Source organism: Phoxinus phoxinus (genome assembly GCF_949152265.1).
Source record: "Phoxinus phoxinus genome assembly, chromosome: 7".
NCBI classification, from domain to species: Eukaryota; Metazoa; Chordata; class Actinopteri; order Cypriniformes; family Leuciscidae; genus Phoxinus; species Phoxinus phoxinus.
Window position 1 is genome coordinate 22,080,455 of NC_136882.1, and position 144,179 is coordinate 22,224,633.

Genomic DNA, 144,179 nt, shown 5'->3' on the forward strand with positions numbered 1-144,179 from the left:
AATTACCACTGAATCATCCAGATATAAAGAGCCGAAACCTTTGTGCGCGAGAGAGAGAGTCCACCTCCCATTCAGTCCCACATTAAAAGGTCTCTGCTCTTCTGCCCTCCCCCGGATTCTTTCATATTCCCTCATAACACGAGTACAACGTCTCCAACCATTTTCATAATGTATGGACTTTAGGTGTCGTTACAGCGCCTCAATTCATATTCTTTTATCTGAACGAATTAATAAAACATTAAGAGAGACTGGAAATTATAGCCGCTTGTATCATTTTTTAAATCTTCCCCTAATTCCTCCTCAAAAGCTCCAGTGTTCTGTGCTCCCGGTGTTAAGATATGAATATGTGAGTGAATGAGAGAGAAAGAGAGCCACAGCAGGGGGCAGATACACGGCGTCGTTTTAGCGAGGACCCATTTGGGCCCTAAGTGTTCCCTCTGCGCTGCCTCAGAAAAAGCCTCTCCATTTTTCAGCCGGAAAATAATAAGCTACAGCGGAAACCTGGGGAGTCGGTGGCTCGCTGGCAGCGATTTTCTTCCAAATGCTGCAGCCTGTGTGTTCAGAATAGCTGTAGCTCACCTGTGACATGAAGTTAGCATGAAAGAAAAGAATAAGACCATTTCCTTGGTCTGAAAAGTTTCTGATGGGTTTAAATTGTTATTAGTCTGAAGATTAACTCATTGGTGGAGAGCTTCCTGCATAAAAAGTGCAGCTGACCTTAAATAGTTGCCATGGCATTTTTCACTGAGAGTTCATATACCTAGTTTAAATCTTATCCTTTGGACGCATGCATGCATGCACGCACGCACACGCACACACACACACACACACACACACACACACACACACACACACACACACACACACACACACACACACACACACACACACACACACACACACACACACACAGGGTTTCCATGTTTTATGGGGACATTCCATAGGTGTAATAGCTTTTAAACTGTACAAACATATCTACCCCTTAACCTACCCATTACAGAAAACATTATGCTATTTTAGACTTTCAAAAAAGATTATTCTGTATGATTTATAAGCTTGTTTCCTCAATTATGGGACCAAAAAATGTCCCCGGTTATAAATAAAATGTATAATTATTACTATACATGTGGGGAACTTTGGTTCCCATAACGTATAGGGAATACCAGGACCACACACACAAACACATGCAACACTATTGGGTGAAATGGCTTAATGATTTCCCCTGTCTGCCAAAATTTAACTGACATTCTTATAGAAAGTTCCTCCATGAAGTGATGTCATTGCTCACTGTTGTTTGAAACATCCATATGAATAACATTACCTTCTACAGTGCACTTCATAGACACACTCGTTCCTTTCTCTTCCCATGCTCAATCCCTTGACCTCCTCCTATAACCTCTCAACTCTCCAATAAAAGATAAGAAACATGAGTGAACACATTTTCAATGATTGCAACTTCTACTATGGAAGCTTTTTTCCACCACTGAATAAAAAATAATTAAAAATTGCGACTTTTTCTCAGACTTGTGTGAAATCAAGTTGCAATTGGGTGCTATAAAGTGTAGAGTTTATATCTCGCATTTAAAAAAATAAGTATTTTTTCCTCAGAATTTGACTTTTTTTACTCCCAATTGCGAGTTTATATTGTATACAATTGTGTGAAAAAAATTGTGCGTTTACATCTCTATAATTATCTTGAAATATATTATATACATTTTCCCCAATACACTGACAAATATTTAATGATTTATATTGATGTTTTAAAATGAATCATTAATTAAGTCATATTAATAAATCCACTGAAAAATGTATTTTCCTAGTAGATTACATTTCTGCCATTTACTTTTCATTTGTGGCATGTCATAAATAAACAGAATAAGCACCTGCACATCAACACAACTGGAAAAAAGCTTCATTTTCTTAGAGCTTTTTTGAGAGTATAAGAGTCCATAAGCCATGAGCCTACAGAGAAATCAATGCTTGTCACTTTGCAAATGTGTGCATAAGGATTTATGTGTGCTTCCAGAGTATTCATTAAACTTATATTGTACACCTGCAGCCATTAAAAGCTTTTCCTGGTTCTTTGAGGTTTGCATGGGCTGTGTTTCAGTACACTAGCATGCTAATCCATCTTGGTTTCGGAGAGAATGATGATGGACATAAATAAAACCAGCAGCCTCCTGCTTTGCAAGCTTCTGACTAATGCACATTTCCCTGAATACGGAATCAAAGGAAACAAACCAGGAATGTGCTCGGTCGCCACGGTGACAGGCTGTCAAGACAACGGCTCCTTCTGTGACTCTGTCTCTCTCTAATGCGGCACACAGAGCTGTTCTTACAAGAACAGATGCAACCAAACGACTTTTAACTACCTATAACCTGCTTTCGGCACATTATTTCTATAATTTATACAAATAATTCTCCACTGTGGAATAAACATGAAAAAAAAAAAAAAAGTACAAGTGCATTACAATGACTTAGCCTATTTTGGACACTGTGCTATGGTAAAGTTTTGGGAACGTTACTCATGTGATGGCATAGCATCCATTACTCCAGTCTTCAGTGTCACACGATCCTTCAGAAATCATTATAATATTCTGATTTGATGCTCAAGAAACATTTCTTATTATCAATGTTGAAAACAGTTATATTTCAGCCATGAAACTAATTGCGTTCTGATTGGTTCGTTCAATTACACGTATCCATTAGCGATGTAACAGTACATCGATGTGGACCGATGCATCGATCAAACGTCTAACGATATGATGAATCGATGCCACACGTAAAATATAGTGGTGAGGGAAAAGCTCCCTGTATTGCGTGTAATCACAACAATAAAGTTTGTCAGGCTTCTATGTCAGCTTGAATAGATTAACGTTACAAATATTAACCGAGTGTTTTATTATCATAGCAATTACTTGGTTTTGTTAAACTCTGAAGCATGAAATGTGGAGTTATTTGCTTTTGCTTAAAAACAAACTTTTAATATATAAAAAACATACTTTCACTGAATTTTAATTTTGTAAGTTACCTGTATTCGTTTTTAGTTAGTATTAAAGCTGCAGTCGGCAAGTCTGGCAGATTGAGGGGACTTAGTCAAAATTTTGAATGTTTACAACTCTCATGCCCCTCCCCCCACTACCACGAGCACCCTCCCATCGAGTTCGTGCTCGTCGTGTTCGTGCCCGTCTCTTCAGCATCAATCAACACCATGGAGCACTCTTTCTTTTCCTTGGTTATTTTGGACCTAGCTCTGGTTGTTTACCGAGGAATTGGAACAAACATTAACAAACAGCAATGGAAACTTGCGTTGGCTTAACTACAGCTCTCGAGCTGTGGTTAGGTTAGAAGCATAGTTTCTTATTAAAATGACATGTGGACTTAAAAAAGACAATGTTCTTGGGCCCAATAACCAAGCTAACATTCAAGATATACTGTATATATGTATGTTGTATGAGGGAATCAAGCATCAAACAAAGCAAAACGACAGGGAACAAAAACTGTGAAGTAGTCCTCAGTTCGTTACAGCAGCATGTCAGAAAAACTATGTTGTGGAGAAAGCTGCTGAATTAAATGCATGTAAACGGGAGTAAAGTGTATGCCAAGTTAAAAACGAACAGCTTTCTGTTGTTTATGTAAATTACCTAACAATGTTAAATACAATAATTGCAATCTCGAATCTATTAGCATATATGATTACTCCACCACCTGCAAGTGAAGTCATTAATAACAGTCCTATATTGTTGAACTAACATGTTTCAAACGACAGAGGTGCGACTTGCTATTTAGTTTCCACAGTGATGCATTGTACTAAGGTGGTTAAGCAATGCGTCACGTCATTGCATGGGACACGCACCCCAGGTCTGGAACAATGAGGGTGAGTTTTGGGAACGTTACTCATAATAATTGCAAATAATTGCAAACAATTCATTTTTGTGTGAACTATCCCATTAAATCAGTTGTCAAAAAACTGGGAAAAAACATGTATAATTAATTATTTTTGAGCATGTATGTGTCATCAAACTCTGGATGTTTATGAGTCAATTGAGAGAATGTTATAACAATCCATATAACCTCAAATAAGACCCTCAAGAGCAAATGACCGGACATGAGTAGGAGTGAAAAAGGAGGCTAAATTATTAATATCCTCAGACATAATCTCCTTAAACCAAGAAACTAGTTCTTTCCAAAGAAACATTTCTCCCATGGTTTATGAGTCAGTGCGCGTATGTTCCAAACCACAGTGTGAGATGCCATAATACTGAATTGATCTATTTTTTTGTCTGTTGAACGAGTTAAACGCCACGCAGGAAAACTTTAGCGCCCAACCTCACATACTGTAACTGAAGTGTAATATCTTCTGCCCTTCTCTTACTCTCACTCTCTCACACACACGCATGCACACACACACACCTCAAATCCCATCTATAATGTCCCTGTCTTTAATCTCATGTGAAAACACACAAAGAAACACTGTTTCAATTGGTGGCGGCGCCATCTTTGAGCATTGTGGGATGGCAAAATACATGATAGGATTTGAGAGAGACCCAGTAACCTTTGGATGTGAAGGCCAGGTCAGAGATGGATTACCAGCAGAGTTTTTCTCTTCATCCACATCCTTTCCCAAACACATACAGAGAGTGCTCTAGCTGTAAAAGCACTTTTTTCTGTCTTTCCTAAATTATTTCTATTCTTTCTCAGCGCAATTTTGTCATCAAACGTGCACTACTGAGCAGTACAGCAAGAGTACAGTGCTGAAATGTGTGTGATGGTGGTACTGTGTTCTGATTGGCCGTGTCAATGACACCAACTGATGTGTGTTATTACGTCCTGTCAGTTTGAAGGCCAAACAATCACATAAGAGTCTAGGTATAAATCCGTGTGGACCCTGACTAAAGTTAGTGCATGGAAACTTTACTCAATGGAGGTTTGCTTGGAATATTCATTTTGTGCATGAACACACACATACACCCCCCACCCACACACACGATTAGGTCAGACTTGCGGCTTATCAGAGATTGGATTCTAGCAACCAACAAAAGAGGCTTAAAGCTCTCTTAACGTGAAATAGATCTAACGCCCCATAAAAGACAGCATATTCAGTTCCATTCATATAGCACTGTTTTTTTTTCAGACATCTAAATCTTCTGGCTACTTAGTTTCCTCCTTCCTTGGCAGACAACTTTACAAAAGAATGACTTTTAAATGAAGCAGAGGAAGATTTAGCTAAGTCCCACCATCATAGACTATCAAGAGAGACTGCTGACCTTTACCTTTCACTCCCTCTCTCTACTCATTACTCGCGTTAGACATGTGCACCCTTCTGTGTACCGCTCTCCTCCGATCATCCTTTCTTTCTCACACTATCATTCCGTGCCTTTGTATAAATGACAAGGGCAGATGAAAAAACAGCATGTGTTTTTTTTATTTTTTATATGACCTCAAGATTAAGCATGAAATTAAAGTTGACAGTAATACTGTTGTATGAACCACTCCAACACTTTAATAATGCTCTTTACTATTTTAGGGGGAAATTTTTTTTTAAACCGTGGAAACACCAAAGACACTTTAATATAGCCTATTATATATGGGGGGGTAGTTATTACTTACATTGTTTTATAATCACAGAAAAAAATGTCATGCTGCATAGAAATATTTCGCCCAAAAAGCGAGCCCGTGGATATCACACAGGCAATTTGCAAGCTTTGCTGAAGGTGAAGGAGTATGGGAGTCTCAAACCACAGTCAATGAACATCAATACGCAGAAAACTCACAAAAATCAGCTTATTGAAATAACTCATTGTCCTGGTTTACATACCCATAACCCGGCAATGCAAGTAGTTTTACTTTAACGGTTACATCTACAAGACTTTATTAACAAATCAGGTTATTTACGAGGTCAAAACATGGCCTAAACATTTGTGTATCTGACTCCGAGTATTCCATTTATTATGTCAGTTGTGATGTTTTAAAACCACAGAGTAATCCTGTCAGCAGGAAACTTACGGACATTCAGTATATTATCCTCTCATGCTGTTACAGACGCAACATTTTGACTGTACTTCTGCATGAGATGAGAACTCGTTTTTACAATTTATTGGGTAAAGAAAGAGTCAGAGTTTGGTGTATATTTCCTCCTTCCTAGCTACCACGAATAGCAGCTCACTCTGTCTGGATGAGTTTAAATGCACAGTAAGGACGATTTCCTGTCATTTAGCATATAATAAGTCCAAAGAACGCAGGTTAATGTGTTTACATGACGTGAGCAATTGGGGAATGAGGCAAATATCTTGCGGAGTCAAATGGTTTATGCTTAAGCAGTTTATGACTTTACTCCTATAAAGGAAGCAGGTTAACATGTTTACATGACGTGGAAGTGGAAGAAAAAAGTGAGTTTTAGGCACCTGTCGCTGCATTAACGGGGCATTTTCTCAGAAACGACGAGATGAATACCTCATCATAAGATATATTCTTGTGGACCATATATTAATGAGATGAATTAATATTTCTTGTTAAGCAAGTTGTTTTTTTAAGATGGTTTGAAGCGGCTTTTGATTTTCATGGATTACTTATTTGTGATGTGTTTGGTTCTAGAGACTTTTGGACCTAAAGAATAAGTGATATTATTATTAATAATAATTTGTAATTGTATTGTTATTAGTGTCATTAAATGTTTTATTAATGTGCTATGGACACAAAACAAAATTCTGTGACTATGCCGTTTTCACCTTGGCTTAAACAACAACTATTGTTAATTATACTATAATATGAATTAGCATTTTGCAACAGTATATATAAAAAAAAACATAATTATATATATATGTGTGATTATGTATACATGTATATGAAATTGTCTTATTTTCATGACAAGTAGTGATTTATGCTTAAAGGTGCTGTATGGAGTTTTTCTACTAAAATAAATACATTTTTTATTACCTGTGTGTGAAAGGGTTGTAATCTTACAATAAAATGATCCACTTGGCGGGTTTTTGCTATTACCTCTGAAAGCAAGTATTCCTATTTCTATGTGAAGTCTCCGGGTCGGATTTGCCGCGAAATCCAGTGACGTGACTGAGACCTGCATGCGCGCTCCCGAGCGCCTCGCCTCTCGCCTCGTCTACTGACTTTGCACTCAACAGCGACGACACTGCAACTTTATGACATGGAGTCTGCTAATACTCGGAAACGACCAGCACAACACAGACTCCAACACAAACTCCACATAATAATAAAAAACTAAAGAAAGCACGCGCACGAGCACTCGCTTGTAAACGTTTCAGTTGCAATCTGAAACATCACCGCTAGATGCCGCTGAAAACTCCATACAGCACCTTTAAGTTTTATTATGTTTTTTAAATATCATAAATAATTTATATCATAAATTAAGTCAAATGAAAAATTAACAGTTTGAGAATGCAATGTCCAAAGCGTATCATGACATTCATAGCGTCACAGTTCATAGTTTTATTTCCTTTCTTCTTATCAACATATTCCAGTCTTTTGCACTCTTGCTTTCACTTTTTTCATTGTTCACTGTGTACATTGTCCACTCATTTGCAAGTTAGAAACCTCATCAAATCTCTGTTGAGAGCCTTGATGCGAAAAAAGTGAAAATGTTATCAGTATAAATTTACACAAAATTTACAAAAAAACAGTGCTTTAGTCCATTTGGGGAAGATTGGACAGTGAGAGAAAGCATATGGCAATTTTTGAGCTCAGACTCCGGCCATATGCTGATAGGTTAAAGGGTATGACTGCACAGAGCATGTATACCAGTCAGCACAGTGAACCGCACTGATCCATAACCCTCATTGAGAGAGTGTGTAATTTCGCCAACATTACATTACCTCACTGTCTTTTGCCCACTGAAGGACGTCCGAGCAAGAAAGAGGGTCAGATTTCAGTGGCACGGCACTCTAGACATGTTCTCCCAGGGGAAGTCGAGCCGGGGTCAATGGGGTACGGTCAGCCCTCCTGTGGATGCCAGTCAGCCCCTGTAGGTAGGAGGTCCAGGAAATATTAGATAACCAGTGACTACAGGTTGAGGAAGTGTAACCAGGACAGCTGTTTAAGTAACTGGGGACAGACGGACGGGGGTAACTCAAGAGACAAATCGGATTGGCATAGATTTATGAATTTGCTGGGACATTTCTCAACATCTTCAGACTTTTTTTGAGAAATGTTTTAAAGGCATATATAAATATTGAAATAAAATACATTATTAAACAAACAGTTCCCTGCCCAGATCCCAGTGTCACAATTTCTACAACAAAACCATTTTGTTAGATCCTCAGAGTGATTGATGCTCACTGTATGTGTTTTGTACTGCTTTAGATAAGATCAGTACACTGTCTTCTACCTTATCTCTTTCTCTCTGTGTCAATCTATTCACCATGATGTAAAAAATGTCCTCTCGGTCTCATGGGAGAAATGATACAAAAATCCCCAGATGACTTTTTTTTCTCGGTGATCATTGTGAGATAATAGGATTTAGTTATTCTTGTTTCATACGAAGACTCAACACTTGTCAGGTCATCTATGAAACCATTCATGAAAATGTCAGTCACGCCATATTTCTGAGGGAAAAACAGCCGAAAACAGGAGGGGAAAATGCACAAAGGTCAAACGTCAGGAGGGACAACAGAGAAAGTGTTTTCCAGCTGTGATTGATGATCAGTGTAGAGCCAGAGCATGACACACACACACACACACACACACACACACACACACACACACACACACACACACACACACACACACACACACACACACACACACACACACACACACACACACACACACACACACAACCAGGGTTATTACAGTTTAATAAAAGCTACAACATAACAATATCTGAATAATATTATGTAAAGACAGAGAGACAAACAGACAGACACTCATAAATCGACAGCTTACGATTTAATAAAAAAGGGTAGAAGGAAAGACGAGGGCAAAAAAAGGGATTGAATCGAACCGAACCCATGCAACATTAACCCATTTAATCCATCTAAGCTAGACATGATTAAACTGACTGTATCTTTGACCCCACTTAGAATGACCATTTAAGAGTGGCACATCATGTGTCAGAGAGCTTCATATACTTCAGGACTAGTGGTGTCATCTGTTGATTAATCTGCAATCTAATGATCGCATAAAATGACTATGATATCCCATAACACCTCTATCTCACTCACTGTGGGTATTAAATAAGACTATTTCTGGAAAAGTGAAATGAAGTTAAATATCTTATTGTGAACAATTAATCCATACAGGTTTCATTTATATAAAATGTTTTGACCTCACAAATTTTAACCAAAATGCCAAAACTGGAACTACGAATCTGACACTGTTCTCTTTCATAGGTTCACTCAACGCTGCGGATAGCGCAGTGGGATATTCTCTGAATGTGCCGATTGTCTGAAGCCTTATGGAATCACGCCAATTCATTGGCTGATGGCGTCCGCGCGACATGGCTCCGCCCCGACGCACTCACGTCGCGTCATCACATTCGCGCGCGCGCCATCTGCTCCTCAGATTTCTCTACCTTCAGAACGAAGCGGTCACGTTTGCCCTTCGCTCGTGGTTTTTCTGAAAGCTAACAACTATTACTAGGATTATTCTCGGCGCTTCTGCGACTGTTTAAGCGGAACTCTGTTTCTCCTTACGGTGAAGCTGCCATGGATTACAGACGCTGTACTCCGCCATGTGCTCGTTACATCGCTAACGACGACCCACACAGTAAGTGCGTTAAATGTTTGGGTTTTTCACATGCGCGTGAGGCTATTATAGGATCTTCTAAATGCAAATTCTGTGAAAATTTGTTGCTCAAAACCCTCAAATCGCGGCTCGCGGTCTTTGAGAGAGAATCATTCGTCTCCCCCTGCCGCGCTCCCGAGGCCTCTCGAGGATCCGCGGCTTGGGGTTCGGATGTAGAGCTTGAGGACGTGGAGTTCGAGCAGACGAGCCCCGCTCTTTCTCTCCCTCCCTCCCCTCGGCACGCACGTGGCATGCCAGTCGAATTTTCACATGATTATTTGCGCCCCAGCCCGGGAGCACGCGACGCGGTTTCTTTTGGGCTGGAGGATATACTTTTTACCGAGGCATCCGACTCAGAGGATTTCGGGCCTACTCTCGCCGACGAGGTTATCCCGCCGAGCGGCCAGGAAGCGCGGCCTACTGCGGCCTACGCGGAGCTCGTGGACGTGCTTTCGCGCGCTACGGAGAAGCTCACTATTGATTGGCCCGACGAGCCACGTGAGTCTCAATCTTCTAAACTCGACGAGAGGCTTCTCAGCGGCCCTAATTCTAGGCCGCAACGGAGGAAGCTACCATTTTTCAGTGATCTGCATCATGAGATCTCCAGATCCTGGAAGCAGCCTTTCTCTTCGCGCCTCACTAATGCGGCAGCTGCTGATTTCACCAACCTAGTCGGTTCTGTGGAACAGGGCTATTCCGCCATTCCGGCGATTGAGGAGACTCTAGCCGACCATCTTGCTCCGTCGTCTGCGCCGTCCTGGAAGTCGCGCCCCCTCCTCCCCTCTAAAGCATGTAGGACTACTTCCTCTCTTATTGGAAAATCCTATATGGCGGCTGGGCAGGCAGGCATGACTCTGCACACTATGGCCATTCTCCAGGCCTACCAGGCGGACGTCCTGAAAGAAATGGACGAGGGTGACGGCGTGACCCCTGAAGCGGTCAAGGAGCTTCGTAAGGCTACTGATCTAGCCTTAAGGGCCACCAAGCATACCGCACGAGCTTTAGGTCGCTCTATGGCCGGCTCCGTGGCGGTGGAGCGCCACTTGTGGCTTAATCTCACGGAAATACGGGACAAAGAGAAGGTTTTCCTCTTGGACGCCCCCATTTCTCAGACGGGGTTGTTTGGTGAGGCGGTCAACACTGTGGTTGAGAAATTCCGCTCCTCCAAATCCCAGTCGGCCGCGTTCAGGCAGTTCATGCCCAGGAGGGCTAGGGAACCTTCTGCTCCACCCCCGGTGCGACCCAGAGAACGTCCCTCTCCTAGACCGGAGTTCTCTTCCAGGAGGAGCGAACAGGGACATCCCCCACCTACCACGGTTTGGGGAGCCCGCGGTCGCCCATTTCCCCGTCAACGGCCTCACAAACGCCTCCAATTAAAGCGGTCCGACAAACCGACCGCTTCGGCGGCCCAGAGCCGTTCCTGACCTTCCGGTCGGAAAAAGGAGAGCTCCGCTGCCTTCCCAGGGTTGGGTCAGACCGCACAAGCGTTTCTGCCCACCCCCCAGCTCTCCTTTCCTTGCCCTGTCACCTTCGCCACTCAGAGTGTCTCGAAGTGCAGGCCATATTTCACCATATCGACTCAGTCCAGTGCGGGAGGAAGGAGACGTTTTCTGCTTTCTCCCCTCACCCCGCACACTCTCTATAACTGCCAGCCGCACCCTCGGAGGCACTTTCCTTTTTCCTCCGGAGCAGGCGGACCGGGTCACCATGACCCCAGCATCGATGCCTCCCGTCACGTGCCAGGACGCCAACGGCCTTCCTGCACAGTCAACCTCTTCACCCCAGGAACGTCAACACGGCACCCTCACTCAGGTATGTCGTCTGCACTACAACATTCCTCTTCCTCTATCTCATTTCCTTCCAGAATGGGAGCGCTTACCAGGGGTATCGTCTTGGGTTCTTCGCACAATTCGGTTCGGCTACACTCTTCAGTTTTGCCGCAATCCCCCCTGTTTCAACGGGGTCTTTCCGACTGTAGTAGACAGCGCCACTCAGGCTTCTGTACTGCAACAGGAAATCTCTTCCCTCCTTCTCAAAGGGGCAATAGAGGAGATCCCTCCAGGGGAATCCGAGAGGGGCTTCTACAGCCGTTATTTCCTGGTCCCGAAGAAGGGCGGCGGGTTGCGTCCCATACTGGACCTCCGCCGACTGAACTTCGCCCTTTACAAAGGGAAATTCAAGATGTTGACGCTGAAAGCTATCATATCTCAGATTCGGCCAGGGGATTGGTTCGTGACGATAGACCTAAAGGATGCCTATTTTCACATCCAGGTTGTTCGGCGACACAGGCAGTTCCTCAGGTTCGCCGTTGGAGAAAGGGCGTTCCAGTACAGGGTCCTTCCCTTCGGCCTCTCTTTGGCCCCGAGGACGTTCACAAAGTGCATAGATGCAGCTCTGGCCCCATTGCGGCTCCAGGGCATCCGTGTTCTAAATTACCTGGACGATTGGCTTATTTTAGCCCAGTCCAGGGAGCTAGTGGCCCACCACAGAGACATTGTTCTGAGTCACATCCAGTCTCTCGGTTTGAGGTTGAACTCGGAGAAGAGTGTTCTTGCTCCGGCTCAAAGCACCGTTTTCTTGGGGGTGAACATGGATTCCGTTCTCATGCAGGCCCGCTTGGCCCCTGCACGGATTTCCAGCCTGACGACATGCTTGGCTCGTTTTTCACTAGGCCATCATGTGTCTGTGGGCACCTGCCGCAGGATGCTGGGTCTTATGGCTGCGGCCTCCTCTGTACTACCGCTGGGCCTACTCCACATGAGACCCTTCATGTGGTGGGTGAAGCTCTCAGGGGTTCGACCCTCCGGGTCAACCCTTCGCCTACTGAAGGTATCGCACAGTTGCTTTCGAGCCCTGTCAGTATGGCGGGACCCTCTTTTTCTTCGGAAAGGGGTCAGCATGGGTGCGGTATTTCGTCGCCAGATGGTTACGACGGATGCCTCTCTCACCGGCTGGGGAGCAGTTTTCGAGGGCAGACCAGCGTGTGGGGTCTGGACTGGAGAGGCTCTCTCTTGGCACATAAACTGCCTGGAGTTAAGAGCCGTTTTTCTGGCTCTGCAGCAATTCCTCCCTCTCCTGGAGGGGCACCATGTCATTGTCAGAACAGACAACATGGCAGTGGTGTCACATGTGAACCGGCAGGGAGGGTCTCGGTCACGCACCCTAGACCGGCATGCGCGTCACCTTCTCCTGTGGTCTCAGAGCAAGTTCCTTTCTCTAAGAGCGGTTCATGTCCCAGGGGTTCTGAACCTCGCAGCAGATTTTCTGTCGAGACAGAAACTCAGATCGGGGGAATGGATGTTGAACCGCCAGACGGTGACCCTGATCTGGGAGGTTTTCGGGGAGGCGGAGGTGGACCTCTTTGCATCTCAAGAGTCGTCCCAATGCCCGCTTTGGTTCTCCCTGAGTCCCCCGGCCCCATTGGGGATAGATGCGTTCGCTCACCCTTGGCCAACGCAGAAGCTCTATGCCTTCCCGCCCATCAAACTGATCCAGGCGGTCTTGGCCAGAGTGAGAGAGAGCGGAGTCCGCCTCCTCTTAGTGGCTCCGTTCTGGCCATCTCAGCCATGGTTTTCGGAGCTAATTCCTCTACTGGAATCTTCCCCCTGGAGGATCCCAGTCAGGGAAGATCTGCTGTCACAGCTGCAGGGCAAGATATGGCATCCTCGCCCAGACATATGGAAGCTATATGTTTGGCCGATCAAAGGCCGTTAACATTAAGCTCTGGTCTCCCAACTGACGTTCAGGAGACCATTGCGAGTGCCAGAGCCCCTTCTACAAGGCGACTGTATTCTTCCAAATGGAAGGTTTTTAAGAATTGGTGCTTAGCGCATGATAGGAACCCAGTTAACTGCCCTGTTGGTTCAGTACTGGAATTCCTGCAGGAGAAGTTTGCTGCCGGGGCGGCTGCTACCACTCTCAGAGTTTATGTCGCAGCTATTGCAGCACATAGGGAATCAGATGAGATTCCCCTGGGTAAATTAAGATTAGTTTCTGCTTTTATGCGTGGGGTGAAGCGCCTGAAACCGGCTCGCTCCCCTAGAGTTCCCTCATGGGACCTTTCTGTTGTCCTAGAGGGTTTGACGATGGCCCCCTTTGAGCCCTTAGAGTCAGCTCCGGAAAGGATCCTGACTCTCAAGGTTTCTCTTTTGCTAGCGTTGTCCTCATTAAAGCGGATGGGAGACTTGCAAGCCCTGTCTGTTAGCGAGTCTTGCCTGGACTTTGCCCCTGGCCTGGTCAAAGTTTCCTTGAGGCCGAGACCAGGGTATGTCCCCAAGGTTCTCTCCTCAACTTTTCGCTCGCAGGTAGTTAACCTTAACGCTTTCCACCCTCCTCCATTTTCTTCTGAGGAAGATAGGAAGCTTAACTTGCTCTGCCCAGTTCGTTCTCTTAAGATTTATGTAGACCGCTCAGGCGGTTGGAGGAAATCTAACCAGCTTTTGGTTTGCTTTGGTGCTAGCCGCCGTGGGCTTGCTGCATCGAAGCAGAGGATTTCCCACTGGGTTACAGAGGCTATCTCGTTGGCTTACGGGGTGCGTGGCTTACCTTCACCCCTCAGCATTAGAGCTCATTCCACCAGAAGTGTGGCATCTTCTCAAGCGCTTTTTAGAGGAGCACTTTTGGAGGACATTTGTGTTGCGGCAGGTTGGTCCTCTCCGCACACTTTTGTACGATTCTATAGTTTGGATCTTGACATGACCCCGGGTTCCCAGGTTCTTTCTGTTTGAACTCTTCTTGGTCGTTGTCTCTTGTTTACCAGTCATAAAGCGTTCTAGCTTGGCGAGTTTGGTAGTCCGTTCCCACTGCGCTATCCGCAGCGTTGAGTGAACCTATGAAAGAGAACGTCTCTGGTTACTTACGTAACCTATGTTCTCTGAATAGGGAACGAGACGCTGCGTTAGCGGCCAAGCTCCTCACGCTGCTGACAGTTTTCTTTTCGGCAGAGAAATCTGAGGAGCAGATGGCGCGCGCGCGAATGTGATGACGCGACGTGAGTGCGTCGGGGCGGAGCCATGTCGCGCGGACGCCATCAGCCAATGAATTGGCGTGATTCCATAAGGCTTCAGACAATCGGCACATTCAGAGAATATCCCACTGCGCTATCCGCAGCGTCTCGTTCCCTATTCAGAGAACATAGGTTACGTAAGTAACCAGAGACGTTTTCTGGTGACGTATCCAGGACTCCTCCAATCATTTAGTCCACTTAAATCCAGCCAATGCAAGCTCATGTTCACCTGCCTCCACTTTTGAATCTAAAAATACAAGCAACAAACGATGAGTCACTACATTCTTTTTTCTCTTTTAAAAATCTGTTATACTTGGATGTACGTCACAATATAAAAGAAAATATCTGTCACTACTTTCGTTTCACCGCAATTTTATGTAACTTGAGAATAGTTAGATTGTTAACAGTGCTCTAAAAGGATGACAGGTTGCATCTGGCCAATTTATACCGCAGAACAGGGCAGAAAAACTGTGAGCTTTAAATATTTTGAGGCACACAAATTTATTTATATACTGTATGTGATATCATTTTAATAATTAAAAAAAATAATGATGGGCCATGGGCTCATGTACTTAAAGCACACACTCTTAGAAGTGAGAGTGGGGTAAGTTGTGCCATTGTTGTGTGCCTTTGCACAGTTTTTCCTTTATGATAGACAGGCTTTAACATATCTAGCAAACTCATTACAGACACGCACACTAGTGAGACACACACACAAAAGTCATGATATTGATGAAGTCAAATGAAGCATTTGCTCTCTTTGTTCAAGTTCACCCAGAAAAAAAGAAGACAACCAGAACATTTTGCATGCACAGTCTGTCCAAGCTGTTCTTGTTTTCTTGATCCAGGAGTCTCACATTTGTACAACAGTCATTTTTGAATGTGCATCAAGGTTTGACATCTCTTCTATTATACATGGTTATTAAACCATAACATCAACAACACCTGCCACTATAAATGACAACCGGCCTGCAAGGCAACGAATTTTGTATTGATTTCCGTTCAAAATTCACAGACTCTTAAGTTGACGAGTGATATTCAAGAGCTCGTGTTACTCTCGTTGCTGACAGATGCCTTTTAAAATTACACTGTGATGAAAAAACACCTGCATAAACTTCCAACAAGAGAGACAGCAGTAAAACATATCCCTGTTTGATAGATGTGATTGGATTTGCTTTCAGACAGCAGAATTTGGAACAGTATTCAATCTGAATCCATATTTGTTCAATTACAGTCTAAAATGGATGATTAATGGTGAGACAGACAGGGAAAGGGTGAGTGTCATTTTCCATTATTTATAAGCAGTGTTTGATTGGTCACACCCTTATGAGGAATAGATGATCCCTTCAAAAATCCACCGGAAACAGTAAACTATTGAGGCACCTTATGAAATACAATTGTTTTAAATACTATGATTTTTGGAGATGTTATGATTATATGTGCAGGAACGGAGAACATGCAGCCACGCCAACAAGTTAGACTGTTTCAAATGAGTTCAAGTTGGAAGTGGAATTGACCCAACTTCAGAATAGAAAGAACTCAATAATTATGGAATTGCAGAATCCAGTCATAAAAAAAAAGCACAACGTTTGGCAAAATGTGGATGAATAAATCAAAAGTAGGGCTCTACACTTAATTTGATGACAAAAACTATAAAATAAACTGTTAAAGTTTAATGCATTCATTTGATTACCGCTATTTTTGATGATAAATTTGAATCCAAACACAATCCTACGGTGGCCGAGAGGTGCAAAACAAATCACAATTATAAAAACAAAATAACAAATCCAAAAACAAAATAACAATTCAGAAAACACAACGACAATTCAGAAAACACAATGACAATTCAGAAAACAAAATGACAATTCAGAAAACACAAAAACAATTCAGAAAACAAAATAACAAATCCAAAAACAAAATAACAAATCCAAAAACAAAATAACAATTCAGAAAACACAACGACAATTCAGAAAACACAAAAACAATTCAGAAAACAAAACGGAAAAGGTAGGTATATTTTGAAAATGATATACGTATCGCTGATTGGACAAGACACCTGTCAATCAAGCAAGAACCGGAATCAAGCGATTACTGGTAGTACTGAGGGTAGAAAAGCGATTCGTCTCGGACAAGTGGATCAGTACCGTTACTTTAGTACATGCACGCAGCTTTCTTCTACCGTGAACGAGATTATAATGTTATTTCCTGATGCTGATGTACAGATCAAACGTTAAATCTGAGGTAGTAGACATATATTCATAGGCGTAATTTGCGGGTTGGGGCGGGTGGGACATGTCCCCAGACTCCCCACCACTTTTTTCCATGGTCGATTGTGTCCCCACCACTTTTGAAACATCTCGCGGCACGGATGTACCAATAAAAATAAATAAAACATCTCCAGTTCACTCTAGTTCACTGTTTTTGTGTTTTCTGAATTGTTTTTTTTGTTTTCTGAATTGTTATTTTGTTTTCTGAATTGTTATTTTGTTTTCTGAATTGTTATTTTGTTTTCTGAATTGTTAATTTGTTTTCTGAATTGTTATTTTGTTTTCTGAATTGTTATTTTGTTTTCCGAATTGTTAATTTGTTTTCTGAATTGTTATTTTGTTTTCTGAATTGTTATTTTGTTTTCTGAATTGTTATTTTGTTTTTATAATTGTGATTTGTTTTGCACCTCTCGGCCACCGTACAATCCAGAACAATTAAAACAGAGAATACAACGTTTTGTAGAGCACAATTATTGTAAAAAAAACTAACATTTAAGAAATCATATTAATTTAATATTTTTTTATTATTAAATTCAAATAAACCAATACAATTTTATGGAAAAACAGAAAACACAGAATTCATAGGGCCATAGAAAGGAGATTTCACATTATTATAATGTTGTTATAATAATAATAATAATAATTAATTCATTTATTCATTAAATGAAAGTGCTGAAACTTTAGTTATACAAACTTTAATATGTATTTATTCAATAAAGTATTATTATTATTATCATATTTTTTTATTTGTATTATTATTGTTGTGTTTTGATATTTTTATTATTATCTATTCATCCATTCTCTAAACCGCTTGTCTTGTGTGAAGTTGTGGGGGATTCTGGAGCTTTATTAATAATAATAATAATAATATACTTCATTGAATAAATATATTGTTTGTTTAAATGCTACAGAACTTGCCAATTATTTAGTTACCGGTACATTCAAAATTCAGCTAACTCAAATCTGAGGGGCTGTACATTTCAAATGAGCATGACGCTTCTTAACAGGCAGAATCTGTGAGCAAAGATACTGATGGAAAGAGAGTATTTTATTAAATGTAATCGTGTAATCACAATGTTGACGGTCTGATGATGTGGGCGGCCTGTCTGTCTATCCCACCTCAGATGGAAGCGGTGGTCTGAAAGCATTCCTGTCCATCAGCACAATCTAACACGATTGACTCAGTTCTGCTCCCACTGCCTTCCTGCTCATGCTGAGACAGCACTAACTCTCTCACACCCACACACACACATATGCAGACCCTCGCAAATCAGCTTCTTTTACCCCATGCTCTTCCTTTCTCCCTCTTTGACCGACACACACATAATCACTTCTCCTAATAGTCTGTCCCACATGCCCTGAGCTACCGTTTGGTGTACGACTCGATTGCTCCCCGAGTGATTTCACAGTGCGCCGGGCTCTGGTGCTATGAGCTCAGACAGGAAATGCTGCTGGTTGCTTATTTTGGCCCTTGCCGTGGAAGGCAGGTGCAGACTAATAGGAGCTAATGGACTGGCTATTGTGCCACTTCCTGTTGGAGAATTCCCCCAGGAGAGGCAGGTCCGGGGAACTTATCTGCAGGGGTTTGGGTCTCTGATGAAGGAAGTGAGCTCAAGGCCACTGAGGCACTGCAGATAACACGCTTCCAGGCCATGCAGACACAAACACTGTTCAAACTGATAAAACTAGGCAACAGTTTTACAGTTAATATTTCAGTCACACACGCACACACATCAAATGTTGATTAACACACACCAACCGCCAGCTCATGGGCAAAAATATCTGAAACAATGAAAATGACACATTTTTTCCATGTGACAAACTGAAACCACCTCATTTGCTATAAATAGTAATGTCCTAGGCTATTTTTAGGAATCTGAAATGTGTGACATCACACTAAAGGATTATACTTCTGGGTGGGTGGTTTAGCAAAAGTCCCATTTAAAATCATTGTAGCCCAAAAAGCAATTACAACACCAGCCGCAGTGTCGAAAATTTAAACACCAGAGGGAGCCCATTTTTTCTTCCTACAAGGCCTTAGTGTTTCTAATACAGTGAGTGCATTTGTGGATTTAAAAAGAATTGAAACAATGCACATTCAAACATAATAAAAAGCACATTTTCACTGAGAATCAAACTCAATTCTTCTTCTTTGCTGATGTGATTAGGAGTTAACAGCGCGAGGATGGACCAGTCGGGCCTTTAAAATGCTCTTCAGGGTTCTATTATGTCGACCGGGAGCGGACACTGACTTCATCAAGGACTGGAAGAGTGAAGTGGCAGGAGGCACATCAACTAGACAATAGATAAACCCGCTCCATTTCAGCTGAAATAATCCTCTCTTTACACACAGCTTGCCATCACTGCCTTAAGAGAAATAGCGAACATCTCAGTGTCAAAGCATTTGTTGTCTGGACTAGAAACGGTCGGGAAGCCTACTGTGAAATTTAGGGCTGCCTTCTGTGAGAGAAAAAAGTAACTTTAACTCTGTTCTTTTAAGCCAACACTTCCACGGCATATGATAGTATCACACGGTTGGCCTTGTGTGGAAACAATTAATTGTTTAGGGGGTCAAATACTTGCTCAATAATCCACTACCTACAAACGCCTTTCTGTTTACAAAGTCAATTGGAGGTGAGTACAGAAACACAGCAGCTGCCATGGTGTCCTATTGGTGAGCGCTATAGACTGCTCTCATGAAAAACACTGCGTTTGGACAAGCACTGCATGAATGTAACGGCTCATTCAGACAATCAGTCAATACAAGTCAGAGGTAAAAAGTGTCATAGAATATGTGTGACCGTAAATCAATTAATTTAAGTGCACTAAGTGATTTTTTTTTTGTACTTCAAAAAAGTTTTGCACTTACAAAAATGAATAGTGCTTCTGGAAAATAAGTTATACATGAAAACACATGAAATAAGGCATTATTAGGCATTATAAGGCAATAAGGATTTTCCATGTCTAATTTGAAATCATACAACTATCCTTGAATTGTTATTTGAGTAAATATACACAAACATACCTCAAACACCTACATTTATCAGAGAATGTCAACCTGGGATGGTCTTACCCCCATAAACTCCATAACCCCACATAAACTCCATGTGCACTCCAAAAATGGTGGGGTCAGCACAGATGCATTGATTGTTCCGGAAGATGAATAACTGTCAGCGAAACATGAGCATTAAATTACTGTGCAAATTTAAAATGACAAGTAAAAAATTATTTTGTTATTATATAAACTAAAGCTGGTATATTTTGTCCCCCAAAAAATATTTGGACGGTTAGCTTGTACCACTGTGAATGCTTCAGCAAGGATGCATTAAATTGATCAAACGTGAAAGTAAATATATCTATAATTTTACACATATTTTTTTTACATTCTTTTGAACTTTCTACTCTCCTTAAATACTGAAAAAGCACTCAACACACACACACACACACATATTTTTGATATGCTAAAATACTATATATATATATATATATATATATATATATATATTACTATAATTGTATATTAATGCTTGTATTGTATTTTTATCAAACAAATGCATCCTTGGTTAGCATCTTTCAGAAACATCTTTCAGAAACACAAACATATATATATATATATATATATATATATACAGATACGGATATATATATATATATATATATATATATATATATATATATATATATATATATATATACAGATACGGTATACGGTATAGTGTATTTACTTAAAAACACATTTGGAGCATTAAAATTAGATAAACAGTTTTTTTTTTGTTTTTTTTTTAAGACAGGAATATCCTCCTTTGTTTCCAGATGCCATCATTAACTCACCCTCAAGTTGTTCCAAACCTATATAAGTTTAATATTCACAAAAAGAAGATACTTTGAAGAATATGGGTAACCACACAGTTGGTAGGTATGAAAAAAAATACTATTGAAGTCAATGGGTCCCATCAACTGTTTGGTTACCAACATTCTTTAAAAAATATTTTTTTTGTGTTCAGCAAAACAGGTGAATAAATGATGACAGAATTAAAAAAATTTGGGTGAACTATCCCTTTAAGAGTCCAAATACTTTTTGAGGGACCCTTATATATATTAAGTCAACTGTATGTTTCCTTCGATAGGCAGCAGGAATCTGATTTTGCACATCAATGTAAATCTTTAGCTGTATTTCACAGGTTGTTTAAATGCAGGCCATTCACCTTCCTGAAAGATCGAACACATAATGAGTAACGGGCATAAAATATTTCCTCTCTTCCCACAGCGGCTCAGAGGGCAAAGACAGAGCCGTAGAAAAGCGAGACACTGATTATGTTAGACAGAGGGGTTTGAAAATCAACCTAAGCGTCGGGAGGATTTGTGTCGTTAACCTCTCCTTCCACCCTGGGAGGGGGAATAAAGTAAAAAGTAAAAAGAAATGAAGTTGCCATGGTAACAGTGAATCTGAATACGAGAGCGTCTTTATTGAAAGTGACATATTAATAAACTGTAACCTCCCAAGGGCCAGTAATCAGGCTTCAATTAAGTTTTCTCTCCCTCTTTCGCGCTCTCTGTCAGATCTCGCGTTCACTTTGCCTGGGTTTCTGTTCCACGTCTTTGCCTCCAGTCTGCGTACGCACATTTAATAATGCATCGAGGTGGCGGTCCTCAGACACTTGACATTAGCTGGGAAACGCACCACTGTTTTATCGATTGGCTTGATGAAGTATTTCATCGGCAGGTCGCGAGCCAGGGGATGCTACGGATCTACTGTCATTTCCACCTCTGAGAAGAAAGAGGTAGAATACAAAATTATGTGGTCTACAGTTAGAGAACAAGAAAGACAAAAACTAGAGTAAGAAGAAGTGAATAGTGCAAGACACTGGACATGTGGCCTAGCGGTTCAAGTGCTCAAAGGAAAATGTGTGTTTGAATCTGACTTGCGTCAAGAATTGGATTTCACAAATGCTTTATAACAACATCGTGTCATGTCTTTACTGTCCTACTCTATATAGCAGCAGAGCCTGATTTCACAAAGTTCTATATAGCATGCAGAACATGCTATATAGCAAAAATAACACAAAACTAAAGTCAGGTTTAGCTGGTTTGCATAGCTCTCTCCAGGTATCATATACATCTTGTAATAAAATAAAAAGAAAAAACTATTCAACACACATAGTTTAGGTGATCTGACAGACAGACCTTTTTACGAATGCATCAATGCACAACAGCAAAAAAAGATCTTTATATTTATTTACAGTTATCTAAGGTTTGGATGGGAAAAGCAGAGAGAGAGAGAGATAAAATGAGAATATGAAAGGTGAGCTTAAATGAAAAAGAAAGAGAGAAGACAGGGCCCATAAAAGTGGATTGATCGACCAATGCACCATCCTTTCACCCTCGATATGATCTGTGCTGCTTTATGGCATATTACCTTGAGCAGTTTCAATAGAAATCCTCATATAGAGACGTAGAGCACTGTCTCCGCTGCATCCATTACTCAGTATGGAGCGATAATCAGACAAACTGTAATAAGGAGTCATTAAATGCCAGGAAAGGAAACTAAATCTCAAGAGATGGAGCCAATGGGGCTGATGGGCTCCGGTGCTCAGTTGAGATCTGGATGCAATGGGCTCCTCACCGCACACATGTGCAAATCACTCTCTAATAAACCATGATTACAGCACTGATTTAAACCAGAGATTTACGGTTCTCTTGTAAAATTTCCTGGCCTTGGGTACAGCACCTCAACCTCTGCTGCCTGAGGTGACTGCAATATAGCGTGTCCTTGTTGATAGTGGACTCTCTCATTGAATTCCTTAGAAAAGAGAAGAACTTTTTTTGAACTAGGGAGATTTTCTTAAAACGGGCCAGGGAAAGGGGTGCCTTTTTAATAAATAAATAAATCAAGTGAGGAAAATAATAAACAGTACAGAAAAATACAAAGTAAACAAACAAAATAGAGTAAACAACTCATTAACAAGGCAGCCCTTTTCACTTATGATGAAATGAACTGAAATTTTAGATGACTTAAAACTGATCTTCTCATTGATGCAATTTTTAGAAAACATTCAGCTAGGTTAAATTAAAGCTGCAATGGTCATGGCACCTGCGGCATTATGGGGGATTTGTTGGCTATAATGGTCCAAAAAGAAGGTGAATATTATTAACTTTTGTTTTATTTTATACAGCAAAAATGCATTAAATTGATCAGTAATTGCAGACAGTCATAATGTTACTTTTTTTTCTTTCTTTTTTCTTTCTTTCAGAATTTTACAAATTCTGCTCTTTTGGACTTTCTATTAAAAAAAATATCACAGTTTCCACAAAAATAACAGCAAATATTTTCAACCGTTTTACTGTATTTTTGTTCAAATAATAATTAGTCTGGTGAGGATTAAATATGAATAAATAAAAATATTTTATCTACAACCAGTAAGGCATATTACAATATAAATAAATAAATAAATATAATAATCATCAAAACCTGAAAACGTTAAGATTAAAGTCCACATGTTTTCCATTACCATTCCCTTACAATGGATGGTGGTCCAGTGTTATTGTGAACAAACAATGACTGTCAGAATTGAGCTAATCAGATAAAAGCAGGAAGAGGGCAAATGAAAGAAAGGTAAACACTTGTAGATTTCATCTCTGCTTCAGGCTGGCAAGTCTATTGTTCAAGAAGAAGTGGTACACATGCAAATAGCACAGAATTCAAACTCTGCTCATTGTGTTGCCGATGAAAAGCCAATTTATATTTAGACATGGTCGAAATGTTTGTCAGATCGAGAGCAGTTACCACCTCTGAATACTGGGATTAATGCTAATATTGAGCTGCTGGCTGGTTCTGTCGTTATTATTACTTGAATAAATGACAAAGGATGGATCACGATTTTGGTTTACAAACTGTAATGTTTTATCAGTCATTCACGTTTGAGCTCGATTAAAGTTTGGGTAAGTATTTACTATTTACCCGTGGGCCCGGTTTGCTTACATGAGTATAAAACAAAACGTTCTTTCTCTGAGTCTTTATTATTAGAACAGAGTGGAGACCTATCTGTATTATAGTAGGACGTATAGATGCGAGCACTGTCCACTTGCTCAAATATTCTCTCTGGAAACAGCCCTAGCAACGTCAAACTGTGATAGCCATTGTTCTTCGTTCATAGTTATGACGGAAACAATTCTCTGTACACCTATGGCCTGAAAAGTTTTTCAAGTTAGATGCAGTACTTGTTATTTTTATAAACTTTATACAAAGTTTTATGAAATGTTTTTACTTCAATTTAGAATTTAATTTGGATTTACATTGTCTTTACGTGGTAGATCAATCACAACAGACTGGGCCGTCGGACCAATCAGAGCACAGTAGGCTAACGGAAAGGAGGGGTTTAGAGAGACTGAATCTTTGAACTGCTGCGAACAAATCATTTGAGGATCTTTAAGAAATGAGGTGATATTAAATCCTTATTATGATAAAATGAAAGTGTTTTTTGACCTTGGATACATGTAAATTTGTTGTAACAAAATAAAAATCGAACCTTTAAAATTGCATAATAGGGACACTTAATTAAACTTAAAATGAACAGTCTTTCTTGCTCTCAGCAAAATAGCCCAAACCTACGGATGACTCATCCTGCACTAAACAGATTTTTGTCCAATTAGATGCTCACTATGTACCATCCCGAGAAAACTGGATCTCTAAACTCCAATTAGAAATGTTTTAAATTATTTTTTTTAGCACATGTAAGGCTGAAATCATCTACAAAATCAAGTGTGGAAACTTGTGTTACCTGAGCATGCTATATCGTCAGGCCCCTGTAGAGAGAGATAAGGCCCCCGATGAACTGTAATGTATAGAGACGATGACAGGTTTTAGAGAGTAATTTAATGGTATGCAGAGATGTTGAGCACAGCGTCTCTTTGTGTTTTGCTCTCTCATGTTCGCTCTCTGTCTGTAAATCTGTGAGGAAGTGTTGGAGTCTGTTAGCTGAAGTTTTCTAGGCACAGAGGTCAGGTAATTTAAACCCCACACAGGGCATGTTTTACGAGCACACACACACAGACACACACACACACACACACACTGTCTGCCTGTCTCTCTCTCTGCACTCAGTATTTATGACACCGCCTGTCTCCCTCCTCCTCCTGTGCACTGTGTAATTTAGGGTGACGGTGAGGAAAGAGAGATAAGATGAATGGAGCAGCAATGTCTTGAACGGAGACATCTAAATGAAAGAGGGTGCAGGTGCACCGTGTTACAAAGAGGATATTAGAGGCAGACGGGGATGACAACATATCACACTGAGGAACATTTGACAAATACATACTTTGTTATTCAGATTAGCACACAGGTACTTTCTAGAATCTCTAAAGCAGAGGTAAAAGTTACAGAGGCACAAGCACACACACGCTGGGAAAAGGAAGTGCTGTGTAAAATTACTGCCATAGTCAAAGTGGAAGCCATATTTTGAATTTAGCGGTTTGAGCAGCACAGAAAAAAAATGTAATGATAAAGTGTCCCAGTTTAGGTAAATATTTAGTTTTTTATATTTTCAAAAGAGCTGAAATGCTATCACTAGATGTACTTTTCTCTGTTAGTTTTCTAAGTTCATATGTAGTCTGTGATAGTTATAGGAAAAAGGTAAACATGTTTGAGTTACTGTCTGTAATCAGAAAAACAGTTTGACACTTCAACACAAAGATGCTACCTTAAATGCCACCTCTCATGTGAGACTGGAGAGTTAAAAACACTAGATTAAGAGCAAGAGAAATACTGAAATAATAAATAATAGTCAGGGGCCTTCTGAAGTGTCAGTGAGTGCAAGATGGACTGTGGTACTATATGAAGACATGAAAATGTGCTATTGTGACTTTAAAAGTAAAAGTTTTTGCAATTATAATATGCAGTGAAAAGATAAACTGAAAAATCAAAGTGAATTTCAGAATGTTTTAATATTTTATGTTTCTCTTAAAGCCTATTGTTTCTTTACATTTATCAAAATCCTAAAACGTTGCTTGCTTCAATTTTAAATTAGATTTTCAATCTCAAAAATTCAATGCAGACTTTTAAACGCGACTATATATGGCATCTGCCACACGATACCGCCACACTCAAGACTGCTGTAATGTGGAATTGAGCAGTGTGTCGAGGATAAATGCTTTTATAAGCGGGAAACGCACAGGCCCTTTCCTCCGAGACAAATGAACAGCAGACGGAGTCACGTCTGTGCAAACGGCTCTATATGTATGTGTTTATGTGTGAACAAAACTCTGATACGGCACTCCGGCAAACAGATGTGTGTGAGTGGGAGAGTAAGCCAGCAGACAAACATTACCACAGCCATTTATCTGTCAGAATGGAGACTGGAAAACAACAGAGTTCACAAAAACATGTGCACACTCGCACACGTTCTCTCCAGTTCTGGCAAACCTGAGTTATGCCTACACTCTCATTAGTCGCCACATTCATTCCTCATTCTCAGGTTTAAAATGTGCGCTTTGAGGTACTTTAAGTGTTTCTGCATTCTCAGCACTGGCGTCCGTCCAAGACAGTGGGGACATTATGCAGCTACCGACACATTTCACTTTTTCATTTTATCCTGGCATATAGTACAATAACTACAACAAATGATGACTTAAAATAGCAACACGGAACTGATCTGAAGGTTATGAGCACAGATAGCAAATATCATACAAAATACGACACAATGATGACTGTAAGTGTCTCACTGTCTTTCCATTTGCATGCTTAGGATCTGCTAGAATTGGGTAAATGTCAGTTTGTCGCAGGGAACACTCACTTTAGGGATGGGCGGATGTATCGGTACTTTTGAAATTCAGATACAAATATCAATCATAAGTGTTGTTTTTTTAAACTGGTGATTTATTTAGCACGGAATTTACACAGTATACTACACGCAAAAAAATAAAATTCTGTCATTTACTCTCGTATTTACAAAACTGTATGAAATGCTTTTTTTTTTGTTGGAAGAGAAAAAAAGATATTCTGAGGAACTGAAGAGAATTGGTACTATTGGTATATTGATAGTAGTATTGGTTGGAAAAGACAAAGTTACCCATCCATAATTCAGACTTACTTTTTTCTGTCATATTTGCTCATGGTGACTCATGGGCGCTCCATTGCCTTTTTGAGAAAATGAAAATCTCAGTGCTACACAAGCTTCTGGTATAGTATTCTCCCATTGCAAACTGTGGTAGGAACAACAAACTATAGTAAACATAACATTGAAATATATTACATTAAAATAGAATGCTTTAGTAATGAGTTCCAGAAGCTTTAAATACCTTTTATCATAAGGCAGAGTGTGTTTAAGGCTGAACCAGGCTGGGCAAGGCTTCCCCTGGCCATGGACTTGAGACTAGCATGGAATTTTCTCATTCAAACCACTGCCTGCTTCAAGAGGGAAAACCTGCCTATTACTGCTGGTCTAGGACCATTTTTTTCCCGTAATTATAGCATATTGGCGAAACAGATTTGGCAAAGGATCCAATGTATATTTGTGTTTGAGCTCTGGATAATGTCAAAAGTTTATATTTACAATGTGCAGCGTTGAGCAATGTAGCCAATCACAAACATATCTGTTGATTTCTTGAACGCAATAGCCAATCAGAGGCTTTTAAGTTAGCACTGAACAAAAACTCTAGCGGGTGGTGAGTGAATTCTGAATGCTGCACGCTGAGTTGCAAATCAACTCATTATAACAAACAAAGTGTAGACATTATGTAAATAAGAGATTTGTTGTGCAGTCAGCTACATTTATTAGAATGGATCTTTGTGAGATTGCAAACTAAGATGAGTGACTTTTTAGTGATTATGAAGGGAGATCTTTACACGCTTTTTGCCATGCCAAATCCCCCAATCAGAATAATTAACAATGGTTTGTGAATGTAGACATTTTAATAACAAATAATTTAATGAGATTCCTCCTCCTTCTCTTAGCCTCCCATACATCTTTTTTAACAGTACCCCAAAATATTTTGTGCGTGCGTTTTACTTTTCATGTTTGTTTTTTTTATCCCGGTAGGGACTTGAACATGAATGCACACTGACTCATGGGGACTCGTGTCACCATGGGGACCTAAATTGAGGTCCCCATGTGAAAACAAGCTTATAATTCATACAAAATGAGTTTTTGGTTTTTTTTTTTCATGTAAAAATGCAGAAAGTTTTCTGTGATGGGTAGGTTTAGGGGTAGGGTTAGTGTAAGTGGACAGAATATACACTTTGTACAGTATAAAAACCATTACGTATATGGAGAGTCCCCACAAAAATAGTGAACCAAACATGTGCGTGTGTGCGTGTGTGTGTGTGTGACTGAATGAAAGCTTTCTAAACCATGCCATCATGTCGATTTTGTTTTATTGGGATGGAATGACAGAGTGGGGGAAGAGAACGCAGAACAAAAATTTTGACATTGACAGACCCTAGCTTCCCCTCTCACTGTAATCCACTACTACCCTGCAGTACAGAACATAAATATTCCCTCACGTCAGTTCCTCTGAGCTGCTGCTGTGTGCGCGCCGTGCTGCAGGGAAGAACTATCCGTTCAGCCTTTTGTCAGCTCATAAAACTAGAGTTTTGCTTACGAGCCTCACTGTGTTCCCACCGCCGGCGGGTTTCCGAGGTAATGTGATAACATGATACGTTGTTATGCATGTGCAGGGAAAAATCGAAGAGTGTGTGGAATAAGGGAGTCACAGTTGTGGCTATGTCACGGCCCATGACTTGATGCTGTACAATATTTTTAACAACCAAGAGGGTGAGGAATGATTCCAGATGTGTTTTTAGTGTGGAGAATACTACTTGCTTTCAAAAACGACATTCCAGAGTTACATGAACGTCTCGTTTGCATTAAACATGGGGTACTAGATCTCACGCTGTGAGCTGGTGAAGCCCCAAGGTGTCAAAACTCAAGTAGTCAAAGTTGTGAATTGAGAATCCCATTCAAGAGCACTAAAGAGTGAATCTCAAGCACTGAAGCGAGCCTTTGAGTCACTTGAATCAAGTGTAGATGCTGAAAAGGGCAATTCTGACAAAAGAGCCAGACAGATACACACTGTCAGAATGGATGGTAAAGTTACAGATCGCAGGCTAATCAGAAAAGTCGTGCATAGACACAATGGGGCAAAGGCCAACTGTCATTCACTTCATAGTTGGATCTGACAAGAGAAAATGGGTTAGCAAGCAGAACTTTTATTTTTAAACAGTGTGAACATGTAGTGCAACATCTATGAGAAATAAGTTGAAATACACAAACCAGTTAGTCAACGTTAAGAATTGAAAGTGTTATTATTTTTAGGTCATGAGTTGGAATTTGAATTGAATTGGCGATGCATCCACAGTATGCTGAAATAAATATTGTATATGTATCAGTAATTTTTACTTTAACATTGATAAGAAGACGTTTCTTGAGCATCTATATAAAAATTGTTTTTATATTGTTTTTATTAAATTGTTCATGTGACACTGAAGACTGAAGTAATGCCTGCTGAAAGTTCAGCTTTACCATCATAGGAATACATTACATTTTAAAATATAGTAAAATAGAAAAAAAAGTTATTTTAAACTGCAATAACATTTAATAATATTACTGTTTTTACAATATTGTTGAAAAATAATGAAAATATATAATAAAAATACTAAAAAAAATCTTAAACACCCCAAACTTTTGGACAGCTGTGTTTGTGTATTATGTGTGTGTGTGTGTGTATTATTGTACCTATATTTAAAAGCCATATAAAGGAGGCACATTTAAATGGAATAAAAATAAAATTGTGAATGTGTCAATTTGCATTTAAACTTAGGAACTGAACTGAAACTTAAAGCCATTCTCAATTAAATCATAAAAATTGTTCACATCCCTGACGGACACACACACCATGTTGGGTTTCTACGTTTTATGGGGACTTTCCAGAGGCATAATGGTTTTTATACTGTACAAACTGTATACTCTATCCACACTACACCCATCACAGGAAAATGTCTGCAATTTTATCATATTTAAAAAGATAAATCTGAATGATTTATAAGCTTTTTTTCTCATGGGGACCAACAATAATTGGGTGCCCATAATGTAGGAAATTCCAGGACCACACACACACACACGAACACACACACACACACACACAGGCAGCATAGTTCACATTGCCGCTTCACTGCTTCCACTCTGCTTGCTCCATCTGTACCATCTCCATCTGCTGTCACTCCAGTACAAACTTCTTACACCTTGCCCTTGATCTTTTGTAATGTTCTTCATACATACGCACACACACACGCAGATAATCCATTTAATGGGTATTAACCCAAACACACTCATTACAGAGATGGATGTGATGGTTTAATAGCCCTGCTGAGCGCTGGAGGTGAATGCTACAACACACACAAACTCAAAGACAATCCTCATTACTCTGGGGGATTACCCAGTCACACACAGAGTGTCAGACAAGTTACAGACCAGCACTGATCCCTGATCGCTGGGCTCAGCAGCCCATTTAGTATTCATCTTCTATTTTCAATGTGTGCACCAAACAGAGATTTCTTTCATGGAAAGATGTTTCAATGCTGATTGGCAGGCCCAGATATTATGTTTTATTTTTTTAGGATTTTTATGCTGAATTTGGGGGTTTCTGTGGAACAGATTTGAACAGCGTAAAATTTGTTGTATGAAGCTGAGCCTATTAAGCTTGCACCACGTCCACGAGACTGTTTGGTTGCGTGAAAAACACATACTTTTATTAAAAATCTAAATCATTTTCCACATCCTTCTAAAACAATACTTACATATTTCCAAGAAATGGTTGACAAAAACAAAAACAAGATAGAATTTTGTCAATATGATCTGACTTTTTTGGGCCAAACTACGACTACTATTATTACTTCACCACTTACTATTGGTTTAGATGAATTTTTTACTCCTATGTCTGCCCCCAATCATTTTAGAAAATAGTACAACAACAAGCGGTCATGGTGCAGTGTCAGGATAAAGTATAACTGCTTGCTGAAAGCACCATCAAATAATTTATGACAGCTCTCTGGAATACTTGACTCTGATTGGTCAATCGCAGCATTCCTATTTTTGTATAATGACCACTAAACTGTAATTAAATTACAGTAAATTGACTGTTGTCCCTGTCAAATAAACCTCTCACGCTGTGTTTCAAATCTCATAACATAAGCCTACAGTAGGTCTCATGATATCAATATGAATGGTATTAATATCTACATATTTACATTTCAGGTTGTATAAATTGTTGTAGTTTATGTATTATGAAAGAACATGAATTAACAATAAAAAAATGTACATTTATAAATGATATACTGTAAAAATAATTGGTATTGTTATGAAACCTATTGCATTAACTAAACAAATTGAACCTTAAATGGAGCGTTACCAAAGAAACAGAAGTATTAGCCTATTCATTGTGTAAATTTGTAACTAAACTTCAGCCATATCTTCTACAAGTAATCTGCATTTCAACTCATAGCGCATCACCCCCAATGCTGATCCACAACCAAATCCCTCAGGTTGTGCTCAACAACACCGAGACACTAAAAAGGTTCACAAAAAATCTTAAAACTGATGAAGAGTGAACAGATTTGAGATGCGACAGTTTGAGACAGAGGCATCGGGTATGGCCAAACTCAATCATCCGGTGAAGGCAAGCTGTTCACCGCAGATGTTGTTGACAGGTGACAGTTGTTGCACAGCGTCAAGCTAGCTTGAAACAAAAAACATTGCGAATCCCCTACTAGATGCAACTCGACCATCCAGAACATAGAGCAAGCTCGCAGTTTAGACCTTCTACTTCGCTCTTAGTTTACATTATAAAACTTAGCACAAATTAAATCACACAATCAGCTAAAGTCACACAATCAACCCCAAATATTGTGTGTTGTGACTGTAATGTCAAACATTTGGCTCTTTCCATCCCTAGACCACGTCTACTTACTGTTTTAGGTCGCACAGAGCTTAATCAAAGGCTGTTTATATCAGGTTCTGTCAAAGAGATACTCAGCAGAGTAGGGAGGAAAAGAGGAGTGGAGGGAGGGAAGGGGAGCAGGAGAGGGAGAGATTATCCAGATAGCAACTAGCATGAATCACATGGCGAGAGAGAGTGCATGCTAGCTAGAGTGAATGTGAGCTGAACAAGAAAAAGAGGGAGTGTGTAACCTCTGGGAGAACAGATAAAGAACATACCGGGGCAGTGTGTAAAACTTCTGCAGCTGCGGGCCGTGCTTATCCCGTATCCATGACAGGCAAAAAAAGACCTGATTTACATCGCAGCAGGACTTGGGAATTCAGGCCGGATTTGGGCGGCCTGTGTAAGTCCGGTTAGTCAACAGAGGAGTCACTGAAAGAAAGCAGCAGAAGACAGATGACAAACTTAAAAGACAAGCCTGGAAACAGATTTTTGCTTTAAATTCTGATTACAAATTCAACCCAAAAAGACCTGCACTGTGTCATGTCAGTAGAGATTAAAAAGACAGTGGGCCTTATTTACTTATAATTTCATGCAAGTGTTCTCATGTAAATGGAAAAAAAAAAAGTTTTTTTGGGCATATTGAGCTATTACTTATCCATAGAAACATTTCTGTTACTCTGAAATAATTTTAATTTATTGTGGGTTAATAATAATAATAATAAATGGTAATACAAAAATTAAAATATGTAATCAAATGTATACACTCAAATACATATCAATGTATACAATGTGATTATGTTTGTATATATTTGCATCTACTTTTTCTGATATACATTTTTTAAATATTTATTTTAAAAAATAAAAATGTATAGCATTTTGGAATTATGAAAAACTATTATTTTTGTGTACAAGTGGTGCTAAAATTTATACTAAATTTAGAAGAAGAAAAAATGCATTGAATGATTTAATCTTGAAAACATTCATATGTAGTGTGGACAAGACTCAGTGATGGCAATAAAGGGTGGGAGATCCAGAAAGAAAGGAGGATGATGATGATGATATGTATGCGAGGGACACAATGAAGGACAAACAGAAAGGAACTGTGTGCACTGTTGGAAGAAAACTGGCAGAATTGGTGAGTACATATGAAAAAATGAAAGCAAGCAGTTTCTCGTATCACCAGGAAAAGCCATGACCTTATAAGTGATAGTTTAAAAAACTGGCAGGGAACAGGCTGTCAACAGTAATACCTACACATTTACAGAACACACGATTTTGGCATTCACATGGAAAAACATCAAATCAAGTAATTTAAGCTGAATCCATTCGCCCAGTTTGTTTTCAATGGTACTGTATTTCTCCATGATCCTTTGCCTTGTGGTTTTGAGAGGCAGATGGTATAGTATTTCCAGGAAATGAAAAGGTGCAGGAGAGAGGTGCATGATGGGGGATTACTCGAGTTTACAATCATATAATGCCATGATGACTTTAACATCTGAGCGTATGTTTAATATTTTTAATTCCCTCTGTGAAAACCAGTTGACATGGAAAATGTCAAAAGGTCTAGATTAACATTCAACAATTTACTGGCGGCCTTATGTACTACGTTTCTTACTTTGGGTAAGCAAGTGAACGTGTCTGAACGTGTGTTTGTGTCAGTGGGTTGCCGTCAGCGTTGGTCTCCTCATGTAAATCAACTCCTGCCATGAATCAACAATGTGATTTTGTCTGACATGTAATCACTGTCTTGTAATTAAAAAGAAATTACACCCTATGATACAGCAATATGCTTCAAATAATATCTATTATCCACAGACCACAGAGGAAAAAAAACAACTGCATGCTAATTACGCTGCAATTATGAAATACAAAAATGCCTCGGTAAGTTTGCCATGACGATCCCCCCTCCCGGCCTCAGGTGAAGTCAGATAGCTATTACTTCTAACAGGCCTTCATTAAAACACAAATTTTTCCAATTCATTTCTTGTTTATTGTGCGTAATTAACACTTGATGTGGGACGATGCAGTTATCTTCCTGATAGCATTTTAATGTTTAGAAAGAAACTTCTTAATGTCGTAATACTATGTGTAAAACATTTAGCAAACTGATTAAGAGTAAGTAGAGGCTGTTTAGTAAAACAACTTACAGCACTGTTTACGCCTGGTAGTAACATTTGGTCTGGGTAAAACTATAGATCTATTTAAATAATCGTCATTTGAATGATCTCAATATTGATTCTTACAATCTCATGATGTTTCTCCATTGCTGAATGTACAATCCCCACCCCCAAAAAAGTAATATTACTTGAGTTTGAGGTTCGTATTGAATGTGAGAAAATAAAATGGCTGTGATACAGTATGATGTCAACAAGCAATGTAGACTGAATATAACTCTTTAGAACCACTTCTTTTTAGACAATCAAACATACACGGTGCAAAATTTGATTCACAAACAAATACTTATTTTAAAGGGATGGTATAATGCCCTTTTCACAAGATGTAAAATAAGTCTTTGATGTCCCCAGTGTGTGTGTGTGTGAAAGTTTTAGCTCAAAATACCCCACAGATATCTTTATATAGCAAGCATGTTAAAATTGTCACTTTTTGAGGGTGAGCAAAAACGCACCGTTTTTTGTGCCTGTCCCTTTAAATGCAAATGAACTGCTGCTCCCGGCAAAGAGGGTGGAGCTTCAAGAGCTTGCACTCACACAGACACGTACTGAACATTTTAAAAACGTTTAGTCTTTTATGTTCAAACCGGAGTCAGACAAAGATGGAGAGACTCAAGAATTGACAACATGCAGAAGCAACAGGACATTTCTGAATGGTTAGTTGATGAATTTAGGTAGCTTATGTGTATCTTCTATCTATCTTCTAGTCATTGATTAGCATATTCATGATAATCTATAAATCGTGTTCCCAGGGGCGGGGTTTATGTAAAATGTAGGGTTGGTGATGTCACTAACCCGGCAGGAATGACCAGCCGTTTATTGTAGTCTTTAAAAAACGTTTTCTTTAAAATAAAATATCTTCCTTTGCTTTGAACTTTGAGTGTTGTAGCTTTGCAGATGTTGTTTATGCTCAAACAGCAACATTACACACTAACTAAAGTTAGAAAAGTGAAATCATAATCAACCACCCCTTTAATGTTTAATGTGGCGGAAAAAAGTTTGGTCCAATTCACAAACAAATGACTCTTTTGAGCTGGTCCTTGTATTAAATTATTAAATAAGAATCAGTTACAGTTCACTTAATACAGACTTTCATGGGAGTTCACAGAGAAATTGTGTTAATTAGATCTGTTAAAAATAGCAATTGAAATGTATTTTCTGAGCCCCTGTTGTTAATTTAATAAATGTTTGACTTTTACAATATACATAGTTAAAATGTTCCCCGTATAAGTTGCAGTGTTATCTGAGAGGGAATTCCTAAGATGGACATTATGATTAAAATATGGAACAGTGAATCAGAATCAAAATAGAATAGAAATCTAAAATCTGAGCTTGTAATCAAAATCGAATCAAGAAATCAGTATAATTTATTTTTTATTTTTTATTTTATAAAATCCAAGTTAAAGCCCATATGCAGAAGATTTCCTAAACATTTTCAGTATGCCTGAAACCAACAATAAGTGACACATTTTTGGCATGACAACTCTCTGAGAGATTGGCATGGTAATGTATATGGCAATGTTAATGTACTTTATCTTGGTGGAAACAGATCTGCTGCTGCTGTTGCAGAGCAAATACAGATACACATACTGCTGCACATACAGCATACATGAAATAACCCCCTTAGCAGATCTATACAGGTGGAGCTGGGGAAGGTGGAGGTGTTCTGAAAGTGCGCTGCAGATTGCTCACAGAAAACAATAGCAAGTATTTGAATGCTGAGCAGCAAGCTTATTAGCAAGCTAATGTGATCGGTAACTAATTGAGTTAAGGATCAGCATGCACCATCTACAGTTTCATGACACAACTTTGTATTTCTTTAGTGGTAAATAGTCACAAAATCAGAAACCTTTCCATCCACAAAATGTAAACACCAGTTGTTGACGGGTATGACAACTTGTGACCGGATAAACCAAGAAGTAAAGTGAATTTATGAGAAGCTCAGTGGTGATGAATTGTCTTTTGTGGGCTCTAAACCTTTTAGCCTTCCGGTTTCCAGCCTAAATGCTTGTCCACAATGCCACACCACCCTCTATCTGACCTAACATAATGTGGCAGTACATTTATGAGCGATTCATGCTGCTGTGAATGGAAGCTGAAAGACTTGTCTTGGGAGTTTCTGTTTGTTGAGCACTTTGCGTTTAGTGGCCCCATTATGTCTTTCTATTTATCCACCTGTGAGAATAAAGGAAAAAATGAGAGGAAGAAATAGGAAAGTGAGAGTGTGGAGAACAACAAGAGACTAGCTGTACCCACAACGGCAGTTTCTTTAAATATTAGCAAGCTGTTAAAGTAATCTGTGTATCTGTGTGAATGAGATTTGCTAGACGCTAAGTAACTATTAAAATGTTTTTGGTTGACCCCTGAATACTTTAGGTTATATTTTCCACCTAAAATGATGAGCGTAGGGCTGTTGGAGCCAAAATGGCTGCTTGTTTGTGGCTAGTGGTTTGACTTAAAACCTGAAGAAACTGATAGGGGAAACATATGGCTGTTGCAGATGTCACATATGGTTTGTCTAAAGGCAGAGAAAAGTTTATTTTGTTTAACATGTAGGGTTGTGCAAAATTCAGAATTGAAGAACTTAAATTGAATTGGTCACATATACAGTAAGTTCTGGGAAATGTAGTGTTCTTTAATCCAGACCCACAACTGTTAAATTATTAAAACATTGGAATATATAAACTAAATAGAAGTTTATATAGGTGGCAGTCTGTCTGTCTGTCTATATACATCCATCCATCCATCCATCCATCCATCCATCCATCCTCCCTCCCTCCTCATTAAATAAAATTAAAAAAAATTAAACCAAGTTCTGAATGATTTAGAACAGTTAAATGAACAAAATAATAATGTTGGATTTAATAATAATAGTTATTAAAGTTTTAAAAGTTTTATATTTTATCTTAATTTTAACAAAATTGGAATTATAATTCTTAATTCTGTTGTTACCTTTATTCAAATCTAAATCCTATTAAAAATAGCATTTGAATTAGGGATGCATCGATCCGATATTCAGTATCGGTATCGGCTCCGATACTGCCATTTTTGCCAGATCGGGTATCGGTCAGACGAGGCCGATCCAAATCCGATATTGTGCGTATACTGTTCTGTGCTATTGTTAAAGGAACACTCCGACTTTTTGGGACTTTAGCCTATTCACCTTATCCCCCAGAGTTAGATAAGTCCATACATACCTTTTTCATCTCCGTGCGTGCTATAAGTCTGTTTGACGCACCCACCGCTAGCCTAGCTTAGCACAAAGACTGGATGTAAATGGTTGCAGCTAGCATACTAATCCAAATAAGTGACAAAATAACGCAAACATTTTCCTATTTACATGTTGTGATTTGTATAGTCACAGAGTGTACAAAAAACAAAGTCACATGAGACACAGAAATATTTTAACCGTATACTGGGAACTATATTCTCTGAAGGCGAAGCACTGCTACTTGGGCGGAGTGATAACCGCAGCACCTGAGACATCACGTTGGTTTTGTTGACAGAAGAAACAACGGCGCGTCTCAGGTGCTGCGGTTATCACTCCGCCCAAGTAGCAGTGCTATACAAACTGAAATAATTATATTTATGTGCATTTAAGAAAAAAGAAAAAAAAACTCACAGTCATTATGTACCAAACAGTACCATGGTAATGTGTCCTCTGGAAATGTACCAGGATTGAAACACCTTTTTTACCACTGTCATGGTAAAGTATTGCAATCTGATACCATGGTGCCACCACATAACTTTGTATAAGGGTATAAAGACTTATGAACTTGCTTGTGTATGCTAACTCCTTTAAATACAAAGTAGCTGAGAGGATTTAGGCAACACATTCTAATTTTATCATGGATGACGTGCTCCTCTGACAGAGGTTTTGATTCCTGGAGACTTTAAACCGCCCCAAGAAAACTCTCCCTGTTATATATCACCCATTACTAAGGGCCTTCACAACTGTGTGCTCATTCATGTTCTCTCTCTCTCCCCCTCTCTCTCTCTGTTGCACTGCCGCAAGCATCCTTTTATCGACTGTGTAGGCACACTGCTGAGATAAAGCATTAAAAAATATCCCACGCTGCCTTGAGTCGTGCCGTTTCTGGCAATCTGCATGAGTTTGAATGACCAATGACAGCAACTGGAAAGCTTCATATATCAAAGCAGGCACTCTTAATCCTAACCCCTTGCGAAGTCATCCCTTCCTGTAAATCGGAGAAAAAAAGACAAACTATGCGCTTATTGTACGAGTATGCACAGGCATTGTGTGTATGACAGCCATGTAATGTTTGATCAGAGACACTCATAATGCTTTCAGTCCGCAGATTTATGTCATTGCTCAAAAATCACAGAAGAGAAGTGCCAGTATCGTCATTTGTTTTGAGTCTCGAGCGCTCAGGTGTCGAAATTATTTATGAGTGCTGAGTTATGCGCAAACGCTGGAAAATTGGACAACACTTGGGGATTCGTCTCTTAAAAATCTCAGACAACTAGCTGGATTTAATTAGTGCCGTTACGACCCAACAGTCCCTGTCTCCAGTCTCTCTGTGGATCAGTTTCAAATGCTGAATTGTTTCATCCATATTTACTAAGTGACTGAGAGACATTAAGGATGAGATTAGAGACAGCACAAGGAGAGAGTGAGGAGAAAGCCATTGTTTGATGTTGACAAAACTTTTTTTTTCTTCAATCAGTAGAGAATTTCTATAACTGAAAATGACTGGAATTTCCTTCCTTCCCTCACTCCCTAACCTTTCATGAGCATGATTAAGACCTAGGCTGGGTCTTGAATCGCATACTTCTGTAATTGCCAATAAGCCTACTAGGACATTGACAAATTCCAAATTCCAGTGTCGATTTTGATTCACAAGCTTGGGATACGATTTGGATTTGATTCAATTCAATATCGATTAATTTGGGGCTTATCAGGTACAGTACATTTCTTATCCAGTACAGTACAGTACAGTACAGTACAGTAAAATTTCCTCAAGGTAAAAAATACTTCTCAACTAATGCAGTAAACTATACAGGGAACCCTAGTAGGTACATCAATATAATATTAAAGGTTAAAATTAAATTAAATTAAATTATTTGTAGTACATTTAAATTACAGATAAGGAAGTTTTTTATAATAATAACGGTATAATAACTATCATTATGTTTCTATACTCTTTTTTTTAAATAAAAATGTAAATGGTGGCTGTCATAAAAACGTGATGTATTTATTCATACATACATAAATAAATACATAAATATTGAATAGCAGGTTAGGTAAATACAAATTAATATGCAATATAGAGCATATATTTGGCAAATTGCTCCTCTCTAAAGTAATTTGTCTCATATATATATACACAGTATCTCACAAAAGTGAGTACACCCCTCACATTTCAGCAAAAAAAATGTTTTATAACTTTTATTGCTAGCTATTTAGACAACAATGGCTGTATGTTGAGTTATTTTCAGAGGACAGTTATTTCCTCAGAACCAATTTTTATAGTAACAATATTAGTAATAGTTATATTTATAAAAACCAAGCATAAACATAATCAAGTTAGTATTTTCAAGCATTTTTACATTTACACTGTTGAAATTCAATGGGCTCAGGGGAGATAAGAGAAATGCGGACTCTCTCTCTGTAACTTTACCTGCTATTGTCATTACTTCAGAAAAATGAGTCACTTTTTAATGTCACATTTTGAAATATTTGAGTTGTTTTATTTTTGAAATATGGATTATTTTCTCATCCAATATTTTGGAGAAGACACTGCCCCCTTTTTGTACTCGGAGGAAAGGCCCCATACATATATGGGGAATATTTGCATACTCCAAAAATCTACCAGAATAGTTAATAATGAATAGTGGATAGTCTGGGATGCAGCCATAATGTGGGCCTATAGTATTTATGAAATTGTGTGTGAAAACTTGTCTTTTGTGTTGAGACGCATATTTACTCTCTGCAGTAATCGGCAGTTAATTACTCCTATTCTGTAGAAGTGTCAACCAGCCCCGCTGTCTCTGTTGGTATGTGGGAAAGACACATTATTATGGTCTGTCACAAAACCACACAACTAAGGTATGTCACATATTTCTGTCACATACTCTATTAATCTCTGTGGTTGAGACTGTGTGTCAGGTAGTCCTGACTGCTTGATCAATTGTCTGACTACTTCCAGGTTAGGAACACTGTGGTTTGTTTTATCATTGGAGTCAAGGAATATGTCCTAAATTGAGTATTTACAAATAATATTTACACAATATAACTGAAGGCCAAAGTAATTCAAAACAACCTTAGAGTTATAAATTGACAAAAAAAAAAAAAAACAGATTTGATGTCAAATGTGATTAAAACATCACATGCCAGTTTAAATATGCAGTTTCTCACACAAAACTATCATGTGGTTTAAAAATAGACTTTAAAATATGCATGTTGAAATATGTACGGACTGTATGTAGAAATGCATGTATGTGTATGTTTGTATGTATGTGTATGTATTCTGTTTTGTTCCAGTTTTCATTTTATTCTGTTTCAATTTGCTATAAATTCTGTCATCCTAGTCCCCTGCCTGATTGTTTCTATGGTTACATATTGATTTGAGTATTCTGTTCAGGTGTGTCTCATCAATTAACTCGTCAGCTCCTCGGTTTGCCCTCATGTATTTAAGCCCTCTGTTTGAGTTAGTCCCTTGTCTAGCATTGATGATGTTGTTGTTTGTCATCAGTGATAAGTTGGTTGTGTTTCTTTGTCCTGCGAGTTTCTTATTAAAGACTGTTTCAAGGATGCTTTGTCTTCGTCAGCTATCTACTACAGCCAATAGTGACAGTATGCGTATTGCGTATGTGTGTTCACTCACAAAGGACGCCAACACTCCTGAAGACCTAAGATAACGCCAACTTGGGATGGATATTTAAAACTGCCAAATATTATCCTTATATTGTAATCATTATGATCACAAGCTGTAATCATTGCCTAAATAACACATTGAAACATAGCAGTTTAGCTGAATACATGACTTTCACCAGCCATGCTTTTATTACCTAATAGAGATGTATATTATTGCTGTATGGACATTACTATTTGAGAATTCAATGGATGGGCTCCCACTGGTTTTTTCAAATACTTCACTTATTTTTTTGTGATTGTAATATTTGAAACGTGCATTTTCTGTAAAGCTGCTTTAGACAAATGTGTTAAAAGCTCTATACAAATACATTTGAATACAGTAAGTCTTGGATGTGGGTATGAATATGATGAAAACTCACTGCCTGTTCTGTGGCGTCCTCTCTCTCTCACTCTCATCTGATCTCCTCCACTGGTTCTCAATCAAAACTGACACCCAAGAGTGCTCCAAAATAAATCACCTCATCTCACACACACTCCAGTAATCCTTCCACTAGTGTAAAACAGAGTGTGAGAGTGCTACTGTTTAAAAGAGGGGTTAACCATGAAACTGTGAGGTATGCTCATTTCGTATTTCTGTACTGCCAAGCCTAAGTGAATTGAATTCAGTTGGGTTAAGGTCAGAACTGACATTCCTTAAAAAAAAAATCATTTAAACCAGTGATTCCCAATTGGTTTAGTCTTTTTTGCCCAATTTTACATTGAATGATGCGATTTATCAAGCACTGATGATGATTATATTAACATATCAACATGCTCAAGTATTAATATTTGGTGAAAACCAAGCAAAAACTACATATAAATTGAAAGGGTTCATAAAAGCTGTTCTTTAGTTGACACGTGTAACCAAATCTAGACATGAGCACTGCCTAGATGACACTTGCTACTTTCTTGAACAGAACTTTGCAAGAGTAATATGCACACTTTTCACTCAGAGAGTGAGTATATAAATACACTGGTATGTGGGCGAGTGTTTCTTCACTCACAACTGTGACAGATGACAATGAATGGCACTAACATCCTTTTCTGGAAGTCACCTAGTTCCCTCCAGAAATAACCTCACCCAGTGTAACTAGCACAGATCACAGTGTGCCTCGGTGCAGTTTAAGGGCTTCGACTGTGTATGAGTTTGTATGTTCCACATGATAAACTGAGTAGAAGCTTTAGGGACGTCACATGGACATCTGAATGCTTTGCCAATACATGCACACACATATACAAACTGGAACACCCTCAGAACAACACAAGAGGTTCAGAAATAATATCCATATGACAAAGTATAAAGTAGTCAATAAAATTGAAATAAAGATTATGTATTGCATCTCATTCATTAACACAGATTTAATCTATACTGAATCAGACCCTCAAAGCAGAAGAGACAGCAACCTCATGTCGCTAAATGTTATTGTTATTCCAATGATAACATGGTGTACTAAGCACATCTGCTGTAAATCACTCATTAGAACACAACAACACCATCTTTACTCCATCTCCCTTTGGCATTTATTATTCCAAACCAGAGGCATACAAGCTTTCATCATGAATGCACAGTAATGTGTGTATCATTTGGTCACAATATATCTGTGACTAACACGCATCTCTGCAGACATGAGTAAACGTCTATTGAATTCATAAATGCTCCAGCAGGTCACCAAGATTGTAAAGCACCCCTCCACTTACCACTTCTAAGGTAGCTGCCTACAGAAGATTGGAGGTGATAGCTATCCCGGAAAAAAAAGAAAAATTGCTTACATCCTTCTTTAACTCACCCAAGCTGTGCACTGATACCTGCCACCTCTGAACTTTTCATGTTTTCCTGTTTGAATACACAGCTCAGGTCCAGAAAAAACATTAAACCATCAAAGGAAAGGAATTTTACTTATTTGAAGGAAACATTATTCAGATTGAAATCTAATAAGAAATGGGTAAACTGGATACACAGTTAGATTAAATAGAGATACATCCTCACTGTATTACCTGCACAACATAATTATACATTAATTACACATTTCAACCAAAAATGACAATTATGTCATCATGAACTCACCACTGAAAGTGTCCACTGTTTTTGTGAATCAATGAAACAGTGGGGTCAAATCCACACTAGACCCCCATTCTAATTCTAAACATATTTTGTGTTTCACAGAAGTCAGTCATATCTTCTGGGAATGACATGAGGCTGAGTAAATCACAATTTTAATTTTTGTTTAAGCTATCCACTGAGTGCACCTTAAGATAAACTATCTGACTAATATCTATCAAAAGCCCTTGTAAAAGTCAATAACCACACTGATAAAGATTTTAAGAATCCATGGATAAGCTTTTATTCCAGTTAATTATAATATCAGATTATATACTTATCCAATTGGATCTTAAGAAGGTTTAAAGACGAAAATAAATAAATAAAAATCTCCTGTTAGGTAAGCTGTTGATTAAACATAACAGCAATGGGCTAATCTTAATCCACTGTGAGTGATACACAGAGACCTGAAACCAACCTGTTTAATTGCAGGTTTAAAATGCTTTAGCCTAAGTGTTTACAAAAAGAACGCCACTTAATCTCCATCAGTGACAGAAAAAAAATAGTGTTAATTATTATTGAATGAAACAAATATATTGCAGGCATTCGTGGTTCTACATAATTCAGGGCACCAGGTGTGAAATGGAGTGAATTGAATGGAAACGGTTCTGTCTCGTTTGTATTGCTCTTTGAATGTGCCAGTTAAATTAACCCACATTATTTGTACGTGTTGTCAATCAGTAATCCTGAAACAGGAAAAATCTGCTTTGATCTGCTCTAAACTGATAAGCGCCCCCAAAAACTAATAAGTTGTCTTTGAACTTCCCCAATTCAATTAAGAACATCCAGCCATCATCATTATTATCAGACAGAAAGAAATTAAAGAATTAATCAAGCTTGGCAGACTCGCACACATACACACCTGTCTATCACCTGGTGTGGCAGCGGGGTCTGTCTTGACTTGCCGGTGGGTGGTCAGGTGACCTTTTCCCAGACAGGTGAAGCAGATTTATTCTGTATGGAATCAGGGGTATTTCTTCCAGCAAACACCAGGATTTCTGGATAGATGGGGCTTCTAAGAGAAAGATAAGACAGGGGTTAGTAGTATCTTAGACCTCTCTTGAACTTCTTTATCTTTATTGGCTGTCTATGATGAATAATAAACAAACTTATGTTTTATTCAGACCAAGATATTTTGTAAAATCTCCTGTGGGACTGTGAGGTATCCAACATTGAGCAGAACCACATGGAGACAGGAGGAATGACACACAGTGTTTGGAAATGATAGGAGGGCTCTGGAATGTCGGAATGGTTGATATCATGCACGTTCTGTCGGAGAACATCTGGGTTAAGCTAGGTGTCTTTAGTTCACACAAAGAGCATCTTTCTGTTTCTCCCACTCTACGGGTTAAAATCAGTGCACTTTGGTTTCAAGCTGAAGTGTGCAAACACTGTGTTTTTATTGTTGTTCACACAATGAAAGTCAAGAAAGTCAATGAGGTCCAATGTTGTTTTAGACCCCACTGGCTTTTACTGTAAAGGCCAATCAGAGTTCTCTCTCTCACCGACAGAGAAATTAAGTCATTCAGATTTTGAATGACATTTAAAATTTTAGGTGAATTATCCCTTTAAGCACATCTACAGTAGTGTATAGTTTTTGGGGGATTTAGAAAAGAGATCAAGCCACTGTTTTGTGTTTCACCGTCTCGAGTGAGGTACCATCAAAAGCAAGGGATTGGGATAAATATCGTTTCAATCAGACTCTCTTAACGCTCATTGTTTTAATATGCCAACCTTAACACTGGAGTAAATCCATAACATGTTGTGATACATCAGTTGAATAGAATTGGTTGTGGTCTTATCCCACCTTAAACATGTGCATGCACATGAATAAAAAAACTTTCTACTTTGAACATAAACGTAGACTTTTTTTTTCTTTTTAAATTTTTGTCCATTGTGATAGATTTGACCAACATCCGCCACATCCATAGAATGAAAGTCATTCTTCAATCTTCAATCTTATTCTGGGTTACACAAATTATTTTTGTCCCCGTATAGGAGAGTACTATATAGATGGCCTCAAAGTTAACCGAGATGGTCAAAAAGCCACAACTTAAGTTTTGATACAGAGACATGCAGCTTACATTAATGTAACTCTGACAAAATAAGAACTCATGAGGCATGACAGCATTAATCAAACGCACACATTTGGCAGAATGCCCACATTCTTTGCTCATTCTACAGGTGACAGATTTATCATTGACACACGTTGTCAAACAAATCCCTAAAAAATATATATATTAGTGAGCAGATTGAGTAACCCCACCAGCAATAATCCCAACAATAAATCACATGATTCTGTTTAATACAGTTCTCAAACCACTATTCAAAAACACCCCCATAAAATAAGAATGAAAAGAGCCACAGTGGACATCAACAACATTCAGCTAGATGTAGAAAAAAAACAGAAAAGCAAAGAAAAAAAGATAAATGCCATTATTTACACTCCCTCTTGTCATTGTGAACTGGGTTCAGGCCTCAATCAGTCTACCGGTAATCATATTGAAGAACACCACATTGCTGCTACTTCCATGAACTGTTCAGTGGATGCAGAGTTAGATTTTTCTCACACAAAGCTATCATATGGCTTCAGATCATTTGAGATCTAGTACATATGGGACAGCCTCAGTCTTCATTCACGTTCAATAGCCTACTGAAAAGAGTGGACAGGATATTCTTCAAAAATGGATAAGTTGTGGTCCACAGATTAAACTAGTAGTCAATCAATATGTTGGATGATATTTGGAATTGTTTGTTGTTGTCATCCGCTGAATGCTGATAAGTTTGTCTTTTTGGCCATTTAGTGCCCAAAGTGGGACTTTTATTTTGACAGCACAGATGCATAGGAATGTTTGTCTTTGTACTTATTTAACAATTTTGTCAAATAGATCATTAGACAGAACTGCTAAACAAATTCATTAAAAATTATATGAAAAAAATTATGTTTGCCTTAAGTTTCAATTATTAATAATAATACTAGTCTAGTAGTAATTTAAGTTTCAATTATTAATAATAATACTAGTCTAGTAGTAATAGAAAAGCAAACACAATGTTTTCTCATATAGCATCAGCATTCAAAAAATATTAATTTATTTCATTTCAACACATCATTGAATAGGCCTATCTAAAAAATATATTTGATTCCACAAACAAAATTTCTTTGAAGCAAATCCAGCCATTAGATCCTCTGAACTGTGCATTTGTTGCCTGTGTGAATTGGATACGGACAGGAAAGTTCTGCTGTCCCTGGACACACTAGCCACAAACTTTAATTTGTTGATTTCCAACTAGGCAGCGCTACATCCAGGATGCCATTATGTCATCATGTCATATTCACTGTACTGTATATAAATGAAAATAAGCAAAATATGATTCCCAGTGCACTCTGACTTAACAGGCTATATGTAAGAATACTAATATATTAATTTAATACATTTTTGTATTGCCAATATGTGAACAGCTTGTAATGAAACTAAAAAAACTAGACCTTCCCCGACTTCCTGAGTTGTCTATGAAAGCCTATAGACTCATTTTTAAGTGAAGGACTCAGGATGTTTTTTGCCTGGAAATTTTAAAAGATGTGTTGCTTACACACGCTCCCGAGAGCCTCTCTTCTGTTCAGTGACACATGAAATGAATGCTTCAATGTTCATGATAATGTCAAAAGAGCCATTATGTACTGTACTGTAATGTCAATGTGTCATTACACAGTGTAGCACATATTTACATATTCATCTGAACATTGCTCTCAGCAGCATGGACGTTAAAAGTAGCTACATTGCTGCAAAGGTATTTCCAACTTCTATTTACCTTTTCTGGCTGCAACTCACTTAACAGCCACAGGTGTCACTAATAGCAAGAGTTTCTGAATCCTACATCTAGCCCCATTCACAGATTAATGAGTGGACTACTGGTTACAGTGTTTATTTCCTTTTTTGTTCATGTTTTCAATCATTTCTAAATTATTTTTTAAAAAGCACAGTTTTCTTGCAAAGAAAGCAATTTAAATTCTTGGAGTACTTGATTAAACTAATGGACAACAAACGTATGCCATGATCTCTTTAAAGATGCAGTGAGGGAGATTTTTGAGAAGCATTGTTGTATACTGTGGGGTATTTGAAATCAACCCAAACAAACGCACCCCTCCCTTCATTGCTCAGTCCCCAAAATGCTTAAACGCACAATGCAAGTATGGATGTTTCTTTATCAGGAAGAACAAAAATGAACATGCAGTACACTTATATACAAGCAAGAGTTAGTTGTTAGTCGCCAGGAGTGCACACTCAAAACTGTTACTTCGTCTGTTTTCAGGCCTTCCCGCTTAGGTCTCTCCAGTGCTGAAAAGCTTTTCTAATATTAATGCAGGTCCTTGTCTCCTGCCTGATCATAACCCTTCTTTTTCTAGTGATATTCCTCTTATCGTTTTTCTTTTGTAATGTCTCTCAGCCATCTCTTTCAACAGTCTTTCTTCAAACCTCCCTCTTGCTCACTCTTTCTCCTGCCCCATCATGAGTATACACCCGCTACTGCTGATTGGCTACACGTGTGTTGTGGCGCTCTGTCTTTTGTGCTTTGAACAGTGTTTTTCAGAAATCACTTACTGCACCTTTAACCCATGTTTTATTTTACTGTACAATACACAGATTTTGATCTATTAATATTTTCCTCTCAAAAGGCCTGAGTCCCTCCAACTTTCATTTTAGTGGCTTAAGCGAGGGCTGGGATTTAAACAGCATGAGTTCACGGTGAGGCGGACCTGTCGTAAATCTGTCAGCACGGCACCACACAGTAGAGCTGTCCACCCTGATTTACACCCTGTTGGAAATGATGGACAGGCATTCGGTTAGACATCCCAGTTTGGAGCAAGACTGGCCCAAACAGTCCACCCAAGTGGAAAAGTGTGGGAGAAGGTGCACGGGGTGAGGCGGAGAAAATAATAAACATTCCCCGCCGTCAACAGGATGCTGGATTGAAACTGGTGCGTGTTGTGGTTTTTGGAACACAAAGATACGTTCAGTATGATTGTGGGCTTTCTTTGATAGCAGCGGTTTGGAGTCGACTTTGGGAATGGCAAGTAGAGAGGATGTCTGAAATGAGAAACTTCTGGGTGTGGACGAGATCAGAGGATATGACTAGGGTTTACTTAGTTTCTGGGTGTTGTGAGCACATAGCCTGGTACCACATCAATTGAGCAGAGGGAGGGTGATATATATTGAAACCGTAAAACAAGAAAATAAACACAATGATGTGTTGTTTGTTTGGAGTCAAACAACCTGAGACAAGGTCAATAATGTGCTTGTGAACAAATGAATCAAATCAGTCTGATTGGTTCAAACTGGTGGAAATTAATATTGCTATGTTCTATATACCATATTCCGTGTTCACATTTACCATAAACAAACAAAAATAAATAAATCTACTAAAATATTATGGGGTTTATATATATATATATATATATATATATATATATATATATATATATATATATATATATATATTATATATATATATATATATATATATATGTGTGTGTGTGTGCGTGTGTGTGTGCGTGTGTGTGTGTGTGTCTGTGTGTGTGTGTGTGTGTGTGTGTGTGTGTGTGTGTGTGTGTGTGTGTGATTTTTGACAACATAACGGCACTTTGCAAACATTTTAACATGCACCTTAAGGAAAATAATAATATCAATAAATAATCATAAGAAAAGGTTACCCTTTATTAAGATATTAAGTTATTACCCTTTAAAGGCTACATTAATTTTAAACAAACAGTCCTGTTTGACCTTGTCTCATGATAAATTTTTTATTTTTTATCATCACATAAAGTTGACTATCTTAAAACAATCAGTTATTGCTGCTATGTAGAAATGAAAAGAAAGGGGGAAATATATTATCACTACAAAATATATTTACTGATAAACAACAACTGGTATTCTTAACAATATAAAAGTATACCTAAAACAAAGGAGAACAAGTGTGTGTGTGTGTGTGTGTGTGTGTGTGTGTGTGTGTGTGTGTGTGTGTGTGTGTGTGTGTGTGTGTGTGTGTGTGTGTGTGTGTGTGTGTGTGTGTGTGTGTGTGTGTGCGTATCACACCTGGTGACATCACAGTGCATTCGGCAGCTGAGATATTAAGGGTGGATATGTATTTGGGTATGAATATGAATATGAAAGAGTAATTATGCATCAGATTGGCTTCAGGCCAGCCTGAGAGATGAGCTGGGTGACAGTACCACTCAGCACTAATGAAAATGATGGTGTTTTACACAGTGTATTCTCAGGCCTTTTAGTGTATGGCTTAGATTCTGGTTTAGATTTAATAGTGTATCAATGCTTTATATGTGTGGAAGGTCACTGTTACAGATCCTGGTCTTTTAAATTGCCCTACAGAGTCCAAAATAAATGTTTAGCCACATCTGTTGGTGGAAGAATTCATTTAATTAATTAATTACTACAGCTATAAAACTGTAATATGCATTGTTTAAATGATACAGAATATGTCGTTGTTCCTTTGACAATGCAAGTATTTCTTGACTCAACTGTAAGGATATATTCAATATTTATTACAAAATTATATATATTTTTTTAATTATATAGAAATGTATATATAAAATAAGTTTTAATCAAATGTTGCATTTTTTTCCAGAATATTACAAAACAAATGTGTAATAACTGGAAATGTACAGTATATAATAATTTTACAGGAAATTCCATTCAAAACTAATTCCATTTATTGTCAAGCAGAATTCACAACAAAATGTCACAAACAAAAAGTATAATGTTTGCATGTTTGTGACAAGCCCATTTAGAGATCGTTGTTGAATTTTATTTTTTTAGTTAAATTTCCCCTGTATATTTGCAGCAAACAGTGCAATGTCACTAGCAACATTATATTCTCATTACAATTTATGTATGGGTTGAAGTCATGAATGCAATGACATGTGAAATTCTGGATTGTGATTTAAACCATGCATTATGCTAAAACACCTAACAAATTAATTTACCAGCTGGCCAGTACCCCAGTAAGCCCAGTTTTATTTTTACTTAGGTGATGTACTGTAATTTCCATCAGCACTAAAAGCAATTGCAATCATTGTGTTTGAGCATCCCAACTGGGATTAACAATAACTGCTAAACCAACAATGCAAATTAGAGTGAGATGTCACTACCTGTTTGTCCAAACAATGAAAGATGGAACAGTCAGCAATTTGTTTATTGACACAGAGAGTGGCACTTTCACCTATAATTTTGCACTTCAGATTGAGTATACAATCTTTTTCTGTAGTCTCTGGAGGAGGTTGTAAAACTAGTGTAGTCTAAATTGCAGAACAGCCTACTTATAGCAGAAGAAAACTCTCTATGTATCACCAGCCGTCGTGTGTGTGTGTGTGTGTGTGTGTGTGTGTGTGTGTGTGTGTGTGTGTGTGTGTGTGTGTGTGTGTGTGTGTGTGTGTGTGTGTGTGTGTGTGTGTGTGTGTGTGTGAATATACTGTAATTGCTTGCTTACTTCACCTTGGCCTAGGGGGAGCTCTTTAACCATGAAGACATCTGTGGGCTGTGGAAGGGGGTAACTGTGTCACGCTCATACACACAAAACACGCAGTATTGTTTTGATGAGGCCTAGAGAGTGCAACTTTCCCATGGTAGGAGCAGAGGAGAGCACATCAGCCCTTTCTGAACACACAGACCCTTCCTGGCATTCATAACCTGTTCCTTCCTCCCCACAAACAATCACACACCAGTGTCTGTGTGTGTGTGTAGAGTAGTGTGCTAGACTAAGTGGCTCCCATTGTTCAGTCAATATCGGAGCCCACACATTTGTTTTATGTACATAATCCATCACTTTTTTCAACTACTCAGACTCTTTAAGCAGATTACTGGACCACCTGCTATACACCAACAATGTGACCATTACAGCAAAATTTCTTGCCAAAGAATAAAAACAAATCATAGAAAATATGTATAATGTTACGCACTCACCACCACCACAAAGGTTTGGACTTTTTCTCAATGACTTCAACAAATCCTTCACATTTCATTGCTTATTTAGCACTGACACACCAAGCTGACTGGTTAGACCTCCATTGAGTTGGATTGCTGCAGCATGGGTAAAAGTGTTTGTGTCCAACAGAAGAAAAGGGTATCTATGAACAGATCGAGGTCGCTAAGATTAAATGTTAATGCAACCACACTGGCGAGCCAGAACTAGAAGTTGAGACTTCACATTTGAAACAAATATTGTGAGGCACAAAGGATTTAAAGCATTTCCCACCAAAAATCGAATGAAATCCAGACTAAAAAGTGAGCGCAATGTATTCAAACATGTCTACAAAGCCCCTGACAGCTGCAATCAAGATTGGTCAAACAGAAACTATACCCCAGCACACACAGGGTGGTTGCCATTTTTCTGAACTAAATCTAGACAAATATGGGTGAGCACTGATAGCATTCTAGGCTAAAACACGTACAGCTTTTTGATGCATTCTGAGGGAATGCACTCTTGCAATCCAAACCTGCTAGACGGAATGTAACAGGACGCAGCAGAACACAGAATGAAGCAGTCTCAAGACAAATTGTTGCCAATTATACAGCAGAGTTAGAAAGTAAGCTAGGAAATACCTTTAGCTGCTGCTAATGAAATGGTTTCTCAATAGTTGCTTTGATACATTTAGACTTTTCAGGAAATCTAATGCAGTTTTTCCATTTAGGGGACTTATGTACAGAATACATTGTCAAGTTCCATATTGATGATGTATGTCAAAAAAGCCGTAAGATTTGCGGTTTGAGCCGGTATGAGGATAAAAGAGTTGAGTCGATCATGATATTCTGAAGGAGCTAAAGCAAATATTTTGTGCCGTTTAGCTGTGAACCTATGTTGGAAATTGCAATTATATAAAGAAAGAAACAAATTGTCAAATTGGAAAGAAACTGAAATTAAAAGCTTATCTCAATCCAAGTGGATAAAGATATTTGCTACCAAATTATTGGAACAATTATAAAGATTACTAGAAAATAATTTCTCCAGCAAATGATAACACAGCTCTTATGGTAAAAGTATGGTAGCAAATGATATAGCATACCGTACACTTCACGGAGCCGCCAAACTATGGGACCATCTAATACAGTGGTTCTCAACTAGGGAACCGGGGCCCACTAAGGGGCCTCAGTGCACTTCCAAGGGGTGATAAGACAAAGCAAGCAATACATGAGCTGAAAACACACATTAAAAAAGTCTAATTTTAAAAGTGTGATGTCAAGACCCGGAAAAGCCATGTAAGTTGGAATATGCATTTTTCTAGTGCTCAAATAAAGCTTTAATATATTCTATTGTAAAAAAATAAAAAAAAATAATAAATAACCTTTAATCCTTATCCAGTAAATCCTTAACCAGACTGGTAAATCATGAATGTCAAGTAACTTAATTGGTTAAAAACAGAGTGGGACCCCTGAAGAACTTTCAGCACTTTGGAATTCTAAAACTTAATTATTTTAAGTACAATAAAAAAAAAAATATTGATGTGAACAATGAAGTCAAAAAGGTTGAGAACACTTTCCACTGTAAATGCTGAATACGCTCAAAATGCTCAAGACGTTTGTCCAGTCCTTCTGATTGGTTCAAAACAGTCATTGATGTGCTGCACTGAAAAGGTAACTACATGTAAACTTGTAATGCTGTCATAAAAACACAATGTTCATGCCAAGTACAAAAACTAACTCTGACTAGACAATGTTACAGCGATGGCATGACCTCATCGTTATTCTCCATCTTCCTCCATATGCATTATGTCCTGCGAGCACATCAAAGCTATTGCAAGCAGAAATCTCTTCCCTGAATCAGAACGGGCACAGAGCTGGTATGCCTGTACAAACACATCGCTGCCTTGTACCCTTTGAAGTGTCCTATCTCGCCTGGACCCTCTCAAACATTCACTCTGTCTGACACCAGGAAAAGTCTGTGGAAAGGATTTACAGACACACACCATCCCGCCTCCAGTGTGCTGGGGAGCAGGACACAGTTGGAAGATGTCCACAGTCAATAGAAAAGAGATTCTTTAAATTTTAAGCTGAAGCTGTTGTCGAGGAAGGGAGGAGGGTACGGGGAATAAAAACCTATTGTTAGTGCAGTGGGATCTTTCTTTTCAAATCTGGAGTCGGTCCTCTGAGGAGTTTCTGTGCAGCTCAAATCCAATAATTTAGAACAATACTCAAGTCCCTCTCTTTTAAAACCTCAAGATCACAACAGTCCTTTCTTTTCTCTCCAATCAGGAAGTAGACTCCCTATCTTCTCTCTCTAACCTTTATTGTCATCTTTTCCAGCTTATTATATATACAGATCTCAAACCATTTCTACATTCGCTCCACTAATGCATACAAGGTTACTTATAACATAGGCAATTGTGTGAGAAGCCTGTGTAGGCCTATAGCTTCTCACTAAAACTGAGTCATCTAATGTAATTAGGCTTGTTTTATCTTGTTCTATCTAGAGGGGACAGAGAAAAGGGGTAAAGCAAAGTGGACTGTTATTTTTTTCAGCCCAGAGCACTTTTAAATTTATTCTGAAATGAGATATTCTGATCTCTAAATGATCCAAATATTGTTTTAATGATAGACAATATCTATCTATTGCAGACAGATATGTTTACAAAACGTAGAAAACAAGCATATTTAAAATGAAGGATAATATTTAACTTTCAAATAGCATTTAAATGGAAAGGTCACCCAGAAATAAAATAAATTCAGTTTACTCACCCTCATGTTGTTCAAAATATGACTTGCTTTCTTTTACATAAAAAGAAGATCATTTAAAATATATATAATTATTGTTTTCCAGTGAAAGTCAGTGTGGTTCAATGGTGTTTTGAAGTGAAACCCATTCACTTTCATTACATAGACAAAATATATCTAAATCAAATCAATTTAAAGCAAGTCTTATACATTTGGAGTGACACGAGCGAGTAAATGATGACTTGAATAAATTATCACATGAAATAAGGCTTTTCCTGTAGATTTAATAACTCTTTGGGAAATAAGCAGCCATGCTAGGCGAACGCATAGAAATTAGCAAGATAAACTTCATCTGCTAGCTACATTAGAGAGGCTCATATCTGAGAGAAGTCGCATAATTGCTGATTTTTATTCAAATAGTGGGGCCTCAAAGGACGAAGCTAATGAAGCGACCATTATCTCGACAAGTTGTTTGAAGCAGCGCAAGTGCTAACTTGACAGTTTGACAAACCAGAATGGATTTTTATGATAACTTGCTATCAGCCTTTATTATATCAAGATATACAAGCTATTTTATTTGCATGCGCAGTGGTGTCGAATGGCACGAACCTAACTCAGGAAATGCATCCTGCGAGCTCTCTCTTTCATTAATGCTGTGATTAATGTTTTCAAGGCTCTACTCACAAGTTGATTATTTATCGGAGGTGTTAGCAAAGGTAATTGCGGTGATGTAGAGGGCTGCACTAGCTCATTCACTCTTTCTCTGGCTGGAAAAATAAATAAAAAGGTACGTGTTACATGACCTCCTAATCAGAACTCGGAGAGAGAAAGAGAAAAGCTCTTTAACAAAAACAGGGAATGAATAAATGATAGGCGGTAAACGTTTGTGGTGAACAAGGGAGTGCTAGATGGAGGAATAAGGGCCTTTTGGCCCACAAACCCATTACTACATTTTGCATCAGGATAAAGAACGAAAGAGAGAAAGAGCCATTAAATAAACAAAACGATCAAAAACACATTTCTTCCAGTGCTGGGTTTCAAAGTGATGTGTAGGCAGGAGCTTAAGCAAGTAAAAAGTGCACAGAAAAAGCATATACACTTAACTTCTGAAATGAAGAGGCAAAGCTTTTTCAGTCCAATATTCATGTTTTAACAGTTTGCAGGTTAACGGCTTATGGAACACAGTTGACCTGATGCAATTAACAAGCAACCAATACTAGAATATTATTGTATGTTAAATTAACTGTTTCACACTTTTAGACATTTACTGATATATGACAGTTAATAACTGTACTCAGCAGAGTAGTGCCACACTTTTGTGATCCGAGAACATTTGGTGGTGTCACCATTAAACTATTCAAATTGGCTTTCGCACTGACCACAACAGACGTCCTGCTGCTGGTGAAGCAGCTGTCATTCATTTTCATACAGCTACTCAAAAGTGCTTAAGCACATGATATTTTTGTCACAGATCCAAATAGACACCTCATACTTGAATATACATACATGTCAATAATCGTATCCCCACAATTATTCAAGTTTGCCTAGAAAATCACCAGTACCAGAACAAGGAGGGTCACTGGATTTGACAATGTTTGCCAGTATCAAATCTCTAAAAGTTTTGTGAGGCACTTAAACTAGGTATTCATTGAGCACAGAATTGTAAATATTACCCGCTGATTTCGAAATTATGTTTTTGAAATTGTATAATTTTAGCTTCTTGGGCACATTTTGTCTATTTGTCCTGTATTTTTTATACTGAGGCTGCTGCAAAAATATTCTTTACCTCACTCTATTTTTCAAGTAATCTAATTTAGATAAACCTACCCCAATGATAATAAGTAAATAAAAATGCACTAGATTAAAATTGGTGTTTTATAAGTATTCACAATTCAAAAACTTTCATTGGTAAGTTCTTATGGGCATTATGTGCCAGACAGATGGTATTTTTCCTGTCCAAAAGGTGATTATTAGAAAAGCTGCAAAATGGATCCAGATAAATTGACCTTTGCTCTTTAGCCTGGCTATGTGAGATTGAAATAGCGAAGGTAAATGCTCACAGGGAGCACTTTGCCAATACTGCAAAATTATACAATATTACAGTAAAAAAAAAAAAAAAGTCATTCAGAAATACAATGTTGCTATTAGCTTAATGTATTAGTTGAATTGACAGCGCTTTGACAACATGCCACGCAGGTGAACAATATCCCGACGGACTGATTGTGTGTTAATAAAGTGCTCAGTTTAGTTTCTCAACTTGTTAAGAGCGCGTGACAGCTCTGTTATTTATGCTGTGGGAGAGAAGCGAAGGAGGGGCTGTAACTCATTTTCAGAAAATGACAAACATCTCATCTACGCTGCCCCATGAGAGTTTCTCATCCGCTCAAGTTTGCTCATCCTCCGCTCCACAAACTGCAAAAGTCATCAACCCGGACAGTCATAACATGCCTAATATACACACTCACATATGTCCTCACACGTCACCTGCTCTGGCTTTGTTACTTATGATGCCAGGTTTACTCCAGCATGCTGCATTCTGCCTCGCTTTGTTTCTATATCTTCTAAACCTAACAGGTTTGGTTCTTATTGACCTCCATTGTAATTTTTGACAATTTCCACATCAATAAAAATGTTTGGGTGGACTACTATCCCTTTAAGATCATGCATTTCAATATTTTTTTTAATGGTTAAAGTTGTCATGCAATGGAAATTAATTCTGATTAGAAGCTTCTCCACATAATTTTGGATCGTGCAACTCAGCATTTATGTATAGTTTGCGTGCACGTCCAGAAGAGGCAAGCAGAGGAAAACCAGTTTGCCCTTCATGGGTGGTCATTGCTGTTTGAACTTGCTTGAGGGCCAAATGAGGAAAATAACAACCTGCCTCCATAACGGAATAAAAAGCAGACCCTAGCAAAGCAACACTCGGGTCTCTCATACTTCAGGGCAGTGGCTCCATCCACAGCTGTGCCGACCTTCACAATGCATCAGGAGGAAATTACGCTGAGGGGCTACAGTTACAGCACACCATAGTGGAGCTGCCACATTGTGTTTTAGCGTAGTCCTGATCATTCCATGCCGGTCTAATTAAGAGTGTTTACATTGGCCATTTGATCCAGAGTGACAATAGAACCAAACCCGAGTCTAAATCAGAGTCAAAACACAGGCCTAATGAGGACCAGGCTGGGCGGCACATTCCACTACTGCCTGTAAATATGACAGATGCAATAACACTAACTACACCAGATTGAACGAGGTTGTTCATTTTGCTAATTCGTGAACTCTGTTAAGTCTGTACCTCTGTAAAGGTCTTTTAAGAGCAGGGGGGGTTCTCCAGGGCATCACATGTCCCCATCATTTATCTAATATGGAAAAGCGGCAATGACACGGGTGGGAAGCCACGTTGGGAATTAACAAAGGCTAGCATTACAGTGTGGCAGTTATTTGAGGATTTTTGAAAAGCGATTATGTCGTAATCCATCCCAATTTGTTATACATATCCGATCTCCGAATAACCTGATATCTTACATGTGCTTCCTCTCAGAGAAGGAGAATGGAAGAATGTACCGTCATTCCCAGGATAGAGTGACATTTGAGCTGTTGAACCTGTATGTCTAAACTATAACAAAAGGTGAATGTTATACTGGAAGGGTTTTCCCCAGTACATCATCCCTCGAAGCAATGTTTCCAATAATAATACTTTACATAACTTTAGACTTCGTGGATTTAAGAGCAGAACAAGGACTAAACATGTTAAACACAAAGCATCAGCTTAAAGACTAGCAATGAAAAGAGACACCATATACAGCATTAGCTTTTATCTCTCTTTTCTCTTTGCTCTCACTCAGAATCAACATATTATATTCTAACGTCTAATGTGTTGTAAATAAAACATTTGCCTTGTCAGCAGCTCATCTCGCCAAGGAGGCGTTCTCCAAGGCCAGAAGAGTATTCAGGCCTCATCTCAGAGAAGTGCGTGATGGCGGCGAGACAGAGGCTTTTAGACGTCTTGACGACTCTTCGCCAGGAGTGGAGAGACGGAGACACAGAGATACTGGAATCAGCAAAAGCCAACACTCATAAATAGACCAGCTGATGCATATGAATCTGACTTTGCCTCTTAGCTTGTAGACCCCGAAACCCCTTTAAAAAACTTTAATGGGCATCCACATTTCATTTCCTATACTGTATTGGAGAGAAAAGAAGTAGCACATTGATCTGACAGTCGTAGGTCTTTCGTGTGGAGAACTCTCCTCATGAATTTTTGCATAATGATGCATTTAAAAGTTAATGGCCAAACGGACCTTTATAAAAGTTCACATTGTTATTGCAAATTAAACATAACACGGATAACATTAGATAAATATTTTTTATCAGGTTAATCATTGATTATTAGTATCTAAACCTCACTATGCACATCTGCCATGTTTGTAGTTTAACACTTTTATTTGTGTTTGTAGTCTGAACCGAATCCTCCTCCAAATATGAATTGGTTGTGGGCAATATTAGCCGTTAGAGTGTGCACTGATCCACAAATCTACCAGAAATACTAAAACATCCGGGACTTATGCTCTTTTCAACATTCTATGCTTTGGGACACTCTTAGACTATTCTAATCGCACAAACTATTTAGGATGGATAGTATGCACATTGAGACGCAGGGCAAGTCTGGACTACTTGCACTGAGCTTCGTGACGCACTTCTTTTTCAAATTGTACAGCTCGCTAGTTTCTGGTTGGGCTGTAGCCACTTAAAATGAGTGTCTGCAAGAAGATATAAAAAAAATGCGATCATTGAACCTTGTGGTTTGCTATTGCTGTGATCTCATGTGAGTGACAGGTTGTCCTGCATTCATGATGCCAGTAAACACATCATCAGCGTACGAATGCACATAATAATTATGTGCACGGATAAATCATTTAAGATAAATTCTAATATTCTACTTTAAAAAAAGAATTGGCGATCTTTAAAGACACAAAAAAGGGAAAAATGGGAGATCAAAGTAGGAATATAATACTATTATTGCAGGAAGAAAATATAATTTTGAAGCTTTAAGAGAAAAGTCTCCATGGTCAGCCAGCCACTGCTGCGATCTGGTCACCTTAAAGTCAGCTCATGCTGATATACCACAAGCTTAAAACCTCCCCTAGACCAGTGCAAGCTGCAAACAATGACTCTCATTGGTGTGGGAGGAGAATAGAGCGATCAAACAATAGAGCGTGATCAGGTCTCTCGCTGCATGACACTCATACCTCCCTCTATCTCTGACCAAACAGACCAGCATGTAACAGAAGCTGTTGTGAAATATACACACACCTAACTAGAGGTCGACCGATTCATCGGTTTTGCCGATTAATCGGCACCGATAGTTGACTGGTGGAACTATCGTTATCGGCAAAAATATATACCGATAGTTTTTCCTGGTTGCGGCCATTGCTGGAGCGGCTGAGAAGCGCGCGCTGTCATTCATTACACAGTGTAAGAGCTGAGAAGGCTCTGCTGGCATGATGCAGTACAAGAGCGGCCTCTAGAGGTGTAATAAAAACTATCGCTTGTGTTGTTTATTTCGACACGTGATTCTGCGTGCTGCACTGAGAGCACATGCTGCGGGAGAGCGCTGACATCAGATGCGCGTTTTAAAGCACCGACAGCTAAAAGGTATATATACAGTACATTTTGTCATATCATTATAAAGTGATTAATTTGTTGACTAAATGCTGCATTAGTAGAGAAAGAACAGCACAACAGTGTGTTTGTTTGCCTTCGAGGCTGAGAGGACGCTAACATTAGTAGTACCTCAAGCGGTTAAAACCATAGACAGTATATAAGATGGACACAGCGACCCCATAGACTTCAACGGAGAAAAGTGAAGCCCATTTGAAGCACTCACTTCCTGATCGCCAGGCGAACTGCGCAGGCTCAAACTGAGCTTGAACACGTGAGCAACGTGTCTGACAGCTGTCAGTCTTCTAGTAGCTGTGCGGAGAGAAATCTGAATCATTCCCTTCCGAATCTCGCAGAGACGGAGAGCGTGAGCATTAGCTGTCCATGAGCTAGCAGCGGGAGCAACTTTATCACTCTCTGTGGGCTACTCCCTTCACTTTATCGGACTTAATGCCTCCACGTCCCCCCGATTGCCTGCGAGCTTCTCCGCCGGTCTATACGGTAATTTCTCTACAGTGCGACAGAGAGTCGCGTGAGTTATGACGCAATCGTTAGCCTATTTTTACAAAAACGGCTTCTACGGGGCCATAACGTAAGGTACAATGTAATGGAGCCTTTTATACATTGTCGAGTTTCTTTAGAAATAAATAATGGACAAATGGAGTCTTTGGACGCCTCAGATGTAAAGTTATTCGCTGTCAAAGTGACGCAAAAATGAATGGGAGTCAATGGAATGCTAACAGCAGGTGAAGTTCTGCTACAATGGCGGCGCCCGCGGAGGCTTCAGTTTCCGGCGGATGGATTACCCCCTTGGTTAAAACACTGACAAACATAAACGTAAGTCCGACCCGAATGTTTAATGTCACAATTGTTACCTCTATTTGCATTAGTTCATATCCAGCTGGTCACTTTTATGCATTAAATATGCAGAGAAGTTGCATATTTAAAGCTAGAGACGTAAGCAAAATGATATGTTCATACAGCCGACAGAAACAAACGAATCAGAAAAGCATTCGATTTCGGTTATTTTTTTTCATCTTGACTTTATTACATATTTTGTTATTTTGATTAGATAATCATCAAGTGTTTATAAAATAGAAGCAAAAGTGTGAGACTGACTATACATGTAATATTTATGTAATTTCAATGCTCTGGCATTGTAGATATTTAAATTTGGCCATCTTTAAGTATGACTGTTTGGCTTGAAAAGAACAGTTAAATAGTTACATTTTGAATGTAACTGGTTTTATTTGTTATTTAGAGTATTACTTTTTGTTTCAGTTTGAATGAATGTCTTTTATTGACTTAAATATTTATTCACATTTATATATTTATTTCATTTAGCATGTTTTCATGGTTCAATACAGTTTTTTTATTTTTATAATAAAGTTCAGCACTGTTTTACTTGGAGTGTTATGTTTGTTTTTATCCAGTATCAATTTTAAAAACTATCGGTTCATTAATCGGTTATCGGCAAGTATGGCCCAACCTAGCTATCGTTATCGGTAAAATCCACTATCGGTCGACCTCTACACCTAACACATTTATTGAATTCTATATTATTGTGACAAGTCCTTATTACTATGATATCTTCTACAGTTATCCTAATGAATTATATTAATTAGCAGAAGAATTGTTATTATTATTATGTATTTTTGTGCTTTTTGTGTTTCATGCATTTTGTGTTTCCTGTTTTGCCTTTGAAATCAAATTAGTACTTTCTAATTCATCCTAAGGGGGAAAAACTATTGACAGTGCAAGCAACAGTTTCACATGCTAACTTCTGGAGGTAAAGTTGAGCTGTCGTTACTCAAACTCCAGAATGAAAGCTCAGCCAAGGGCCTGAGGAAATGCAGCCATATTAATTGTCCAAGCAGCCGGCTGCCGCGGAGTTATCCATTTTAACCCAGCTACTATTACAAACAAAATGGCTGAGGTAATGGAGCACAAACACAAATCACTCAACCAACCGTGAAACGATGAAAGCGGCAGAGATGAAGAAACAGGAAATATCCACGTATAACATCAAACATGTACTTGCAGTGGTAGCGGATTGGAGCATATTCAAACTAGCCAGCAATTATCAAAGGTCCAACAGGTCTTTCCCCCTCCCTTTGGATCTCTTTGCCAATTAAGCTGTCAGGTTGTGCGCAGATGGCTCGCGGTGTATCACAGGCTGCTCCTCTGCCCTGTTGACCAGCTTTGCTAACTTTCACAGCCATCCATCATTCGCTAAAGCCTTAATTAGCTTGTTATTTTGCCATGTAGACTATTCCCGGCATCAGAAAAAAAGGCACCCTCGGAGCATTCTCAATGCTTTCAGCCCAGGGCCAACCAGGGGGATAGTGCGGCTTGTGGGAGGGCAGCCAATCTAGAATGGCCCAGAATGGCATTCTCAATAGCCTTTTCAGCATGGTGCGCTGGCAATTATGCCCCCCAGCCCCCACCTTGCTCCACTTCCTGCCAAGCAGCGTTTTTTTGTGGCCTGCAATTTTAGAGCTGATTCATAACCTTGTTATTTCCCTCTCTCATTTCTTTGTAATTTTTTTGCCACCTTGGCAGGTCGGACTATGGAAAGTGCTTATCAAAGATCAGCTGTAAGCCAGTGCAAAATAAGACATAAAGAGGAAAGGAGAGAGAGAGAATAACAATACCACAGTCCACAATGTTTCCATTTGGCACCATCACCTGGCGTGTGTGTGTGTGTGTGTGTGTGTGTGTGTGTGTGTGTGTGTGTGTGTGTGTGTGTGTGTGTGTGTGTGTGTGTGTGTGTGTGTGTGTGTGTGTGTGTGTGTGTGTGTGTGTGTGTGTGTGTGTGTGTGTGTCAGTCAGAGGGAGGCTCTTTGGCTTCCGGATTGATGAATTGGATTAGCCTAATGCAAGTTTGGGTACAGGGCTGCACCTGAGGCATGGCCATGCATTATGATACCAGCTCTCTCTGATTAACAGCACAAACTGATTGAAATCTGGTCCAAAAGGAGCTCTCTAAGTGGATAATCCTCTACAGACAGTGGTACACATGTTCAACAAACTAGCTGCTAACACTTTACCATCGACATTGGCTGATAGAGCTCTGTGCATTAGAAAACAATAAGATAATATGTACTAGTACAGATTGCATCTTATTCCCTTTAGCACTGTAGTTAAGAAGATGATCAAAATCTTATACGGTAATCAATATAATATATCACTTTAAAAATATTTTACTTAATTCAATAAAAAGGCTTATATTTTAAGGACATGTGATTATGGCAATCTTTGTATTATCCAGAGAATTAAATAATTAGATAATTACTAATTAGATCATTTACACACAAACACATACAGGCATAATGATAAGCCTGACATCAGAGCAAACAGCTGTTTCACATTATTTTAACTTGAGTTAAAAAAAATACACACAAAAAAACAATAATAGTAACTTATTAGGAACCCTGGACCAATTCAGGGTTCTCATCGTTTTTTGACCAATGAATTTCTGTGATTTTTTGCAATTACTTATGTATATTTGATGACTGGTAAAATCATTTTATAGACATCCTGTAACACAACAGGAAACATTTATATTGAGCATTATCCATGACTTGTCCATGATAAGGACAATACATGGCATATCATAATAGGGTTAAAGTGACCTAAGATATTTTAAAGGTTCCTCATTTTGTTTTGGAGGTCTCCAACAATAGATTTACATGCATCAAAGTAAAAAAAAAAAAAAAAAAAAAAAACTTTACTTTTCTCATAATATACATTGTACGTCACTTAATTTCTCAAAGAGTCTAAAAGTTTGTTTGGATATTAATTCTCTACCCCTCCATTCTGAGAGACTACTCTGCTCTGATTGGCCAGACGGCCAAGTCTGTTGTGATTGGTCTACTTGTCAGAACTGAAACGGTCATTACCATATCTGAATTTCATCTCCAGAGGCTTCCTTAGTGCTTGTTAACACTGGTAAAGCACTTGTAAACTGTTTGTATGAAGCGCTTGTAAAAAACAGTAATAATAGTAACAAAAGTCCTCCTCATCCTTTTGAAGTACATGTAAAATGGATTTTCAGCCCTGAAAATAGCATCTTCTCGACATGTCAACAACATGAACCAAACTCCTCCATGCCCCAGCTACAACTACAGTGTTTGAGGCCGGGTGAAAGTAGAAGTTGATCAATGCTCAAGATTACTTTTTTTTAATAAGACAAAAGTATTTAAGTGTTTGGTTATGTGTTGGTTGGGAGTGTTAGGGGTGATCTATCTATCTATCAATTAGGGGTGTGCGATATCACGATTTTTGATCGTGGACAATTAAAATGTCTCCACGATCTGCTTTTGAAGAAATATCGTAGGATCGTGCATTCTATCAGTTTGCAGTTCTGGCGCCTCCGTCTCAACATACTGTACAGCGCGACATATATTCACATGAAATGCAGAGGAACGGGACACTGTAGTTCATAAAAATTAATTATTTGCATACTTTAAAGCCTTGCCGGTTAAACATGTCATTCACGTGCTGATGAGCTGTTCTAACGAGCACTTTTCTTAGCGCTATACAACCGCTATACACGCGCACATGCACTAAAAGCCTGTCTAACAGCGCCTAATACTGGACTAAGTTATCTTTCGAGTCGTATTGCGCTAATACGGTCAAATACACACAAGGTTTACATAAACAAAGTTGGTTATGTCTAAAGTGAAAGAACAATAGAAAAAATTAAGAAAAAATCTGCTTGTCAAATGCGTGTTATTAGACTCGTCGCGTTCAGATCTTAAAGTGACAGTAGCCCTAATAGTACACATGCAGCCGCTTGTCCTTAAAAGGATAGTTACCCAAAAATAAAAATTCTGTCATTATTTACTCACTCAATCTAATGTTGTTCAAAACCTGTATTAATTTCTTTCTTGTGCTGAACACAAAAGAAGATATTTTGAGGAGTGTGGCTAACCGGGCGGTTGCTGGTCCCCATTGACTACCATAGTAGGAAAAAACTATTATGGTCTCTGTGGTACATCAAATGTTTGGTTACCCACATTCTTCCAAATAACTTTTATTTTCAACAGAAGAGGGAGACTAATTAGGGTTTGAAACGGCTTGAGAGAGTAAATGATGACAAATAAAAATTTTGGGAGAACTATCCATTTAATAAAACAACAAAATACAAAGAGCAACTCACTCACTCTTGACTGAGAACTTTAATAGTAGCTTTAATAAGAATCAATGTACAATTTATACAGTGAAGTCTATGTTGTGTTTTATTTTCATATTTGTTAATTTAATTACTTTCTTCAATGCTGTTAAATACACCTACTGTAGCTGAAAAAACAAAGCACTATTTATTTCATTTGTATATTAAGTTGTGTATGTGTATTTTTGTTCTTAAAGGTGGGGTATGTAATTCTCTTTTTTGGCCATTTTTTCAAAATCACTTAAAATCCTATTCCTAACCCACTTACAGCCACTGAGTTAGAAGCACTGAAATAAAAATTAAGCAATTTAATCATCTGTGGAACAGGCAGGACTCGAAAAACTCCAGCCAATCATTTCCAAGACCACCTAGAATCATTGGACAGTAAGTGCGTCAATCAATCGGTCGTACCATCCCCCCCTCCCCCCATCCATGTCCATGTTCTTTGAATGGGTGGAGTCAAAGGAAAGAAGGTAGGACCATTTGAGTTGTGTATTTTCAAAATCTAACAGCCGTTTTGCAAATCACATACCCCACCTTTAATTTTTAATAACAAAGAAAATTACAAAGATTTTTTTTATCTTCGCCACTTTGGCCTAAATGTCTGCCATTCTTTTTATTTTAGATTTTGTTACCCAAGGCTTTGTTTTTAAAATAGGGACATTAGTTTGGCTGTAATGCTCAGTCACTTGCAAAATAGTAAAACCAACATGAAAGGAATCATGATAAAATCGTGAATCGTGATTTTCCTGAAAAAAATCGTGATATGATATTTTTGCCATATCGCCCACCCCTACATCAATCTATCTATCTATCATCTATCTATCCTTTCTTCTTGAATTAAAAAAGGTTGAGATCTCCTGGTATAGCATAATCTCTATCATACAGCCACACTGTGCATGAACTACATTTAGGACACATAGGCTACTGTAACCGGCCTATATGGCGGAATTATTTCACAAAGCAAACGGCATCCACAGATTTTGTTACAGTATTTTGCAGCATTAATACTTCTGATATAATTTTCATGTGCATTATCAGTTATTTTCCTTCATTTTACCTGTGTGAGGGTGGTAATTTTTCTTGCTGTGGCCACCATTTTTTCTCTCTCACTCGTTCACTTCTTTGTCCTCCAAGCCAGTCGACCAATAAGGTTTATTTTCCTTCATTATCGTTCCCTCTGTTTTCTCTCATCACGCTTCAGTCAGCCCTAATTTAATCCTCCCTCACCCCTTTCCCTCTCGGTGTCTTTCTCTCGTCTGTCTCTTCATCATTCTTCACACATCCGCCAAACCGAAAAAAAGGAAAGGTGAGTAAGCGCCGGAAATTTTCCTCTGCCCTGGAGGAAGGTTAGCGCAGCTCAGTGGCATTTCACTATATTATATCTGATTACGGAGTTTGATGATGAACAGCAAAATAGACAAATAGATTCTGGCAATTCAGCCATGGTAATGTTGTTTTGTTTACACGGAGATGCACAGACAGAAAGGATTTTACATGAGGAAAAAAGATCTCTCAAACAGATTCATTCATAATTTTTTTCAGTGATTACGTACATTCCAATGCTGAAATATTTTACATTCACATTGTAACAAACTTTTTTTGTTTTGTTTTTTGGATCATAATTTTAAAGATTTAGATGATTAATGCTCGTCTGTTACTGGCGGCTGGTTAAGCTGTGACTGTGAGATCAGCAGATAGACCAGCTTTACTAGTGCTTCAATTCTAAAACCAAAAGTAGCAACCTCAAGCAGCTTAGATGGTCTAATCTTTTTTGTTTTTTTTGTTTTTTACAGAAAGTCCCAATTGTAAAATATGGCCCAATGCACTGTTAATTTTCTACATTGATTTTTCACAGGTATTTTACCAGTATTTTGCAGTGTCTTTAGGGTTGAAGGAAATGTCTGTAAACGTATGTACCATACCGGAAAAGCTACTAGTATTTATCTGCAAGGACATTATCTGTTTTTCTACAGATTTTTCTCTTACAGTGATTTGTATGGCCTCCTCATCAGGGTTTAAACTGCCTGCGTGAAACTAGGGAGTTTACATTCATAGGATTCGGATGGACAAAATGACATACAGAGTGAGTATTGCTATAAAAGTTAGGCTATATATTATTGCTATAAGAATTTAAAAACTGATTTCAGTGAAATTGAGGGAGTAAAAGAGAGGACTGCATAAATAAGGAGATACTGAGAATGACCCCACGGTGGCCCAGTAGTGCACAACACAACAAAATGTAAAAAAGCAAATACAAGTTAACTATCAAGTCACTATAATAGAAGCAAGGCAGAACACAACGGTTCACCACAACTCGACGAAATCACCACAACACGACGGAATCAAGTCACAACACAGCAGAATCAAGTCACAACACAGCGGAATTGCCACAACACGACGGAATCAAGTCACAACACAACAGAATCAAGTCACAACACAACAGAATCAAGTCACAACACAACGGAATTGCCACAACACAACGGAAATCAAGTCACAACACAACAGAATCAAGTCACAACACAACGGAATCAAGTCACAACACAACGGAATTGCCACAACACGACGGAATCAAGTCACAACACAACAGAATCAAGTCACAACACAACAGAAACAAGTCACAACACAACAGAATCAAGTCACAACACAGCGGAATCAAGTCACAACACAACGGAATCAAGTCACAACACAACAGAATCAAGTCACAACACAACAGAAACAAGTCACAACACAACAGAATCAAGTCACAACACAACGGAATCAAGTCACAACACAACGGAATTGCCACAACACAACGGAAATCAAGTCACAACACAACAGAATCAAGTCACAACACAACGGAATCAAGTCACAACACAGCAGAATCAAGTCACAACACAGCGGAATCAAGTCACAACACAACGGAATCAAGTCACAACACGACAGAATTGCCACAACACGACGGAATCAAGTCACAACACAACAGAATCAAGTCACAACACAACAGAAACAAGTCACAACACAACAGAATCAAGTCACAACACAACGGAATCAAGTCACAACACAACGGAATTGCCACAACACGACGGAATCAAGTCACAACACAACAGAATCAAGTCACAACACAACAGAAACAAGTCACAACACAACAGAATCAAGTCACAACACAGCGGAATCAAGTCACAACACAACGGAATCAAGTCACAACACAGCGGAATCAAGTCACAACACAACAGAATCAAGTCACAACACAACGGAATCAAGTCACAACACAACGGAATCAAGTCACAACACAACGGAATCAAGTCACAACACAGCAGAATCAAGTCACAACACAACAGAATCAAGTCACAACACAGCGGAATCAAGTCACAACACAGCGGAATCAAGTCACAACACAACAGAATCAAGTCACAACACAACGGAATCAAGTCACAACACAACGGAATTGCCACAACACGACGGAATCAAGTCACAACACAACAGAATCAAGTCACAACACAACAGAATCAAGTCACAACACAACAGAATCAAGTCACAACACAACAGAAACAAGTCACAACACAACAGAAACAAGTCACAACACAACAGAAACAAGTCACAACACAACAGAATCAAGTCACAACACAACGGAATCAAGTCACAACACAACAAAATCAAGTCACAACACAACAGAATCAAGTCACAACACAACAGAATCAAGTCACAACACAACGGAATCAAGTCACAACACAACAGAATCAAGTCACAACACAACGGAATCAAGTCACAACACAACGGAATCAAGTCACAACACAACACAATGGAATCAAGTCACAATGGAAACAACTCAAAACTCAACAGAATCGCTACAGCACAACAGAAATGCTCCCGGTCTATTCTTGCCTATAGAGGGGGTAATGGTCTGAATAAATCCTTTTTTTTATTATTATATAAACCCTACAACTGAAATGAACAAAGTCATTGGCTATATAGCTTCAAACTGTCATTTTAAAAGATTGGTACAGTAAAAGCTATTTAAAATGTTCATTGAACACATCGATGCAAGGGAGAGATGCCAACATATTGCTTCTTTCAGACAGTCAGTGCACTGCATTCGATGGCAAATTGGATCTTTGCAGTGCCACATGATAGGGGAGGCTTGGGGGGCTTTAGTTCAAAAAGGTTGAAAACCTCTGCTTTAATTAATGCATAAACTGCGCTTTGAAATTACTTTGAATGAAAGTTTAAAGATCAACAAAAACATTGTGGCTTGATTCTGCTGTGTTGTGGCTAGTTTATGTTGTGTTGTTAACTTATGTTTGCTGTTTAAATGTCAAATAGGATGAAGAATCCAGTCATATTAGTTGCGACACAGGCTCATTGAAATAACGTGCCTCTGCCTCCATTTTTGCAAAACCCTTAAATCGCACCAATGTATCATTTACTGAAGTTAGCTGAAATGACCACAAGTGATAGTAAAATGGCTGGTAGCCTACTTATATTTTGATAATCGATTATCTGATCTGATAAATCGGATGAAAAATAAAACAATTAGTACATTTAAAAAAAAAAAAAAAAACGTTTTAAATTAAAAATGTATTTTGATCCATTATTTTAAACAATGTTATTATACTGATGTCCTCCAAAATGCAATACCTAAACCATATTAAAACAAATACAGTGATTGTATCTATAGCCTACATTATGGGCAAAAAAGTATTAAAATACAAATATTTTAAACCTAAAATGACCTGATTGCTTACTATTTTAAAGCGGAAATTAACACGACAAAATTTTGACTTGTAGGCTACAAAGGCACAAAATGAACTCGTCTGAATATAGGCTATAATTATTACATTAATGGGCTATTCCAACAATAGTGCCTTTACTGTTACTGCTCTCATACTTGTAACATTTACAGATATGGATATTACTATAACATAAGTTATGCGTTGGGGCTGAGGAAAACACGTGTGTCAGACAGAAGAATTAAAAAGCACGCGCATTTGTCAAACCACGACAGGACGACGCGGACAACGCGGTATACGCTTAAATGCTTTTGTTGAGGCGCTTATAAATATAAAGCATTCTGATGTTTCGGACAACTAGGATCGTACCTTTCCCGCAGCAGCTCACACTGTATTCTCCGCTATTTTCCATGCGTTTTGTCCATAGAAATGGGTTAGGCTACTCAGTACTAAAGCGACGACCTGGCTGTGTCTGACGGTTTCCGAACACAGCGCGCAGACACTACTAATCGATAATCAAATTCGTTGTCGATTATTTTCATTATCAATGATAATCGATTTGTTGTTGCAGCAGCCCTATAAAACACCAACACATTTTATTTATTTTCACACAGATTATGATTACGGGGCAGATTAATAAAGATTAAGACTTATATTTGCACGCAGTGGTGTAGAGAGTGACTAGGCCTGGCCTAGCCTAGGCTACTACCTTTTTGCCTACTTTGGTTTTACTGAGTAGGCCTATCAGATAACGTTTACTCTCTACTTGAGTAAAATTTTGAACAAGTTTCAAAAGTTTGTATTGGAGTCAGGGCCGGATTAACCATTAGGGCAACTGGGCAATTGCCCAGGGGCCCAGGACATCTAAGGGGCCCTGGGCATCGTCAAATATTATGTCAAATATTATGTCAAATATTATGATTAAAATGTCTCCACGATCTGCTTTTGAATAAATATCGTAGGATCGTGCATTCTATCAGTTTGCAGTTCTGGCGCCTCCGTCTCAATACTGTACAGCGCGACGTATATTCACATCAAATGCAGAGGAACGGGACACTGTAGTTCATAAAAATTAATTATTTGCATGTGCTTTAAAGCCTTGCCGGTTAAACATCGCTGCTGATGCGCTGTTCTAACGGGCGCTTTTCTGAGCGCAATAACGTTACACCCGACGCGCACATGCACTAAAGCCTGTCTAACAGCGCCTGTTACTGGACTAAGTTATCTTTCGAGTCTTATTGCTCTAATACCTACAGGTCCTACAAGTCAATGTGCCCAGGGGCCTCTGAACTCTTAATCCGGCCCTGATTGGAGTAGGCTACCCTTTACTCCAATACATTTGTGATGAGTAATCCAATTACTCGTTAAACTGCATGGAACCCAACTTTTTCTGCAGCAGTTTATTGCTGCTATAAAGAAGCATAGGCTGAAGGTAGACCACTAACTTGTGCGTTTTGCCCTACTCCCCCAAACTTGCCAACAAGGCTGCTTTACACGATTGTGAGTGCATTGGTGGTTACTTTGCTCAATCGCAGGGCAGGGGTATATAGATGAGGCCGAAACCAACTTTGACTATTTTACTTAACATTATTTATTTTATCTGTTGTATTGAAGATAGCCTACTTTTTTTTAAGGATATTGGTTCACTTGTGCCCTTTTTGAGCACTTGAAATTAACTGAGACTTGAGTGTTTGTAGATGTTTAAGAGGCTGATTATTTTGATTTTAGAAAATAAATGTGATCGCTCTCCTCACAAATCAACTGTTTCTTGTTTTTTTACTGGGATGTAGCCTATCTTAGGTGTTGAGGACTAGTTAATCTTTGAGCCTATACGTTCAGAATGAGTAAAATACTGTTAAAATTGACTTTTTCTGAAGTCGTATTGAAATTGGTGACTTGTAACTTGTAATGGAGTCATTTTCACTGTAGGGCCTAAGGTAGGCCTATATCTGTACTTTTACCCAAGTAGGCCTATGGCTTTCAGATAGGGCCTATAGCACTTGTGATATGAAGCGCTACAAGTCACAACACTCCATTAAAAAAGCTCAGAGACTTATATAAGAAGTGAGCTAAAATTATGTTTGCTCCAGAAAGTGCATTTTTATCTCACATTTGATTTTTGTTAACACTATTGGTTAGGTATAGGGAAAGGTTTAGCATGAGCATTGTTTTCAAACCCTAAATTAACCTTTTAGCACCACTCACATTTAATTTTCCGAACTGCCGCAATACCCCTACAAAAACCAAAGTTAAAAAAAAAAAAAAAAACATTGTCACATTCACATTCATCTGTTTTGGGGAACACTGAACATGTTTTTAGCGCCACTCATGCAAGAAGCAGCATTAATTATGTATTAACTTGGGAATAAAACTAAAGCGTTACAAATTATCTTTATGTATGAGATTTATGTGAATTAGAGACAATTAAACCTTCTAACAATTAATCTTGGAATTAAAATTCTCAAAAAAGCAGTTATAAGTCACGCTTGCACACAGGTCAACTTGTCATGCACAATATATTAATATTACATTTTATCTTAAAGCACACTGCAGGAAGGAATCAAAAACAGGTCTCTGTTATTGAATTCAGTCAGTCAGTCAAAAGAAAAGAGTTCTCACAAAAATGAAAATTCTCATCAGTTGCTCACTCTCAGATCTTTTTTTTTAAACCTAGCCTATATGGAATGCAGAAAGAGTTATTTATAAAAGAATGTCAAAGCAGCTCTTTTATATAGTGAAAGCCAATGGTGACCACAGCTGTCAAGCTAGATCTTCAATGAAAAATGGCTAACAGTAAATTTCAGTACTCACACAAAGCTATCATATGGCTTCAGAAGACATGAGGAATACTTTGATATTGTGCTGTCATTGCGATTTTTTTTATTATTTATTATTTATCTCCTTCTTTTGGAGCTTGTCCCCATCCACTTTCACTGTGTGGAGGTGAGCTGTAACATCTCCCTTTGTCTTTCATGGAAGAAAGAACCACATGCAGGTTTGGAATGACACGAGGGCGAGTAAAATGACAGAATTTAAATTTAATCAATCAATCAGTCCATCTCTAAAATGGCACACTCAACTCTGCAAGATAGATGACAATAAATAAAGAGACAAAGATTCTAACATTGTATTTTTGCCTAATTAGTATAACTCAACGTCACATACTAACTGATTGAATCCAAGTGAGTCAGTTAGTCAAGCAAAAACAGAGAGGAAAAGCACAGATGAACGAACATGCCCTCCCGCAGAGAAAACAAGTTAGGAACTGATTGAAGACTGAGCTGGTGACTATAGGGAAAGACTTGGGAGAGGCATGAATTCATGAGAAATGCATGGCAGCTTGCCGAAACGGCACCGAAATGTGGATAAAATGTGCTCCATTTGATTTAAAGCCCCGCTTGAACATTAAAGGCTTGTGGTGAGAGTGCAGGGAGTTTTTCAGCATCTGAGCAAGTGTAAGCTTATGCCAGAGATTCATTAGAGATGCATGGTCTGATGAAGAAAGGAAGACAGATATAGCGCAAGTGATTGTGTGGTGTACATCTTTCAACATGCTTAATGTGTGTATTGTCAGCATTAACTGAGTCACACCTCAAAATCCAGATAAACCTTCTAAAACTATTATCTCCATCTAGCGCAGCAACTCTCACCCCTCTGGGAACACCCCCAAAAACAACACGTCTGCCGCATATCCATCAACACTTGTTGACCTGTGAACAACATGGCGGCTGATAAAAGCCTTCATAGCTCCACTGGATGTTCTGCCACTCGTGTTGGAACATAGGTCCGACTTATAAACATTAATTTCCTTAATCAGAACCCCATATTTACATCTTTTAAAAATGCTTTATTATCAACAACAAGTGGGTGGGTTAGGGTGTGTTGGATATTCTAGCTCCACCCATTAGGCCCAAATTACATGTGCTCCTCCTCGCTGGTGCTCTACCAAGGAGGAACTACCAGTAAGCTCCACCCATTTGCTCTGCATGCGAGCAGCTTCTCAAAAAATATCATCATAATATTTGACGTAATTGGATTATAACAGTGGCCAGTACTACACCTATGGAAGTAAAAAAATGCCAAATATTTTTGAAATAAAAAAGCCTGTTGAATTGCACTACTTGAAAAAAATATGCATTGCATTAACCATGCTTGCATTTTAATGAATTGTATTTTTAGGGCTTGCATTTTTATGGGCTGAAATTCAACATGGTTGTATATTTAAGCGGTGAATATTTCAATTCAAAACATTTCAAACACATTTTCATTAATACAAAGTCAATAATCCATATTCACCTTTATTATTTCACTTCCAAAATATTCAAACTGTTTAAAAATACAACCTATAATATTCAACAGGCAATTTTCGGTCTACTTTATTTCGCTTTACAAATTCGCTTCCACAAATTCAGTGGTTCAAATTCGACAGTAAATTCAACATTGACATCCAGGAACGGCAGGAAAAGCAGTTGATTACCGAGCATAATCTCCATCTGCTGTTAGTCAACCTCACCAGCAGGTGGTGAGCAAGCCATTCATTCATAAAAACTGATTTATAGAAATGTGTATTTGTGATTATCATGAGTTATGAGGTATCATGAGGGCCTTTTTATGTTTAATTCAGTGTCTTCATGGTCCCTGTGTAGCCTATATACATCTTTCTCTGCCGTGAACGAGATTATAATGTTATTCCCCCGATGCTGAACAAATGATACATTTGAGGTAGACATATATTTCTCTTGGTTGTTTAGTTGCCTTAACTTTATATCGCGGCGATCTTATCTTAATGGACTAATACAGTGATATAAAAGACCAAACTCACACCTTATTGAGAAGGTTGTACTAGTTGCAGGCAAGCAGATGGACTCAGAATATGAACTTAACGCGCAAAATTTCACTCTAAGAATTTCCCAGTGATATAGCCTACTGGCTAAAAAGTTGGCTTGACGTTGGGCATTCCCACATTTAGGGACCGTCTCTAAAGTTACATACAACATTAGTATCCATGTTTCTAGCTTCAATAGCATTGGAAGAGAATGACTTACAGTCATAAAAACAACTGTAATTGATTGGCATTATTGGTGAATAATATAAACGTAGCCAATGTTGATTTATTAAGCTTTTTTCTAATTTATCAAAAGTAGGCCTACAGTAAAGAAATATAATACAAAATATTTCTATTTCAAATAAATGTTGTTCTTTTGAACTTTCGAATCATCGAAAAAATCCAGAGAAAAAAAACTGCATCATGGTTTCTACAAAAAAAAAAAAGTTAAGTAGCACAACCTTTTTTAACATTGACTAATAACAAATGTTTTTTAATCACCATATTATAATGATTTCTGAAGGATCATGACACTGAAGACTGCAGTAATGTTGCAGAAAATTCAGCTTTGCCATCACAGGAATAAATTGCATTTTAAATGTTTCACAATATTACTGTTTTTACTTCAGTTTTTATCAAATAAATGCAGCCTTGGTGAGCATAAAGAAACCTTTTTTTTATAATTATAAACTTTTAAAAAATAGTAGTAATTTAGAATCTAAACCTCCCCCAAATAATTTTGACTAGACATCCCTTGTCACTGTGGAAAAAAGGAAACTTCACTTCATAAAATATGATTTATTAAGAAATATCTTGTATTAAATCTATGCAGCCATGTTCGTCTTGCAAACATTGCTGCATGTGAGTCAGAGCATGTCATAGCAAATATTTATAAGACTATACACATGTCTGAAAGGGATGAAAATGAATGACTAGTGAACTGAAGGTTTGAGTTGACCATCTACCTCAGTCTTTGTTTGAAGTGAATTCAAGCAGCATCAATTCAACTAAACTCAATAACTCTCGAATAGGTGATTTACTTTGTTTTTGGTTGCAGTGTGTGAATACAAAAAATAACTTTTATCATAGTAGAGGCTATTCTCTTTTTATTTACATTTAGTGACAGATTTAACAAACCCTCTTTTGGCGTTGAAAAACTATACTATCAGGACTTAAGACACGTAGTGAAAAATTTGTGCTGAAAAGGCATGGAAACATTTATTTTTGCAGCTGACCTTATTGAATATGCATTATAGGAGTTTTTCTTTCAGAAGCAAAATTTATGGGAGGAGAGTATTTAATCATAAATAATCATGAAAGGTTTGCGCTAGTTAATTTACTTGTATTTGCGCCATTATTTACTGCCCCAATAAAGCATGTCTTAAGCGGTCAAAGCTGGATTTTCAGCAGCTGTTATTCCAGTCTTTAGTGTCACATTGAAATCAGAAAAGCGTTCTAATATGCTGATTTGTTGCTCTGGAAATATCTTAATAGTTGAAAAAGGTTATGCTGTTTATATTTTTCTAGCATTCTTTGATTATTCTAAAAAAAAAAATCTGGCCCCAAACTTTTGAAAGGTATAGTAGCTATATCTACCATATTATGAAGTAATTTACTTATTGTGTACTTTAATGTGTCTAGAAAGGGTGTCATTCACCCATTGAATTCACTCTGCCTTTCAAACAACAACTCAATCCTCTGAGACCTGCAACAGACAGCATAGAAAATACACTATACACGTGCACTATATAGTCTTGGTTAAGACTTGCAGATAATGTCAGTTTAAAGCACCTTTTAAAGGGTTCTTGCACCATATATAAAAGATTAATATCTTGATGTTAAAAGAGGGTTGGACATGTTTCCATCTAACAGACTCTCTATCAGCATCTCTCCGGCGCTCGTACGACACACCATTCATCATTGTGGACAGCGGCAAAGTGAAAGCACATGGCCAATGGATGGGAAAAAGGAAACCATCCACACCTGATGACACTATCAGCTCATCAGGAACATGTAAAGAGAAAAATAAACACCCTAAAAATGTAATGTAAACTAGTAAACTCACAAAACAACACTAATTCCCTATCCTTTTCGCTACTATATTTAATAAACACCTCCTTCATGGTGCGCAACCACGCTTTCAGTGATTGTCTCGATTTCACCATCACACTCAAGGAGAATTGCAGGCATTTGTTTCAATTAGGTCATTGCAAAGGAGAAATATTAGTTTATGAAGGTGAGACTAGGCCTGTGTTATTACCTCATTTCTTACATATGAAGCACAGCAGATCTATTATGGCCTTTATTTGTATGCACCATCACCACAGTCTCAGTCAACAGGGTCTCGGATAGTTCACGGACATATCATGAATCCAATCCATGTTGTGCACAAAAGATCCAGTATGGAGCTGGATTTATGAATATATTCTTAAGGAAAGATAATTATCTCATTATTTACAGACCCTCATGTTCCAAACCTATGACTGTCTTTATTCTATGAAACATATAATTAGATAATTTGAAAACGTTTCAATGTTTTTCTCTTTATATAATGGAAGTAAATGGCAATCAAAACTTTGGTTACCAACAATCTTCAAAATTTCTTCTTTTGTGTTCTGAAAAAGAAAGTAAGTCACGTTTGGAACAAAATGCGGATGGCAGAATATTTTTTGGGTAAACTTTTGAACAACAAAAGTGAACTTGTGAAACAACAACCCTACATTCACACACATTCGATATGCCCCAAATTTTGTACAGGTATGCTCAACTATAAAAAAAAATACTATTAGAACAATGTATTATATGTATTATATTATATTTCTAATGTTTCAATGCTTCAATGCTTCATATTCAAAATAACCCAATACATGTATTAAACATCTTGTCTATTAATATTTAAGGAAAGTGAGGTTATCCTATAACTTTAAGAGTCTATTTAAAGTATTTACAGTTTTATACACATTGACAATGCTAAAAGAAACAATAAGAACATTATTTTAAGGAATATAAAATATGCTTGACTTTTTAAATACACATCACAGACAAAATACATAGGCTAATAGATATTTGATCTCCATGGCATCAAACATTTTAACAAATATTTATAAGCTTTGTTGCAGGCACTTAGTAGAAAGTCAATAGGATATTATAGTTAGAGTTTATGAAATGCTCTGTACTTATTACTTTTGGATGGACAGAACATCTGACCATAGAGTCTCACACAGTTTCCAATAATTTCTTCAGTTCTGTCTGTAGAAGCGTTAACTGAGACTGCTGCGCCGCTAACTGCCACTAAATGATTTGCCACGACTCGTCTTAAAAAATCTGTTAGACATTAGCTGAATACCTCTGCACAAAGCCAAACGTTTCACACTAAATTATGAGTTTAACGGCTATCATTGATATTGGTGTGAGGTGATACTTGCATCATAAAACTATGTATGATACTATGATCACATGATGAATATGTGCTGTGATATGCAAATTGACATAACGATGCCAAATGGAGAATCCGTACGTGGGGTTCCCTTGCCCTGGGGGAGTTGGAAGACGGATAGTATAAAGAGGGATTTACAGGAACATTATTGTATTCAGATAACTCCCATGTGAATAAATGCATAGCAATGATAGGAAAATGAACCACCATGTAGGGCAGGAACTACTGAGACATCATCACCCATGACAAGCCATGATTTATGAAAAGGCAAAGGAAAGTGAAAGGGAAAATGAGCCAGTGAACACCTAACCTGCACAGATAAGAGGAATGGTTTAGCGGAATAATATTTTCTGAATCACATACTGAAATATTTTATGCTCACACAATAATCATCTTTAAAAAACATCTGCCTCATGGCTAGACTTATATATTTTTAAATGAACTCAAGCCCAGAAATGACACAATTGAATAGGCATGGGACTGGTGTGGATGAAAAAAGCTCACCTCAATTCTACAGAACTTACAGAACAATGGAAGGCGAATACACAAAGAAAAAGAAAAAAGGAAAACACGCAGTGAAAATGACAAATGGGCAGCTTCAATAATGTTATTGTATAACTCCATCCTCAGCGGCGGTTTGTCAATGTAACATGGCCTCCATATATCATCCATTACTCCATTCCTCCACTGCCCCAATCTCTCCATCAAAACAGCCAATAATCCTTCATCCAATTAACAGACAATAATCATTTTAGTGGTGGCTGTGTGCAAGTCCAAGGTGAAAGCTCAAAGATGTATAATGAAGATTAAGTCCGTCACTGTGTATTCCTCACTGCTCATCCAGCATTGCCACCTGTTAGACAGACATCTTTTAGTTCTTTCATTCAGTCCATCAGGTTTGGTCTCTCTCATTTGTGTCATCGATCCTGACAGTGAATTTGCCATTCGTGCCACTCAGCGTTTTATATATCATGACAGATATCAGCCCTGGCCTATAGTGCTTAGTAAAGCACTTCACAAATTGATTTTGTAAACAGAGACACCACAAACAATAAATTCATATCGATCTCATTTATTATGAGAATAATCAGTGGCATCTTTCATTGTTTAATATGGCTTCACCATAATGCTGACAAATTTAGCTTGACTGGCAACTAAAAGGATACTGACCATGAGTCCTCGAACTTTGCATCTGAAACACATCACGTTGTCTACAATTTGATCAGGGTTTCATAAATGGATACAATTTGTTGAAAACTGGTGCATTTGCAGCCCGCTTATTCACAATGCACAGCGCACACACACACACACACACACACACACACACACACACACACACACACACACACACACACACACACACACACACACACACACACACAGTGGGGACTTTACATTGACTTCTATTATTTTCTATGCAAAGCTAATGCTTTTAAATTGTTATCAGAACAATGAGTCTCATAATTGCATGGATTGCACATTTAGTCCATCTAATTCACAAAATGTGTTTGTATGCACATTCATTTATTCTTAAACTAATTCTAATTGCAATGAATTTGGAGTATTCTAAATGAGAGACTATATGTTTTCATAAAAACACGCCTAAATCATCTCCATGTAAGGACTGTCATCAAACATATGACCTCTAAAGACATACTATCGCCTGAGAGCACTTGCAGATCCTCGAACATTTCCAAGTGTGCCATCTTCAAAACCAGTTCAAACACAATACAAACCTTTTATAAAGACCCACATTACAGACCTATCATTAGCATATCAACATTTTTATGCAAAGGAACCTCACAGCTAGGGCAACAATGCACCTTTTATATCTAATGAAATATATTTAAGATGAAATATCTATGGATAAATTTTGACCACAAAGCATTTATATGGCCACAGACAGTGTGATTTTTGTGTATATGTGACATCAGTCTTTCCTATTTTTTGTAAGTGTTTGTATGCATGTTAAGTTTTTTTTTTGTGTGTGTGTGTGTGTGGAATACACACAACTTTGCTAAAAAGAAGAAGAAGAAAAAAAAAAAACTATAGCCAAAGGTGGTATGGTGGTCTTAGCAGGTCTCAAGACTGTTTTTTTTAGCATCATTTAGAGGGGTTTGGTCCCTTTTCAGCTGGGCAGGCTGGGAAACTAGACCAGCAAAGACCAGCAAACCAGTTTAGACTGGTTTAAGCAGGATTTGACATTTTGCAAGATGAGCATAAACTAGAATTTCACAACAAAAGATATCATGTCCATTTGCTGTAACAATAATCAATTTTGTCCCCACATTTTATAGGGAAAATATGTGACACACTCACCTTTCCATCCTTTCTCAGAAATCATGGAGGAATCATGGATTTGCCATCGTTGGGCTAGTTCATTGGAAAAGTCTGGTTAAGCAGGAATAATGAACACCACACAGATAAATTCATGCCACTTGAAGCAACATAGATGTGCATTCATGCGAGATGTTGAACTTTAATCTTGTATAATCATTCTGCATGGCAATGTACATAAAAGGCCAGGATGTGTTCACACAGGACCCTGAAGCTAACAGGACCATCTCACAATCACATTAGCCAGCTAATTCAATGAGTAAGGCTAGGGCTAATGTTACGCTCTTCAGTCCTTCGCTTTATTTCTCTGTTCTTAGTCCGGTTTCTAGTTTTTTTTAGTCACATCTTTCCCTCATAGCTCTCGTTTCCTTATTACACCTGTGCAATTCATTCATATCTAATTTTTCATGACCAAATGTGAGTCCTGTGACATCTTTGCATGAAACGCACAGAGAGAGAGAGAGAGAGAGAGAGAGAGAGAGAGAGAGAGACCCACAGACCTGCTCTCACGGAGCTAGAGGAAAAGCTCAAAGGTAATAAAAGAGCGATCTAATAATTATGACATTTTCTGCGCTGGAACACCTGTGAGGGAATTGCTTGAGAGGAACTAAACGCGGCTCATTTGAAGCTCCACAAAGGACAATAAGACAAAAACAGGATAATACGCATGAAAATGTGAAAGAGGAAACAGAGAGACTATTAAAAGCCCCAGGTACCTGCACTAATTACCAGAAGGAACACATTAAAAATAAATGCGTCATTATGTTAACAATTAATATAATTATGTTTGTCCCTGCGGCCACTCTGTCCTGTGTATGTGTGTGTGTTTAATGTGCAAGAGTGACAGAGACTCCAGGAAACACAAAAAGAGCATGTGTGTGTGTGTGTGTGTGTGTGTGTGTGTGTGTGTGTGTGTGTGTGTGTGTGTGTGTGTGTGTGTGTGTGTGTGTGTGTGTGTGTGTGTGTGTGTGTGTTTTTATCTCCAGAGGTCCATTTTCCTCCAAGACAGCAACCTAATAAGCACATTTAAAGAATGTTAAAAATATTGACATGCCATATCTGACTTTTTGTGTCTCTTGATCTGTACCGTCTCCCATTTTGAGCATGCACGCACGCACGCACGCACACACACAACATAAGCCTGTTTTGATGAAAAACCGCAGAAGGGCGTACATTAATATCACACACGTTCAAAAGAAAATAAGCATCTTTCTTATTAATATTTGCTTTGCTTCGTCGCCATATCTGTGATGAGCATATTTATGTTGATTTTCATAACACAGAATCCGACCTACTATATTTAAAGATGACATTTGCATATATTATTTTAAGCAGGATTTTCTTGCATAATCTCAGAGAGCATATCTTTGCATTGCTCCTTTGCTCTCCCTTTTCATCTGCCAAAATGTACTTTATTTGTCAATCATTTCATCGCCATATTTATGATGAGCATATTTATGCTGGTTTTCATACCACAGAAACCAATCTTCTATAATTAAATATGTTTTTTTTATATGCAAATAAATTAATAAATGCCAGAGGGCATTGCTTTTTGGAATCTCTTCACATCTGCCAGTTCATAGCCCTATTTGTCTGTCGTTTTGTCACCATATGATAACCTTAATTATGTTAATTTTAATAGAAAACAACCTTCTATATGCTAATACATATACAGTACATGCATACAGTACATGCTAAATATGCAAATAATTGCATAATTTAGAAACCAACCTACTGTTGGTCACCATATTTATGTGGTTATATTTTCATACCACAGACACCGAGATCATCCATCCATCTCCATGCAAATACGTATTCCATACATCTGCTAAATTTTCTTGCATAATCTCAGATAACTCCTGTACCATGCAGCCTACTGTGTTTAAATATGGAATTTACATATTCTTATAAAAAAAATCTTGCATTATCTCAGTGCATTTCTGCATCATTGCTCCTTTGGGCTCCCTTTACATCTGCCAGTGTTTAGTACATGTGTCTGCTGTTCTGAATATGAATATGTCATCCTGTGAGAGCCTGTCTGTGCGTAATGTACGCGACTGTCATAAATGAAAGATTCAAAGAGTGTCTCCCTTGTTTGTCTCTTAAAAAGCCACCACAACAACGCTAACCGACATGAAAAAGCCGTGGGAAAAAGAGAAGAAAACGGGGATGTGTGAGGTTTTCTGCGACAGCGAGCAATGTCAGATTGTTTATTTATCGCCGCTTGAATGATTTTATTAATTTATTTTTTATTCTCATCATAAGTTAACATAACACAAGCAACAAAGCCTGAACTCAATTACAGTGTAGCTGTCAAATTGCCTAAGTAAATAAACCACAAAGATGTTGCTGTAAAGTCAGCTTACAAGCGTAACTGTTTTTCATTTGTAAAGCTTTTAATGTTGTTGAATTGTTTTGACTCCTGACCAAAACTGTTTACTCTGTGATTTTGAGTATAAACCGTCAGCTTTGATTATAGTGAAAGTCCATAACCTTAAAAAAACCTTTGTTGATGCACACAGAAAGACAGCACATTCGAGCCCTTTGTGAATGGCTGTATTCCAATGTGACATTGGAAGAGGGACAATTATTGCATGAAGATTTCAGACTGACTTCCAGATGTTCTTCAGAAAGGATCAGCTTTTTTCCATCTAGAACTGTCAGATGTTTTCGCTGTGCTTTAAGACTTTATCACAACTTAATTTAGTTGGGCTGCAAATTGTATCTTATAATCAGGGGTGCACATAACTGTTTTGGTCTGGTTCTGAGGCTGTGAGCACATAACAGCCCGCGAGTCCTGATTTTCACCTCTTCTTCCATGTTTAAAATAGTTTGAACGTGTAAATTGGCAAGAAAAAAAAAAAACGTTCACTCAACTTAGCAGTTACATGAATCGCATGTGTGTCGAACCGTGGGGCCTGAGATCACGGATCAACTGCGATCCGATGCACCCCTAATAAGTAATGAACACACTTATATCATCAGGGTTGATATCTCACCAGAGATGGAGAACAATCCTACCCCTATCCCTGTCCACAAAAATGTTGGTACTCAAAAGCACTTCCCTCCGCGTGTTCTGTTGCGCATTGTTTATTTGTACCACGCATGCACACCTGTGCACCAGTTACAGTATGTGTACCCCTGCTTATAATCAAAATAATTAGCATTTTCACACATTATTCTGTTTATGAATTTGAGTTTTCCAGAAATTCAAGGTTTACACTCATCCACATTGATATTAAAAGGTTGTTGTAATGCAAAATGTCAGTATACTATATAATTATGAATTAGAAGTATGCATTCACAATAGACAAATGATATCTGCAGACACTCGTGAGTTGTTGGAAACTTAAAGCGCCAGGAATATTTATGCTGCTTTTTTTTAATCATCGTGTTTATGTGCTGTTTTCCAGATAAGACACCAGCATTGTCTGCTGGTATTTTCTGCTCATCTTTTGAGGGTGACAAATTAAGTCAGTGACTATGAAATTAATTTGTAAGAAAGCAGCACTATCGTTTCATTTATGCACACATAGGGAATAGGGGAGGAAAAGAAAAACGGATAGTTGCCATGCAAACAATCATTCGGCGCTGGCTTGCTGAAGTGGAATAAAGGGAATCAAAATTAAACGTGCCATGGCAAACCAAAGCCTGAACGATACAGAGGTATATAAAAGAAAATACTTGAAAATGAGAAGAAAAATATTAGACAAAAACTATGAAGGATATTAGATGAGGGTATTGAAGTCGGCCCATCAGGAGAGCGGTTTTGTCAAGCTTGTAGGTGGTTGTGCTTCAATGGGTAAAAAAATGCAAAAACAAATAGACCTTCGGCTGGTGAGAGTGAAGAAGCATCTTTCATCTTTCAGCATGACCGTCACTCAGAAGTGCTGTAGATGTTTTTAATGCCATAAGAATACTTTCTTGTTCTTTCAAACAGTTTCAAATTGCATCAGTTCCCTTGTTAGGGCTCGATAAATGTTTCACTCTCGTCTTTATTTGAAGTGTAAAACCAAGTCAGACCTCGATGGAGTTCTCTCTCACACACACGCACGCACGCACGCACGCACGCACACGCACACGCACACGCACACGCACACGCACACGCACACACACACACACACACACACACACACACACACAGCACACACACTAGGGTTGCCAACTTATGGAAAGAAACAAATAAGGGACAATCGTGGTTCTTTATAGAAAAATAAGGGACAGAATAAGGGACACTCAAAATATTTGTACTGTACCACACAGTGCATTTCATTTCAGCATCTGCAGTTAAATATGTGTACAAAAGATGTAGGTTCTCAGATAAACACATTTGGGTCACACACACACACACACACACACACACACACACACACACACACACACACACACACACACACACACACACACACACACACACACACACACACACACACACACACACACACACACTGAGACACTGAGACAGAGACACTGAGACACTGTCTCATGTATATTGTATTGAAATGTTTGTGCAAAAGCCCATTGTTATTTAATTTATAGTTTCAAAATAGCAATTATACTTTTCTTAATCAAACTATTTATTATACATCACCTCATGTAAAAACCTTCTCTTGGCTCTTCATTCTATCTCACCACTGAGATCCCATTCGATAATATTTATTATATATCAACTCAAGTAAAAAACTTCTCTGGGCACTTGATTTTATCTCACCACTGAGTTCCAATTTTGCATAGTGTGATAATTATGGCTTCACTGACTAAATTATACAGTCCTTGATGAGGCAAACAAAGACAAATCTGTTCTCTGATATGAAGGCAAGAGAAAAATTAATTTCTCTGTACTAATTTCAGAGTTATGTGTTCTCCTTGAGCTGTTATTTAATCATGTATGTCCACAGCAGATATTTCTGTTTTGTCTGTGATTATTTTGAGAACATTTTGCATTTAGACAAATCCCTGGTGATCAGCAGATCTTCTTCAGAGCATCATATCACTAGAGCTCATTTCTCTCTCTCACTTTGCTTCATTAAGTTTCTAATAAAGACAGCTGCATACAAAAGGAAATGTTTGAATCTTAGCTTTTTTTGTGTGTCTGTCTGTCTGTTTATATTTCCCAACAACATGCCCACCCCTCATGACCTAATAGCCTGCTTGAATCAAAATTGTGTGGGTTTTTCCCAGGAAGTAGCAAAACCTTTAATGTGACATTCCCAAAACCAAACTAACTAACCACTAGCAATCTGAAGATGTAAAATGTAAAGACAAAGACACATATAAATGAACTTGAGTGAAAGATGTAGAAATCCGTATAAAAGGTGTGTGTATGATGTATATATGTAACACACACACGCACGCACGCACGCACACACACACACACACACACACACACACACACACACACACACACACACACACACGCACACACACACGCACACGCGCGCGCGCGCGCGCGCCCGCGTAAATTGGTTTGAAATTATTATTTTATTGGTAGAGACCACTGAACTCTGAGATTCACCAATCAGAATCAAGTGTTCTAAAAAGACCTGTCATAAACTGAAGAAATGTCAAATATGTTACGTGAGACATGTTTTAGCCTAGTTGTATTTTTTTCCCTGAGCCTTGTGTATTATATTACAGTTTTTTACAATCACTTTGCTACTATTTTCAGAACCTTGATGTCATTTTTCAAAACTCTAGACCAAAACTCAAAACGGTTATCACTTGTAACACAGGCTGTCTAATGTTCAAAACATTGCATTGTGTATTCACATCTTTAAAGAAATCTTGCACTCGCACAATCATTGGTTCAAAAAACAAATTTACTGTGAAATACCATTGAAACATAACAATAGATCACCCACACACAAGCAACCGATAGTTTCACTGTGTCATTGTTCGTACAATCATTAAATATTGTAGAACAAAATAGGTGATACAGGTTTCATTATGGTACTACATGTACAGTAAATACTCTGCCTCCACTATTTGGCCTGGTCACAATTCTACAGGGAACATTAGAGTAAGAAGACACTTGGTCACATCACCTCTTCTGTGATACACATTGGTATGCAGTCATTTGACAATTGAGAGTAGAATAATGTTTAGTGCATGTTGATAACTTAACAGTTCTCATTGCGGAACGTTCTGATTGAGGCCACGGTTGACCTTCTGAGGTTTGGTTGTATCATTGTAGCCGCCAGTCATTGTCATGCCATGATTTATGACATGGTCCACAACTACTGTACTCTGTCTGTTTCCATACAACTATGCATTAAGAGTAATGCAACAGTTACTTATCATTTTGAGCAGTTGTATCAATTGACAGTTAGATAATTGTAAGGAAATGAATAGACACTCATTTGAAATGTAATGTGTGAATTGCCTATTGAAATAGTAGTACTTGGATGTTAAGTTGTGTCATATTGAACAGGAGATTTTTGTTGAATGAACAAATTATCTAAGTTGTATGTTTATTGTATCCAAGCAATTGAGAAAAGGGTTAGAGTTTTGAAAAACTTGCATTTTGATCATTGGTTGTGAGTTTTGTGTCTAGAGTTGTGAAAATGACATCAAGGTTCTGAAAATAGTAACAAAGTGATTGTAAAAAACTGTAGTGAACTCAATGCTCTTCTTCAAAATACTTATGAGAGGTGATTACAAGTAACTACTGTCATAGTAACCTGCTCGCTATAATGTAATCATCCTTTGAGTTTTTAATGGTCTCTGTGTTAAACACCATCTCAAATTAGCATCTCAACAGAAGTTGCTATTTCCACTCCAGTGAGCTCTGTTTATTCCTATCAGTTACTAATTAAATCAGATGTGGTGGGACTTGTGCACCACTTGTATCATGCCGTACGCGATAGGATGGATTACGGCCTTACTTAATGCAAGAGGGCACAATACGCTTATTCACTGGTGCACGACCGGGGACTTTACATCACATAATCAAATAATCAAGTCCCAAAACTAATTACAGTACAGCTATGCATCTTCATTCATGGAGGACTGCCTTCACACTCTATGGCGTACGCCGTGATCCATGCAAGCATTTTTATTCAATTTTTTCTCTCTCTGTTTGGAGCAGAATAACTGTGTTAATTAACAACGTATTTTAGCTTCAGTGGTTGCAGATTCCCAGAAGGCTTTGATGCCATTATTGGCAAAAGGGCTATCAGGATGCACAAGATCTTGCACATGCACATTCTGGAAGCTGTTCATCTCTTTATAATGCATTACATTGCTGGCTCAGTAATTAACCTATACAACATGCACATCATGGTGAGAACTTTCCATTTTCACAGCTTGCTATAATGTAGGTGATTTCAGGTTTTCCTGTCCACATTTGACAAGGTAGGCAAACCCAACCCATTCAAAAGGGATTTCTGACACACTTTCACTTTAAATGGAGTTGTAAACCGAAAGTTGAGGAGGAGCATGTTCATCTAATCCTGTCATTCACAACACATGGGTTTAACAGGCGCTTACCTCACTCCTGTGATAAATGTATCCCACCACCAATGACTACCGACTATTAATGTCAGATATGCAAACCTAAAAAGAAATACAAGATAAACAAGTTAAAAGCATACATGGCAAGACAAAAATACATCCCTAAAAAACATCAAAACACTTGCATGGGGGGTGGGGGGGAGGGGGGAAGAGAGAAAATGTGTATGATATGTGATTATAATTTAAAAAGCATTGACCCTATGATTTCCAATCAATCCTATCTCATAAAACAAACAAAAACAGTACACAACGCCGTTAAACAATTTGGGGTCATTAAAACATTTTAAACACACTAATACTTTTATTCAGCAAGGATTGAATAGATCAAAAGTGACAAAGACATTCATAATGTTACTGTCACAAGTGCACCGGCCCTCCTTCACTGCTACACTCCCTCACTCACACTCTGGACTACAATTCCCAGCATCCCTCCTAGCTCTCACCTGCACCCATTCAGCCATCACCCACACCTGCCACTGATCATCACCTCATCAAGACACACATATAAGCACACACCTACTTTCTCATTCAGAGAGAGGATTACTTCCTGTTTTGCTAAAGTGTTTATGTTTTGCCTGTGTCTGTGTGTGCGTGCACGCCCTGCTATGCCTTTGTGTATTAAAATATTACCTGTCTACTTACTGCCATCAAGTCGAGGTGTGTGACTCCTTGGTCATTACTATCTTCATCCACAATCTCCACCATCACCTGCAAAACAGTAAACCATCCTGTATCTTCACAAACTGCTATAAGATTCTGAGCTGCTTGTTTATACCATCTTCTGCAATAGTCTACCCTTATTTCCACTACCATCTGTCTGAGTCTGATAACCCATAACCTTTACAAACTATTTTTATATCAAATAAATGTTGTTCTTTTGATCAAAGAATCCTGAATGTTTATCATGGTATAAATCACAAAAATATTAAGCTATACAATTGGTTTTAACATTGATAATTTGTCTTGAGCATTAAAGCAGCATATTAAAATGTTTAAGGATCACGTGACACCGAAGAATTCCTTAAATCAAAGGGAATACAATTATATTTTAAAATAGAAAAGTTATATTAAATTGTAATAATTTCACAATGTTACTGTATTTTAGATCAAAGCATAAGGGACTTATTTCAATAACCTTACAGACCCCAAATTTTTGAACAGTAGTGTAGAAATTAACTGATGTCTTAAACTATCACATTAGCTTTGTCAGCCCTAAGAAAGCATTTTGTAAAAATCAATTTTGTCTAATTTTCTGTGGACCCCCATGTACCTTCTTACAAGGGGTCCGCAAACCCCCTTTTAAAAAGTCCAGGCTCAGAATTCTAAGTTATGTTTATCACGTGTACAGTATGTCTTAATATTCTATAGTAGGCTATATCAAAATAGACATAAATTAGAAAAGGTATAGTTATAAAATAATGTGTATCTCAGCATACTGATAACACATCTCAGGTTGTACTTTCCTATGGGGAGAGATGGGGAGTGAAGCAGACAGACCAGTCCTGCTTTGAGAAGACTCTAATGAACAACGCTCCCCAACCGAGTAACAGTAATCTGTTCTGACTCGTCCCTCTCTCTCACACTGTTACGCTGATACAGCTCAAGGGACGCAAACCTGCAACAGCTGCTCATCACAGGCATAACTAAACAGCAGAAAGGTCAACATTAATCTAAGTCCACTTTTCAAGAACTGCTAAAACATCTTCCATTTAGATACTTTACCCCGAAGCCCTTCAGGGCAACCAGCGCATGAGATGATCCATCTCCTCCAACCGCTGGATAACACTTGACACAAGCCTCAAGGGAGCTGTGGGTTTACAGAAACGGCTTTCTTCTTTTACAGACAGATATCTGGAGATATCAGGTTTCTTTGAGAGTTAAAACAGTGGATCTCTTTCTGACATGTGACTTGTAGACCGTCGCAGTCGTTACATGCCACTTTCAATAGATGAAATTACAGTTATAAACAGACTCGCTGGGGACACTTCCGGGTCAAATTGAGCTGAAAATGAATACAAATGCTGTGTGAGATGTTGAAACACGCCATTTCAAATAGATTGGAGGGGTTTGGGGCTTCTTGTAGATTTCTGTAATTTCCCATGGATTACACAAACCCTTAAATGTTAAACAGATGATTTTAACCTCAAACACAACCATGAAAAACCGGACCCAGTTTCACTATAACTGGAAGGTTATGCAAGTATATGGAAATTGTCATTTATTTTGAATTTATTAATTGATTGTTATAAACGTTAGCCTACATATGTCATGTAAACTCAAGACCAGCAATGAAATCTGATTAAAGTTAAATATTATACTCACACTTCCTTTCAAAAGTTTAGGGTTGGTATGATTTTTTTATTTATTTGATGTAATTAAAAGTCTCTTATGCTCACCAAGGCTGCATTTATTTAATCAAAACACAGTAAAACGGTAATGTTATGCAACACATGTAGGCTCATTGGAAAAACGTACAATTGTTTTATTTTATTTTAATATATATATTAAAATGTAATTTATTCCTGTGATGGTAAAGCTGAATTTTCAGCAGCATTGTTCCAGTCTTCTGTGTCACATTATCCTTCAGAAATGATGATGATTTGGAACTCCTGAATTTCTCCTGAATTATCAGTGACTACGTTTACATGCTGTTAAAATTCGGGTCAAGGTCACTATTCGGGTTTCTAAAACATTCGGGATAACCTGTTTACATGCGTGAGCAGAGAGAGTTACTCCTGTATACATGGAATGTGTAATCAGTCGCCAATATCCCGATGTAAACGGCGACACACGGTTAGCGTCTGGACGTACGGACAACATTAAGACGCAATGCGTCATTTCTGATTCTTTTTCCTGTATCCAAAGACAACAACAACAACAGCAGCAGCAGGCGGATAATGAATAGTTTGGGGCAGATAGCGATAGTCTTTGTTTGCGCTTTGGCGCTGGTACTGATCCACCAGCAGCACTTGACACTGTGCCTCGTGGTCTTTATTAATAGAAGGAGAGAAATTGACCAAGAGATGGGAAATGTAGCTGGAGCTGTGCCACACATATAAAGAAATTGGTCTCCTCCTCGCTCCAAAAGTGCGGTGCGGTGCTGTGCTGCGTCTCGCCATGTTAACCTCGACTTGTTTACATCCGCTATAGCTACTGCACGCGGGTTTGTTTATGCGCCGTCTCTACTCAAAAGACCAAGATTCCTTGCGAATAGAACATGCGCAGAACACACATTTTGATGGGGATATGCCGAAACGCGTTTACAAGACCAAATATTCGGGTTAGAAAAGGGGTACCCCAGGTATAATATCCCGGTTTTTAAAAACCGGGATATGAGCATATCCGGGTTTTTGCCGGTGTTTACATGGCCGTGCGCGACCGGGTTATTGCCAATATCCCAGTTTTGAACGGGTTATTGGCTGCATGTAAACGTAGTCAATGTTGAAAACAGTGCTGCATAATGTTTTTTTGTGTGGAAATTAGTTTTTTTGTAACAATGTAAAAATCTTAACTGTCACTTTTTGATCAATTTAATGCATCCTTGCTAAAAAAAAAAAGCTTACTACCAAACTTTTGAACAGTATTTGAGGTCAAATTTGTTTTTAAGTAGTGATGCGGCATACCCCATCCCATGCCTGCTGGGTATTTAGGGGCCAAGCACTGAAGGTGCGGGCACCTATTGTATCTGTTCCAGTTCTTCTTCTTTTTCTTTCGACTGGGCGTCTATGGCAGCCTATAGAACCGTTTGCGGGAAACTTATTTTGGTTTGACATTCTGATAGAGGACAGTCCCAACAGTAATTGCACCAATTTTGGTGTCTCTAACTCATTCCCTCTAGCGCCACCACCTGTCCAAAATTTCACTTATATTATGCTAATAACTTTTAAACCGTAAGACCTATCAACAAAATATTTTTTTCCTCTGATTCCTGAGCTAATGACGATTCGATTGCACCCTATGACGTAATTTTCCGTCATAAAAATATGTCCGCCATTTTGAATTGTCCGAAAAACCTTCTTTTGCAAACTCGTCCTAGACGGTTTGTCCGATTTGCACCAAAATTGCACCAGATCATCTTCAGGCAGTGGGGACAAAAATTTATGGAATTCAAGTTGATTTGTAAAACCGTTCTCAATAAACGCGCAAACTAAGTTTACGTAGAGCTTGCAAAAACACACGCAAGGCTGTATCTCCGCTACGCTTTATCGAATTCAAACCAAACTTGGTTCATGTCATCACAAGCATGATCTGAGGCAACATGCAGCGTTTCGGCGCAGCGCCACCTACTGGTCCGGAGATATGGAAAATGGCTATTTTTGCTTATAACTTCTGAATGGTTTGTCTAAAAATCATAAATGTGGTCTCGTTGGATTCAGGGCGTCATGCCAAATCATCTGATGTCCAATTTTGAATTATGTGCTAAAATGCTGTATTTTATGAACGCATGAACAAATTGTTACGAAATTCGGTATGGGTCATCACAATGATGCCCTGAAGGAGCCTGAGAAGTTTCGAAACAGCACCACCTAGTGTATTTTTTTTTCTCCAAATGCTTATAACTTTGGGTGTGGTCGACTTATTCTCACGGGAGTCATCTCCTTAGACTCCTGAATCATTGCCGAGTTCAACGATACCAGACTTGCCAGGTTTCGGCATATGGTTTGTCCAGCGTTGTAATTTAGCGCTTTAAAAACATTTGGCGATATCTTTGAAACCTCTAGTCCGATCGACATGAAACCACCGTCAGAAGTTTGTAAACATAGGTTGATAGCTAAACGCCGATGCCCAAATGCGAAAATATTGATAGTAAGGGGTAGTAAAATTTAATCAAAGTCATGTGTCAGTCATTTTTGACGTGTTTTTTCACATAAATGTCTATAACTCCGAAGCGAACTGAGATATTTTCACCAAAATTGACACACATATGTATGGGCTCACTATGAGGACACATTAAAAAAATGGTGGGATTGAGCCTCTTGGTGGCGCTATAATAGAACAAAACATGAAATTCCAATTGACTTTATACAGTTTTGTGATGTAAAATGCTATACTTAATGAATGCATTGCTGTAACATTACAAAACTCAGATTGTGCCATCAGCATAATGCCCTGAAGGCACTCAAAAGATTTCCAGACAGCGCCACCTTTTGGTCAAAAGTTATAATGAAATTTCCAAAAATGCTAATAACTTTTGAATAAATTTGACTATAGTAATGACACTGATCTCAATAGATTCCTTGGGTTATGCTGAAAACATAGATACCAATTTTGCCAAACTTCCTGTCCGCCATCTTTATTTTCTTTTAAAACTCCTATTTTCAAACTCCTCCCAGACCGAACGTCCGATTTTCACCAAAATTGGATCGTGTCATCTCCAGACCGTCCCGAGTAAAATTTATGGATTTCGTGTCGATAGACAAAACCACTTTCGTATACCGCAGATGCAAAGTTGAGGCATGATGCCATATTCAGGCTTTATATCTGCAATGCCTTGACATATTGACACCAAACTTTGTATGTGTCATTGTCACTTCACTCTGACCACATCACATCAGTTTCATAATTGCGCCACCTATTGGTCGAAAGTGATAATCATATTTTTAGTTAATGTATGTGATTTTTCAACCATTTTGCCAAAATTCATCTTTAAATGTCTTCAATTGCTCCTTGCTGCAGTTGGTCTCACACTCCCAGCCACTTTGGCATGTCTTGTCATCTTGCTTGCGCTTGGCCCCGGTGATTGCTGCTTGCAGCTATATTTTTAAGTAGATTTTTTTCTACAAAATTCCACAATTGTCAGAGTTGTGTTTCATTATATGTTTGAGAGTGAGGGTTAATCATATTTTTACACATCCATCATGTACAGAATTCAGAATAAAGTTGAAACTGGTTTTGTAAATTGTAAAAAAAAAAAAAAAAAAAAAAACTTGTCTAAACTGTATGAATCACTTTATACTTTTTTATAAACATTAACAAACATAATATAATGCTTAACACTATATCATTGCACATATCCATCACTAAATGCTTGTTTGAAGAACCCAGAAACATGGTTGATGAACGTCACAATAATTTAATCTATAAAACACAATGGCTACATGGATAATTGCCAAAGCAATTTTCCACTGCGGTCATTCGGACCATAGCAGCAGGTTACAGTGTTCCATTTTTATCTTTATAAGCCCTGCAGAATAATGTTACTGCTAATACAAATCGGTTTTTGAATGAGATAGGTAAAGGTTGCCATGGCATCTGTTGTGCGTTACCAAGGAGATTTTTTTTCACCACATATTTTTCACCACTGAATCCTTTTAACACCCAGGTTAAGACATCTTTTTAACTCCATCTCCTTCTCCATGGTGACAGTAATTACCTTACATTGTGTCATATAGCTGAGCTACAGGAAGTGTGGAACTGCAAACAAATGACGTCAGTCCTGTTTAAGATTAGGACTCGTCCGTCACACCTGCTAAAGAAATGAGAGCGAAGACAAACGCGAGTCAAGATCACAAACGTCAGCAGCTGCTTCAAGCCAAACTGTGATGCTATAATTACAGAGGAGTGGTATCCGTTACACGCAGAAGAAAATAAGCAGACTTTTTCAAACGTAAAAAGCGGACATCTTTTTATATATATGAGCATGAAAATTACCGCAAGATAGAAAAAAAATAGGAAGACTTTAACTGAATAGACCTGTTTTTCTCTTTCAGAGCTTTTCTTTCTCATATGATGGAGAGTGGGGGGTCAGGAGGGTTTCTTCCTTCAAGCTTTCCTCCATTCCATCTCTTTTCTTTCCACTCCGTTTCAGAGAACCGTACTTTAAATGGTAGCCATTTGTAGCAATTCAGTCAAGAAAATAGCTGCTACATGGAGGCACATTCAGAAATGATGCACAAGAAGAAACCTTTAGTGAGAGAGAGAGACATTGCGACAAAGAGGTGAGAGTCTAAGAAAGGGAGGGAAAAGTGCTAAAAAGAGCATGCGAACATACGTTTGCGATGGGCCAAACTTCATGTCAATCCATTGGCTGGAGGTGACCTCTTTTGCATTGGGCATGTGGTTTAACCTGCCTACCTGGAAGTAAGAGCCGAGGGAGGCCAATTGATCCAAATGCTGCAGATTACTCCGGATAAGTGTTTCAGATCAGCAGATCTTAATGGTGGGAATGAAAAGCCGGTCCGATACGGCAGGAGATGCTATTGATCACTGATCAACATGCGGGTGTGGAGACGAGATCCGGGATAAACAGTTCATTTAGAGCAGGGGGTTAGAAGTATCGAACTGCTGCGAGATAGAACAAAGAAAGAGGACGACAGACATAGAGAGAGAGTAAAACACTCACAGTGCTACTTCCTGTACTGAGGAAAAAGTCCTTAACCTGTATTGAACAAGACCAACTCACTCCAGAGAATTTAACTCCATTTAGACTCAAGCTGCCAAAAGCTTGAATGCCGCTCAACTGGTAAAACATGTGCTGGCAACACCAAGGTAATGGGTTCAATTCCCAGAAAACATTCAAAATTATAAAATATATACCTTGAATACACATGAAAAATACAATTCACATTATATGGAAAAAACAGTGTCTCGGTTTTAGGGGGTCAACAGAAAAGTTCAGAGGAATCTGACATTGCAGGTTCTAAACATTGATCAGAATCATAAGATTAATCTTAAATATTTTTTTCTACAGACAGACATCAGTTTAATGGTTTTCTTCCAGTGTATCTCTGTTCATCAATAGTTTGGGGTTGGTAAGAAATATATATATATATATATTTATATATATTTAAAGGAAGTATTTATTGTGCTCAAGGATGCACTTATTTGATCAAAATATGAATATTGTGAAATATTATTACAATTTAAAATAGCTGTTTTGTCATTTGATGTATGTTAAAATGTAATGTATTCATGTGATGCCAATTTTCAGTGGCCATTACTCCAGTCTTCAATGTCACATGATCCTTCAAAAAATATTTCAAAGTGCTGATTTGGTGCTCAAGAAACATTTATTATTATCAATGTTGAAAATTTTTTTGTTTTTGTGAAACCTGATAATTTTTTTTGCTCTGGATTATTTGCTGAATAGAAAGTTCAAATGAACTTCCAAATTGATATCTGAAACTTAAATATTTTAACATTATAAATGTCTTTCCTGTCATTTATAAACACTAAGTTATGTTGTTTAACACTGGTTTATCTAGTAATTAAAGCTAATTTACTTTTCACACTACACATTGAATTATTTTGGCCAACAGCAGCAGACTTTGTGGACCAGTGGGGATGTTTTAAGAACATTTTAATTTATTATTTCATCTTAACAGGGAAAAGGAGAGAGTGTGTGAACATGAAGCTGGAGGAATGTTTTTTTCAACTCTCTTTCATCTGCATCAGAAGAAAAGGTTAAGGGTCCGAAATGTAATAAGTACAAAATGGCTCCCTGTTGAACTAAGAGGCAAATAATGTGATTTGCATGAGAAGTGGAGCATTACTCAACAAAGAGGCCAGAAAGGTCACTAGTTTCAACTAATATTAGAAGAGAGACTGATAGGTTTACACTACTCTTGAAATAGTTTGGAAGTTTGTTTCTCTCTTTAGTTTTTTGAATATAAAGCAATTAAGTGAATCAAATGGGCACATTTAAGAGAGATGACAGGTAGTCTGTCACACTACCGGACCAGACGAACGACACAAAGAGAGCAGGATGGACAGATTTGGAGAAAGACAGACTATTCTTCATCGTTTACTGCCGTCCCACTGAATCATGTGGCATGGAAGACAGCCGGTCTGGTTTGAGAGAGAGTAATAGCTGCTCTTATGTCTTCTTTTAAGTGTTATGAATTTGTTCGACTGCCATTTTCTCATGGTAGCTGTCAGCTTCTCACAGAGACCTGGATGAAGAAGAAAATATGGACAGAGCTGATGGATCTTCTTTTGGCTTTCGGCTGCCAAACAGACTCAAAACAGCCTAGTTAGAACGTCAATTCTAGGATGACCACCTTTGATAAGACTCAAACTGAGACAAGTCAGGGTTAGAAGGTATCGCTGTGATTTTTTTCCTTTTCTTTTTTGAGATTCCCACCCACCACTGCCAATTACAAATGATATGAATAATAACAGTATTTCTAAAATATGTACAGTAAGGTTCAGGAGACAACAACATCTGGATCTTTTTCATTGAAGCTTGGAAATAAGCAAACTTGAAAAAGTTAGTGAAATTTAACATTAGTATTTTAATCATGACAACATGATCTTTAGGTTTCACATAAACATGTGGAGTTCATGCAGCTTGAGTGCTGCTGTTTTAACGTGAAATTCTCAAACGAATGTAAACGTTTTATTTGATTTTTCATTGAAATTACGCTCATATATTGTGAAAAATAATGGAAAACAGGAGCAGTTTCACTAGATGTCTCAGGTTTTAGGACTCTACTGTATTCATCAATATGAGATAAAAGGTCTTACATTGTGGTTATATATTCAGTTGTAATTTACATAAGTTATTCAACCCCCATTGCAAATCAGCTTTATTGGCAAAAATGTACAGACTTTCAGCTGTTTGCAATGAACTAATCCAAACAAAAGAAATTGAAATAACTCAACAAAACAAATGTTTCCCCAAATTAAACTAAAAAAAGCAACTTAATGACTACTGCAGTCTCAAAACTATTCAACCCCTTCATGGCAAGCATCTTTAATACATAGTAGAACACCGTTTTGCTGTTATGACCTGCTGCAAACGAGATGTATAACCAGACACCAGCTTCTGGCAGCATTTCTGAGGAATCTTAACCCATTAGCAATAGCCTCCAGTTCAGTAATATTCTTGGGTTTGCGTGCTGCAACCACCTTCTTCAAATCCCATCAAAGATTTTCTATGGGGTTCAGGTGACTGTGATGGCCACTGTAGAATCTTCCAGGACTTCTTATGCAACTAAGCCTTGGTGGAATTTGAGGTATGCTTGGGATCATTGTCCTGTTGGAAGGTCCAATGACGGCCAAGCTTCAGCTTCCTCACTGACGCCATGACGTTTTCTCTTAGGTTTTCCTGATACTTCAATGAATATATCTTGCCTTTCACATGCTGCAGGTTTCCAGTGCCAGAGGATGCAAAACAGCCCCAGAGCATCACCGAGCCCCCAACATGCTTAAGTGTTTTTCAGCATATCCTCCAGACATACAGCTGATCCATAGGGCTGAAAAGTTCCAGTTTTTGTTTCATCGCTCCACAGAGCTGAATCCCAAAACTTCTGGGTCTTATTTGTATGATTTTGATCAAATTGGAGTCGACTTTTAATGTGCTTTTGGGTCAGTAGTGTTGTAGTCTTGAAGTTCTGGCATGCGTTTAGTATGCGTTCTATACATTCTTTTGACTTAGTTCAAGCACACGTGCTGCAACTAATAAAGCCCTGGATTAGTTGCATCTGATGTGCTTGAGACAACTGTATTACATATTTGTGCAAATGTGAGGGATTCTATTCAGAGGGTTGAATAATTTTGGGACTGCAGAAGTTAGTAAAAAGAAGAATTAAAAGTTGCATTTTTAGTTGAATTTGGGGAAACCACTTGAAACATGTGTTGTGTTGAGCTATTTCAATTACTTTTGTTTGATCTGTTCATTGCAAACAGCTGGAAGTCTGAGTGAACATAACACACACGCACGCACGCACGCACGCAAGCACAATAAATAATCCTATTAAGAAAACAAAAAACAGACATATTTCACTATAGTCATCCTTATTAATACCCACATATACATTTGTCATAATATTACTTTGCTGAAACTTTAATATGCTGATTATTTGATGTTATGAATAATTTAGTTTAAATCCTCAATCCAACAACAAACTCAGTGGTGCCAGGTGCTGTCAAACCCTCCTACATCTGTCTGAATCTCGGAGTTCCCTGTTCCCACACAACTATTGATAACCAATGGCAGCAGCTGTCAGTGCACATTCTCAATTCATTTCCTCTTTCTTCTGTTCAGAACAGGGCTAAACTCAGTGCACATCACCCAATGTGGCAAAAACGCTTGATCGTCTCTCCCCATGAGAAAGAAAAATCACAAATTAAATCTCTTTATCTCTCAGTTGTTCCTATTAGACAGCAGGGACATTATATATAGACCAAATGGAGACATTTGATGAGGTTTGTTGCTTTTTAAACTTTTCCCCTAAAAACATTCACAGTTCTCTCAGTGTCTTGAATTGTGCTCAGATATTTCTGCAACAAAACATCAGAGATCAATACAATATGAACGCAAACTTTAAAAAAATAATCTAATTCTTCAAGAGGGAATATAAAAATGAATGCTGTTCATAACTGTGTTCAAAGCATTCTGACTCTGTCGTTCTCATTGTGTCGGAATGACATTTGACCAATTTACATCATGACTTGGTTTGATGGAACAAAGTCTGGTGTTCAATTTCGTATTTAACTTATGACATACTTAAAACATACTTTTATAAAACTAAACTAAAAGGTCATGTCATTATTTGTCACACATTATGACATTATTTCATATTTGAGAGTACCATATTACATTTTGATATCTGACAGGGAACCTTTAGTCACTGAGACCAACTTGGGACTGGTTTTCTGTTTTGCATGCATCATATAAAGTGACACATATAACGCAACACTGTTTGGATTACTGCAGTTTATCGACATTTTCTGTTATGACGGATTGCAGCATTTGTTGAAAAACCACAAGAGACACGACTTGGTTACCACACTGAGAAAATCTGTGTGTAAAAGCAGTAAGAGTATTGTGTGGCCAAGTGCATTGAATCCAACATACAGTGTGTGTGGAGTGTCTCTCTGTATGCTATTGGATTATGGCTGCAATAATCCCAGACATCCACTGGGAAACATGCTGATAGCACAGATTGGGAATTTTTTCCACTCCACACAGTGGGACTGAGGAGAATGAGCCAACCTTGTCAGCATTCCAGACCCTGATTATCGGATTCGGTTACTGGTACCCAGCTCCTGCTGCCAGAATTCCAATCCTGGAATTCTTGGAAGCGGGCTGATTTTCACAAGGCCACGGATGCATAAATGAATCGGGACAAACGGGATGAGTTGCTGTGTTTGAGTTCAGGATTAAAGGAATATTTCATGAATAAATAAACACTCTGTGATCATTTACTCACCCTTATGTTGTATTATATTTCTCTATGGACCCTAAACTAAGTCCACACTGCTCTTTATCAAACTATGAAAGTGGAAGCAGGCCAAAAAAAAAAAAAAAAAAACAAAAAAAAAAAAATCACTATTTGAGTCACTATTTGGGGAAAACAAGAAAAATCCTGCATAAATCAGCATGAATTCCATGGTGGCCCAGTTTGGTTTATGCAGGTTATAGCTGGTGGACCAGCATAGTCATGCTGTTCTCAAGCAAAACAGAGCTGGTGTAGCTGGTCCATCAGGTCCATCGGGTTCATTAGTCATCCCTCCTCACCTGCAACCAGCATCCTATGCTGGTCCCATGCAAAACATATCTTATGCTGGTGACCAGCAATGCTGGATTTTTCAGCAGGTTAGTTCTCAAATCTCATTTGTATATCAATCAGCTCAAGACAAACAAGAACCAATGGCATATGACATCTTACTTGGCATGACATTTTCACACAGCGATACTGATATCACTGCAGCAGAGAATATGAGAGATCTCACTTTGTCACAATCAAATTTGCAAATATACTTTCTTTAATATCACATGCAATAAAAAAACTGATGCCTGAGGGACTACTCAGAATTCAGAACTTACGCTTGACAGTTAATTATATTATTCCTGTTGCTTTGTTTAGTCGTAAACACCTCATCACTCATTTTATGAACAACAACAGCCTTACTAATTCTCATAAACCAAATAGAAATGACATCTCCAAAATGACATCTTGAAATGGCATGTCTACTTGTGAAGTCAAGGAAGATGACAGGTGACTGTTATTGTTTTAATTGTTATTGGATTGTTTTCAGTCATCAGGTCTGATTGTTTAAAGTATATTAATATAAACTAAAAATAAAGCTTACTAATAAAAAGTACTTGCATGAGAACAAGATTAAAGGTTAAATAATCCTGTTAATTGTTTAATGTGTACAGACTCACTAATAACATCTCATAATTATTGATATTACAAAAGGTTAACAAATGTTTTTTAGTTAATTCAACAATGAATATGAATTTAATACACTAAGGATGATATTTTACCTTAAAATAATGTTCCCAAAATCGTTTCAGTGGTTCATCAATTCATAACAGGGTGAAAGGCACTTATGCCTCTGCTTTGCGGTCCTTTATCTGCTATAACCACATATGACCACATAACTACAATCACATTTCTGTAGTTATAAAGAGACATAAGATAACTACAAATTTGACTTGCTTTACGTCAAGCGTTACAATAGTCATTATTTTGTTTTTCTTCGTTTCTGATATCGCAATACATCATACTTTCATAAAATCATGCATCATACTCTACCTTGTCTGTGGACATCGTTCATTCCAAAGCCGGTGCTGGATAAACAGCGAGTGTGCGTGCGACAGTAGGCTGCGGTAGGCTAAATTATTTACGACAGCGGTAATGGAAAATTCCGATTCCAACCTGTAGGGCGACCGAAGAGGAAAAGTTCCTTGGTGTTGCTTTAATATAAAGTTGCACTTTAACAAAGCAGATCAGGGGACCCCAATAGTTTATGACTGGATATAATCATTATAATCATACATCCTTGTACTCTAATACTGCTAAATGACCTAAAATTCATGGTGTTGTTTCAATTATTAGTATTGTCACGTCTCTTTTAATTATTCACAATCCCCAAAAGCAATTTCCTCTGTTCTCAAGTCATGATGAAGTATACAGATAAGCCTGCCTTCCACAGAACTGCAATGTCATGGGGAAAGTTACAGAAATTTTTTAGAACATATTTACATGGCGTGAGTCTTATAAACTGCATTAACGGACAGACAAAAAATATAGTCCCTGCTAACATCCCCTGTCAGCTTTTTACGATTTGACTACAACGCTCAGTATTCCATTTCATGTTTTGACAGTGTTGGTTGCATTTACAGATAAAGAACATAAGATAAAGCGAATGAAGGATGATAAGGCTCTCAGCTATATAGGGCACGTTATTACATTCTTAATGTCATGCAGTTATTTCTCCTAAGGTAGGACTTTAGATTTTATCTTGCATGTCTGGGTGGATTAAGCAAGCATGTTTTGTGGTGAAGGTTCAGAGACGGAGAGCAGGGAAATAGTGCAATACTCATTTGAACTGAATGTGTTGACTGAAGATCTGCTATACAAGGAATCATTAAAGGAATACTTTGTTCAATACAAGTTAAGCTCAATCGACAGCACTTGTAGCATAATGCTTATTACCAAAAAAAAAAAAAAGATTTAAATGTGTCACGACTTTTCTTTAAAAAAAAAAGTGAGGCACTTACAATAGAAGTGAAAGCAGCCAATCTGTAAACATTAAAATACAAAAAAGTATAGCCATAAGTGGTAAACAATTTGATTTGATTTTAGAGTGCAGGGAAAATGCTAACCTTCTGGAACAAATGCTGTCAACTGAGTGGAGAAGACTGGAACTTTCCTTGAAATTATATTTTTATATATACTTTTCTTGAACAGAATTTCAATGGAAATCACATTCTTCATGATATGATCCCGTTGAGTGTTGGAACTCTGGGATGGTTTAATCTGCATGCTAGAAATGACAGCCAAATGGACCAGAGGAGGCCCAACTAAACAAGCATCAATAATAAATGGGACCCGTCCTGAGCTGTGCTCAGCAGGAGGGCCGTATGACAATCCACACCGTCTGTGGCCCCGACTCTCAGTGCAAAGGGTCCATGTGCCATTGATCTTGACCCCCCACACCTCCTCGTCCTCTCTAACAACACTCTATGGGACTTAAGCGGCTCCTCAATCTTTAATGTCTGCTTAAGCCAAAAAGAATGCTAATTTCTGTGGACTGCCACCAATTTCCTCCCTTTTTTCTTGTTTCTATGGTTCTCTGAAATTACAAATCTCATTTCCCTAAGGTCCTATTTAGATCTGCACTCTACAGCTGGGGACGATTACCCATAGGAAGCCGGAGGGGGGGATGGGTCGCATTTTGAAATCGCTCAGGAAGTTATGAAGGTGGCCGTTGTGAGATGGAGGCTATGGAGGTGGGGAGGGGCGGACCTCGCTCCCAGAGGGGGGCTCTCACTCTAGGCATGGTCTGACCTGGGGTTCCCCGACCACCTCCAGAAGAGAGAGCCGCGGCACGTCTGTGAAGATCAGCCAAAACAAGGAAGAAAGGAAAGGCGTGGGATAAAAGAGAAAAAGAAAAGGAGGCGACCACCTTCCCCAAATCTGCCTCATCTCCTGCAGTCAGGGAGGAGGCAGTGGGTCATCTTTTTTTTATTTTGTTATTTTGTCATTTATACTTAAAACGGGAGCCATCTTACTTTGTGATGGTAGTTTAGAGATATCATTATGTTCACCTCACTGGTATCATTATATGTTAGATAATATTAAAAAATAGCCTATATGTACATTTTACTTATATATATATTTGGGGTTTATATTTGGAGTTAGTAAGACGTTTTCATGCTTTTGAAAGAAGTATCTTATGGGCTAGATTTATTTAATCAAAAATAGGTAAAAGATTCAATAATGTGAAGTATTATTACAATTTTAAATAATTACTTTATAAGTGAATATATTTTATAAAGCCATTACTGCAGTCTTCATTGTGTCACATGATATTTCATGACAAACAGCACTGTCCCATAAGCAAAGTGACATATTTATTTAAGCAAATGTTATAAAATATACATAATATATATATTTGTGATGTTTATTCTTCAAAATATGTATTTTGTGTCCAAAGGTAAAAATAACAAACAGAACAGCATAGGCTTGGAACAATATGAGGGTGAGTAAATAATGACTGAATTTTCTTCTTCTTCTTCTTCTTGAGAGAAAGAACTATCTTTTTAAGCCTTGGCTTTCAGTAATTATTCATTCACCTCATGGGTTAACTGTATTACCAGCCTGTCCAATTAGAATATTAAGAAGCAAGCAAACCAATTCATTAATGACACCTTTTATGTTCCTGTGTGGGAAGTGCTGCAGGTGGTGCATTATGGGATGTCAGTGTAATAAACATCAAGTGAATGAACATTGAGACAGATATAGGATTGCATTCATCTAGGGCTGAGGAGTCTTTTGTGTTTTAAGTGCCCCCTGCACCTTTAATAATTCAACGTCTGGTTTTACCTCTTCTATCCACCCCCCTCCCCCCTCCTTCTCTATTGCAGTATAAACGGTGTCTATCGTGTGGCACTTAGGGAAGGCGACACAAACGTGAGTCACCCATCTCACAGTCTGTGTGAGCGTATAGTGTTAACACCATATTGGCAGTTCTTGTTTTAGCTGTCTGCTTGGCTCTCGGCAGCTAACATTAATGTTCCTAGCTAGTCGACAGCTCCTCTGTTTTTTTCACACAATCGGATCTTCTCGTCTCCCGAGCCGCGGTGACTAAATTAGCCCTGGGACGCCCACTGTACGCTCTCCCGCAAGCAGAGATCAACCATCAATCACTCAACACCATTACCAACAGGTCAGCCCGAGCCATGTCCTCTACACACACGATACGAGAGACCGGAGCTATTAAAATGATTGATCTATCCATCCGCACACCTCTGAGGTGGTTTTCCACCTCATTTCAATAACAGCACGTATGTTGCAGCTTATTGCGTCGCTTATATTAAAAATGCAGTCGTTGTATTGCATGCACCTTAAATAACTTATACAACTTGGCACTTCAAAGCTGTGTATTTTACAGCTCTTAGAGTGCACAAATGTGCCACGACCTCTCACCTGCTGGGATCGTCATCTCCCAGTTCAGAGGCTGACCTGTGAACCCAAGCTAGCATCTTCCACTGCCCGGCATTTATCAAACAGATAATTAAAGCTCATGGAGAAGCAGGTTCCTCTAGACCTCGCGGGGGCCAGGGGTGATACCATTATCCCAGGAACAGAGCTAATGGCGCGAGAGAGCTTTGTGCGCTGATTCCTCCTGGACCTGGTCATTAAAACAGCCTGCCTTCATGCATTATGAATGTGTTGTGTGCTCGCTTAGGCCTTTGTTCGCTGTCTGCCTCTGAAGAGTCGAAGCGAGAGTGATGGGGGAAGAAGGTGTGTGGAGACGAGAACGAGACAGCGACAGACTCAGACAGACAGGAGTGTCTGCGGAAGTGGGAGGAAGGTGAGCATGAGTTAACAGTGTTGTGAAAGCTAACAGAGTCAAAAACATTATATATAGTACAGGGAGATGAACAGGTGAAACATTTTTGTGAATATGTTTACTCACAGGAATGTCCAAACACACAGACTCACTAGACTGAGAGACGACCGTTTAGGATGAATAGATTCACTGCAGTTAAGCAAACTTTTTGGATCATTTAAGATGAACTGATTCATTAGAATGAATCAGATTGTCTTACACTACATATGAAAGTGTGGACCATTTACTGTAGGACGAACCAATTCACTACAATGAATCTGATTCTCCAACACTATATTTGAGAATGTAGACTGTTTAAGATGAAACTATTAACTTAAATTAATACGATTTTTCAACACTAAATATGAGATAATGAATCATTTAGGATGAATCAGACTTACATATGTTAAATGTAAGGTCAACAGAGAACTCTCTTAGTTTATAGTTGGTTACTGTATGTCTTAAATGAACGTAAACTGTTGAGAAAGCCAATGCATGTGTTTACTGTATACAGTATAAGTATTATGTCTTAAAGTGATATCAGCCTGATATTGTCTGTGTTTTTAATGTGAATCAAACAAAAAAAGACAAGAAAATCACTCACTGCTCTTGCCCGGATAGCTTTTTAATCTTTATATAATTTATACAGTGAAGATTATGAAGTGTTATTTTACATTTGATTACTTTATTAAATTTCTGTACCTAAAATCTACTCTTAGATACCTGCGAAGCACTGTTTATTTTAGTTGTATATATGATCTATTGTATTTATTTAAGCTACTGCTTGAAGTTAAAATGTTTGTTCCGTGATAAACCGTGATAAATTTGAACTGTTACACCCCTAATAGTTAGGCTATCGCGTTTGTTTTCCTTAACTCGAACTCATCAAAAACAGCAATGTATGTTGTCGCACTACACCATTACTCGTTATAAACAGTAACTAGTTATAAGAAAAACTACACTGTTATGAAAGATAGCTGAACTACTGCCTTGCTGCTAGTAAATCTAGTTAAACTAGTAGAGCTGTTATTTTTAGGTAGCAACTCCCTAACACCAGTTATGAACTATGAAATTTCTTCTGCAGCATCCAGGAAGGAATTACGAGCAGCTTTATTTACTGAAAAACAGTTTAGATGAGGTGTGAGAAGCACTCGTGCCCCCAGTAAACGAGATCGATGGCCCAATCAAACCAAATTATGGGGCTTCTGGGAGGAAGAACACTCACACATAACCATTTCCAGCCTCAACCCTCCAAATCCCCCCCTTTTATTAATAACAACACAGAGCTGATCTTAGGTCAGCTTTACTGCTTGTAATAGGCTCATAACATCGGTGCAACGCTCAAAATGCTCCCCCACTGAAATGAGATAGAGGCCTTATTACATTAGTTCCTGTCGTGTGGGGAATAACACGTGTCCGCCAGTTAAATTTGCTGCGGTGGCAGCGGCACAACGGTTTAATGGGGATGCGGTGTTGTTCTGTGCAGATAAACTGAAGCGCCATTGTTTCCATGACAATCAGTTATCTGTAAATGCAGCACAATTTAATTAGTGATTTTAATGGGCAGCAATGGCATGGACGATCACTAAAGACAAAGGAAAAGGCCGTGAAGACGTACACATAGTCTCTCTCTCTCTCCTCCTCTCACAGTAATGAAATCAGATCTCCTGCGCACTTCAACTGTTTTGAAAATGAGTCCGTAGAGGACAACACAAACGTTTCCGCGAGTTGCGTGAAATCAGAGATAGATGGAATCACTTAGTGCTGGCATTCACAATTCGCCACTTTAGTAGGAAGATAAATAGTCTGTGTGCTGTGGGATCTGTCCACCTTAGCTAAATTCCCTCGCTCTCTCTTGCTCTCTTCTCGCTCTTGTTTCTCTTCTGCTCTGTTCTGCTGACGTATGCAGAACACAACAAACTCCACATGAAAAGGGAGAAAAAATTGAGGCTAATTTCCATTAAAGGATGACAGTTTTAACGGCAAATGAACACGCAAGACTGCCGATAACGTCTCGCGCTAATGAACAGACTCAGCGTTTTCTTTTCCTTTTTTTAGGATGGGGGTTGACTGGCAATTACCAACACATAGTTTTCTTTTCTCTCTTTTTCCCACATTCTCTCCTCCCAGAGGAAGTTGTTTTCCTTCCGCTACTCCAATTTGTTCCTGTGACTTTTGAACTTTGACTGGGAGGAGACAATTTATCAAATCATAACCGTAACAAAAATGTAATGAATTTAAGGTGCTGTGAGCAACTTCAGCCGGGTTGCTAACTTACGCTAGACTTAGCCACTGAATAATATCACATACATACAATACATTATTGATTTTATATCTCTCTTTTTTTTTAGTTGAAACACAAAGTTCTGTCATGAAACACTAGACGGCGCAAGCTGATAGGTCCTTAACTCAATCTGCTCGCAATCATATAATTCTCTATATGGCATATCTGATTGGTTCCAGCTGTATCAGTAGCCTATGAGCTTGCTGTTCAACCTTCAAATAATTGGTCAGTATTTTCTGTAGTTACAGCGCACCTGCAGATCGGCTACAGGTAATACCTGGATGCTATATTGTACAGCAGCAGCATTTCTTACTTGCTCAAAGCAATATGTTGTGTATGTATTGGCAGTAGCAATAACAGCAGCAGTAGCATAGCAGATCTATTCCACTAAGACCGACTATATCAACATTCATATCCATTACCAAACCGTACCAACACTCTGAGAGTTGTCATGACAGAATTACATTTAAATTTCAAAGAAGTCACAAAGAATTTGTCATGACAGGGTCTTGTGCTGGAAGATCATTTTTGTGAAATTTACAGCCAAATGTGTCAGACAACAAAAACGAAATATTTGAAATGGGATTCGTAGTCCCATGAGGCTCAAATATCTATGAAATCTGCTATCAAATGGTCACTGGAGACATAGATGTTAATACCAGATGTAAACGGCAATCACTCTATCAAAGTGATCTGCAAAATGCATATTGTCAAATAGATGAACAATTATTGGCTCTAATATACTGTACATTTGCTTAGACTGCTCCATATGTTCATACAGGCTGATCAAAGATGGGCTGCTGGAGTTCCTAAATGATTATAAACTTAGCAACCTCAATTAACCCTCGATCCGTCCTCTGCTTCTTTCTCTCCCTCGTGATATCATTCCATCTAGTCTAGCCAAAGTTTTGACAGCTCAGTTTGAAACCAGCAGCATTACAGATATCAGATTCCTGCTGATTGGAGGGGGATTTTCTGTTTGCTGTTCATGTACTGAGGCATTTCTCAACCCATTCTCACAGCGCTCTAAAGTTGGAGATAAAGCATCCGTACCCTGTCACAATTTTTCGCTGTCTTACTAGCCTACTGTCTTTTGAGTCAATGTGAGCTCCCTAAATAAAAGCTGTCAGGACAGACACACTTGCTGTCGCTGGAATTTTATCGCGTCGCGTGCAGTTAGGACACGGTGTTAGATTCATTGGGGGGGGGGGAAACAGCTAGACAAAGAATAACAATTTTGAAATCAAATGACCATATATATCAAAAATATTTAAAATTGAGTTTATATAAATTATATTGAGATGACCTGTCCATGAGAATCACTGGCCTTTAACATTATGTAAGTATATTAGATTTAATCTGATATTATAAAGATAACAAAAAAAAAGTATTTAAACACATTTGGAGCAAATACAGTGGGGACCTGCTTGTCAGCATTAGCAATAATCCACCCAAAGTAACAGATTGCTGCAGACAGAAGTCGCTGGTCTCTCTCTCTCCTCTGTATCCACAGAGAGGCAACAAACCAATGATTGGTTCTCAGGGGACGGATGGAGTGGAACACGTCCCAGCCGGCACACTGACCTGATTATCATTGTCAGATCTCTTCCTCTACTCTGGGACTGAGTCTGTCTGTCCCCAGATCTGTCACTTGTTCATGTCTGTGCTCACTCATCCTCTTTCCTCCTGAAATAGAGTAATACCACCCCCAAATTTTAATGTTGACTTTTTGTGTGTTTTACTTGTGGTAGAAAGCTATACACTCTGCATCCATGACAGAGATGATCTGAGACAGAATAGAGATATTAAGAGTTCATTAGACGATGGTGACAAGAAGCTGCCAAAAACATATCTCTCTCCCCCTCTCTCTCTCTCTCTCTCTCTCTGTCAGACACACACACTCACACACACAATCCATTCTCGGCGGGGTCAGACTCATGCTGTCAGCAGCCCCATCAGTTGAGCAACATCCCTTTGAAAAATTGTCTCGCTGATTTTTCTATTTACGAGCTGGCTGTGGAACAGCATTTATCCCGTAATTACACCACTGTCACTGACAATTTCCATACAAATCATCAGGAAAAATTGAAAACGGACCCAAAAACTCTGTAAGGCAACATTTCCACTCTGTGAGAATCTTGCCAAACATCTCCTTCACTGCTTTTCAGCGAAGCAGCAGGGGAGGATGTCCAAAGAGAAAGATGCATAAACGTCTTTCAAAGTTAACAGGAGAGACGTTGAAGTATTTGGATGTTTTAAATGACCCAGTTAATGAGGAAAATCAGCGATCTCTTGGCATTTGGGGACTTTCCATTTGGTTTGCATATAATGATACAGTGGGTAGTTTTTATTGATTGCACATGAAAAACACATGCAAATGCATATTTACAGCCGTACAGACATGCTTTAACCCTAAAATGTAAATGCGTATCTATGACTTTCACATAGAAGTGGCTTTTGCAGAAATCCCTGAAATTAGGTAATCATGTTAACGGATTTTTCCACATTTAATTGCCTTTAAAATAAATACATAAATAAATAAACATAACATTAGAGTTTTAGTTATGTGTTGCAGTAATATAATAATCATAAAAACCTTAAGATTTGTAAATGTTTTTGAAGGAAGTCTCTTATGGGTTTAGTTTTCATGGACTTTTAGGCCCTGTTTACATGAAGGGAAGACGCAGATATTTCCCTGAGGTTTGGCCTCTAACTTACACGAAAACCCCGTTTTTATCACAGAAAAATCCGGCCAAAGTGGAGATTTCTGATAACGCCGGTTATGTGTTGCCGTGTCAACTGGGAGAAACAGGGTTTTAGGTTCTCAAACGTCACATTATGCGCCAGAAAATGCTTAACATAATGTGAGCGCCGTGAACAGGAAGTCGCTCGTGTTATTCGTTGATGTCGATTCTGAGGATTCTGATTGGCTTGCATGGCTTTATCCTTCTCCCTACACTGCCACCCATAGGTTTGGCATAGTTATGAAGGCGCTCGATGGCGTATTTATGTGGGTTGATGTAAATGTAACACAGTCTCACCCCAAAATGTCACATACTGACGGGTCTTGACCATACGGCAACATACGACGAAAAGGGTACCATTCAACGTCCAAGTGTGACGATGTTAGGTTTAGGTATGCGTTAGGGTACCGCTAGGAGGCGCTACTGGTGCGCTTATGTCTGCGTCTCATATTGACGTTATAGGGGTACCCTTTTCGTCGTATGTTGACGTATGGTCAAGACCCGTCAGTATATGACGTTTTGGGGTGAGACCGGGCTGGTAAATGACAACTTTTTTGAAAACGATGTTGTGTGCACGATGTTATTATTGAAAACGGAGGGGGTTCTGTTGAGGGGGATAGTTGAAAACTCTCAGTTGGGTTATTGTTATTTTAACTTTGTGTTGGAACTCTATCTTCATCTTCATCTAACTTCCTGCAACCACCCGTTACAATATATTTAAAAATGTTATACAATACATTATTCCTGTGATGGCTGAATTTCCTGAGATTCCTGAATTTTCAGCATCATTACTCCACTCTTCAGTGTCACACGATCCTTCAGAAATAATTATAATACACTGATTTGGTGCTCAAGAAACATTTCTTATTGTTAGAAAGTTGAAAACTGTTGTGCGGATTGATTTTTTTTTCTTCTATTTTGTGGAAACTGTGATACTATTTTGTAACATTATAAATGTCTTTACTGTTATTTTGACCAATTTAATGCATGTTTGGAAAAAAAAAAAAATTACTGACTGCAAATTTTGGCATAGTAGTGTTCATATAACTCTTGTGTGTTTGTTTATTAAATATTTAAACTAATTGTATCATGCAAAATGTGGCTACCAAGCACCAATTAGAGGAACATTAATATACATTCTTCCAATTTCCAACAAAATCAGTGCAGAAAGAGTCTTTTACTGTAGGTTCTGGCTATGTTCAGTCTAGTCTAAATACATGTATATATTTTTAAAGAAAACAATGGCTTAAGTCAATTTTATTCATCAATATTCTCTACTTGAAATGTTTTATTTTGTCTTACATTATATCTGTGTTTGTTTATACTATGCGATCATGCATAAAGGCCCGATTCTTAATCCTAATAAGATCATGATCTCTGACTGCTCCCTCACATTCCTGCTTTTATTCAATTACATTCCTCTCATCTGTGTTTTTATCACTCCTCCCTTCTCTACGTTTTCTGTTTTTCTCGCTTCCCCTCTCCTCCTCTATTATTCTTAAACGGATTTGTTCCCGTCAAGCCGACTCGTTTCTGTAACATATATAATCTCTTTTGTTCCATTCCTCCATAATCTATACAGTCCAGCACTGTGATAAATGTGCCAGGATGAGATCTACACACAGTCAGGGCTCAAATGCTTTATATAATGCTGATGTGCCTCAGTTTCATGTTTTGTGACAGGTTCACAAATAGTCAACAGACAATATAATGCAGATAAAGAGAGCAGTGAAAACTATTGGCAAACCTGCGACTTGTAACAATATGCAAAGAGACTAGCCAATCAAAAGACTATGTCTGCATAGAAGTCCTAAAGGTACAATAGCAAAGTCTAAAGTTCAGAGAGAGGGAGGAAAATGGTGAAAAACTAAATGATGACTGTTTTCGCTGGCAAGAAACCTTGACAATTGGACCTCAAGGAAGAAATTTTAAATGATATGACCCTTAATATCAAAGACTTGCATTGTGTAGTTGGTTAAAGGACATAAAGAACAAGTGAGAATGTGAAGTGTAAGGGAACGTGCGGGTGAAATGAATGTGGCGCCTTCATTAACCACATTAAACTTTGCTCTCACTTTGTATTAGTGCTTTTTGCATAACTGTCACAGCATGGTGACAAGATAGCTTGAACTAAGAAGAAAAGAAAGCCTAGCAGATGGCTCGCATTAACACAACAGCTCCATGACTCTATGGTGAATATTATGTGATAGATATGATATCCAATGGAGAGCTGGCATGCTTGAAAGGTAATAACATTGCGCAAATAAATGACTGAGGTGGAAAGTGTCAATAAAGAATAGAGGCTGTGTTAGCATGTTTAAATGAACATAAAAACAGAATACTTATATTTATTGTTCAATAGTCCAAGCGATAACATCAACTACATTATACCACAATCGCACGCACACACACACACACAATTTCTTCAATTTCTGAAAGATCATGTGACACTGAAGACTCACATTTATAAATTACATTGTAATAGAAATTCCAAAAGAAAACAGTAATATTTCAGGTTTTTTTTACAGTGTTTTTGATCAAATAAATGCATCTTTGTGAGCACAAGAGACTAAAATTAGCATTCTATTTTTCACATCCATAAATGTTTCTGTATATCTGAGTGTATATACATTACACCATTCTTTAATTCTGGTTACATTCTGTTGCACTTACCTCTTTTTTCTAATATCATGCAGTACTTACTGCTTACTGCGCAATATTTTTGTTGTGCACAATTTGACTGTTGCCTTGCTTGCACTGGTTTTGTGAGTATTGTTTTATATTGTTTTGTCGTTGTCTTGATTGTGGCATATTGTTTATTGATGCATTGTACTGTATATTATTCTACTTAAATTGTATTATTTAAATTGAATGTTAGTCTGCACAAGCTATATGTGATGGTACCGTAAGGATTGCATCAATTTCACTATACCTTTGTATAGTGACAATAAAGAATCTTGAATCTTGTGTGTTTGATTCTTTTTTTTAAACTGTATTTATTTACATTATTACAACATCTATGTTACAACGTTCCAATCCAATGAATTTAAATGCCACATTTTAGTATCTCAAATAATGGATCTTTTCTAACACTGACAAGTATAACAGTTATCTTTCATTTCAAACTATTGACGGAAAAGAAGAGCTTGCCTGCGACATCTCGATGTCTTATCAGACGCAGAATTAAACAAATCCCGGCTGATTGAGCCATTTTGCTGAAACAATGGCTCCATTATGCATCATGTCACAGTAGCATCATCTAGACAAACCCCACATGTTACAGCAGATGGGTACCATTAATCTCCACTGAGAAAGAGAGAGAAAGCACATTTCGAGGGCACCAGAAAGGAAGAGAGAGATGAGTAACTCTACTCCAGCCTGACATTTAGCAGATTTCACAAAACAGATCTTTCTGAGACTTGACCTTTGTGTATGTTGAAATATGAACAGTTGTACTGTTAAAAAGCTAAATACCCACTGTTAAGATCCATTCACGGCAAAAATTAAGTTAAAAAGAATGCCTTTTCTAGAAATGTGATTGGTCTGATTTTGCTTAGTGTGAAAAGACCATAAAGCCCAATTAAGTCATGCATTGAATAAATTAAATTGAGAAAACATCCTTGTGCGAAATATCTTTTGACAACACTGTTTAAAGGTCATATTTTGAGTCTGCAAACATGTCCAATTGTCACTTTGACTCATGTCTGAGTTCAGGACTGCATAAGATGGCGTGACAGCACATGATTAAATCTATCCTTTCTTATTACATACCTGCTGAATGGCGGTGACACAGATAATCAACCTCAACCATTGTGAAAATAGTGCTTTGCATTGCACTGTGCAGCCATGAATGCATAAGATGACTGCAGTTGTATGGTGTGCATGATTAAAACAGACCAATGAAGGAAAGATTAATTGAGAAATACTGTTTGATCAATAGCACAGATGGCCTTTGCATCGCTAATATGACGGATTACTGATGAATCAGCTACTGAAAATGGATGTTGCTTTGTGTAAATGGTTTGAATATGCTATGTGACCCCTATGTGTCAGTTGGTCTGTCCCAAACTTGCACTCACTTTACTGTGATGGCGTATACATGATTTATTTCTTACACTGTGGGGATGTTGAATGCTTGAATCAGATTTTTTCTGACGTTCTATTATGTACGGAGAGCACATACTCTATTTCTCCAGCTCTCTCTCCTACTCATAACTCAATAATGGCACTGTTCTTGGAGCAGATAAACTTACAGTAGAGACGCTGCCTAACACTGTTGAGAGACGCACATATGCTCTCTCTCTCTCTGCATTAATAATTGCATTACTCTGCTATCAGTGGCTCAAGTCTCTGTTACTAGCTTTAAAATGGCATTTTGGAATTAGCAACGGAGGCTTGGGAAAAGATGCATAAGATATTAATCTTTATACCGTTACAAGGACAAAAACCTGACAAATGTCTTAAAATACATCATCTGAAGAATGTTTTATGGTGTGGCAACCATAGTATAAGTGGAATAAATGACTCCGGGCCGTCGAATTATTGAAAAATAATGCACACCCGAGGTTTAACCGTATTACCACCTCGGGTGTGCACTATTTTTGTAATAAGTCAACGGTCCGTTGTAAATTATTCCTTACTTGATGTAAGAGCACTGCTGCCCTGACACACTGAAAAAAAAAAAGTGCTGTGCTGTAAAATACTAAAGTATTTTGTACTTTATTCAGGCCCAAAAAAAGGACTTTGTATAATGTCATTCAGACATTCAGTTGATGTTCAGCTAGCACTTGCCTTTTTATGTTCAGTATGCATCAGACAGTCAGTTGAGACTACCTGGAAAAAATAACCTAATATTCATGATCATAAATAAAGAACAAGCAATTATCAAATTAACTGTGCGAAAATGCAAGTGGTAGGAGATTGAAGTGATGTGTGTCAAGAAAAAAAGGGATAAATGACATTCTCACATTGCTTACTTTGTAAAACTGTCAAACCTGCATGAAATTAACAGCAATAGTTAATCTGTCAACTGATTTTAACAGCGTTTTAGTGTGTTACTATAGTGTATAGTGTTGTTACTTATCGCAGAAGTCAAGTGACCGTTAGCTTTCACAATGCAACGCTGTCATCGAGTTCTTTGTGTCTATTTGTTTTTGCGCCCTGCATGCTCTCTATGATGTTTCACTCAGAGTCTGGTTCACATTAAAATACTCATCTAAGTAATACGGAGCAGCTTCAGTGAAATTGAATTAATTACCTGATGAATTTAATAATGATTCTGTCCCCTTCTCTCTCAGATTAATATAAGATAACACAGGGGTTTTGGGTTTCAGGGCTCAGTACATGAACAAACATTTCAGATTAATGTTGTCTTACTTGGAAACAGTCCTAAAACAGCATGTAAGTAACGGATACCATAAAGAAAACTTATAGAAGAGTTTTTAAAGCTGTGTTTATGTAGTCTTTTTGTTTTTGACATTGAGGTAGGAACACAAAATGGGATTAAACCTTTCTTTCTGTAGAAAACAGTGCTGCAATAAAAGTTGATGCCATTCAAATGATACCATTGTAATAATCAGAATGATGTTCAAGGGTAGATATTTATGTGGATATGGTGTATAAATACCTAACACACACACACACACACACACACACACACACACACACACACACACACACACACACACACACACACACACACACACACACACACACACACACACACACACACACACACACACACACACACACACACACACACACACACACACACTCACACACACACACACACACACACACACAATGGCAAAAGATAATGAACAGCAGAGGTAGGGATTCTACAGAAAGCATGAGAGGGAATCAGACAGAGTCCTGTGAGCTGAAGTGCTCTACTCGAGAGCTCCACAATGGCGGCCCACCCTTGCCTGTGGCACTGAGAAGGTTGTTTCCTGGGCAACAGAGAGCTGAGAGCAGGGCATCGGTCTCTGAAGTGTGTATGAAGAGCTGTGGACCCAAGCCAATAGTTCATCTCAGGAACAGAAACACTGATGGAGTCACACTAACACACACGCACGCACACACATACACAGGGTTAGAGGTATGTAGCCATTTCAAAGACTAAGAATTTACTTCTGCATCCAACAGACATCACAGAGTCTAAAACAATGTGGAACATTGTTGCCGGGTTGACTTAAATATTGAAAATATTGTTTGAGCCGCTTGCTCAGGTCCTTTGAGTGAGCTAATGCAACAATTCCTGAATGCTGAAACTTAATTGCATTGGGTATCTATCCATCCATAATTAATAAACATTTTGGATGTCCTATTTCTAGTTAGCTATTTTGCATTTTAATCAGTTATGTATTTGAGTTCACATTTTATTTTAACTAAGGAAAACTAATTTCCAATGTTTCTACAGTCTACAATTAAATTAAATTCGGCAAAAGAAAGGTTTTCTAGATACTTCCAAGACGTTATTCAAAGACAGGCAGATAAGCTGAAAAACAACATGTCTGAATGTTTACACAAAACAATCAATGTCCTGACCTTCAAATCATTAGTCAGGACCCATCTGCTTTATTCTCTTCCTTTTAGAGATCTTTACATTTAATTTTCCTCACATTTTCCAAATGTTTTGCCAACAGCTCTGTGTTTATGACTCTGAAAAGTTCCCTCAGCAATATCTTGACACCAGTCTTCCACGTTGACGCATAACATTCACTGCCATGCACTTCCCTTTGAAATTTTCTCACTTTTTTTCAAAGTGGGAATGTGTCATTGTCATCTTTTGCCTCCTTGTTTACTTATTTATTTTGGGTCTGAGTCGGACTACATTACCTTCCATCCTGAAGTGCAAAGTAGCACTTTCACACACGTATTTCTCTTTAACACACACACACGCATGCACAAAGACTGTCACCTTCCACACATTCTGCCATTGGGGACTGCATTAGTGAGCAAGGGAGATATTTATAAGCCTCCTGGAACCTTCCAAGATGTATGTCGGTGTTAAAAAAAAACTCTTTCTCTCTCTATCCAGCTAATACGCACATACGCACACACTTGTGTATTAGATTAACAGGCTCTCACTGGAACTGACATTCTTAAGAAGCTCAGTGTCAGCAGAGAGGTTTGTTTGAGCACTTTTCATGCACTCATCTCACATAATGATGTGGTTAAAAGAACCAAAACCATCACTCATTCTCAATGGTTATCTCAATGAAGTCATACAGTCCTGCCATACATGCATACATGCACACACAAAATAGCTCTTGAATTAACCAAGGACAAAATGCTCTTATGCTTGTGGAAATATGTGAGATAAGTGATGTCTAAATAAACATAAGCCATATTGTCAGAGTAAACTATATATATTCTTAAGAATGTGTCATAATACATATTCTGGAGAGGAAAGCAATCATTTCAATATATTTTATTTATCATTTTTCAACAAAAAAAATGTTTGCCTCCACATGTGTAGGCAATGTTGACATAAATGCATCGTATTGAGGATCAGAAGAAAAGTAACTGCATGTTCTGTATCAAAATGTTCACAGATACATAATAATATTCATAAGATATTTCAAAATGACCTTTAACTTGACAAGAAGAGTAAATGTGCTTAAACTGATATCAAAGACAGATCTTTGATAGAACAGGATATTTCCACTCAATGAATATCTCAAACATAATAAGATTTAAGGTTTAGCCAGATGTTTATCATTTTGCCTGTATATGCACTTCAGAGATAAGCTTTATTCTCAGCCGGGAAATGACAGAACTAGGACTAGGGCGATATATATTGAATATTCATGATATATTTGCCATGGCTTTCTGGCAATAAAAAATAAAAATAAAAAACTCAACTTATAATGATTTGAATGCACGTATTGTTTTTTGAAAGTATGCTCACCAAGGCTGCATTTATTGGATAAAAAATACGGTAAAATATTATAACAATTTAAAATACACACTGGAATGGAAAAGCCACATTGTATGAAAAAGAGTGTGAACATTCTGTCAAACTTATACTTTGGCTTTTTTCATTAAACACCTTTACTGACAGTTCAACTCAACCAATCAAAGAACGGATCAGTTTCATCATTACTCCACCAATAAAACACATTGCCATTCGATAAGGAGAAAAGGGCCAGACAGTTATGGGAATTTTCCAGCTGAACAAAGGTGCCCAGACATCTTTGTGCATTCCCCACTGAGGCTCAGGCAGTCGCGGTGACACTGGACATCGTAATAAGAGCTTTTCAATAGTGGATAGGAGCGAACGAGCTGTGCCTCATCAGCACAATGATAATAGCTCTCTTTTCATCTGAATTATAATTACACATTAATAGAGTGTATAAAAGCATAGCCATTCACTTGTGCTCTCATGAAAACATTAAGCATTTTATCGTTCCCCTGGTTGGACTATGAGTCAGACACGTATAGAGTAAATGTACACGCATTTCTAGAGTGTCTCTCTCTCTTCTCATAGACTTTGCTGGGCGATGGCATTCAAGCTGTCATGAACTGCTCCGAGACACGAAGGTGGAGAATCCAAATGCAGCTTTATTAAAGGGGAAATCCAAAGAACAGGCAGGGTCAAACACAGGAAGGCAGTCCATACAAACAAACAAACAAAACAGGCAGGGACCAGAGGCAAGAGAGTAATCCAGGGACCAGAGGCAAGAGAGTAAACCAGGGGACAGGGCAAGATATCCAAAAACCAAAGACAAGAAAACCAGGAGAATGCTCAGAAATGCAGTGTGACACTTAAACAAGACTTCGCAGTGAGTGAATGAATGAACAAGGTATAAATAGACTAACAGGATGAGACACAGGTGAAATGCAATCAGTGAATGAGGTACAGGTGAACGTGATCAGTGACAAGTGATGATGAGTCCGGGCAGAGAATGATGGGAGATGTAGTCTGTGAGTGAATGATAATAGTCTTGATGTGGAGTGCCCTCAGGTGGCTCTCAAGGGCACTCCAGCTGGTGACCGTTACATAGCCCCCCCTTTAAGGAGCGGATTCCAGACGCTCCAAAAACTGTCCAGGAGGGAGGTGGAGCGGAGGCGGACCCGGGGGCGGGATGGAGGGCCAGGCCCGTGGAGCGGAAGAGGGCCTGGAGCAGGCTGTGCAGACGACCAGGGCGGAGCAGGCTCTTCAGGCGACCAGGGCGGAGCAGGCTGTGCAGGCGACGAGGGCGGAGCAGGCTGTGCAGGCGACCAGGGCGGAGCAGGCTGTGCAAGCGACCAGGGCGGAGCAGGCTGTGCAGGTGACCAGGGCGGAGCAGGACGTGACCACGGTGGAGCAGTAGGACCTTCGGGCGGCCACGGCGGTGAAGACCCCTCGGGCGGCCACGGCGGTGAAGAGCCCTCGGGCGGCCACGGCGGTGAAGAGCCCTCGGGCGGCCGGGGCGGAGACGACCCCTCGGGAGACCACGGAACAGAAACAGACACCGGAACAGGAACAGACACCGGCTCAGGAACGGGCTCCGGGGATGTGGTGGCCATCTTGTCCGAAGACACAGGCGTGGAGTCGGCCATCTTGTCCGAAGACACAGGCGTGGAGTCGGCCATCTTGTCCGAAGACACAGGCGTGGAGTCGGCCATCTTGTCCGAAGACACAGGCGTGGAGTCGGCCATCTTGTCCGAAGACACAGCCGTGGAGTCGGTCATCTTGTCCGAAGATACAGGCGTGGAGTCGGCCATCTTGTCCGAAGACACAGGCGTGGAGTCGGCCATCTTGTCCGAAGACACAGGCGACGTGGCGGCGGCCATTTTGTCCAAGGGCCCAGGCGACGTGGCGGCGGCCATTTTGTCCAGAGACAAAGGCTCGGCAGGACTGACGTGAAGCTCTGGCTCTCGCTCGGCAGGACTGACGTGAAGCTCTGGCTCTCGCTCGGCAGGACTGACGTGAAGCTCTGGCTCTGGCTCGGCAGGACTGACGTGAAGCTCTGGCTCTGGCTCGGCAGGACTGACGTGAAGCTCTGGCTCTGGCTCTGGCTCGGCAGGACTGACGTGAAGCTCTGGCTCTGGCTCGGCAGGACTGACGTGAAGCTCTGGCTCTGGCTCGGCAGGACTGACGTGAAGCTCTGGCTCTGGCTCTGGCTCGGCAGGACTGACGTGAAGCTCTGGCTCTGGCTCGGCAGGACTGACGTGAAGCTCTGGCTCTGGCTCGGCAGGACTGACGTGAAGCTCTGGCTCTGGCTCTGGCTCGGCAGGACTGACGTGAAGCTCTGGCTCTGGCTCGGCAGGACTGACGTGAAGCTCTGGCTCGGCAGGACTGACGTGAAGCTCTGGCTCTGGCTCGGCAGGACTGACGTGAAGCTCTGGCTCGGCAGGACGAAACCCTAGAACAATAGCCCTCTTGGCAGCGCGTGCAGACATAAGCGGGGGATCGGCCACGCTGGAAACCGGTCCTGTACGTCCATAGACCGATCCAGTGGCTGGCTTGATGGTTGGAAAGACGTGACGAATCCCAGGACAGGCGGGCGAGACGTGAACTGACTCTGGCTGGGCAGACTGGACGTGGAGCTGTGAAGACCCTGGACTGGCCAGCGGTGAGGGCTCTGGGGGTACTGTGAGCTTGCAGGGTGGTTCATCAGCCAAGCCCACAATAAATGCCGTACCGCTCAAGGAGAGGGACAGGTCGACATACCCTTTGAGGGTCCAGCCTGTATAGTCCTCCGGCATAAATTGAGCAACGTCATCATCCAGCCCGCTCAAAAACAGGTCCATGAGCTGGGTGTCATCCAACGTTCCCAGATGACAGCAAGACAAAAAGTCCCTCACATACCTCTCAATAGGCTGGCCATCTTGGAACACAGAAGAAAGGAACTTCCTCAGGGCCTGGTTGCTAACAACTGCTGGATTCATTTTGCGGCGAAGTCTTCTGTCATGAACTGCTCCGAGACACGAAGGTGGAGAATCCAAATGCAGCTTTATTAAAGGGGAAATCCAAAGAACAGGCAGGGTCAAACACAGGAAGGCAGTCCATACAAACAAACAAACAAAACAGGCAGGGACCAGAGGCAAGAGAGTAATCCAGGGACCAGAGGCAAGAGAGTAAACCAGGGGACAGGGCAAGATATCCAAAAACCAAAGACAAGAAAACCAGGAGAATGCTCAGAAATGCAGTGTGACACTTAAACAAGACTTCGCAGTGAGTGAATGAATGAACAAGGTATAAATAGACTAACAGGATGAGACACAGGTGAAATGCAATCAGTGAATGAGGTACAGGTGAACGTGATCAGTGACAAGTGATGATGAGTCCGGGCAGAGAATGATGGGAGATGTAGTCTGTGAGTGAATGATAATAGTCTTGATGTGGAGTGCCCTCAGGTGGCTTTCAAGGGCACTCCAGCTGGTGACCGTTACACAAGCGACCCATTATTGTCTTGCTGGTGCTTTGTGGGAGATTAATTGCAGACATTCAAAACTCAATGAGACAAATCTGCAAACATTATACAGTTGCAGCCAATCGGGATTCAGAAAGAATGGGGAAACAGGAGACAAGGTTTATGACAGTGTTAGATTACACTAAAGCAGAGGTGATATAAGGACGAGAAGGTTAGAGTAAAGTAAAACAAAAATATGGGACAAGGTGATCACATCCCATACTGTACCAGGGGAATGCTTGCGCCTCTCCTGAGAAATCGTCAAGTTCTCTGCTCTCCTCCTCTACAAAGGACAATAAGACACATATGTATTGCTCTTGAGGAATATAAAAGGAAAAAAACAATAGAAGATAACATTACAGAGTGATTTCTTCCACATGATTTATGATGTATGGGCAAGTGAATATTTCCTCTGCTGTTATTCTAGTCACCACCAATTTAGTATTAATCACATTTAGCAAATAAGTTATGTTTTTTACTATTTATTTATGTTAATTACCAAATTGTAAATTCTATGTACACTATTATTCAATAAGTTGATAAGATTTTTTTTAAAAGGAATCTCATATGCTCATCAAGAACAATACAAATACACTGTAATTTAAGTTGAAATTACTTAAACATCCAAGTTGATTGTACTACAATTTTATTAATAACGTAAAAACATTTATATTGTGTAATATTTTTACAATTTAAAATAAAAGCTGAGAAATTGATTTCCCAATTGATTATTGAACGGCACACATCAGCCCTGTTAAATACATACATTTCTATTAGTACTGATTCGGCTCAAAGTGGGAGAGTGACTGAGAGGACATATTTGGTTCACTTAGTTTTGTCGTGGCCATGGCATATTAACTCGTGGGAGCGTGATAATATGTTGTGCCCACAAGATCATTTTGTTGAGGTAACGGCATCCTTATGTCATGGTCACGCAATGTAAAGTCAACTTAACAAAACTAAGTGAACTGAACATGTCACCTCACTGGCTGATTCAAAAGTTGACACTTCAGGCCGCTCAAACAAAGAGGGCAGTGTTTTGAAAGCGCGACAGAGTCTGTGTTTACATTCTTCCAGTAGTCAATCTACCAATGGCTTACTCAAAATTGACTTTGCATATTAAACTGACATAGAAGAATCAACATCCTTCCCCTTAAAAGTTGAATTGATTAAATGTGTGTTAAATTCAAGTGTGCAAACATTCACCGTTCCGTCGATCTCCTCCTGAAGTGAGGGAGTGTGGGCTCACCCCCGGAGAACTCCAGCAAGTATCGGACTTAGCTCTGTCTTTCTCTGCCTCATGCTAATGAGCTTTTCAGTGTGAGGGGTGTTCAGTGATATGCACACAATTTCCACATTGAGCAGAGAGAAACTGCTCTGCCCTTTCCACTTAATGTGATGTTAACCTGTCTTCTCCCCCTGGACCCACCCCACTTGCGTCCTCTCCCTCTCTGCAATTCTTTTCCTTTTAGTTTATTTTTAGAGGGAAGAAGGAGAGGGTCACCTCTAGCCCCCTTCACTCCACACACACACACACACACACACACACACACACACACACACACACACACACACACACACACGGTTCACTCAGGGGATGGGGTATTGTTGTCTTTAGAAGAAGTGTAATTAATTAATTCAACCTGGTAATTAAGCATTTGCTTGGTAAACAATACATTTAAGTGCCTTTAAAGCACTCTGGTCTCCTAAAGGACCTCGGCTCTTTGTCTATAGTTCACTGCCTGCATAAAAGAGAATTAAAACCAGCACAATAACAAACATTCAGATCCTTTCAGACATGAATATAGTTTACACTGTCATGCTAATTACACTGGCGCCAGGTCTCAGGTAAAAAAAATGTCCTTCCTGAATACAGGTCATGTCACAAGGGAGTTTGCAAAATTAGATAAGCTGAAAATGTAAATGCTGATTCTGATACTTATTGATACTGTATATGTTGAAATATCTTTAGATATTATGAACAAAACAACAAAGTAATTTGTTGATATCATAAACACAGTGGGTTTATTTACATGGACACCTTTAGTTTCAATTGGAATGAATTCATGCCGATTGACGAATCCGAACGGAACGCTAAATAAAGTGAACAGATTAATGTGTGTATTTATATGTCACAAGCTTTTAATCAGAATAGATTTTTTGACATGCGCACACTGCACGAATAAAGAGTTTCCCTCCGTTTGCACTTACAATTCTCCTATATTGCTTCTTTTCTTTGTTTAAAAAAAAAACTAACTTATCTATTTCAGGATGACGACGAGAACATGAACCATGCCCATTCCCGCGCCCAAAACAAGTAGTTTGTGGATGAGTGTCAGAAACAAGGACTGGTGGGACTGGGACGTTGTCCTGCTCCACTTCACAGAAGATGAGTGGAAGGAGAATTTTAGAATGTCACGACAATCATTTATGTCATGACACTATTCAACAGCAACAGTTCATTCCATGCATCATACGTCATCACCATTTCTACTGCACATGTGCAGTACTTCCCACTGTTCCCAGTTTTTTTAGTTTTTTATCTGATCAAGTGTTGTCCTCTCGATCAGATTAGAAACAATTTAAACCACCCCTTACAACCCGAATGAAATGTGGTAATTTTATTCCGATTGACGTGGTTAACAATCCGATTGTAATCGCACTACTAGCACAATTGGACAAAAAAAGTTAAAAGGTCAATTTAAACGCATAGTGACTGTCAGGGTTATGTTTAATCCGTTTAAGTTGGTTTTGCACTGTTTTCTGTTCTGGTTTCCACTTGAAGTTAGACTCCCAGGTTACTCATTGTGTTACTCATAGTCAAGTCAGCTGTGTCTCTTTGATTAGTTCACTGTGTATTTAGGGTACGTTTACACGTCAACTGCTTAAAACTGAGAAGTTTTTCCTTTGAGTTTTCCTTGTACAGACGACACCATTGTCAAAACGATCCCCCTTACACGGGTCTGTGAAAAAGACAAAAAATGCTGTATTCTGCTGCCAGGACATTACAGTGCTATGCATAAGTTTAGACACCCATGCTAAAGTTGACTAAAAAGAGGAATAAAAAATCATCTTTTGGAAATTTAACTTAATGCCTTAATTTAAAAAAATAGGAAAAATCCAACCTTTAAGGACACCAATTTTCTTTGTGAATGAATAATGTATCGTAAATAAATAAATTTTCTTCCTTAAAATACAGGGTGCATAAGTTTGGACAACCCTATGTTAAATTCCCATAGAGGCAGGCAGATTTTTATTTTTAAAGGCCAGTTACTTCATGGATCCAGGATACTCTGCATCCTGATAAAGTTCCCTTGGCCTTTGGAATTAAAATAGCCCCACATCATCACATATCCTTCACCATACCTAGAGATTGGCATGGTTTTATTTCAGTTAGCCTAACAGCTGGTTTGATTTGCATTGAGAGATGATCTTATGGAAAGTACTCCATGCCAATCTCCAGGTATGGTGAAGGATATGTGATGATGTGGGGCTATTTTAATTCCAAAGGCCAAGGGAACTTTATCAGGATGCATAGTATCCTGGATTCATGAAGTAACTGGCCTTTAAAAATAAAAATCTGCCTGCCTCTATGGGAATTTAACATAGGGTTGTCCAAACTTATGCACCCTGTATTTTAAGGAAGAAAATTTATTTATTTACGATACATTATTCATTCACAAAGAAAATTGGTGTCCTTAAAGGTTGGATTTTTCCTATTTTTTTAAATTAAGGCATTAAGTTCAATTTCCAAAGGATGATTTTTTATTCCTCTTTTTAGTCAACTTTAGCATGGGTGTCTAAACTTATGCATAGCACTGTATATGGCGATGAAACGCTAAAGACTGAAATAAATAAGGCGATGAAACGCTAAAGACTGAAATAAATAAGGCGATGAAACGCTAAAGACTGAACATGTAATACGCATGTGCATGACGTCATAGTTTTCACAGATTCCAATTTTTATTGTTTACACGGAGATCGTTTTCAAAAACTTTCACTTTGAAACCCGTTTTTAAAAGTTTCGGTTTTCAGCCACCCAAAATGGCGCTATCATGTAGGCGAACGATCAAAACGCATAACAAGTTTTACGTTTTCAATTAAAAACGGTGTCGTGTAAACAGCCCCTTAAAGGGATAGTTCACTTTAAAATTAAAATTCTGTCATCATTTACTCACCCTCAAGTTGTTTGAAACCTGTATTAATTTATTTCTTCTGCTGAACACAAAGAAAGTTATTTTGAAGAATGTCAGTAACAAAACAGTAGTCTGTACCCATTGACTTCCATAGTAGGAAAAAAAAATACTATGGAAGTCAATGGGTACAGACTACTGTTTGGTTACTGACATTCTTCAAAATATCTTTCTTTGTGTTCAGCAGAAGAAATAAATTAATACAGGTTTGAAACAACTTGAGGGTGAGTAAATGATGACAGAATTTTAATTTTAAAGTGAACTATCCCTTTAAGCCCTGTTTTTGGTTCAGTTCAGTTGTCAAATGTTGTCAAATGTTTATGTGGTGGTTCTGTTCCGTGTTCTGAGTATCCTAAATTTTTGTTAAAAATTGCTGAAAACTGCTGTGATTAGATCATATTTCAACTTCTTTTTGACCACTCGTGACAGTGACAGTTTGTGATCTTCCCCATGTGTGACACCAATGCCCAGTTATATTTTATATAGGCCCTATGTATCTATTTTATGAGCCATGAGGAGAAATGAATGTGCAACACAGAGTTAACTAAAACAAAAACATACTACAGTAACAAATAATGTAACTCATTTGCTACAGTAATTAAAATTGCAATGATGGTCTAAGCTTTTTTTTCCCTTTCCTAACTCTGCCAGTTCCACAGGGGACCTGCAGTGTTTTATAGTACTTGCTATCCTTTTTTTTTTTTTAAGTTACCATTTAAAACGGAATTAAATGTATTAAAATAATGAAATTAGACTAAAAATGTAATATAACGATATAATTCAGAGAGAGGGAGAGAGAGAGAGAGAGAGAGAGAGAGAGAGAGAGAGAGAGAGAGAGAGAGAGAGAGAGAGAGAGAGAGAGAGAGAGAGAGAGAGAGAGAGAGAGAGAGACGATGGGAGTGTTTTTGGCAGCTTCTTGTCATGATGCCAAAATGACTGCCTAGAATCTCAAGGAGATAAGTGCAATATACACACATTTTTCATTCTTATAAAAGATGGAGGAATATGAAAAAGCAGCTACGCACTTTGAAAAGAGACTGAGAATAGAGGTGTTGGGAAGCTGCCTTTCATTTGGATTTTTTCCACCTTTGTTTCAATCTCTTGTTTAAGAGCATCCAGCTGCAAAGTTCTTTAGCAGGTGTCATCTTCTTAAAAGCATTGGAAAGTGTTAAAATTGCTACTCTACAATGTCTCATGTTCTATTCCTGTAGTGCCAAACCAGCTGCCTGAGTTCACACAGGTGTGTGTGTGTTCACGAGTGTGAATTCAGCAGTGAATATTCATTGTGAAGAGCCATAATCCATCTCCATTTTTATTCAATACTGTGCATTCTGGTGTTGTTTGCCGGTTTCATACATGCTGATGCTCTTAGCGAATACAAACACATCAGCCAGTTGGTCATACAGAAAGTGGCTAAAACCTTAAAAGGATAGTTCACCCAAAAATGAAATGATTGTGATCATTTTCTCAAACTCTTGTTGTTCCAAACCTGTATAACTTTCTTTCTTCTGTGGAACATAAAAGCTGTTTTGAAGAAATGTTACAAAAGATTTATATTAGCGCTTTGGGTATAAGAAAAGCGCATTACAAATAAAATGTATTATTATTATTATTATTATTATATTTCAAATAATTGCTGATCTTTTGAACTTTATATTCATTAAAGAATTCTTTAAAAAAGTATCATGGTTTCCCCCAAAAAATATATTAAACATATACATTTGAAAAACATTTTAATAAGAGACAAATTTATACAATTTTCTAAACTAAGGAAACTAATTTTATTTGTATTTTTTATATTACAATGGTGCCGCCTAATTGATTTCTTGTCTAACATTTTTAGTGTTTGTTTATAAAGATCTAACAGGTTTAATTGAGAAACCTGACTCCAGACAGTCACACAATAAGATAGATGTGAGAAGACCATTGCATGCATCTATAACTTAGCTGCTTTAGGAATATATTATGGTCTAATCATATAGAACAATTCAATATTCGTTCTGATGGTATACACAGCCTCTTTACATGCACATCAAATTTTAATTGAGAATCTAAAATTACATCCTTAACTGTCTCTCCAATTTGTGCATTTTATTTGCTATTTACACTTTCAAAAATTATTGATTTAGATTGTGTTCAAAATTACAATATATATATATATATTTTAGATGTCTTTGATTTAATAAAAAAATATCACACACACACACACACACACACACACACACACACACACACACACACACACACACACACACACACACATACACACACACACACACACACACACACACACACACACACACACACACACACACACAAACGCCTTCATTGAGTTCACAATTTGGGATCTGTTCAAATGCTTTCTCCCCTTTCACGTAATTTGCCCTTTTGCAAAGGCACTAGGTAAGAAAGCAACACAGATAAGTGGAATAATGGAGAGATTGAAATAAAGAGAGCGAGAGAGTAGCGTTAGCGGTGTAATTGAGAGAGAAGTGCTGATAAGAGCTCAACTCAGCCGTCGCACCCTAAACTAGTGTCCTGTTTCAGCCCTCCCCTCCGCTCCTTTCTTCCCCTCTCCTCTGCTTGGCTGACTACATGCCACTGGAGTTAACTGATAACTTGACGGCTCCATTGACTGACTCCATCTCGGCAATGTTGGACTCTCCCCCCCCCCCCCCCCCCCCCTTTTTTTTCATCTTTTCTTTTCTTGTAAGTGTGTGCGCGCTCACTTTGAACACAAGGAGCTCTTTGTTGACGCGTACTGTACATGTACACTGAGACCTTTATGCCAAAACAGGTATAGAATTTGCTTTCTGCCTGAGAGTAGCCCACAAGAATAATATCCCACTTAACAGTGAAACACTCCTTCAGCGGGTCATTCCTGTAATCCAAACATTTGTAAGGGATCGAGGCCTCGGTCGGGGTTCAGGTCCACCAGCTGGTGTTTAAAGGGTGGACGGCGAGAGAGCGGCTCTGGACTGAGGGAATGATCTGAGGAGAGAGCTGTATCAGTGCTCACAGGGGTTTGTAGTTTGTTCTGTTTATTTACCCGCTCTCCTGCCCTCGCCCGTGTCTCTTTCCCTCTCCCTCTGTGTGTCTCCTGCCCTCCGGACTGGGCAGGTTATGTCTGTATGAGCTACAAGACGAAGGAGAGGGAAAAACTGGCTTTAGCCAGACAAGGTTAATTCTGTTCTCCCTTCCTCTGTCTGCCAAGAGAGAAAAAGTAAGAAAGGAGGAAAGACTAAACAAACAAGAACAAAAAGTAGAAAAACAGCTTTTGAGATAGTAAATTCGAGCCACTTTCGATCTGGTGTGCCAGACTGTAAACAGACAACAGTCTTTTTAAACTGTCACTTTGTAGAAAATTGTTTATTCCAATAATCATAAATTATTATTACTAATAACATTCAATCATATTGTCATTGTCATGTTGCTGTTGCCGCCATTTTATAAAAGCTATTAAGCTTATGCCTAAAAACACCACTTACCCATGGCACAACTTTGTGATTCACATGTACCAAAAGTGTTCAAGCCAAAAACTGATATCAAAAATAAAGTTTCCGTATTTTTGAAATGTGGGTAATTGAGTAAACGAACTTGGCATGTTGTTCAGGGTGCTGTGTTCTCCGGTGATAAATTAAACCAGTCATAGTGAAGTTATTCGACAACGTGCTGACTTTCGATATTTCAGCAGGGCAAATTTTACAGTAAATATGAATCATTTGTCTACATAACCTGTTGTAGCTTATCCACGTTGTATGCATGAAATAGATGCAGAAACATTCAAAACATCTCATCAGTTGCTCATTATTTTGGCATATAATTTTTTTGATGTTCGATTCAAAAAAATTATTTTCGGTTGCCGGCTCATCATGACCTCTCATGGCATATTTCTGTAGTAGAAAAAACATTTGCACAATCATTTTCTTTTGATGACTACAAAGTATTTGTTCAAAGATTTGGCACATTTATTGTGATTATTGAACTCATATCTCACAAATGATATGCCAAAGCCACAGTCATTCTATGAGAACTGACATTTATGGCACAGCTAATGCCAGTATGTGCGCCAGTCATGTCTAATTTAGTTGGACTCAGAACAGTTTTACAGAAAGTTGTTCGGACTACCTCGGATTAAATTATATCAATACAGCATAAATGAGCCATGATATGTCCTGTGATATTTGATCACTAAGAGGAAATTACATCAGAATACTCAATACATTGTGGGTAGAGCAGACATAAGAACAGATTTTTTTTTTCTGCATCCCGAAGATTGGTGTTTTAGCCATTGATAAAACAAAGTGAATCAAATATTGTGTCTATTCACTAAATGTATATATTAAACATGACAAAGAATGAAAAGAAGTCATCTAAAGCCAATAGCTTTGTGTGGAAAAGAAGACAAAAATGCACAGGTTGTTATTCATGGCAAAATTCACAGCAATGCAAGTCTCTTTGGCATTTTGGTGTAAACACTTTTGTACAAAAAAAAAAAAAGCATTTGGCAGACGCTTTTATCCAAAGCGACCATGCTCTACTGTTTAAGCAGGAATGACGTGTGATTACAAGAAAGATTGTCAGTGAAAACAACTCAGTTTAAGTCTGCTCCTCACATAAGCTATTGTATATTGTGACATCAGAAGACTTGGGAAATAATGCACAAATCGTATGGATGCTTTTTGAACTGTCCTTTTATGGAAAAGAGCGGCATACAAATGTCTTTTTTGGTGGTATGTGGGAAAACATAACAACATGGGTATGGAATGACTTATGGGTGAGTAAAGAGTGATAGCGGTTTCATTTTTGTGTGATCTACTCTTATTAACTGTGCAATGATTTGCTTGTTAAGAGGGAAAGCTTAATACCAATTCTCCTGATTTGCAGTGTTGATAAGCAATCGATCCATCAATTAGTCCGCTTCCTCTGTTCCTAGCCCTCCGCTTGATCTAATGTCAACAGGAAATACCACGTGTGATGCAGTCGATGAGAATGGCACATATGAGCCGAACTACTGAGATACAGATCTGGCCAAAAATCCCAGGGCGGTATCCCAGACCCACAAGACTCAGTCATCTTAATGACAACTCCGGAACCGGAACAATTCCCAGAATGGGAAGAGACATCAAGTCGGCACTCAGCATAAAATGAAAATATACCTCTATTTTCTAAATGCATCTCACTGTTTTTTTTTTGTCTTTTTTTTTTGGCCATATAATTTTTAATATAATTGTCATAACTCTCCTGACATATCTTTTGGTATGCCTGACTTCCCTAATCATTAAGTCAGCTTAAACCCCAGCCCTCACATTCAGCCAATCTGACTCCATCCAAACAACAACCGATGAATAGAACAAAGTTTTCTCCATATGTTTTACTCGGATGTACAAGGAAAAAAAAGATATGTCGCTACGATTCAGTGCACTTTACTGGTATAGTTAACAATAATATTTTTAACCTGTATGACTGACTTTATTCTGCAAAACACAAAAAGATATTATTTTGAAGAATGTCTCAACTGTTTTGTCCATAATGAAAGTCAATGGGGTTCAAAACAACATTGAACCCCAATGACTTTCCTTGAAAGGACAATTATTTTTCAACTTATCTGAATATCTTCTATGAATATCTCTTTCATAGTCCAGAAAATCTCCTTAAAGGGTGTTTTTGATGAAAAGGAACAATAATAATAATTGTTCTTTCTTTGTAATTGCCGTAAAGCCATCTGAAACAATATAAAAGGAGGACCTGGGCTTGGGAATATAAAATATGAATTGTATTGATCAATAAAACAGTAGACAGAACACAAAAAAAGAGAAAATGTATGACTGAACGGCATGCACAGTATATCGTATTCTTCTGCATCTGTTTAGGCCTTGTGTTTTCATTCTGTCAGCGAAAACAATGGTGCAGAAACAGACCCGTATGAAAACGACAGCTATATTTACCCAGCATTCTATCATATAGACACACGGCACATTCCTCAGCAGTGCTTTTGTCATAGTTGGCACACATATCAGCGGCACAGGCTGTTTTCTCAAACTTGGGGGAAAAAGCGAGAGGAAACAAAATACAACTGAAAAACAATGATATTACAGAGGGAGAGAAAGATGAAGGGCCGAGGTTTGAGGGAGTGATGTCGATTTCAACAGGAGGGAGAGGAAGGTGTTTAGCTGTGCTCCTGCAGATAAGCAGTGATTAAAGAGCTTACCGCAACGCAGCGTGTGTCAAACTTGCTCTTCTGTCTTCATTGGCCAAATGGTTTCACTCGGGTCTCGGTGGGAGAATGATGCCGTTTCAACATGAAACTCCAGATGTTTTAATCTGAAACTCTCTCCTGGCCTGAGAAAACCTGAGGGAGGCAACAGAAAAAAGCAGATTGTCAGAAAACTAATGACGCCGTGTCAGAACGCAGCTGCGACCCGTGAACTCTTAATTGCTTAACTCTTTCCTATGCGCCCCACCTCAATTACCCCAGCAAATTGCACATGATTGAATGAGTGAAGCTCGCAAACAAGCAAAAAAAAGCTTCTATTTTTATTCCGCCCCATCATTACACTTCCTTCCGATTATTTTCACTCACTTTCGTCTAGATTGGAGACTATGTGTTTGAAGTAGTCCTGCCGAAGGCTGAGGCAGCTGTTCTGAGGGGGCCTAAATTCTTACTAGGATGTTACCCACACACACACACACATTAATGCATGTAAATGCACTGTCTAACCCATGCAGATATCATAATTAGGGGCCAATGTGCATTAAGTAAACAGTTTAGAAAAGTTTCTTACTTTTTAAATAATATATGATACCCGAGTTACTACAGTAGTAATGCTTTTTATTTATTTATTGACAAAATAGCCTAGAATTGAAACACTCAGTCTCATCCCCATTATATAGTCAGCGTATCCCTATTGTATGGTCTACGCTCGAATGAGTGGCCCTACATGATACAATAAACCAATACAGTGCAAACTATGTCAGAAAAACAAACACTTGTGCACAGAAAAAAGAAAAGAAAAACTCTTCACTTCAGCCAACTAATAAAATAAAATAAGAAAGTAGGTCAATAATTATTCTATATAAAAACAAAAACAGTACTGAAACTTTTTTGAATAATGCAACTTCCTAAACTTCACCACTGATCATTCAGAATGCTGTAAGAGTCTGCCAGACTCCATTATAAAGTTCTGACTGTGATCATTGAGGAAAGAAAATCATACATGCTTGAAATTATATGGGGGTGAATGATGACATATTATTTTCATTTTTGGGGGAACTCACCCTGCAAGGTAATTGTTAAATTAAGAAAGAAAGAAGCAAACTTTCCACAAGAGAAGTATAAAAGACACCGCACAGTTAAATGCTAATGGGTTGAAGTCATTAAAAAAACAATTCAATGTTTGCTTCAAAGACCGACGTTAAAGAACACAAAGAGTTGAAACTTTGACTGCATTAAATAAACAGTGAAAACAGAAGTCGCGGCTGTGCAAACAAACGTTTGGCTAGATACGGCCTGATGAAAGATAAGAGTGTTTCATGTTCACGCTGGGTTTCAGGCTGTTTGTTTCTTTGCTTATGAGTTTGCAGAAAGCACTGTGTAACTGGAGACATGGCACAAGAACAAGACATGTTCACGAGTTTGAATCAGAATTACATATATATATATATATATATATATATATATATATATATATATATATATATATATATATATATATATATATAGGGAAGACATATGAAACCTTTTTGCATCAACATCGGTAACTTGTTTGTGTTGTGCGTCTATCTTTTATACAGTAGTTATATAATATTCCCAGATCTGCCGTTGCTAGTTCAATTGCTAATTCGAAAATGTCACGTTAAGTAGAAGCGAAGGCTTTTCTGAGAAGTTATTTGGGTAATAAGAAGGTAGTACAATTCTATGAGGGTTCAATAAACGAGAACTTAGTAACTTACATTTTAGATACAATATTGCCCGGAAATGTGGCTGTTTATTTCTTCAACGATAATATTTATATGCCACATACCAAGCAACGCACGTAAGTGTTTACTACACTGTAGGTTTATTACATGTTATTAACAGAATCAGTTGAACGAAGGATTTAGTGACTCATAAAGACTTGTTTCATTCCTGGACATCATAATTTAAACAGACAGCACAAGGAAGCTTGATTACAAACATTAAATAATAAAAATAATAAAATAATAAATAAAACAAGAACACACAAACAAATGACAAACCTATTTTGTATGGCCGTCCCATAAAGGTCTAAATCCTTTTTGTATGGGCCATACACAATAATTAAAGGTTCTCTCTCAAACTGCACCTTGACTTCCCTTTTCCTTCTCTTCATTTTCCCTGATATCTCATAATTTTTTTGCTATTTTTCCTGTACCTGTCACTTCCTCTCCAGCAGGTCATGTTATGAACAGAATTGTCTCCACATTGTTGCAAAACAACCACCTCATTATAATTTGTTCGCATATAATCTACATTTATTGTAGTTTTACATTATAGGAAGACAATGTGAAGACCTCCGATGCCACCTCTGTCAAAAATTAGATAATGTTGAGTGAATGCTCTCCACATATAGTATACATTCATCAAATACTTTCACTTCAAACTCTCTAAATCCCAGCCTCAGCCCGTTCAGAAATGCCAGTACTCGGGTAGAAACATAGTAGCCTGATAAAAATGTTGATATTAAACAAAAACTTTAGACGGACTTAGAGGCTTTTGCATCTGACGTCTTCATGTGTTGATGATGTTTTAATCTTAGAATGACTTAAATTCCCATGATTTAACAAAACTAAATTATGAAACAGATGGGAAATTAGTCACGTAAAATGTAAGTTACACAGTCAGATTTCACCCTGTATCACATTTCTTATCACTTAACTGACAGTTGTACAACACACCTCACGTTAGAACACTCCCCACACTATCTACCTAAGGGTTTCATAGAATGACCAAGCAGAAAATAAGAAGATTGTGTGAGAGAGAAGTGGTTAGTTCTCAAAGATTGCATTTCAATTATGATATATGTCTGTAGAGATTGCTGTCTGCTGATCGGATTGAATAATGCTGGTGGCATGTGAAGCTTCAGACAGACTGTGTGGATGAGGTGATTTGTCACAGATATTTTCACACAGTGTTCTGAAAAGTAGTTCAGAGGAAAGGTAAAAAAGTTCAGACAAAAGAAGGCGACAGGGAAAATCGTGAAGAGTCTGTGAGTTGCAGAAAGAAGCATTTCAAGTGGCAGAAAGAGGCAAAGAGAGAGACAGAGGAAGATAGAGGAAGGTGGATAGAGATACTAATAGCTATGTGACTCCCCTGACGGCTCAGTGGTGGTAATCCCTGTTAGTCCACAAACTGATACTGCAAGAGTATCTGTACACACACACACACACACACACACACACACACACACACACACACACACACACACACACACACACACACACACACACACACACACACACACACACACACACACACACACACACACACACACAGCTTGTATTATGCTTTCTGAACCAGCTTAAGTCTGTGTGTGAGTGTGACTGACAGCTCTGGCTCTTCCTGGTTCCCCTGTGTTGTCATTTACTTTGGCCATCTAAAGCCCCAGTAGACATCATTCTCCATACAGACCTGAGATAAACTCATCCCTCTATTCTTACACCTCTCTTTCTCTCTCTCTCTCTCTGGAAAGACAACTTCTCTCCAAAACTCCTTCTGGCATCTTGTGAACTGCACAGTTTAAGCCCCCTTTCTCTCAACACTTCACAAGCCAAGACACTGGTAGATGTTGAAGAGAACAACACGGAGAGAGGATGAGAGGTATATATGCATAGAAAGATATATAAACTCATCGAAGCTGTCTATGTTCCAACCCTGTATAATTTTCTTTCATCCATGGATCACAAATCAATGGGTTTTGAAGAATGTTCATGCTGCTCATGTTAAAGCAGAAAGCATTTGTCAGACAGGACGGTTGAATGCTTGATTGGGCGGCACGGTTGCTCAGTGGGTAGCACTGTCGCCTCGCAGTGAGAAACCTGTGCCAAATACCAAAAACCTGTAGTGTGTGTGTGTGAATCAGACCCTGCAAATGAGTGTGAAAAACGCTAGGAAGATGGATGGATGGATGGATGGACTGTTGAATACTTGTTTATGATTGGTAAGTTGGCGATTTGGGGGTAAAATATTTATGAATAAAGACCTTTGTCTAGGACAAAACCAAAACATCACTTAGAAGAAAAAAGAACCTGAAAGATTGTTTTCCTCAGTTGAAGCTTTAAGTTCTAAAATAATATTTGAAAAATATTCTCCATATTATTAAAGAAAAATAGTACGCTAATCACTATTGAAGTTTTTAATTAATACATTAACAATGTAATGATATCATGATAATATTATCCCCAAGGAGATGACCAAGGGCTGTCTAAAATAAAATAAGTCTACAAATCGAATTTAAAACGCTATCTAAAAATAAAAGCTGTTTTAAACAGTTCAGAGAAATTTGATTATAAATAATGTTACTTATTCAATAATTCAAGAGTTTATGCTTATTAGAATATCAAATAATTACCTTAGCAAGATGTAGTCGCAACTCTACTGGAATCAACTGGGAGCATGATCATTTACCAGTTCTCATGAGGAGTGCTAATGATGTGCATGAGGAACCATTATGAGAATCACTGCCTATGTAGAGCGTTTCAAATCACTCACTTTCTGTGATAGGAAGTGACTGGCTATGTAGACAGCAAGCTCCATCAGTTTTGAAACAATGCTATACATAGAAATACCATGCTCTGCCACCCACCGTCTATCCAGTGGAGTCTAGACATCCAGATCAGAGCTGAATGTGTGTGCGTCGTGTGTGTCTCTTCTTCACTCTTTCATTCTCTCTTTCATGTGATTATAACTGATTTCACCCCTACCCCTGAGATTAAATGCCTCTGTGCCAATAAAGATGTGTAAATGCAAACAAATACCCCAGAACAGACAAATGCAGGAGGGCACATACAAGCTGGCACGCCTACAATCATATATTCATAATCGATAATTATAGATTATGCAAAGATTATGCTGCGGTCTTAAAGGCATAAAGTTCATATCAAGACTTGAACATCTGCTGAACATCTGAGACATCCTAGTCCTCTGATACCATACAGCAGGTGCAAAGGTTTTACAGACCTATGCCCTATTCATTGAATATAAACATTTCCCCAAAGATTTTCTTTTGGAAGTAAGGCTGGGATCTAAAGACAGCAGAACAAAGCGATCAAAACTCTGAAGAACAAGGCGAGTGAATCTGACAATTGTGAATTTGAAAGCTGTGTTTAAGTGATGTAATGGATTTGGTGGTTGACATCACTGCAGATCAGGTGAAGATTTGGACAAGGGATGTCAAAAAAGCACATTTGAGCTTGTGTGAAAGGTGTTTCATCGGTGGTCTCTTTCCAGCATGAGCAGTTTTACAGTATAACACATGATGGAGGAACAAGATTTGACGACAATAGAATATTATACTCATCGTCTACAAACTAAGCTACCAATAATTGGTAGCCCATAATTGCTGTTTTGAGAAAGAGGTATTTTTATGTGCTACAGTATATGCATCAGATAGTTAGTGAAAAGTCCCATCTTGGACAGTCAGTGTGAACGGGGAGTCTTTTCTTCAATTTTAGTAATCAGTAAAAATATAGGCAGGTTGCTTATGCCTCAGCATATAAATAAATCAGTTTTGTTGATTCATTGATTTGAATCACACACTTTGAGATGGATGAGGGGAAACAATGAGAGAGAGAGCACACTGTGGTTGCATTAGATTCAGGAAACTGCCAGGGAACTTTTGGAATCCATCTCTGTCACTTCAAATGAATTCTTGTCCAAGATGGCAAAGATGGATTACGTGTTGGCAGCAGCGTGACAACAGAGCATTACTGATCGAATACAGATGCACACACGTTTTCTATTCTATGACGGTAGAGCCTTGACTTTCTATTGTTTTCATACAATCTGAGTCTGAGTTAATGATATTTTATATCCCCTAAACTTCCAACAAACCTGCATTTTCAAATTTTTCATTAAAATACATTATTTAATTATTTGTTAATAATACAAATATATATTTTTATTAAATTGGCCCTTCTCACATTAAAATTATGTGTGGAAGAAAATATTTCGTTTATTATTGCTTGTGAAAAAATAGACAATTATTTCATACCACTTCAACAGGAATATTTGTTCTTATATGAAAACACACTACCGTTCAAAAGTTACAAAACATTTCTGTTTCAAATAAATTCTTTTTTCTTTTTCTTTTTTACATTGATGATAATAAGAAATGTTTCTTGGGCACCAAATCAGCATATTTCTGAAGGATCACGTGACACTAAAGACTAGAGCAATGATGCTGAAAATTCAGCTTTGCCAATACACAAATCATTTACATTTATTTTAAAATATACAACAATGGAAATTATTATTTTAAATTGTAATAATATTTCACAATATTACTGTTTTTACTATGTTTTCGATCAAATAAATACACTGGTGAGCGTACTGTAAGAGACTTCTTTAAAAAATTCTAACAATCCCAAACTTTTAGGACAGTATTAAGTACTGAAACTTTTCAGACACATAAGCAAATATGTATAGGGAAACGGGTATGATTGACAATTCCAACTGTGTAAAATTACAGTATAAATAAAACGAGCAATTCCAAGTAACACTGTATACACTCAGAATGCACTCACACTTATGCAGATAAACCAAAGATTTCAATTGTTTTTGTGAAGCTAAAGACTAACCCAAATCCTATGCCTAAAAGAACACATTTGCTTTTTTAAGAATCATTTTTACTTTTGAGTACATCCCTAAAGGGATGTTTTGTCAGCTTTATCTAACAAATTTGTCCACAAAATACACACACTAAAAGAGATTCAGCAAAGCCAAAAACGCCATTTCATGTGTGCAAATTAACTGACTTTTCATGTGTGTGTGTGTGTGTGTGTGTGTGTGTGTGTGTGTGTGTGTGTGTGTGTGTGTGTGTGTGTGTGTGTGTGTGTGTGTGTGTGTGTGTGTGTGTTCTCTGACTTGGCTCTTTGACTGCATCAACAGTCGCCTGATCTGGTTAATCACTCACTGCTCTCTGTCTTGTTTAAATAGGCAGACGACCAAAACCCTTACAACACTGACTGCAACTGTTGCTACAGGCCGCTGTCTGCTGCTAGAGAGACAGAATGAGAGAAAAAGAGGGAGAGAGAGAGAATAAGATTCCTTATTGTAAATTTATTTTTCTTACTTGTACTGCTTTTATAAATGTGCAGTGCAGAGCAGCAGCCAAGAGTATAAGAGAGAGGGTGGAAATGGTCATGTGAAACCAAAATATGGCTGTTTTGGTGCGAAGAGCCTTGACTAACATGATAAGTGAACCTCACGGGGAGAAAAAAAATTAATTAATAAAGAATTATGATACGACCCCTGTAAAATCCCAAAATGATGGACATCATTAATCATCTGTGATTGCTCAGCTAATTTCTCCTGCGAACAGCCCAGATCAGCTGTTTGTCTGGTCTGGAAGTCTGTGTGTCGACCCAGCCGTCTTTATCTCTTCAGACTGCCAAGGAATTTAGATTGAGCACACACATACACACCCTTCAAACACATACAGCTCGCTACAAATCACACACACTAAGCTGCATTCTGGATTCCTCACGTCACGAGAACGGACAATTCAGACACTTGACCTTTTCGACCAGACTGAGTTGACCCTAGAGGCTTTTCCCTCAAATGTATGTGTATTTCTATTCATAGAAATATTTTGTGGATTGGATATGTACGTAAATAAGCTGGATTTCTATGTTTTATGGACACATTCATAGATATGTGTTTCATATGTACAAACTGTTTATTCTATCCTCTAACCCTAAACCTACCCCCGAAAAAGAAAAAAATGCTTCAGGTCACCGAAGTGGCTGCTTTGATGCCAGCCTTGTGAGGCTTGTTCCCTTAGAAGATCATCTGGCAGAGTGGAGGCTTCTGCCAAACGTATCTTTATGGGTCCTGCAGATTGTAGAAAAAGGGTACAGAATTCAGTTTGGTTCTCGTCCACCTTGATACCACGGGTTGCTACTCACGGTGGTGCATCCCTCAGCAGGTTCTGGTGATGGAACAAGAAGTAAAATTTATATTAGCAAAGGAAGCTATTGAACGGGATCCTCCACCCAACAGAGAGCCCAGGTTCTACAGCCGGTACTTCATTGTTCCCAAAAAGGATGGGGGGTTACATTGTATATTAGATCTTTGTCGTCTGAATCGTTCCTTAAAGAAGCTCAAGTTCAAGATGTTGACTTTGAGGCAGATCGTGACTCATATCAGATCCGAGGACTGGTTTGTCACGATAGATCTAAAGGACACATACGTCCATACGTCCAATTCTTCCACAACACAGGAAGTTCCTAAGGCTTGCTTTTGGGGGCGAATCATACCAGTTTCGTGTTTTTCCGTTCAGCCTAGGCCTGCAATTCGTGTGCTCCCGGACGCTGCTCCAGGTTCACAGGTGCTTATGTTCAAGTTATGCTCTCAGTATTCACACTGACAGGCACTTGTAAGCATGGCGTTTGGGAATTTTCGTTCCCAAAGCGTCACTGACGGAGTGCAAGTTCCCTCGAAAGGGATAATTCCCTAAAAAGGGAATGAGATATTGCGTCACCCTGGCATACTTCCTTCATCCCTCTGATCAACTAATTGAAGCGGACTCTGGTCATTCCGGATGTGCTTTTATGCTTTTCTGGTCGTGACGTCACCAACCTGTGACGTTCCGTCTCGCAATTGGACTAGTTGTCACACGTGCTTCAGACGCAATCATGCAGAGGTGCTCCCAAAGCATCATTGACGCAGCATCTCATTCCCTTCTCAGGAAACTATGGTTACAGTCATAACCAGAGACATTATCCTCATGGAGACCAAAAAATGTATCCAGAATGTTAAAATCTTTGTCGGGACGATTGTCAGATGGAATCTACAGATGAAATTCATATAATAAGTTAATAATTACATTTTATATTTAGGCACATTATTTGATTAAAGGTAGGGTAGGTAGGATTTATATAAAAACTTTTTACCAAATTTGATTAAACTTTCTATATATATCAATGCATAATTAAAATGTAAGTACTCTGATAAAAAGAGTATAAAAATCGAGTGACTCTAGACCGTTTAATCTTCATTAAACACAGCTCATTATTTCCATTCGGGACGAATCACAGGATTGGCTTGCGCGACTGTCACTCTCCGTTGCCATGACTACCGCCGCTATTACTGGCTCTGCCCACGTGCGCGCAGTCGCGCACCCGTTTTTAGGTGGGAGTGAATGGAATTAATGAGCTGTGTTTATTGAAGATTAAATACACTAGAGTCACTCGTTTTTTTTACTCTCTATTTCAGAGTACTTGCATTTTAATTATGCATTGGTATATAAAGACAGTTTAAACAAATTTGAATAAAAGTTTTTTTTAGACAATTCTGACCTACCCTACCTTTAATGACTCTAGATCTCTGTGTCTGCTTATGTAAAGCATAATTACATTTGTCAGAACTTCATTAAAATGGTGCATGCTTTAAAAATGTACAAATCATGCTCCAGATCTGATTTAGTCAATAAGTATGTAACTTGGGCGGCCTCTCTTGAATGGGTTTCGGCCAATTACAGGATCAGGGTAGCGTGCGGAAACCGCCGGGCTGCCATGTTTAGCGTTTCTTTCTCTGTCTTTAACTAAGCAGTACAGCACCTTGCTTTTACAACATGAACATTGGCTGTACTGGTGAGAAAGAACAGAGAGATTTAATCAACGGAGGGAAAGAAACAGACAATAACAGAGGAAGGAGAAAACGAAATGTCCCCCGCTGCTATGATTGTACAGTAATTAGACATCTGTGGGACGTCTGTGAAGTCATGACGCGCCCTGGAGCGCGCACGCACACGCGCATGCACCGCTGTAATCTCACGCATGTAGTGGAGGGAAATAATAACGTGTCTGCATTGAAAATGCTTGGAGATGGTGCATTAGCAAAAGAGAATGGAACGCAAGTGCATGTTTGGTTGCTTAAAAGCTCGAGGATAATGACTGCTGCTGGAAATGTAACCAAGATCTTCAGGTTTTCAATCAGGTTTCAGATTTGACAGAATCAGCAGGGCCGACGCCACAGAGGGCACTGGACTAGTTGGGCGTGGGGGTTAAATGATGAAATAGAACATACTATAAAAAAAAAAAAACACAATTGCCAAGTGCATAGACTTTCTAACATTAATTTTAGGCTATAGCAACCTTTTGGTCAAGGTCAGTCTGTTTCGCAAAGTCACATTTTAAATGGCACCGTACTTTTGAAACATTTACCAACAAACTTCCCACGCCACGAAGAACGCAGCTCTACTGAGTGGTTGAGGGGTAAGGCCTCCCTGAATACTGATCCTGTGGAGCGCACAACAAACAGTTTTGGTGGAAACAGGAGAGTCGAGGCACGCATTTAACTTTGCAGTGATTTGGGCAGCTGTGGTTTTATGTTTTTTTGGATTTTGGATATCCCTTTCAGACAGCTTCCTTTCGCATTGATAGTTAGGCTAGTTGGATGTGATTCATCCTTCGTGGAGTTATGCCGATATTACCCCTGGATACCGTGGCTCTCGAACACCACAAATACTTGCTGTCCGGGTCACAGATAAGCCAGCAAGACGCACACCAACAATTAGTTCTTTTTTGATCTCTGATATATCTCCTATTAAGTTGTGTGAATTGCAATATTTTATATGCAGCTGTGATATTGCTCTGCTAATTGAATCTTCACACTCTGCACTCACTGATGGAATGTGCAATCAGTGAAGATTGGCCACCAGTCCGCGCACATATAGACATGAACCCTCCAACACTATTTTGGCCATTGTTTCAGTTTCATTGTCCAACCCCTGTATGGTTCCTAATGAACATTTTTGAACATGTTTGTGAATTAGATACACCATGACTTGAAGAAAAAACCCACTCAGAATACGCTTTAGTGTTCTTTTCTGGGTGCTTTCCTTTCATTTCTCTCTCTGTCTTTCTCTTGTTTGAATCTATCCCAGCATGCTTGAAAGGTGCAATTACCTTGGCGATGCTGCCACAGCAACCGGTGGCGAGACGCTTATTATGCACGGCCGAAATAGATCTGATTGGCCAAATGAAGCGCTCATTAGCTCCCTGTCACTCTCTCAGCGGCCATTAACGCTTTAGCTAAACTGACCATTAAATGAAGCTGCGCTCCCTCCATCTGCCCCCGCTCAGAAAGATGAGGACGGAAGGATGTGGGAAAGGAAGAGACAGAGAGAGAGAGAGACGACTTGTAAACAGACAGTTTGTGTTCTGTTTCTCGTATGTCAATTTAAGACTTTCACAATAACACAGTGGAAGTAATATAATATAATTAAGTAATAATATAATTATTATTACTCTGGGTTGGAGTATCATGCCGTAAGCTTTAAAACACTCTAACAAAAGTCTTTTGAAATCAGTTGTGAGTTGAGTGTGCCATACTATAGAGTTCAGCAGAGATTATGTTTTTTTGTTGGCCAAAACCCAGAAACGAATTAGCATTTTAGCACTTCCAGATTCATCGTCCCAAAATCAATTGGTTTTTAAAATATGGTCTGTAGTTAACAAAAGCTCAATATATCTTCACATTTTATTCTACAACCTGAAATACATTGGTAATACCCCCTTTGTGAAGTTTTCACTTGTCAATGAAACTACAGAGGTTGTCGGGGACATTAATGACACTGAACAGGAAAACCTATCAAGCTCTCTGGTGGGATGTGGAGTTGCTACAGTATATAGATGGCTCCAAATCACATCCTTAACAGTTTCCATTCTCAGTTTGGATGATGGTATAGAAGACAACTGCCTATGTATTCAGTGAGGCAGCTCACTAGGTTGTGGAAAAGAGCTATTGTCTGTAAACACACAACACCTGGCACTCATGGTTAGCGCACAGCCGATGCTAATCAAATCTCCATAATAAAGAGATTCACTAAGTGAGATTTTATACACTTTTAGTCATTGGACATGGTGAGCTTTATTTAACGCATGATTAACCGGCTGTTTACTTCTAATACTGCATCAGAAGAGCATAAAACTGGCACAAAGGGTGGATTTCAGTGCAAGAGGGTGTGTATAGCAATATTTACTGGTCATATGTAAATTCCTCAAGCTTCTTTGAAGTGGTTATTTTTCTTTTTTAGTTGAATTGCATGTGTGCATACATATGTGTTCCTCATCAAAGGTATTCAGGTGGATATCTGCTCTCTGTCCATGTCAAGTTTGTTGGAGGAACACTCCCACATTTTCTGGTCTGGTCTGACCGGCTTCCTGAGGGAGGGAGATGAAGGGAATAATCGAAAAAGGGCCACATGTGCTGTTAAGCTAATGTGTTAGACACCATTTAACAGACCATTTGCCCATTCAGGGAAAGCAGAATTACAAAATTTAATCCAATCCAACCCGGAGAGCCACGACATTGCACCTGAGTGTAAGACGAGGTCTCAATACACTATTCACATAAGGTACAAACATTTACCTGATGACAGAAAAGTTTATTTCTTTGGTAAGTGGTGGAATCTTTTTTCTTTTTTTAATCAAGGACAACTCAACTGAGGCCATTGGTTAAGTCCACAGTCACTAGTTACACATATCAGTGCTCTAGCACAACAAAGCTGTTGTCAACCAGCATTAAAGGCAAAATA

The 144,179-nt window shown here is 38.6% G+C and overlaps 1 long non-coding RNA gene across 1 annotated transcript; it reads right to left on the reverse strand.

The window, feature by feature from the left end:
- Positions 1–7,415: 7,415 nt before the first annotated feature.
- On the reverse strand, positions 7,416–69,893 carry LOC307001276. The gene is made up of 4 exons (XR_013798198.1): positions 69,745–69,893; positions 43,968–44,120; positions 32,235–32,388; positions 7,416–7,994 (listed from the first exon to the last, which is right to left on the reverse strand). It is a non-coding gene; the product is annotated as an uncharacterized lncRNA (long non-coding RNA).
- Positions 69,894–144,179: the final 74,286 nt, after the last annotated feature.